General features: G+C 43.8%; 1 protein-coding gene across 1 annotated transcript; it reads right to left on the reverse strand.

Moving 5' to 3' along the window:
• Positions 1-47,836: 47,836 nt before the first annotated feature.
• On the reverse strand, positions 47,837-83,476 carry PPP1R9B (protein phosphatase 1 regulatory subunit 9B). The gene is made up of 10 exons (XM_077252543.1): positions 82,049-83,476; positions 72,247-72,379; positions 60,023-60,143; positions 59,805-59,909; positions 52,172-52,307; positions 51,929-52,084; positions 51,784-51,837; positions 51,136-51,365; positions 50,860-50,956; positions 47,837-49,550 (listed from the first exon to the last, which is right to left on the reverse strand). The coding sequence occupies exons 1-10, from the start codon at positions 83,189-83,191 to the stop codon at positions 49,497-49,499; spliced, it is 2,229 nt and encodes a 742-aa protein (XP_077108658.1). The 5' UTR covers positions 83,192-83,476; the 3' UTR covers positions 47,837-49,496.
• Between the last annotated feature and the right edge of the window lie 42,237 nt (positions 83,477-125,713).

The raw sequence follows: 125,713 nt of genomic DNA on the forward strand, positions 1-125,713 counted from the left end.
GTGCACCTCCAATTCTTTGTTTTAGGTCCCAGATTTTAGCATAAAATTCTTGCTTACGATAACCACCATGAGTGATGAGTGGGAGCGCTCTGCATAGGGAGTTCAGATTTGGAGCTGAAATGTACTAGCCATCAGGATCCTGTGGATGGTGGCACTGTGGTCCATATATTTATTTATTTATTTTTTTCTTTCTAAAATACCGTATATACTCGAGTATAAGCTGAGAATTTCAGCCCATTGTTTTTTAGGCTGAAATTGCCCCCTTGGCTTATACTAGTCATTCCCAGGGGTCGGCAGGGGAGGGGGAGCGGCAGCTGTCTAATAATACCTGCTCCTGGTGCGGTCCCTGGACATCCCAGGTTCTCCGGCGCCGGCAGCTTCTTCCTTTAGTGAGCGGTCACATGGTACCGCTCATTACAGTAATGAATATGGACTCCCATAGGGGTGGAGCCGCATATTCATTACTGCAATGAGCGGTACTGTGTGACCGCTCACTACAGGAAGAAGCTGCCGGCGCCAGGGAACAGATGTGCAGGGACCGCGCCTGGAGCAGGCGAGTATAACGCAGTGCGCGATATTCACCTGCTCTCCCCGTTCCACCGTCAGCGCCGCTGTGTCTTCTGCGTCCTCTGCACTGACGCTCAGGTCAAAGGGCGCGATGATGCAATTAGTGTGCGCGCCGCCCTCTGCCTGAACAGTCAGTACAGAGGACGGGGAAGACACAGCGGCGGCCGTCGGTGGAACGGGAAAGGTGAGTATAGCAAGTGCTGGGGGCCTGAGAGGTGAGTATGTGATTTTTATTTTTTTTTCATCTATTTATTTTTTTAATCGCAGCAACAGCATATGGGGCAAATATCTGTATGGAGCATCTTATGGGGCCATGTGCAGCAATATATGGGGCAAATATCTGTATGGGGCCATGTGCAGCATTGTATGGGGCCATGTGCAGCATTGTATGGGGCCATGTGCAGCATTATATGGGGCAAATATCTGTATGGGGCCATGTACAGCATTATAGGGGGCAAATATCTGTATGGAGCAACTTATGGGGCCATGTGCAGCATTATATGGGGCAAATATCTGTATGGGGCCATGTGCAGCATTATAGGGGGCAAATATCTGTATGGAGCAACTTATGGGGTCATGTGCAGCATTATATGGGGCAAATATCTGTATGGAGCATCTTATGGGGTCATAATCAACATTTGTGCAGCATTATATGGGGCATATTTTAATATGGAGCATCTTATGGAGCCCATCATACACTGTATGGAGCATTATATGGGGCATATTTTGTATGCAGCATCTTATGGGGCCATCATGAACTGTATGGAGCATTATATGGGGCTCCTGATTCAATATGGATATTCAAAAACGCTTAACCTACTGATGTCTCAATTAATTTTACTTTTATTGGTGTCTATTTTTATTTTTGAAATTTACCAGTAGCTGCTGCATTTTTCACCCTAGGTATATACCTCGAGTCATTAAGTTTTCCCAGTTTTTTGTGGCAAAATTAGGGTGGTCGGCTTATACTCGGGTCGGCTTATACTCTAGTATATATGGTACTCCAATGAGCTTAATGTGCGATCGTCAGCAGTAGTGAGGTAGTGATGCAGCTATTTGAATCCGTACTTATATTTATTATACATTTAAAGTGGTCCTATTCTAACTTTCCATAATAAGCGTGCGTGTGTGTGAGAAGTTTTTGACTATTTTAAGACTTGTACTATGCATGGATCACCAGTTTTTTTCCTCCACAGGCTCAAATCTCCCATACATAATATACAGAGACATGGGAAATTCTAGCAGCAGCATTGTGGGAAATTTTATATAATGGTACTGAGCTGAATAGATGTGAATCCAGCTTTGACGAGAAATCAATTTGACAGAAGCAAGTCAGTGTTTTGGTTTTTTTTGTTTGTTTTTTTTGTTTTTTTCCTCTTTTTGTGTCTACCGATCTCGCGCCGAACACCACCTCACTTTTTGCTGAGTATAATAGGAGGTGTATCATGACACCTCACTGTGCTTGGCAGTCTCTTGCTTTGAAAAAGATGGATTTTTATTTTTTCTTCGAGTGGCTGGTAAGTTCAGAGGTGAGTGCAAAATGAAGATTTAATTGATGAGATATATTACAAAGTTCTATTGATTTTTTTTTTTTTATTGATTGTAGTTATGAAAGAAATCTAAATTAATGGCACTATCACTTAAACAAACATCTAGTATTTTTATCTTTCCATCACAATGAAGAGTTCCTTGAGTTATGTTACAATTTAGAGAGGTTGATTCATTGTCTTGTAAGAGTTAAGGTACCGTCACATTAAGCGAAGCTGCAGCGATATAGACAACGATGCCGATCGCTGCAGCGTCGCTGTTTCGTCGTTGTGTGGTCGCTGGAGAGCTGTCACACAGCTCTCCAGCGACCAACGATGCCGAAGTCCCCGGGTAACCAGGGTAAGCATCGGGTTACTAAGCGCAGGGCCGCGCTTAGTAACCCGATGTTTACCCTGGTTACCAGTGTAAATGTAAAAAAAAAAAAAACACTACATACTTACATTCCGGTGTCTGTCGCGTTCCCCGGCGTCTGCTTCCCTGCACTGTGTAAGTGCCGGCCTTAAAGCAGAGCGGTGACGTCACTGCTGTGCTCTGCTTTACGGCCGGCCGACGCTGACACAGTGCAGGGAAGCGGACGCCGGGGAACGCGACAGACACCGGAATGTAAGTATGTAGTGTTTGGGGTTTTTTTACATTTACAATGGTTACCAGGGTAAATATCGGGTTACTAAGGGCGGCCCTGCGCTTAGTAACCCGATGTTTACCCTGGTTACCAGTGAAGACATCGCTGAATCAGTGTCACACACGCCGATCCAGCGATGTCAGCGGGAGATCCAGCGACGAAATAAGGTGCTGGCCTTCTAGCTCCGACCAACGATGTCACAGCAGGATCCTGATCGCAGCTGTGTGTCAAACACAACGAGATCGCTATCCAGGACGCTGCAATGTCACGGATCGTTATCGTTGTTAAGGTACCTTCACACTGAACAACTTAAGTGTGTAAGTTTTGATGGCGACACCTCAAACACCATTTGTTAATGTTCACATATGACCATTGTCTGTGAGTGTCCAGCCAGGAGAGGGACTCTGCATTTCAAAGGCATAAAAGACCGTAGTGACTGTTTCTCCTAAAGCTGTATCAACTAATTATCCAATCAGCTTCAGAGATTAGTAATTAACTTTTGATTCTCTTTAGATCAGGTAATTGGATTTCCACTCCTTGGTAACTGAGAAAAAGTCATTCATTTGTAAATGTCCTGTACAAGGCTAATGGTACTTGCATACTCTACTTTACCTGGCCAACCACCTTTTAACCCCTTAGTGACTGAGACAATTTTGAGCTTAATAACCAGGTGAAATTTACAATTCTGACCAGTGTCACTTTATGAGGTAATAACTCTCGAACGCTTCACCGGATCCCAATGATTCTGAGATTTTCTTGTGACATTGTACTTCAAAATAGTGGTAACATGTTCGACATGACTTGCGTTTATTTGTGAAAATATCTGAAATTTGACTAAAACGTCGCAATTTTTAAACTTTTAAATCTTATGCCCTTAACTCAAAGTTGTTAGACAAAATAGTTACCGTATATACTCGAGTATAAGCGGAGGCTCGTACTTTTGCCATGAGGTAAGCTTATTGACTCGAGTATAAGCCGGGAATGCATTGTCCCCTCATCCCTATCGTGGTATTTATGGCCCCAAGTCCCTGTCGTTGTACACATGGCTCCCCAGTCCCCATCATGGTGGGCATGGCTCCTTAGCCCCTTATCCCTACTTATGATTCCTGTTATAAAAAAATATATATCCTATTTACCTGCCTGCGCTCCCTCAGCACTGCATTTCGTTCCGGCTTCCAGCAGCTCTTCTGGCCGTGACCCTGCTCATTAAGGTAATGAATATGTGCGCCATGCCTATGGGAGTGGAGAGGCTTGCATATTCATTACCTTAATGAGCCATGCCACGTGACTGCTCGGTGGGAATAGCTGCTGGCACCGGAACGAATGAGATGCAGTGCCAGGGAGTGTGCGCCAGAAGGTGAGTATGATGTGTGCAGGAAGCCTGCGGCTGGCACTGTGCGCTATTACAGCAGCGGCACAGGCTTTATCCACAGCCACCAGCTCCGGCCTCTGTGACCTGCTGCCCCCGCCGCTCCCCCCCGACTGCCAGCTTTCTGGGACTGTGACTCGTGTATAAGCCGAAGGGGGCGTGTTCAGCAGAAAAAAAAAAAGTGCTGAAAAACTCTGCTTATACATGAGTATATACGGTACTAAATAACATTCCCACATGTCTACTTTACATCTGCATCATTCTTTAAACATTTTTTTTTAATGTTAGGATGTTATAAGGGTTAAAAGTTGACCAGCAATTACTAACTTTTTCCAACAAAATTTACAAATCCCATTTTTTTTTTAGGGACCACATCACATTTGAAGTAACTTTGGGGGCTTATATGACAGAAAATACCCCAAAGTGACACCATTTTAAAAACTGCACCCTTCAAGGTGCTCACAACCACATTCAAAAAGAATTTATCAACATTTATCAATATTAACATAAACTAAAGCAATGTGGAAGGAAAAAAAAAATATTTTCACAGGGGTAATAGGAGAAAACCTGTTACCCTAAAACTTGTGCAATTTCTTCTGAGTATTCCAATACCCCATATGTGAGGGAAAACTACTATTTGGGTGCACAGCAAGGCTCGGAAGGGAAGGAGCGCTATTTGACTTTTTGAAAGCAAAAATGGCTGGGGCTCTCTAAATGCGACATGGCCTCTGCTCTCACTTCCAATGTGCCTAAACAGTGGAAACGCCCCACAGGTGACCCCATTTTGATGAGCACCTTGAACCCTCAGGTGCTTCATGGAAGTTTATAGCGTAGAGCTGTGGGGAAAAAAAAAATCACATTTTACCAAGAAAAATGTACTGTTAGTCCCAATTTTTTTATTTTCCCAAGACTAACAGGAGAAAACGGAGCCTCTAAATTTGTTGTGCTAGTTCTTGAGTATGCTGATACCCCTTATGTGGAGGAAAACTGTTTGGGCGCATGGCAGGGCTCTGAAGGGAAGGAGCGACGTTTTGGAGCGCAGACATTGGAATGATCTGCTGGCGTCATGTCGTGTTTGTAGAGCCTCTGATGTGCCTAAACAGTGAAACAGCCCCCACCCCTCCAACACACACGTCACCCCATTTTGGAAATGACACCTGTCAAGGATTTTATCCTTGGTATAGTGAGCATTGGACTCATGGACTTGAGTGGTGGTAGAGCATATATAACAATTAGCTACCGCAAATAGTTTTCAATCACTGCCGATTACTTCCTTTTTATACACCGGTCTGATCCTGGTGTGCTCAGATTGTTTTTAATTCTTTGGGTGCTAGCTCTCCCTAGGACAGCAACCGCCTGTATAGAATTAGTGGCCCCTTAGCATTTGGGTAGTGGGGTTCACTAGTGGCTGTAGGGTTTAATAGGGCCCCTAGGGTCAGCCATCGTTGGAGCGGGGGCGCCAATACGCTCCCCCCTAGGGTGTCAACCTCCGCTGCCAGGCAGGTGATATCTAGGAGTGCTGTCTAGGGATGGCTAGCCTTTTCCCATAGATTTTAACTGGGTGACACACGTTTTGGTTTGTTTTTGGTCATTTTTTTTGTGTTGGCATAGGTTGCCTTTCTTTTTAACAATAAAGGTTTCTTTGTTTGGGTTTATTTACATGATTTTTGCGATTTATAACCTTGTAATCTATCAGAAAAGTGAGATTTTCAGGAACAACAGTCCCCAAGGACAAAGCCTTGTATAATGATTAATATATATTCTATATTGTTGTAAACCTTTTATGGGTGGGAACGCTGTTTGCTGTTATGGATGAGTGGTTCGTTAGTGGGTTGTATCTTGATTTATTTTATTATATCTTTATTGTACCTATACACCAGGCTGTATCTTAGGCCATGGTAGGCATCTTTCACTGGCCATATTGTGTATTATTTACTTATTATTATTATGATGCTGTTACTATTCATTGACTGGTAGATACAATGTTCCCACTAGCGATTCTGCTCCTTAGCGGCTTTTGTCGCCATGACGACTGCAGTAATCTTTTGCACGTATTGTGTAGCCCCCTTTTTTTTTGGCAAAGTCTGTTGATTGTGTAACTACAGTGCTATTTATATGTATTTGATGAATATAATATTGTATCTTTAGGGTCTGGCCTTATGTGGTCTATATATGTCATCTTGCTATAGTGGTGGTGGAAGTACCGTTGAGTTCCTATGCGCCTGCGCGTTTCCGTGGTGGCTGTCGGACGCCCTTGGTCACATGGGGCCCCTGTGATCTTCGGCGTTCTTCGGCTTTCCTCGGGTCGTGCCAGCGCTATGGTTTCCATGGTGCCGCGTGACCACTTCCGGTTGTTGCACACTTACATTTCCGGTGTCGGCGTTTTTAAACTCCTTGAGCACACATGTTTACCGCCCCCTGACGAAGGTGTGAGCACCGAAACGCGCGTTGGGGCGGAGGCATGTCCCCTGGATCTTCAGTCCTCATTGCGGTGGGTACCTCGCTGCGGCAGCAACTTATTATTATTAACTTGGTGATGGTGGTTACGGGAAGCTGTATATTGTGATGTAGTACTCTGGTAGCTTATCGGTGGCCATATCTTTACGATGTTAGTATACTTCCCAGTTTGCTGTTCCCAGCTGGGTGTCCCACCTTGATAGGTCAATTCATTAACATTCCCATTTATTTTATGTTTGTTTGGTTTTTTTTGTTTATTTTTTCATATTTTGCTGATTTTTTTATATACTGTTGTACACATTGGGTATGTATTATTAGGCCATGTATCCTAGTCCTTGGGGACTGTTGTTCCTGGGCACGTGTCTCCTGCTATTTATTCAGCATCTCCTTTGTGGTGCCATTATTATTTCCTTCCTTACACTTGGTTTTATTGCTATCAATAAAGTATATATTTTTGTATTATACTCTGTTGGACCATGTATCATCCTTTTTTCGGTGTTAGTTTCATGTATCAGATGATAGGTCTTTTGGGTCTTTTTTACTAATGGGACAGATTACTGTAATATTGAGTGTTACCATGGTTATTGGCCATATAAGTTGTTTTTTAATAAATAGTAGGTAGTTTTTGCCACCATACTTAGAGCTGTAACTTTTTTATTTTTTGGTGAACAGCTGTATGAGGGCTTATTTTTTTGCAGGACAGTTTGGCGTTTTCATTTATACTTTTTTTTTTTTTTTTCATGACTTTTTGATTACTTTTTATTCACTTCTTGTGAGTCCCTGACGAAAAAGCGACTTAATATATATATATTTTTGAGTCAAAAAGGTTGCCATGACACTAAAAGCATTTTTGTATAAAGGATAAAAGATATATTGATATCTGGATGGGCACTGCATGTATGCAGACATAAAAACCAGAGATTAAAAAATATACTATATAGCCCTTAGAGCAGAGGTCCCCAACCTTTTTTGCACCAGGGACCGGCTTTAAGCAAGACCAGTTTTCCATGGCCCGGTGGGGGTGGGGCAGGGGCAGGGCTTTGGTCATATGGCCCCTCCCCCTCCAACTCGCAGCTAGCAGGAGGGGAAGGAGCGCTGGACACACATGAGCTGCTTGTCCCTGCTCCTGCCTGAGCACATTCTGCGAGTAGCTGCACTGTACATTGAGTTTCAGTGTACAGCACTGCTATATGCACCAGACAGCGCTGTATGGGGAGGATGCTGGCGGGACCTCGGTGTACAGCGCTGCTAAGTAGCAGCATTGTACATTGAGCGTCAGTGTATATAGCACTGCTGCTTAGCAGCGCTACACACTGAACACCGGTACCGGGAGCCGCGTCACTGAAGCCAGTCTGCTGCCCCAGCACGCCCCACATAACATGTTCTGCCGGGGGCGTGTCAGTGAGGAGAGTCTGCCACCCCACCCCGTCAGGAACACACCATGCTGCTCAGGAGGGCCGCGTCACTAAGACACGCCCTGCTGTGCTGTGGAGGGCTGCGTCACTAAGACCCGCCCGACGCCCCACCCCTCCTGCATAATGTTCTCTGCCGGGAGCTGCGAGCTGTCACGGCTACGGCAGAAAACATTATAAATCCACACAGTGCGAGCTCTGACCAGGCGCAGGGCCGCGGAGCTAGCTGTCAGCGGCGCCGCGGACCGGCTGAAAAACCCCAACGTCCTGGTCCGCGGACCGGCGGTTGGGGACCTCTGCCTTAGAGGACTTAAAATCTTTAAAATTTAGGGCCATGTCCCTACGGCAGGCACCTCCACCTATTTAAGATTTTAAATATTTTAAGTCCTCTAAGGACTATATAGTATATTTTTTAATCTCTGGTTTTTATGTCTGCATACATGCAGTGCCCAACCAGATATCAATATATCTTTTATCCTTTATACAAAAATGCTTTTAGTGTCATGGTAACCTTATGAGTTCAGACATATAAGAAGGTCCCGGGTACCAGTAGGTTTTTCTACCCTTTTTCTAGTCTTCAATCACTAGGGGACCGCTAAGCAAAACAATCCACTCACTATGAGGGACATAGAGTTCATAACGTTCAGGTTTTAATTGTATAGTTCTAATAAAGTATTTAATTTTAAACACAGTCACATATTAATGGGAAGGTCAATTTGAGAGGTCCAAATCAGTCCTGTCCTTGATATAATAAATATAACATACTTGGTCCGCAGAGCCAAGTCGGCTATGGCAACAAAGATTCCATGCAGCATACCCAAATGAGTTATGTGGGGAGGCGGGTTGTGGGCGGACCAGCGGCTTGGCTGTAGCATATAAAGGGAGAAAATGGAATGACACACAGTAACCCTGACGAAGAAGGCCGAGCACCTTCGAAACGCGTTGGTTAGTCATTCCTTTTTTGGCCCCAACGCCGCTCCGTACCTCTTGTGACGTCAGTTTAGGCACGCGCGAGCAGCCATCTTTTTCCTTGCGGTTACCATGGACGCCTTCGGCCGGGGCTCCAAGGTATCGCGTCAGCTGCAGCATACCCTCCTGCTCCCTTATTCCCCGCATACGCCGCAACAGCAATTAGCCGTTGCCGGATCGGGCAGCCTTCCGGGCTGACACATTGGGACTTCACACGCATCTACATGTCTGGTAAGAACATTCCCGCAACACAGTATTTATGTGTATATGTATATGCACGCATGTTCTAGACATTCCACTTAGGATTTATCCACTCCTTATAAAGGTTATATATTTATATCTCCATTCCGGGCACTAATTAGGACCCGGCTACCGGCCACACGCCGTCCAGTATCACGTAGCAATTAACCCCTGAGCGCGGCATCACCTCGTTTTTTGTGATAATCAGTAGTTCCTATTGAGCTGCTACACATTTACTTTTCCCCCAGACACATGGAAGGAGTGATAGCAGTTGGCCACTGTGCTATCTCCCCCGACTCCACCATACTCGGGAGCTTGTGCCTTGGCTGAGTGCTCCTATGTTTTCTATAGGAACCACTGCCAGACCTTGCAGCGTTTTATTTCCAGGGAGAACAAATCGTCCGTAGGAAATACAACGCGCTGGATCCTTCTCTCCATCACCATCCTCTGTCAGGGTAGAGAAGAAGGCATCCCTTGACCCAAGCTCTACGTCTAGGTATCAATCCACATCGCTACTCCTGTTTAACTCCAAACTTCTTGAACAGCACGTCCAAATCAAGCTTTCCTCCCATCTCTCATGTAACCTACTCTGCCAACCTACAATCTGGCATCTGTCCCTATCACTCCATAGAAATTGCCCTAACCAAACGTAAAGGGAATCGGTCAGTACAGAATGACTTCATATATGCTGATGATGTTCCCTCTCTGCTGACCAAGATTCCTCAGTGTCTTATCAGCCATATTCTTCTTCATCTCATCACTCTTTCGAAAACTCAATTTGAGCACAACTGAACTCATCTCTAGTCCATCAAATTCCCTATCAGATCTATCAAAATTAAATCACGCTTTCCCAAGTACTGGAAGTCCACTGTTTTGGTGTAACCTTTGACTGTCCTGTCCTTCAAACCACACAAACCAATATAGCCACCCTTCATTTTCAATAACAGTCATAAGCCTTCCATGTATTTGGGCAGAGATTCTGAGGGACCTGCGAAGACCTGGTCACATGCCATTCTCAGAAACCAGCGTAGTAGCAGGGGAGCAGTGATCTGACAGGGCACACGTAAGGTCAAGCCACCAACACTGCCTATCAGGAGTCGTAGAGGAAGGGACCATGGTCCTATAGACCTATAGCGATCCCCTCAGCACAGACAATGGGAAATGAAGATGGATTTTCTGCAAATGTGAATTTATTTTTTGAGCCGGCACCAGTACAATTGTCCTACGTTTCGACCAGCTTGTGTTCTTTATCAGGGCCATCTGTGTGGATCGTGGCCTCGTGTGTGTGTATGTGGAGCCCTATGTGTCACATCTGGCAAGTGGAAAGCTTGCGTGTAGGTGGTCATTCTACTCTGGGGAGAGGACGGTGGGCATCGTACTGTGTTTAGGTGGCTCTAGAAAAACAAATGAGTCTCATTAGGAGCGCACATGTGTTGGCGCATGTAATGAAGGCTGAGGTTAGGGAAGCAGCTCGCTGCATGTGCCCCAATATGTGTCCCCATCTTTCAAAGTTGGGAAGTATGGATTTCTTTCAGACAGTTTTGATACATAAGGCTTTTTTTTTCTCCAGGACATGACAGTCCGTGAAAAAACCTGGCCTGTGAGTAGATTTTCAGATGGTTGGCAGCCCTGACTGTATTACATCAGATAGGGGAAGTAGACTACACTTTCCTGTATGGCACTTTCAATGAGTGCAGCACCTTCATCTACCAATAGGAGGCAGCAAGGAGCTGAAGAGACAAAATGCATTGGTATCAAAACCTTTGTGTTTGGCAGGGCCTGGAGTCCTCTTTTTTAATTGGTTGAAGCATGGGTGACACAGACTGGCAGCGCCGCCTCTGAATGGTCCAGATTTCATGTCTTGACTTGACAGCAAGCCTTGATCTGCCGAATGGCCGTACACTGCTGTTCTAGCTACTGGCAGCCACAATGGTGGCTTCCTAGCTCTTCCAGTAACGGATATGAATGAATGGATCAGCTTGCTGGCCTTTTTTCTAGTCATATTTACTGAGGCTGATAAAACATCCTGACATCCTGTGTTCTGCTGACAAAAGTGTCGTTACAGTGTATCAGCTTCATGATGAGCCGCACAGCTGTATCACTAAGGAATTAGACAGTGAATAGATTTAGAGATCTTAAAATGATAAATCCAATGAATATTTCTCATTTATGTATATATTTACGTAAAACTGGAAAATCCCTTGAACTTCATGTTTACATTATCGTTACTTCTCTTCTTTGGGGTTTTGCTGATTTCTGCAGAAATGTGTCCTGATAAGGAGAAGTTCAAATGTGGATTTAAGTCTTAAAACTGTAGATTTAGTATTTGCTGAACTTTAAAATATCTCTTTACTCTGGAGGTGAACAAGTATTTGTAGGTGCCTTTTTATTTAGGGTGCACTGTCTCATGATGTTCACATGAAATGCGTAATTCTAACTAATGCAGACTACAGATATGTACGGTATATATGGTCGGCTACTTATACCTGGCGCCCCATGTTTCTTGGCCCCCAGTCTGCATTAACCATATGTACACCCTTTTGTTCTCAGATGTGACCCATACATAAACAGTATGTAGTTGCATGTGGTTGAAAAGTGATGCAATGTCGCCATCTTGAGGTTAGTAGCAGCAGAACCTAGAATTTATACACTGAAAGACTGCAATCTTATATAGTGCATGGATATGGGGTGGCAGCACTACACCAATGGCATAGCATGGGAGAAAAGAGAGGCGGGCGGACAAAGGGGCTGTTGGGTGCACATTTCAAAAGAAGAAAAAGTTTTATTACTTTATCTTTTGAAATGTTGCAGTTTCAAGAAGTGACTTCCTTAATGCTGAAGGGTTTGGCACATGTTTTAGACATCCTGCCAGGTGCCCCAGATTTTTTGGGAGAGAGCCAATGTCAACTGTATTGGGCAGGAGCATATCTCCCAGTTTTAAGAGGGTGACATATAATGCAGCCCCCAGTCCTTTACATGTGTCTTCATGGAAATTTTATTAGTGTTCTCAATAGTCTAATACCCGTTTCACTTCGTCAGTGTCCCCAAAAGTATGATGCTCCCAAATAGCCCATCACAGTATGTCGCCCCTCCGCCACAAGATATAATGCCCCCGCAGTCTCCCGCCCTCACAGTCTGAATTTCCCGCAATGACCCCATATAGTGTGCCCCTGAGCTCTTTCACATTTCTGTTCCACTAAGCCTGAGCTGCCCCTTGCATGCCCAGTTACGTGACCTGAGACTGTCCTGTGACTTAAGGGTCCTTCAGTCTCTGCCTAGACTGAACAGTGGAGCATGGATCAAATGGCTCTCATTGTGTTTAACTGTATCTTTGTCCTAAGGACACATATTCTGCAGAAGTTGGGATACATTCCTGAACTCCCGGGACAGCTCCCCAAATTTATGACTACCCTATTAGGACATTTGGAAGGTTTGCATAGATATCCAGGGCCCCATAACAAGGATCAGAATTTGCCCCCCTCTCTCCCCCCCCCCCCAATGGACTATGCAACAACCCATCTGGTTTTTGCAATGGAGCCAAGGGAACCCATTGGGGTGACAGAGCCCCCCCCGTTTGACTACTTGGATAAGGTGGTAAATGGTGTCCATGGCATCTAAGGGGTTAAACATTTTCTGCCATCAGAGCTAGCTGCTAGCTCCAATTGCGGCAGTTATCAGCTGTTGTCTGTAGTGCAAAACAGCCGGTATCTGTGAGCCCACAGCATATAAATCCCCCCCAGCTTCTGACATACATATGCCAGATGAATAGAGAGGTGGGCAGACGCTGACTGAGACCCCCTCCCCAGCCCATGGCCACTATAGCCGTAGCAGTCATGTAGCCTGAGACCACTGGCATCAACTTGACACTGATACAGTTAGTTGGATCCTCCTGTGGTAGAAGAGGCAGCCATAGGCCACCAATCTCTATCCTGTAGGCGTGCGACATGCAAGACACCAGCCTAACAGTGCAGATGGCGCTATGACATTAGTGCATTGTGCCGCCTGTGCTCTGCTTCTTTGTGTGCGTGGGAGAACAGACATGGATTGGATTGTATAAAAATTATATTTGGAGGGGGTGGCACTCCAGAGGTATTACTACTCGGTTGAGGTGCAATTGTTGCCTTACTTTAGGCACTAGCAATCCATGCTACCCCACTGGGGGGGATGAGCAAAGGGTGAACAAGAGCTGAACTATGTAGTAGTTTTACATGGGACTGCAGATAATCCTCATACATTATATAAATTTGAACACTGAAGCATCATTTTGAGCAATACATCTGACCTCCTAGTTCTACAGCCTTTTTGGCATTATTGATCTTTGACTTCATGGAAATTTCTTGGCATGGTGTAATCTGCCAACTCATTTTTATATATAATTGCCTAAGGGGTGCTTCCGTCTTTCTGTCCTCAACTTCCGTCACGGAAATCCCGCGTCGCTGATTGGTCTCGGCAGCTGCCTGTCATGGCTGCCGCGACCAATCAGCGACGGGCACAGTCTGATTAGTCCCTCCCCTACTCCCCTGCAGTCAGTGCCCGGCGCCCGCTCCATAATCCCCTCCAGTCACCGCTCACACAGGGTTAATGGCAGCGGTAACGGGCCGCGGTTTTACGCACTCCGTTACCGCTGCTATTAACCCTGTGTGTCCCCAACTATTTACTATTGATGCTGCCTATGCGACATCAATAGTAAAAATATGTCATGTTAAAAATAATAAAAAAAACAAAAAAACTGCTATACTCACCCTCCGGCGTCTGACGATGCGCCCGCACCTGCCGCCATCTTCCGTTCCCAGAGATGCATTGCAAAATTACCCAGAAGACTTAGCGGTCTCGCGAGACCGCTAAATCATCTGGGTAATTTCGCAATGCATCCTGGGAACGGAAGATGGTGGCAGCCGCGAGCGATCGTCGGAGCTTCGATGGATCTCAGGGGGTGAGTATATAACTTTTTTATTTTCATTATTTTTTTTATTTTTTTTACAGGGATATGCTGCCCACACTGCTAAATACTGCGTGGGCTGCGTTATATACTACATGGCTGCTATATACTACATTGGGCAGTGTTATATACTACATGGCTGCTATACACTGTTCCAAATTATTATGCAAATTACATTTTTATCAGATTTTCCTAAATGGTCAGTGCAAATGACAGTCAGTCTAATAAAAGTCATCACCCGTTAGATTATACATCAAATTTTATTGAAGAAACCTCCCAATGATAACAGTATAATATCCAAAATGAATAAAAACTCAAAATGCACTGTTCCAAATTATTAGGCACAGTAGAATTTCTAAACATTTGATATGTTTTAAAGAACTGAAAATGCTCATTTGTTGAATTTGCAGCATTAGGAGGTCACATTCACTGAACAAAAAGCTATTTAACGCCAAAACATCCCAACAGGCCAAGTTACATGTTAACATAGGAACCCTTCTTTGATATCACCTTCACAATTCTTGCATCCATTGAACTTGTGAGTTTTTGGAGAGTTTCTGCATGTATTTCTTTGCATGAAGTTGGAATAGCCTCCCAGAGCTGCTGTTTTGATGTGAACTGCCTCCCACCCTCATAGATCTTTTGTTTGATGATTCTCCAAAGGTTCTCTATAGGGTTGAGGTCAGGGGAAGATGGTGGCCACACCATGAGTTTATCTCCTTTTATGCCCATAGCAGCCAATGACTCAGAGGTATTCTTTGCAGCATGAGATGGGACATTGTCAGCATGAAGATGATTTTGCTCCTGAAGGCACGTTTCTGCTTTTTAGACCATAGAAGAAAGTTGTCAGTCAGAAACTCTATATACTTTGCAGAGGTCATTTTCACACCTTCAGGAACCTTAAAGGGCCTTACCAGCTGTTTCCCATGATTCTGGCCCAAAACATGACTCCTCCACCTCCTCGCTGACGTTGCAGCCTTGTTGGGACATGGTGGCCATCCACCAACCATCCACTACTCCATCCATCTGGACCATCCAGGGTTGCTCAACACTTATCAGTAAACAAAACTGTTTGGAAATTAGTCTTCATGTATGTGTGGGCCCAATACAACCATTTCTGCTTGTGAACACTGTTTAAGGGTGGCCAAATAGTAGGTTTATGCACCACAGCAAGCCTTTGAAGGAGCCTACACCTTGAGGTTCGAGGGACTCCAGAGGCACCAGCAGCTTCAAATATCTGTTTGCTGCTTTGTAATGGCTTTTTAGCAGCTGCTCTCTTAATCCGATGAACTTGCCTGGCAGAAATCTTCCTCATTATGCCTTTATCAGCACAAACACATTTGTGCTCAGATACAGCCACAAATCTCTTAACCGTACGATGATCACGCTTATGTTTTTGGAAAATTTCTAATGTTTTCATCCCTTCACCAAGGCATTGCACTATTTGATGCTTTTTAGCAGCAGAGAGATCCTTTTTCTTTCCCATGTTACTTGAAAACTTTGACCTGCTTAATAATGTGGAACATCATTTTTAAGTAGTTTTCCTTTAATTAGAATCACCTGGAAAACTAATTATCCCATGTGTTTAAGATTGATTTCAGTGATCCATTGAGCCCTGAGACACAATACCATCCACGAGTTTATTTGAAAAACAAAACAATTAAATCTTTATGACACTTAAATCCAATTTGCATAATAATTTGGAACACAGTGTATACTACATGGGCAGTGTTATACTGCGTGGGCTGTGCTATATACTACATGGGCAGTGTTATATACTGCGTGGGCTGTGCTATATACTACATGGGCAGTGTTATATACTGCGTGGGCTGTGCTATATACTATGTGCCCTGTGTTATATATTACGTGGCCAGTGTTATATACCGCGTGGCTGCTATATACTGCGTGGGCTATGTTATATAGTACGTGAGCTGTGTTGTATAGTACGTGGGCTGTGTTATATACTGCGTGGCCTGTATTAACGCATCGGGTATTCTACAATATGTATGTATATAGCAGCCACATATTATATAGCACAGGCCATGTGGCTGCTATATATATATATATATATATATATATATATATATATATATATATATATATATATACACACACACACACACACACACACACACACACACACACACACACACACACACACACACACACACACACACACACACACACTCTCTCTAGAATACCCGATGCGTTAGAATCGGGCCACCATCTAGTTTTTATATAAGCGACTATTGAATCATGTCATACGTATGACCCCTTATCCACATCCTAAAATACAGACTCCAAAATAAATACAGTATATGCGACTGAATATTTCTAGACATTAGACCTAACCCATCAGTTACTTATTGTGGTAGGAAGAAAAGAGGTAGAGTAACTGCAGCATCAGGACGTGGCATCTAGAAAGCTTGACTGCTCATTCAGGAGTCCAGGAGGAATGCCTATTTTTTGGAGTCTCTAAAGCATTTTGGTATACCATATCTATAAAAGACCAATGATATCACATCGTTTTGGATATTTTTTTTTTATTGTTAATACATAATTCTAAATGTACAGAGGGTGAAATAAGTATTAAATACGGCACCAATTTTCTAAGTGAATATATTTTTAAAGGTGCTATTGACATGAAATTCTTACCAGATGCCTGTAACAATCCATTCAATCCACACAGGCAAATAAATGAAACCATAAATGTCTATAAATTAAGTTATATGTAATAATGAGAAATGACACAGGGAAAATGATTAAATACATGAAGAATGACAGGTGCAAAAAGCCGTGGAAAGTCATGACACCAACTGAAATCTATCAAACATTAGAAAGCAATTCTGTCACTTAGTGAAAATTAAAATCAGCTGGTTCAACTGATTACATATAAAAGCCATCAGTTCAAGGAGCTACACAAGAAGCATCTCATGATTCATAATGGGTAAAACCAATGAGCTGTCTCAAGACCTTCGCAACCTTATTGTTGCAAAACATGCAGATGGCTTTGGTTACAGAAGTATTTCTAAACTACTGAAGGTTTCAGCGAGCTCTATTGGGGCCATATTCTGGAAGTGAAAAGAACATAATTTCACCTTAAACCAACCACGACCAGGTGCTACCCGCAAAAGAGGAGTAAAAAGAATTATTAGAAGAGTTGTTCAAGAGCCAAGGACCACCTCTGGAGCACTGCAGAAAGATCTGGAATAGGCAGGTACAATCACTCATGGAAAACAGTAATGCACTCAACACTCCATGGCCTGTATGCACGCTCACTTTCAAGACTCCATTGCTGAACAAAAAGCATTCTGAAGCACGTTTAAAGTTTTCTCAACAACATTTAGACAAGCCTGTGACATACTGGGGGAACATAGTCTTGTCAGATGGGACCAAAATGTAACTCTTTGGATGCCATAATACACACCATGTTCAGAGGCCAAAAAGCACTGCATATCACCCCAAAACACCATACCAACAGTGAGGTTTGGAGATGGGAACATCACGGTGTGAGGCTGTTTTTCAGAAGACGGCACTGGCAAATTTCATATGAAGGAAAGATGAATGGACAAATGTACTAAGGCATTCTTGCTAAAAAATCTGCTGCCATCTACCAGAATGATGAGGATGAGACAAGAGTGGATATTTCAGCAAGAGAATGATCCCAAACACACAGCCAAGGAAACTTTCCTTTGGTTTCAGAGAAACAAAATAAAGCTGGTAGAATGGCCCAGCCAATCACTTGACCTGAAACTAATAGAAAATGTATGGAAGGAATTAAATCTCAGAGTTCATATAAGGAGCCCACGTGACACTTGAAGATTGTGTGGTAGAATGGGCCAAAATCGCATCTGAGCAATACTTGTGACTATAGGAGGTGTCCTGAAGCTGTCATCACCAACAAAGGCTTTTGTACAGAATATTAAATTACAGTAAATGTGTTCAATATTTTCCCTGTGTCATTTCTCATTATGAGGCTGCCGTCACACTAGCAGTATTTGGTCAGTATTTTACATCAGTATTTGTAAGCCAAAACCAGGAGTGGGTGATAAATGCAAAAGTGGAGCATATGTTTCTATTATACTTTTCCTCTAAGGCCGGAGACACACTGGTGCGAGAGACGGCCGAGTCTCGCTGGTTAAAAGCAAGCTGTGGCACCTGCACTCCGGAGCGGAGCGTGCGGCTGCATAGCAATACATGGAGCTGCACGCTCAGCTCCGGAATGCAGGTGCCACAGCTTGCTTTTAACCAGCGAGACTCGGCCGTCTCTCGCACCAGTGTGTCTCCGGCCTAAGGCTGCGTGTCCACGTTCAGGATGGCCGGCGGTATCGCCGGAGCGGCGAAGCCCCGCCCCCTTTTTGGACGCGATGATGCCAGATGTGTTAACTGTACACATCCGGGATCATCGCCCCCCTCCCATAGGGCCCTGTGTTATGCCTTGCGGGGACGCTGCGTCCCCGCAAGGTGTATGGACATGCTGCGACCTGAAAAGACGCGCAGCATGTCCGGAGTCGCAGGCCCGCCGCGTGCGGGTTTCCACGCATAGTGGACACAGGATTTCAAAAAATCCCCTCCACTATGCTGGAACATCTGGACGCTGCGTGTTTGACGCTGCAGCGTCAAACACGCAGCGTTTACTGACCGTGGACACATACCCTAATTGTTCCACTCCTGGTTTTGGCTTTCAAATACTGATGTAAAATACTGACCAAATACTGATAGTGTGACGGCAGCCTTACACATAATTTCTGGACATCTTTGGTTTGATTTATTTGCCTGTGTGGATTTGAGTGGTTGTTACCTGGTGAGAATTTCATGTCCATAGTATCAGAAATATATTTACTTAGAAAATTGGTGACATGTTCAATACTTATTTCACCCGGTCCATGTGGTGCCTTAAAGGAGAGCTCTGCCTTCATTTCCTTTTTCTTCATGAATACCTTGAACACCATTAATATTTTGATTTGCAAACCATAGTAACCTTGAAGTTCATTAACATTTCCGCCCCACAATTAAAGTTAAGAGCACCACTCTTGCAGTTAACCTGTGTATTGCTGCTTAGACCTCTTCATATTAAAGTAATGGCAGCTGCAATACCAGACACAGCCCATGGACAAGAGTAGCCCTGGAGCAAGACACCTATATTTTTCCAACCTTGATGCCTTAGAATTCATTATATTTTTTGAAATGTTTACTCTTGGTGTAGTTCATAAATCCTACATGAGACCCAATTTGCTCTGTTGCTGCCATGATCAGCCATAGTAAGTTCAAAATGGTGGTAAACCTTACACAATCATGTAAGCTCTCCTTTACGGTTATACATCTCACTTGTCTTGCGTTTCAAAGGGACCGTCTGGCTCATTCCAATTTTTCTCTTGATTCTTCTTACGGTTCCTCTCAGCCATTACAATTGCTGCGATGACAGTAACTAAAACAGTTATTGTGATCACCAGCACTGTAGCCGTCTCTGCTACACATAGCTGGTTGTCCACCGACACCAGGGCAGCACCAGAGAGTTGTGGTGGCCCTGCACAAGTAAGGTTGTCATAGTCATCTATGTGAAGATGCCTCACACTGGTTATCTTTCCAAACACTCTCTGCAAGTCACAGTCACATATCCATGGGTTGCCAGATACTTGGATGTGAGTGCTGGGGGTTTGGAGGTTGAGGAACGTCTTGAACTTTAGATGACTTAACTGGTTGTCTGAGAGAGACAAAAGACGGAGGGAGTGCAGCGAGGTGAAGGATTCTACGGCTATGCTACTGATATTGTTGTCTGACAGATCAAGGAGTTCTAGGTTCTGCAGCATGAAGAAATATCCACCTCTTACTGAATCTAAAAGGTTGGACTGCAGGTGAAGGTGTCGTAGCCTGGAAAGTCCACGAAAGGCCCCCTGTTCTATAGAACTCAGATAGTTTTTGCTCAGGTCCAGTTTCTCCAGACTTTCCATGTGTCGTAGACTTTCATAATTCAAGGCAGTCAACCTATTTGAAGGAACTCTTAGTTCTCTCAAGGAACCCAACCCTCTGGAGAAGTCATGAGGAAGGCTGCTGAGAAGATTGTTAGAAAGGTCCAACCGTTCCAGGAAGCCAAGAGAGCGAAATGATCTTGCTATAACAACTTCGATCTGGTTGTCAGATAGAAGAAGAATGCGAAGGGACCACAAGGACTGGAATGAGGCAGGTTCAAGGCGGCTAAGGTTGTTGTGGCGAAGGTCCAGCATCCAGGTACTGTGAGGAAGATTATGAGGTACTATGAGGAGTTCTTGTCCTCTACATTCCACTAGGTTAGAGGAGTCATAGCAGAGGCAAGATAGAGGACAGAATTGGGAGGGATTGGCATGTGATGCACAAAGCAGGACTAAGAAGGTTAACAGTGCTGCCATGGGGCACATCTTCAGGATTGTTTTTACGCTTTATCTTTTCATAGTTCTTTGCGTAGTAGACTGTAATGACCCAATGTCGTCTTCCTTGTGCTCTGTAGATAAAACATAAAATTCATGTAGCCCTTTTACTTATTATTATATGCAGTAACTCAAGAATTATAACTAACTACAGTAATAGGGAGTTCCCGACAAGTAACTGTGAAATGTTTTGATGCATCTTGGTGCATACAACAATCAAATCCAGCAATGTGTGATGGCACTGTTTTGGCGGAACTGAACTAAAGCTCCGTCAGGAGTTTATATTTCAAATTCAGATGCATTTGACAGTAGAATTGGAGCTGCATGCTCTGATTAATGTAGAAGGGTCCTCATCGATTAACCTAGAATTTCCTAATTGGGTATTTTAGAACTGTTTCTGTAAACCAGAAGACCCCTTTACCACCGTGACAACCTTCTTCGTAATATTAAAGCACAGATTCTTTGAGGACTCCATACCTCTGGTTAAGCGGGCATTGACGAGCACATTGCCAGGTCCCTTAGTCAACTACCGGGATCAAAAATAACTCCGATCCCAGAATTTTGATAATTCACAATCATATTGCAGGATGGCTTTGGTTCACCATGGCAGCTGGAAACATAGATAAGGTCCTGAAACCTGCCATCAGTAGCCTATTAGGCCATTCCAGCGTACTACTTGTAGTCTATAATACTTGAAGTGCTAAGCATTTGACAGCATTATACAAGTGGTGAAAGGATCACTTATTCAAGTTCCCTATGGGGGGAAGGCAGGGGAGTTGAACTGGGTCATTACAGGTTTACAAAACAAATTAGAATAACAAAAAATATATATATATTTTATTAAAAATAATAATAAAAATGGTTTTGCATAAAAATATGCATATTTGGTACCACCTCAATCACAAAAACACCTTCAGAGGAAAGAAAAGTGACTAGTTATATCACACGGTACATAACTTAAAAAAAAATAATGCTAGAGCTAAATTGCAGTTTATTTTTAACCCCTTTCTGACATCGGGCGTAATAGTACACTGATGTCGGACTCCCTCCCTTTGATGTGGGCTCCGGCACATGTCAATCTCTGACAGTGGCATTTAACATGCGCTTCTGACAACCGTGATGGAAATCATGCCCATCGGTGACCCTGTCACGTTATCACCGGTCATCGATGGGTTGGTATGACAACCAGAGGTCTCCAGTAGACATCTATGGTTGTCATTGCTGGATTGCTATGAGCGCCGCCCAGTGGTCGGCGCTCATAGCAAGTGATCAATTCTGCTACATACAGGTGATCTGATCACCGCCTGTATGTAGCAGAGCCTATCGAATTATCGCAGCTTCTAGTCTCTCATGTAAACTATTGAAGCATGCCAAATGTGAAAAAAAAATGTTTTTAAAAATATAAAATAAAAATATTTATAAAACAAAGTTGAAACCACCCCCCTTGCTGCTCCAATCAAAATAAAACAATAAAAAAGTCAAACATACACATATTTGGTATTGCCGTGTTCAGAATTACCCGATATATCAATATAACAAAAAATTAACCCGATCGCTGAATGGCGTAATGAGAAAAAAGTAAAAATGCCAGAATTACGTTTTTTTGTCGCCACAAAATTGCATTAAAATGCAATAATGAATGATCAAAAGATCGTATGTGCACCAAAATTGTATCATTAAAAATGCCAGCTCGGCACACAAAAATAAGCCCTCACCCAACCCCAGATTATGACAAATAGAGACGCTACGGGGTATCGGAAAATGACACAAATTTATTTATTTTATTTTTTTTAGCAAACTTTGGAATTTTTTTATTACCACCTAAATAAAAAAGAACCTAGACATGTTTGGTGTCTATGAACTCGTAATGATCTGGATAAACATAATGGCAGCTCTGTTTTAGCATTTAGTCAACATGGTAAAAAAAAGAATATATACATATTTGAGATTACCTTATTCACACTGTTACGTAGACATAAAATGAGACTGTATTTTCACTCCCTTAGAAAAAAATGCAAAATCTATCACATAATTGGCCCCCCTCCCGTCCCCCAAGGAAAAAAAAAAAAGATATGTACACCAAAATAGTAGCAGCTACAATAGGGGGAAATTGAGAAATGTATGGATGTTAGAATGGGAAAATGTAAAAAAAAAAAGCTCTATTCAAAGCCAAGTTGTGTGCAAATTTCTTACGGCCCGGAATAGGCTAGTCTCCAAGTGGGAGGCAGCAGCTAGATGCCGTTCTGCATTATCTATAGCATACTATTTATATCATAAAATATATTTTAACAAAAATAAAATTAGGACTCCTGTCATAAGTTCCCAAATTAACATGATTCTACCCATGGTGTTTACATAATTTTCTGTTTGTCATTGCTACGATCCAATTAACCCGCTTTGGGCTGTAGACTCTGTTCATCCCATAGCATTATACATCTATAAATTGGGTCATAACTCGAGTCCCCTCTTCTATCTTTTTGTATTTTGCTGCCCAGCTCCATATTTCTCTTTCTCTTCCCAATTGATGTGCCATGTACCTCCTCCCCTTCCATGACTATATAGATGTGTCACATACCAGCGGTCGCTGCTCCCGGTACATTTTCCAGTGCCTGTAGATGTGGGTCAGATATGTGTAACATAAGCTCTACATGGAATCAAATCCCTCAGCAGGATTATTAGGGGTGGATTACTCCCATTCTGTTCCTTCGGCTTCATGGCAGCCAGGGGTTTGCAATGCAGAGTATAACATACACTAGGACATCATCTCTTACCTTCTCCACCAGATCTCCTAATGTTCAAGTTATTGCTTTTCGGCCGTGTCCATTATTTTACTTCCACCCATTAGCTTTATGCATAATTTAAGAATAAAGCCATTGTTTGCCTCTATAGCCACATATAACCTACAGGCAGAAGCCTCTCACACCTACCTTATATCTAGCCCACTGATGCCCAACTTCTTCAAGGTCCTGGACTAATAAGTCTTCCACGTCTTGTGGTCCTTAGGAAGGGGAGACCTGTAACGCATGCCTTCTCGCTCGGCCTCACGACACTAGCTACTGCGTAAAATATGCATGGTGACCATGTATTATTGATGATGATGTTCTTTCGGCAAGCCTGGGTCCTTTGCTTTACAGAGCATTCTAATCATTGATATGTCTAGGAGGTAATCTGACCTCTTCATTATCACCCGTCTCCTTAGCAGCAGGTTCCTTAAAATGCTTATGTGAATTCTACTTCTGCCAAGTGAAAGTGCTTGACCTTAAGGTGACTTCTCCTCTGGTTCTGCTGCCCCGTCTGCTAAGATATCTGACCCAAAGATATAGAGGATCGTTGGGTAATTGTCAATCTGTTTATACAGAAAGATTATCATAAAATGTTCCTAGGAGTGTTTGGTGCCTAGGATCTTTCCGATAATCTTTCAGCGTAAATGGACACTTATTTTTCATCCATGGTATAATTTAGAGCTTGTAGGCCCCAATATGAAATCTCCAACAGAGCCCCAAATATCACCACCAGTCTTTTCATCTTGGTCAAAAGGTGCTTTTCTAATCTCCAGGCCTTGATGCATTTGCAATTCTCAATAGTTGCCTGGCAGGACAGAACAGAACCAGAGTAAAAAATAACTATATCTGGCAGCTCTCTGCATTAGGCTGGGAGTATTGGTAGGGTGTGGTGCAAATTGGCCAAAAGTGGGTGCAATTTTTTTTGCAGAATGGTTACTTGTCAATTGGCCAATCACAAAGAGTCCGCCTGCTGGATATCCCGCGTGTTCCATATACCTACAGCGCCACTACAGGAGAAATGAAGTATTGCCCAGTGTATATTAAAATAAACAGGTTGTTGATGTAATGTAAATCTGGACAGGCTCAACCTCTTTCGATTGCGTCCCACTCTGACCAAGGATTGTTTCTATTGTGTCCCACTCTGACCAAGGATTGTGAATAGATGACCCCTTCCTATATTAACCTAGATTTTCCAAAATGAAGGTATGACTTTTTTTTTAAACTGGATGACCTCTTACGTTCAAGCAAGTTTAGATCTCTCTGGGTGATATTGGTGGAACAAGTGCAAAAAAATATAGTGGAGAAAGTGGTTTCCATAGTAACAAAGGTCTTGTAGTTTAGTTGATTCAGCTTAACCCATTGAGTGTAGTGCCATGAAATACATTAAATCAAGAGCAAAGGCATCCAGTTTATTATTATATGCCTCCATATAAGTCCCCCTTGACTCGTCAGCGTTTACGGGACGTGTTGTCATTTTTCATACGTACCGGAGACACTTGCACATTCACACCCATTATAATGTATGGGTCTGCGCACATGTCTGTGTGACCCATACATAGACATGTCTGTTTTTTTCTGGCAGCATGGATGACATTAAGTGTGCCATCTGTGTGCTGTCCTTATGACACGATCCGGAATAGATGGCAAAATAGAAATAACATGTTTAGGTGTTAAAGTTGTGCAAAGATAGATATCCATGAGATATATAATTAATGCTTTGCGTGTGTAGTGTACTGTACATGGATTAAGCAAATAAATAAATGAATGAAAAAAATGACATGGGTTCCTTCCTATTGTTGATAACCAGCAAAGGTAAAGCAGACAGATGGATGAGAACTGATATTTTCAGGCTTGGAAGGTTCATGGTCGTAGAGCCCTTCCCAGCCTAACAGTACCAGTCCACAGCCACCCTATAAGTGGCACATCGAATTAGATGCACCAAATCTTCCCGATTGCCCTGGTGCGTTGGCAATCAGGGTAATAGTAGTTGGGGTTGATGTCAGCTGTGTTTTGTCAAAAATCACAGCTGGCATCAAGCCTCGGGGTTAGTAATGGTAAGGTGTTTATAAGACACACACATTACTAACCCAGTAACAAAAAGGAAAAAAAAAACACAAATTCTTTATTTGAATAAACACTCCCCGACACTTTCCCTGGTTCACCTATTTATTTAAAAAAAGCAAAACAAACAGGTCTGCCATAGTCCAGGGATTCTGATGTTATTCACAAATAGAAACCTGAAAAACATAAAGAGAGAAATGAAATGAAAATGTTCCCACAAAGGTTCGAAGTAGTCCAGCGTTACCCCAAACCTTCCCAGCAACTGTGAATAACAGTAATGTTACTGCTAGTCACAGTCACGGTGGGCACTCATGTTACCGCTTATCAGTCTCCAGCTCATGCTGCACTCCATGAGACCTGGTATCATCAGAATTGCCGAGTCTCATAGAGGACAACGTGAGGTGGAAGTGGCTACTATTAAAAGCCTACGGAGACTTTGAACGAGTCTCCATAGGCTTTTAACAAGAGAATTGAGGAACGTAGAGGGAAGCTTTGGACTATGGCAGACCTGCATGGGTCCCTTATTTAACCCAAACTACAATTACCCCAATTGCCATTGCACCAGGGCAATCAGGAAGAGTGAAGACAATGCGCCAGAATTGGCACATCTAATGTGCAAATTCTCGGGCATCTGCAGGCTGGTATTTTTAGGCTGGAAGGGCCCTACAACCATGGACCTTCCCAGCCTGATAATATCAGCTCACAGCTGTCTGCTTTACCTTTGCTGGTTATGAAAAATGGTGTGGAACCCACATCGTTTTTTTCCATGTACAGGGGCTTCTCACAAAACTAGAATATCATCAAAAAGTTAATTTATTTCAGTTCTTCAATACAAAAAGTGAAACTTATATATTATATAGAGTCATTACAAACAGAGTGATCTATTTCAAGTATTTATTTCTGTTAGTGTTGATGATTATGGCTAACAGCCAATGAAAACCCAAAAGTCATTATCACAGTAAAATAGAATAATTAACAAAAAGCACCTGCAAAGTCTTCCAAAGCATTTAAAAAGGTCCCTTAGGCTGCGTGTCCACGTTCAGGATGGCCGGCGGTATCGCCGCAGCGGCGAAGCCGCTCGGCGCTAAGCCCCGCCCCCTTCTGGGACGCGATGATGCTGGATGTGTTAACTGTACACATCCGGGATCATCGCCCCCCTCCCATAGGGCCCTGTGTTATGCCTTGCGGGGACGCTGCGTCCCCGCAAGGTGTACGGACATGCTGCGATCTGAAAAGACGCGCAGCATGTCCGGAGTCGCAGGCCTGCCGCGTGCGGGTTTCCACGCATAGTGGACATGGGATTTCAAAAAATCCCCTCCACTATGCTGGAACATCTGGACGCTGCGTGTTTGACGCTGCAGCGTCAAACACGCAGCGTTTACCGACCGTGGACACATACCCTTAGTCTGTTTCAGTAGGCTCCACAATCATGGGGAAGACTGCTGACTTGACAGAGTCCAGAAGGCAGCCATTGACACACTCCACAAGGAGGGTAAGCTACAAAAGGTAATTGCTAAAGAAGCTGGCTGTTCACAGAGTGCTGAATCCAAGCATATTAATGGAAAGTTGAGTGGAAGGAAAAAGTGTGGTATAAAAAGGTGCAAAAGCAACTGGGATAACCACAGCCTTGAATGGACTGTTAAGAAAAGACCATTTAAACATTTGGGGGAGATTGACAAGGAGTAGACTGCTGCTGGAGTCAATACTTCAAGAGCCACCACACACAGAGGTATCCAGGACATGGGCTACAAGTGTCGCATTCCTTGTGTCAAGCCACTCATGACCAATAAACAACACTAGAAGCATCTTACCTGGGCCAAGGAGAAAAAGAACTGGACTGTTGCTCAGTGGTCCAAAGAATTGTTTTCAGTTGAAAGTAAGTTTTGCATTTCATTCAGATATCAAGATCCCAGAGTCTGGAGGAAGAGTCAAGAGGCACACAATCCAAGCTGCTAGAGGTCTAGTGTGAAGTTTTCACAATCAGTGATGGTTTGGGGAGCCATGTCATTTGCTGATGTAGGTCTACTGTGTTTTATCAAGACTAAAGAGTCAGCGCAGCCGTCTACCAGAAAATTTTTAAGAGCACTTCATGCTTCCCTCTGCCGTCAAGGTTTTTGGAGATGGAAATTTAATTCTTCAGCAGGACTTGGCACCTGTCCACACTGCCAAAAGTACCAATACCTGGTTTAAAAACTACAGTATCACTGTGCTTGATTGGCCAGCAAACTCGCTTGACCTTAACCCCATAGAGAATCTATGGGGTATTTTCAAGAGGAAGATGAGAGACACCAGACCCAACAATGCAGACGAGCTGAAGGCTGCTATCAAAGCAACCTGGGCTTCCATAACACCTCAGCAGTGCCACAGGCTGATTGCCTCCATGCCATCACATTGATGCAGTAATTGATGTAAAAGGAGCGCCGACCAATTATTGAGTGCATTTACTGAACATACATTTCAGTAGGCCAACATTTCGGATTTTAACCCCTTAATCCCATATGACGTACTATCCTGTCGAGGTGACCTGGGACTTAATTCCCAGTGACGGGATAGTACGTCATATGCAATCGGCCACGATCGCGGCCGGGTGTCAGCTGACTATCGCAGCTGACATCCGGCACTATGTGCCAGGAGTGGTCACGGACCGCTCCTCGCACATTAACCCCCGGAACACTGCAATCAAACATGATCGCAGCGTTCCGGGTGCATAGGGAAGCATCGCGCAGGGAGAGGGCTCCCTGCGGGCATCCCTGAGACCCTTTGTACAAGGTGATGTGCTCACCTTGTACCGAGCATCTCCTCCCTGCAGGCCCCGAATCCAAAATGGCGGCGGGGCTACTTCCGGGTCCTGTAGGGAGGTGGCTTACAAGCGCCTGCTCAGAGCAGGCACCTGTAAGCCTGGAGCAGTGCACGTCAGATCGCTAATCTGACACAGTGCTCTGCAAAGTGTCAGATCAGCGATCTGTCACTATATAGTGATGTCCCCCCTGGGACAATGTGATAATGTAAAAAAAAAATATTTAGATGTGTAAAAAAAAATAAATTCCTAAATAAAGAAAAAAACATATATATTGTTCCCATAAAGAAATGTATTTATCTAAATAAAAAAAACAATAAAAGTACACATATTTAGTATCGCCGCGTCCGTAACGACCCGACCTATAAAGCTGTCCCACTAGTTAACCCCATCAGTAAACACCGTAAAAAAAACGAGGCAAAAAACAACGCTTTATTATCATACCGCCGAACAAAAAGTGAAATAACACGCGATCAAAAAGACGGATATGAATAACCATGGTACCGCTGAAAACGTCATCTTGTCCCGCTAAAAACGAGCCGCCATACAGCATCATCAGCGAAAAAATAAAAAAGTTATAGTCCTCAGAATAAAACGATGCAAAAATAATTATTTTTTCTATAAAATAGTTTTTGTCGTATAAAAGCGCCAAAACATAAAAAAATGACATAAATGAGGTATCGCTGTAATCGTACTGCCCCGAAGAATAAAACTGCTTTATCAATTTTACCAAACATGGAACGGTATAAACGCCCCCACAAAAGAAATTCATGAATAGCTGGTTTTTGGTCATTCTTCCTCACAAAAATCGGAATAAAAGGCGATCAAAAAATGTCACGTGCCCAAAAATTTTACCAATAAAAACGTCAACTCGTCCCGCAAAAAAACAAGACCTCACATGACTATGTGGAATAAAATATGGAAACATTATAGCTCTCAAAATGTGGAGATGCAAAATCTATTTTTTGCAATAAAAAGCGTCTTTTAGTGTGTGACAGCTGCCAATCATAAAAATCCGCTAAAAAACCCGCTATAAAAGTAAATCAAACCCCCTTCATGTCCCCCTTAGTTAGGGAAAAATAATATAATTAAAAAAATGTATTTATTTCCATTTTCCCGTTAGGGCTAGGGTTAGAGTTAGGGCTAGGGTTAGGGTTGGGGTTAGGGTTGGGGTTAGGGTTAGGGTTGGGGCTAAAGTTAGGGTTAGTGTTATGACCTGGTGGTTAAGAGGCCACACTGATATGACCTGGTGGCTAAAACGCAACATGGGACGAGCTCTGAGAAGGTGGTATCTCTACTGACCGCAGTCCCTAATCCTAACAACAACACTAGTAATAGCCGTGGGATGTTCCTAACTCTCCCTAGACACCTCTTCACAGCCTAAGAACTAACTACCCCTAAAGAAGGAAATAGAAAGCTATCTTGCCTCAGAGAAAACCCCAAAAGGAAAGATAGCCCCCCACAAATATTGGCTGTGAGTGAAGAGGGAAATGACGTACACAGAAATGAAATCAGATTTCAGCAAAGGAGGCCAATACTAAACTTGATAGACAGAGAGAAAAGGATACTGTGCGGTCAGTATTAAATACTACAAAATCCACGCAGAGTTTACAAAAATGAACTCCACACCGACTCACGGTGTGGAGGGGCAAATCTGCTTTCCCAGAGCTTCCAGCTAGCCTGAATATGGCATAGTGGCAAGCTGTACAAAAAGAGAAATATTTGCAGAGCAATAGAGTCCAAGCAAATGGACAAACAAGGACTAGCAAAAACTTATCTTTTGCTGACAAGGGCAGGCCATATGAGAAATCCAAGGAGAGAACCAAAGCCAAGCCAAGGACATTGACAGCTGGCATGAACTAAAGCCCAGAGCAGGTTTAAATAACAAACCCAGGCGAGGCGATTAGTGAAGGCAGCTGCCACAGCTACCCAAAGAAGCAGCAGTTCCACTCGAAACCACCAGAGGGAGCCCAAGGGCAGAACTCACAAAAATACCATTAGCAACCACAGGAGGGAGCTCCAGAACGGAATTCACAACAGTACCCCCCCTTGAGGAGGGGTCACCGAACCCTCACCAGAGCTCCCAGGCCGATCAGGATGAGCCAAATGGAAAGCACGAACCAAATCGGTAGCATGAACATCGGAGGCCACAACCCAAGAATTATCCTCCTGGCCATAACCCTTCCACTTGACCAGATACTGAAGCTTCCGCCTCGAAAAACGAGAATCCAAAATCTTCTCCACCACATATTCCAATTCCCCCTCAACAAACACCGGAGCAGGAGGATCAACGGAGGGAACCATAGGTACCACATATCTCCGCAACAAGGATCTATGGAACACATTATGAATGGAAAAGGAAGCTGGAAGGGCCAAACGAAAAGACACCGGATTAATAATTTCAAAAATCTTATAAGGCCCAATAAAGCGTCACGTTCATAGGAACATGACGAGAAGACCACCAGACCAAATCCCCAACACGAAGCCGGGGACCAACACACCGACGACGGTTAGCAAAACGTTGAGCCTTTTCCTGAGACAACGTCAAATTGTCCACCACATTAGTCCAAATTTGCTGCAACCTGTCCACCACAGAATCCACACCACGACAGTCAGAAGGCTCAAGCTGCCCTGAAGAAAAACGAGGATGAAAACCAAAATTGCAAAAGAAAGGCGAAACCAAGGTAGCCGAACTAGCCCGATTATTAAGGGCAAACTCGGCCAATGGCAAAAAGGTCACCCAATCATACTGATCAGCAGACACGAAGCATCTCAAATAGGTTTCCAAGATCTGATTGGTTCGCTCCGTTTGGCCATTTGTCTGAGGATGGAATGCTGAAGAAAAAGACAAATCAATGCCCATTCTAGCACAAAAGGACCGCCAAAACCTGGAAACGAACTGGGAACCTCTGTCAGACACAATATTCTCCGGAATACCATGCAAACGAACCACATGCTGAAAAAATAATGGAACTAAATCAGAGGAGGAAGGCAACTTAGGCAACGGTACCAAATGGACCATCTTAGAAAACCGGTCACAAACCACCCAGATGACAGACATCTTCTGAGAAACCGGAAGATCAGAAATAAAATCCATGGAAATATGCGTCCAGGGCCTCTCAGGAATAGGCAATGGCAAAAGCAACCCACTGGCACGGGAACAGCAAGGCTTAGCCCGAGCACAGGTCCCACAGGACTGCACAAACGAACGCACATCCCGCGACAAGGAAGGCCACCAAAAGGACCTAGCCACCAAATCTCTGGTACCAAAAATCCCAGGGTGACCAGCCAACACCGAACAATGAACCTCAGAAATTACCCTGCTAGTCCATCTATCAGGAACAAACAGTTTCCCCACAGGACAGCGGTAAGGTTTATCAGCCTGAAACTCCTGAAGTACCCGCCGCAAATCAGGGGAGATGGCAGAAAGAATCACCCCCTCCTTGAGGATCCCAGCCGGCTCAAGAACTCCCGGAGAATCAGGCAAAAAACTCTTAGAAAGGGCATCAGCCTTCACATTCTTAGATCCCGGAATATACGAGACCACAAAATTAAAACGTGAGAAAAACAGAGACCACCGAGCCTGTCTAGGATTCAACCGCTTAGCAGACTCGAGGTAAATCAGATTCTTATGATCAGTCAAGACCACCACGCGATGCTTGGCTCCCTCAAGCCAATGTCGCCACTCCTCAAATGCCCACTTCATAGCCAACAACTCCCGATTGCCGACATCATAATTACGCTCAGCAGGCGAAAACTTTCTGGAGAAGAAAGCACACGGTATCATCAAAGAGCCATCAGAATTTCTCTGAGACAAAACGGCCCCTGCCCCAATCTCAGAAGCATCAACCTCAACCTGAAAAGGGAGAGAAACATCTGGCTGACGCAACACAGGGGCAGAAGTAAAACGACGTTTAAGCTCCTGAAAGGCCTCAACAGTCGCAGAGGACCAATTCATCACATCAGCGCCCTTCCTCGTCAAATCAGTCAGAGGCTTCACCACACTAGAAAAATTAGCAATAAAGCGGCGATAAAGATTGGCAAAGCCCAAACATTTCTGAAGGCTCTTTACAGATGTAGGTTGAGTCCAATCATGAATGGCCTGGACTTTAACAGGGTCCATTCCAATAGCCGAGGGAGAAAAAATGAAACCCAAAAAAGAAACCTTCTGAACTCCAAAGAGGCACTTAGACCCCTTCACAAACAACGCATTAGCACGAAGGACCTGAAATACCATCCTAACCTGCCTCACATGAGACTCCCAATCATCGGAGAAAACCAAAATATCATCCAAATACACAATCATGAATTTATCCAAATAATTCCGGAAGATATCATGCATAAAGGACTGAAATACCGATGGAGCATTAGAAAGCCCGAATGGCATCACAAGATATTCAAAATGGCCTTCGGGCGTATTAAATGCTGTTTTCCATTCATCACCTTGTTTAATACGCACGAGATTATACGCCCCTCGAAGGTCGATTTTAGTAAACCAACTGGCACCCTTAATCCGAGCAAACAAATCAGAAAGTAAAGGTAAAGGGTACTGGAACTTGACAGTGATCTTATTGAGAAGGCGATAATCTATACAGGGTCTCAAGGAGCCATCCTTCTTGGCAACAAAAAAAAATCCCGCTCCCAATGGTGACAAAGACGGGCGAATATGCCCCTTCTCCAAGGACTCCTTTACATAACTCCGCATAGCGGCATGCTCTGGCACAGACAGATTGAAAAGTCGGCCCTTAGGGAACTTACACCCAGGAATCAAATTAATGGCACAATCGCAGTCCCTATGAGGAGGCAGGGAACTGGACTTGGGCTCATCAAATATATCCTGGAAATCCGACAAAAACTCAGGAACTTCAGAAGAAGGGGACGAGGAAATGGACATCAAAGGAATATCACTATGTATCCCGTGACAACCCCAACCAGTTACAGACATAGATCTCCAATCCAGCACTGGATTATGTACCTGTAACCATGGAAAACCCAGCACAACATCATCATGCAAATTATGCAACACCAAAAAGCGAATATTTTCCTGATGTGCTGGAGCCATGTACATGGTTAACTGTGTCCAGTACTGAGGTTTATTCTTGGCCAATGGCGTAGCATCAATCCCCCTTAAGGGAATAGGACTCTGCAAAGGCTCCAAGGAAAAACCACAGCGCTTGGCAAATTCTAAGTCCATTAAGTTCAGGGCAGCGCCAGAGTCCACAAATGCCATAACAGAAAAGGACGACAATGAGCAAATCAGGGTAACAGACAAGAGAAATTTAGGCTGTACAGTACTAATGGTAACAGACCTAGGGACCCTCTTAGTACCTTAGGGCAAACAGAAATAGCATGAGCAGAATCACCACAGTAAAAACACAGGCCATTCTGACGTCTGAATTTCTGCCTTTCTGCTCTAGTCAAAATCCTATCACATTGCATAGGCTCAGGACTCTGCTCAGAGGACACTGCCATATGGTGCACCACCTTGCGCTCGCGCAAGCGCCGATCAATCTGAATGGCCAAAGACATTGACTCATTCAGACCAGCAGGCGTAGGAAACCCCACCATAACATCTTTAAGGGCTTCAGAAAGACCCTTTCTAAAAATCGCTGCCAGGGCATACTCATTCCATTTTGTGAGCACAGACCACTTTCTAAATTTCTGGCAGTATACTTCTGCTGCTTCCTGACCCTGACACAGAGCCAGCAAGGTTTTTTCTGCCTGAATTAGGCTCGTCATACAGCAATCCGAGCGCTTGAAAAAATGCGTCAATATTAAGCAATGCAGGATTTCCTGGCTCAAGGGAGAATGCCCAGTCCTGCGGGTCGCCACGCAGCAAAGAAATAACAATCTTCACCTGCTGAATGGGGTCACCAGAGGAACGGGGTCTCAGAGCAAAAAACAATCTGCAATTATTTTTAAAATTCAAAAATTTAGATCTATCCCCAGAAAACAAATCAGGAATAGGAATTCTAGGCTCTAATACCGGAGTCTGGACAACATAATCTTGGATACTCTGTATCCTTGCAGCGAGTTGATCCACGCGCAAGGACAGACCCTGAACCTCCATATCAGCACCAAAATCCTGAACCACCCAGAGATTAAGGGGAAAAAAAAGACAAAACAAGCTGCAAAGGAAAAAAAATGGCTCAGAACTTTCTTTTCCCTCTTTTGAGATGCATTTAACACATTGTGGGCCAGCTGTACTGTTATGACCTGGTGGTTAAGAGGCCACACTGATATGACCTGGTGGCTAAAACGCAACATGGGATGAGCTCTGAGAAGGTGGTATCTCTACTGACCGCAGTCCCTAATCCTAACAACAACACTAGTAATAGCCGTGGGATGTTCCTAACTCTCCCTAGACACCTCTTCACAGCCTAAGAACTAACTACCCCTAAAGAAGGAAATAGAAAGCTATCTTGCCTCAGAGAAAACCCCAAAAGGAAAGATAGCCCCCCACAAATATTGGCTGTGAGTGAAGAGGGAAATGACGTACACAGAAATTAAATCAGATTTCAGCAAAGGAGGCCAATACTAAACTTGATAGACAGAGAGAAAAGGATACTGTGCGGTCAGTATTAAAAACTACAAAATCCACGCAGAGTTTACAAAAATGAACTCCACACCGACTCACGGTGTGGAGGGGCAAATCTGCTTTCCCAGAGCTTCCAGCTAGCCTGAATATGACATAGTGACAAGCTGGACAAAAAAAGAAATATTTGCAGAGCAATAGAGTCCAAGCAAATGGACAAACAAGGACTAGCAAAAACTTATCTTTTGCTGACAAGGACAGGCCATATGAGAAATCCAAGGAGAGAACCAAATCCAAGCCAAGGACATTGACAGCTGGCATGAACTAAAGCCCAGAGCAGGTTTAGATAACAAACCCAGGCAAGGCGATTAGTGAAGGCAGCTGCCACAGCTACCCAAAGAAGCAGCAGTTCCACTCGAAACCACCAGGAGCCCAAGGGCAGAACTCACAAAAATACCATTAGCAACCACAGGAGGGAGCTCCAGAACGGAATTCACAACAGGTTAGGGTTGGGGCTAAAGTTAGGGTTAGGGTTGAGGCTAAAGTTAGGGTTGGGGCTAAAGTTAGGGTTAGGTTTGGGGCTAAAGTTAGGGTTAGGGTAGGGGCTAAAGTTAGGGTTAGGACTACAGTTAGGGTTGGGGCTAAAGTTAGGGTTAGGATTACATTTACGGTTGGGATTAGGGTTAGGGGTGTGTCAGGGTTAGGGGTGTGGTTGGGGTTAGGGATGTGGCTGGGATTAGGGTTAGGGGTGTGTTTGGGTTAGGGTTTCAGTTACAGTTGGGGGTTTCCACTGTTTAGGCACATCAGGGCTCTCCAAACGCAACATGGCGTCCGATCTCAATTCCAGCCAATTCTGCGTTGAAAAAGTAAAACAGTGCTCCTTCCCTTCCGAGTTCTCCCGTGCGCCCAAACAGGGGTTTACCCCAACATATGGGATACCAGCGTACTAAGGACAAATTGGACAACAACTTTTGGGGTCCAATTTCTGTTGTTACCCTTGGGAAAATAAAAATTTGGGGGGCTAAAAAAAGATTTTTGTGGGAAAAAAATTATTTTTTATTTTCACGGCTCTGCGTTATAAACTGTAGTGAAACACTTGGGGGTTCTAAGTTCTCACAACACATCTAGATAAGTTCCTTGGGGGGGTCTAGTTTCCAATATGGGGTCACTTGTGGGGGGTTTCTACTGTTTAGGTACATCAGGGGCTCTGCAAATGCAATGTGACACCTGCTGACCAATCCATCTAAGTCTGCATTCCAAACGGCGCTACTTCCCTTCCGAGCTCTGCCATGCGCCCAAACGGTGGTTCCCACCCCCATATGGGGTAACAGCGTACTCAGGACAAATTGGACAACAACGTTTGGGGTCCAATTTCTCCTGTTACCCTTGGAAAAATACAAAACCGTAGGCTAAAAAATAATTTTTGTGGAAAAAAATGATTTTTTATTTTCACGGCTCTGCGTTATAAACTGTAGTGAAACACTTGAGAGTCCAAAGTTCTCACAACACATCTAGATAAGTTCCTTGGGGGGTCTAGTTTCCAATATGGGGTCACTTGTTTGGAAGTTTCTTCTGTTTAGGTACATCAGGGGCTCTCCAAATGCAATGTGACGCCTGCAGACCATTCCATCTAAGTCTAAATCCATGATTAAGACGTCAGTCGAAACGCGTCGGAAGAACCCTGCCATATGTGCATATGCTGTAAGAAATTATAACTTATTTACAAGTGGTGTACCATAGGATATAACCCTTCCTTTTTTTTTTTAAATTAAATAAATTCACTGATTTTACTACATTCCTGCTAAATTCATCGTATTTATCTATCTATCTCATATCTATCTATTATCTAGCTATCTATGATCTATCAATCTCATATCTATTATCTATCTATCTATCTATCTATCTATCTATCTATCTATCTCATATCTATCTATCTATCTATCTATCTCATATCTATCTATCTATTATCTATCTATTATCTGTCTATCTATTATCGATCTATTTATCTGTCTCATATCTATCTATCTATCTATCTATCTATCTATCTATCTATTATCCATCTATCTATCTATCTATCTATCTATCTATCTATCTATCTATCTATCTATCTATCTATCTATCCCATATCTATCTATCTATCTATCTATCTATCTATCTTGAGAAAAGCTCATTGTGAGCTGAAACGTTGCCTGAACATGTGCGTAAATTAAACCCTGCACGTTTTTACACTGAATAATGGAGTGCTGCCTCTTTTTTGAACTTCTATCTATCTATCTATCTATCTATCTATCTATCTATCTATCTATCTATCTATCTATCTATCTATGTTTTTTCCAGTATCGGTAAAATCAGGACATGTGACGGGGGCCTAAGGAAGCATAGTTAACATGTTTGCTGATCCACTGCTTATCTGCACTACATTCACCCTAATGAAAGTGGAATATATTTTTTTTTAAAGGGGGTAGTATGAGGTGACAAAATACTCTTGTTCATAGTCATGTGTCTGGCATTGCAGCTCAGTCCCATTCACTAGAGGTTTGAGTGCAGTGATCATGATCTGTGGTGTCCATTGTGAAATGAATCTGGCAACCCATCGTTTTAATTAGGTAAGCATTTTTGGTCAGAACAAGAGAATTGCATTGATAACGTAGATGTGAAGCAAGCCTTCCCAAACTATTATGTGGATTATTTCTAGATGTAAACTGGTCCTTTATGGTGTTTAGGGTGCAGAAACCATTCTATTCTTTCTTCTACTCAAATAAAAAAATGAAGTGGTAAAGCTCTTTCCAAACTGAAGATGGCAAAGATGAATGGTATATACGTGGCATTCGCAGATTGTCATGTGTATTTTTAGTTTGAAGTTCTAGAAATACCCCGTTCACACCTTCCGCATTTCTCCTAGACATATCCTCAACCCAATGTACATATTGTGCCATCCTCATAGTGAGCCTCAAAGTACCAGTCTTCAAGGTGTTTGTCCATTACTTGCACATTCCCATTTTTGTCCCCCCAGTATAATAATAACACGTATACTCCTCTCCAGTGCCAATGCCGATCCAGCGGTGACAAGCACCTCTCTCTCCCGGAGCTCACGTGACTTTATGTCACACGAGCCCTGCAGCCTCTCCACCTTCAGATGTATCACATACATGTACATGAAATGAGAGACCAGCAGTTCTCACTTCCTTCGGATTTATGTGATTTGTCCGGAGGCAGGGAGAGTGAAGCCACAGCTGATTGGCCGCAGGGCTCGCATGACATAATGTCACGTGAGCTCCGGGAGAGACAGTACCTTACACCGCTAGATCGGCATTGGCACCGGAGGCGAGAATAGGTGTTATTATCTTACTAGGGCCAAACATATGGATTGAGAAGGGCTTGTCCAAGTAGTGAACAACCCATTTAAATGATTTATTCAAGATTTTTAAAGTATCTGGGCTAAGGGCAGAAATGATAAAATAACCATTACTCACCTGCTCCCTGCAGCTCAAGCTCTACTGCTTCGGTTCTCTCTGTCACTTTATGATATACTATATGTATGATGGCACCCACATCCTTGTGACCACTTTGGCCAATCACTGGCCTCAGAGATCTCATCTGTACGTGCAGACATCACTACTGAGGCAACGTATTGTCTGCAGTGGTCACATGGATATACGGGAATTTTATTAATTTCATAAATGATTATAGCATTACTAGAACTTGGCATTAGTATAAACCATGCCAATCAGCCATCTCATTAGAAGATGAGGATCACTTTTTAGATTTAAAAGTGATGCGCAACCTACAAGAAGTTGGAATCCTCTTTAATGTCACAGATCAGTATTTCTTTGATTTGCCATTTTAACCTTATCAATCACATTTATTCGTGTGTTGACTGGAAGTTTAGTGACATATCCTTACCTAAGCCTTAAAGGGGTTTCTCATTTTGAAACCTAATTTTCAAATATTCTATTAGCACATTTTTAGTTAATAGATAGCTATCACTAATTCGGAACCCCTATAAACTAGCAAGGAGTGTGCTTGCAGAGAGCATTCAAACATATCTGTATTACATGGACAGAAAGAGCACTGTGTAATGCTTTGTTTTTCCTGTGGTGGCTCTGTAGGAGAACTAAACACTTGCTGACCATTACAAAATAAGGGAAAAAGTAGCCATTCAAGGCAATATGTACCAAGAGGCAGCAGATGTTCCTGCTGTGTGGACCTTGGAGACAGTGGGTCCATTCTTGGTTGGTCTCATCCCCTTTGCTACTTTGAAGGACTCTCCTCTACAGAACTGCTTTGTTAGCACACAAAGTGATAGAAAACTAACCTAAGGGTCATAAAACCCTTTGGAAGACAAGTAATCAAAAAGTGCTTCTGTCCTGGATGAGAGGATAAAGGAGACTTGCAAGGGACTAAGCCAGCCCTTTACCACAATGTATCCTTGACTGCTAGTAAAGTAACGTTTATATTGGAAAATAGTTTACCAATCAGTCCAGCAAGTTCACACTGTCTGTAATATGATCCTTTATGGCAAATAATAGACCTGGGCTGACTACTTACGGTATGTTTTTGATACTGTTCCTTAAGGTCAAATGTAACATATTAGGATACTTAGCTTTGCGCCACATGGGCTTAATTCTACTTATTTATTATTTATTAATTTTATTAGCTACTTTGATTCAGACTTTGATATAGCCAGAACTTGTGAGTATAGAGTAAAGTGATGCACAACACTGGTGCCATCTTTCCTGAGTTAGACCAATGAGTGGAAGAGTGACCTTGAGATCCAATAGGGCAAATTCAGATTGTAATCTACAACTGCCTACTGTATTTTACACTGCTGACTTTTTCTGTTACTGTTGTGTAACTGCCAAGCTTTGTGCCACAATACTGTGTGTAACCGCAAAGCTCTGTGCCACCGCAAAGCTCTGTGCCACAATACTGTGTGTAACTGCAAAAGTTTGGGCCACAATCCTGTGTATAACCACAAAGCTCTGCGCCAGAATACTGTGTGTAACCTCCCAGCTTTGTGCCGCAATACTTTATTGTGGCATAGAGCTTAGAGGTTGAACAGTGTGTGTAACTGCAAAGCTCTGTGCCTTAATACTGTGTGTAACCTCCAAGTCCTATGCCACAATACTGTGTGTAACAGCAAAGCTCCGAGGCACAATACTGTGTGCAACAGCAAAGCTCTGAGGCACAATACTGTGTGTAATAGCAAAGCTCTGAGGCACAATACTGTGTGTAATAGCAAAGCTCTGAGGCACAATACTGTGTGTAATAGCAAAGCTCTAAAGTACAACACTGTGTGTAACAGAAAAGCTCTGAGGCACAATACTGTGTGTAATAGCAAAGCTCTAAAGTACAATACTGTGTGTAATAGCAAAGCTCTGAGGCACAATACTGTGTGTAATAGCAAAGCTCTGAGCCACAATACTGTGTGTAGTAGAAAAGCTCTGAGGCACAATACTGTGTGTAATAGCAAAGCTCTAAAGCACAATACTGTGTATAACAGCAAAGCTCTGAGCCACAATACTGTGTGTAATAGCAAAGCTCTGAGGCACAATACTGTGTGTAATAGCAAAGCTCTGAGCCACAATACTGTGTGTAATAGCAAAGCTCTGAGGCACAATACTGTGTGTAATAGCAAAGCTCTGAGGCACAATACTGTGTGTAATAGCAAAGCTCTGAGCCACAATACTGTGTGTAATAGCAAAGCCCTATGCCACAATACTGTGTGTAATAGCAAAGCCCTATGCCACAATACTGTGTGTAACAGGAAAGCTCTGAGGCACAATACTGTGTGTAATAGCAAAGCTCTGAGGCACAATACTTTGTGTAATAGCAAAGCTCTAAAGCACAATACTGTGTGTAATAGCAAAGCTCTGAGCCACAATACTGTGTGTAATAGTAAAGCTCTGAGGCACAATACTGTGTGTAATAGCAAAGCTCTGAGCCACAATACTGTGTGTAATAACAAAGCTCTGAGGCACAATACTGTGTGCAATAGTAAATCTCTGAGACCACAATACTATGTGTAATAGCAAAGCTCTGAGGCACAATATTGTGTGTAATGGCAAAGCTCTGAGGCACAATACTGTGTGTAACAGCAAAGCTCTGAGCCACAATACTATGTGTAATAGTAAATCTCTGAGCCACAATACTGTGTGTAATAGCAAAGCTCTGAGGCACAATATTGTGTGTAATAGCAAAGCTCTGAGGCACAATACTATGTAATAGCAAAGCTCTGAGCCACAATACTGTGTAACAGCAAAGCTATGAGGCACAATACTGTGTGTAATAGCAAAGCCCTATGCCACAATACTGTGTGTAACAGCAAAGCTCTGAGGCACAATACTGTGTGTAATAGCCAAGCTCTGAGGCACAATACTGTGTGTTATAGCAAAGCTCTGAGGCACAATACTGTGTGTAATAGCAAAGCTCTGAGGCACAATACTGTGTGTAATAGCAAAGCTCTAAAGTACAATACTGTGTGTAATAGCAAAGCTCTGAGGCACAATACTGTGTGTAATAGCAAAGCTCTGAGCCACAATACTGTGTGTAGTAGAAAAGCTCTGAGGCACAATACTGTGTGTAATAGCAAAGCTCTAAAGCACAATACTGTGTATAACAGCAAAGCTCTGAGCCACAATACTGTGTGTAATAGCAAAGCTCTGAGCCACAATACTGTGTGTAGTAGAAAAGCTCTGAGACACAATACTGTGTGTAATAGCAAAGCTCTAAAGCACAATACTGTGTGTAACAGCAAAGCTCTGAGCCACAATACTGTGTGTAATAGCAAAGCTCTGAGACACAATACTGTGTGTAATAGCAAAGCTCTAAAGCACAATACTGTGTGTAACAGCAAAGCTCTGAGCCACAATACTGTGTGTAATGGCAAAGCTCTGAGGCACAATACTGTGTGTAATAGCAAAGCTCTGAGCCACAATACTGTGTGTAATAGCAAAGCTCTGAGGCACAATACTGTGTGTAATAGCAAAGCTCTGAGGCACAATACTGTGTGTAATAGCAAAGCTCTGAGCCACAATACTGTGTGTAATAGCAAAGCCCTATGCCACAATACTGTGTGTAATAGCAAAGCCCTATGCCACAATACTGTGTGTAACAGGAAAGCTCTGAGGCACAATACTGTGTGTAATAGCAAAGCTCTGAGGCACAATACTTTGTGTAATAGCAAAGCTCTAAAGCACAATACTGTGTGTAATAGCAAAGCTCTGAGCCACAATACTGTGTGTAATAGTAAAGCTCTGAGGCACAATACTGTGTGTAATAGCAAAGCTCTGAGCCACAATACTGTGTGTAATAACAAAGCTCTGAGGCACAATACTGTGTGTAATAGTAAATCTCTGAGACCACAATACTATGTGTAATAGCAAAGCTCTGAGGCACAATATTGTGTGTAATAGCAAAGCTCTGAGGCACAATACTGTGTGTAACAGCAAAGCTCTGAGCCACAATACTATGTGTAATAGTAAATCTATGAGCCACAATACTGTGTGTAATAGCAAAGCTCTGAGGCACAATACTGTGTGTAATAGCAAAGCTCTGAGGCACAATACTGTGTGTAATAGCCAAGCTCTGAGGCACAATACTGTGTGTAATAGCAAAGCTCTGAGGCACAATACTGTGTGTAATAGCAAAGCTCTGAGGCACAATACTGTGTGTAATAGCAAAGCTCTAAAGTACAATACTGTGTGTAATAGCAAAGCTCTGAGGCACAATACTGTGTGTAATAGCAAAGCTCTGAGCCACAATACTGTGTGTAGTAGAAAAGCTCTGAGGCACAATACTGTGTGTAATAGCAAAGCTCTAAAGCACAATACTGTGTATAACAGCAAAGCTCTGAGCCACAATACTGTGTGTAATAGCAAAGCTCTGAGCCACAATACTGTGTGTAGTAGAAAAGCTCTGAGACACAATACTGTGTGTAATAGCAAAGCTCTAAAGCACAATACTGTGTGTAACAGCAAAGCTCTGAGCCACAATACTGTGTGTAATAGCAAAGCTCTGAGACACAATACTGTGTGTAATAGCAAAGCTCTAAAGCACAATACTGTGTGTAACAGCAAAGCTCTGAGCCACAATACTGTGTGTAATGGCAAAGCTCTGAGGCACAATACTGTGTGTAATAGCAAAGCTCTGAGCCACAATACTGTGTGTAATAGCAAAGCTCTGAGGCACAATACTGTGTGTAATAGCAAAGCTCTGAGGCACAATACTGTGTGTAATAGCAAAGCTCTGAGCCACAATACTGTGTGTAATAGCAAAGCCCTATGCCACAATACTGTGTGTAATAGCAAAGCCCTATGCCACAATACTGTGTGTAACAGGAAAGCTCTGAGGCACAATACTGTGTGTAATAGCAAAGCTCTGAGGCACAATACTTTGTGTAATAGCAAAGCTCTAAAGCACAATACTGTGTGTAATAGCAAAGCTCTGAGCCACAATACTGTGTGTAATAGTAAAGCTCTGAGGCACAATACTGTGTGTAATAGCAAAGCTCTGAGCCACAATACTGTGTGTAATAACAAAGCTCTGAGGCACAATACTGTGTGTAATAGTAAATCTCTGAGACCACAATACTATGTGTAATAGCAAAGCTCTGAGGCACAATATTGTGTGTAATAGCAAAGCTCTGAGGCACAATACTGTGTGTAACAGCAAAGCTCTGAGCCACAATACTATGTGTAATAGTAAATCTCTGAGCCACAATACTGTGTGTAATAGCAAAGCTCTGAGGCACAATATTGTGTGTAATAGCAAAGCTCTGAGGCACAATACTATGTAATAGCAAAGCTCTGAGCCACAATACTGTGTAACAGCAAAGCTATGAGGCACAATACTGTGTGTAATAGCAAAGCCCTATGCCACAATACTGTGTGTAACAGCAAAGCTCTGAGGCACAATACTGTGTGTAATAGCCAAGCTCTGAGGCACAATACTGTGTGTAATAGCAAAGCTCTGAGGCACAATACTGTGTGTAATAGCAAAGCTCTGAGGCACAATACTGTGTGTAATAGCAAAGCTCTGAGCCACAATACTGTGTGTAATAGCAAAGCTCTCAGGCACAATACTGTGTGTAATAGCAAAGCTCTGAGGCACAATACTGTGTGTAATAGCAAAGCTCTGAGCCACAATACTGTGTGTAATAGCAAAGCCCTATGCCACAATACTGTGTGTAATAGCAAAGCCCTATGCCACAATACTGTGTGTAACAGGAAAGCTCTGAGGCACAATACTGTGTGTAATAGCAAAGCTCTGAGGCACAATACTTTGTGTAATAGCAAAGCTCTAAAGCACAATACTGTGTGTAATAGCAAAGCTCTGAGCCACAATACTGTGTGTAATAGTAAAGCTCTGAGGCACAATACTGTGTGTAATAGCAAAGCTCTGAGCCACAATACTGTGTGTAATAACAAAGCTCTGAGGCACAATACTGTGTGTAATAGTAAATCTCTGAGACCACAATACTATGTGTAATAGCAAAGCTCTGAGGCACAATATTGTGTGTAATAGCAAAGCTCTGAGGCACAATACTGTGTGTAACAGCAAAGCTCTGAGCCACAATACTATGTAATAGCAAAGCTCTGAGCCACAATACTGTGTAACAGCAAAGCTATGAGGCACAATACTGTGTGTAATAGCAAAGCTCTGAGGCACAATATTGTGTGTAATAGCAAAGCTCTGAGGCACAATACTATGTAATAGCAAAGCTCTGAGCCACAATACTGTGTAACAGCAAAGCTATGAGGCACAATACTGTGTGCAATAGCAAAGCCCTATGCCACAATACTGTGTGTAACAGCAAAGCTCTGAGGCACAATATTGTGTGTAATAGCAAAGCTCTGAGGCACAATACTGTGTGTAATAGCAAAGCTCTGAGGCACAATACTGTGTGTAATAGCAAAGCTCTGAGGCACAATACTGTGTGTAACAGCAAAGCTCTGAGCCACAATACTGTGTGTAATGGCAAAGCTCTGAGGCACAATACTGTGTGTAATAGCAAAGCTCTGAGGCACAGTACTGTGTGTAATAGCAAAGCTCTGAGGCACAATACTGTGTTTAATAGCAAAGCTCTGAGCCACAATACTGTGTGTAATAGCAAAGCTTTGAGGCACAATACTGTGTGTAACAGCAAAGCTCTGAGGCACAATACTGTGTGTAATAGCAAAGCTCTGAGGCACAATACTGTGTGTAATAGCAAAGCTCTGAGCCACAATACTGTGTGTAATAGCAAAGCTCTGAGACACAATACTGTGTGTAATAGCAAAGCTCTAAAGCACAATACTGTGTGTAACAGCAAAGCTCTGAGCCACAATACTGTGTGTAATAGCAAAGCTCTGAGGCACAATACTGTGTGTAATAGAAAAGCTTTGAGGCACAATACTGTGTGTAACAGCAAAGCTCTGAGCCACAATACTATGTGTAATAGTAAATCTATGAGCCACAATACTGTGTGTAATAGCAAAGCTCTGAGGCACAATACTGTGTGTAATAGCAAAGCTCTGAGCCACAATACTGTGTGTAATAGCAAAGCTCTGAGGCACAATACTGTGTGTAATAGCAAAGCTCTGAGGCACAATACTGTGTGTAATAGCAAAGCTCTGAGCCACAATACTGTGTGTAATAGCAAAGCCCTATGCCACAATACTGTGTGTAATAGCAAAGCCCTATGCCACAATACTGTGTGTAACAGGAAAGCTCTGAGGCACAATACTGTGTGTAATAGCAAAGCTCTGAGGCACAATACTTTGTGTAATAGCAAAGCTCTAAAGCACAATACTGTGTGTAATAGCAAAGCTCTGAGCCACAATACTGTGTGTAATAGTAAAGCTCTGAGGCACAATACTGTGTGTAATAGCAAAGCTCTGAGCCACAATACTGTGTGTAATAACAAAGCTCTGAGGCACAATACTGTGTGTAATAGTAAATCTCTGAGACCACAATACTATGTGTAATAGCAAAGCTCTGAGGCACAATATTGTGTGTAATAGCAAAGCTCTGAGGCACAATACTGTGTGTAACAGCAAAGCTCTGAGCCACAATACTATGTGTAATAGTAAATCTATGAGCCACAATACTGTGTGTAATAGCAAAGCTCTGAGGCACAATATTGTGTGTAATAGCAAAGCTCTGAGGCACAATACTATGTAATAGCAAAGCTCTGAGCCACAATACTGTGTAACAGCAAAGCTATGAGGCACAATACTGTGTGTAATAGCAAAGCCCTATGCCACAATACTGTGTGTAACAGCAAAGCTCTGAGGCACAATATTGTGTGTAATAGCAAAGCTCTGAGGCACAATACTGTGTGTAATAGCAAAGCTCTGAGGCACAATACTGTGTGTAATAGCAAAGCTCTGAGGCACAATACTGTGTGTAACAGCAAAGCTCTGAGCCACAATACTGTGTGTAATGGCAAAGCTCTGAGGCACAATACTGTGTGTAATAGCAAAGCTCTGAGGCACAATACTGTGTGTAATAGCAAAGCTCTGAGGCACAATACTGTGTTTAATAGCAAAGCTCTGAGCCACAATACTGTGTGTAATAGCAAAGCTTTGAGGCACAATACTGTGTGTAACAGCAAAGCTCTGAGGCACAATACTGTGTGTAATAGCAAAGCTCTGAGGCACAATACTGTGTGTAATAGCAAAGCTCTGAGCCACAATACTGTGTGTAATAGCAAAGCTCTGAGACACAATACTGTGTGTAATAGCAAAGCTCTAAAGCACAATACTGTGTGTAACAGCAAAGCTCTGAGCCACAATACTGTGTGTAATAGCAAAGCTCTGAGGCACAATACTGTGTGTAATAGAAAAGCTTTGAGGCACAATACTGTGTGTAACAGCAAAGCTCTGAGCCACAATACTGTGTGTAACAGCAAAGCTCTGAGCCACAATACTGTGTGTAATGGCAAAGCTCTGAGGCACAATACTGTGTGTAATAGCAAAGCTCTGAGGCACAATACTGTGTGTAACAGCAAAGCTCTGAGGCACAATACTGTGTGTAATAGCAAAGCTCTGAGACACAATACTGTGTGTAACAGCAAAGCTCTGAGCCACAATACTGTGTGTAACAGCAAAGCTCTGAGCCACAATACTGTGTGTAACAGCAAAGCTCTGAGGCACAATACTGTGTGTAATAGCAAAGCTTTGAGGCACAATACTGTGTGTAATAGCAAAGCTCTGAGCCACAATACTGTGTGTAACAGCAAAGCTCTGAGGCACAATACTGTGTGTAATAGCAAAGCTCTGAGGCACAATACTGTGTGTAACAGCAAAGCTATGCCACTATAGTGTGTGTAACCGCCAAGCGCTATGCCACAATACTGTGCATAAGCTCTGTGCCATAATATTGTGTGTAACCACCTAGATCTGTGCCACAATACTGTCTGTAACCACTAAGGTCTGTGCCACAATACTATGTGCAACTGCCAAGCTCTATGCTACACTACTGTGTGTAACCTCCAAGATCTAGATCTATGACACAATATTGTGTGTAACTGTCAAGCTCTGTGCCTCAGCTCGGTGTGTAACCACCAAGCTCTTTGCCATAATAATTTGTGTAACCTCCAAGCTTGCAACCTCATTGGGACGGTAACTACTATGTTAGTTACTTTATAAGGAGTAAATACCTGTTCCAGCTGAAATCTGCTAAATCTATGGAGTACCATCTTAAGGTCATATGTCACACTGCCAAAACGAACCCTCTTACTGTAGGTGTGTTTGAAGTTTCCTATGGGACCCCCTCTTCCTTTTCTTTATGCCGGAGAGTTATTTTACGTTTCTGGGATTCAAATCAAAATCTGTCTCCTGTCCCCACCTACCACGTGTGATCTATAATATGAATCTCATTACAAATGGCAGAGGGGCCACTTTGATTACCAGGGCCCAGATGCAACTGCTACCTCTGTACCCCCTACAACAACCATGGTCTACTGTTTATATTGCATGACACCAAACCCAAAAGTGGCGGCAGAAGACAATCCAGATTTTTTTTAGCCCAAAATGGAAGCAGCCATCCTAAATTAGTATATGATGGTATAAAATAGCTGTACAGAGTAAGGGCAGGGTGAGGTTTAGTTTTTTTTTCTCCAAACCTTTATAAATAACAACAAAATGAGAATTATTTGAGTCTGTTTAATGTCAAATTTCCTTTTTTTTTTTAATCCGATCCATAATCCCCCAAACACTTCCATTTCCTTCTCCCCACAATGATTTCACTGTTGTATATACACATCCTTCTCTTCTTGCATCAGGTACAGACCAATAAATAGACAGATAGTAATTTGGCACGGTATCACTCAACCTCCTTACTCACTGACTCCCCCTAGTGGCAGTCCTTCTCACCCCATGCATCCAATATTCAAAATATACAAATATCCCCTTCTCTACAAGGACAGTGCCAGTCTTAATGGCGAATGCCAACCCGATGCCATCAGACTCTTCCTTTTGAACGTTCTCATTGACTGTAACAGGAAGGGATAACCAGTTACAAACACGGCTGCCGGCAGCTTCCTTGCTAGAAATAGTGGCTTTTCGTTATTGGAACTGCATGTTATCTGCATGTGCCGTTACAGATTCGGAGATTCCAAGACCCGGCACAGATTGACTCACAGTTATAGAAAGCTATATACAGCTGGGATGTGACAAGCTGGCACGCCCGTGTATACACATGTACACTGCATACACATCTGTATACACACAACACGCATACACACCTCTCACTGTTACTGCTCTGTGCAATGCACAATCCAGTCGTGCACACACCTCCTGGCATAGGAATTAGGTGCCATCCAAAAATAAGAATTTGTGGGTACTTCTTGGGAAATACATGTATACATTGTAATATGCACATATCTAAGAAGTACGACCATATGGCAAAACAGAACTAATGTATTCATCCTGGCATACCGACCTTACCCCTTGCACACTGGAATTGCGTGCATGCTCTACCTTTTGGACGGTTACTCCGCTACCCAACATACCATCATCTATAAGTAGCTAATATCTGCAAAGTGAAAGATTCGTCCATTTGATGGGCTGTACCAACCTACTAAGAATGAATCACATTGCAGCAGTATGAGACCCCTTATATCTCATGCCTCCATGACATTAGTAGGTAAGTTGGTTCTAAGACAAAAATGGCATCATCCAAAGAGGATAGGAGTCACGCTTACACACACTTGCCTTAGTCACGCTTGGAAAGAGCGGTCAGGAGATCACAGATTGTAAATAAAAGTTGGGGGGTGGGTAATGGCGCGTGGTACACACTGTTCTTCAGATACCAAGGGCAGGTAATAGACAGAGACCACCAGCACTAACACAGCACAGAGACACGCAAAATCCAGGTAGAGAGGCTGCAGTCACTGCTTAGGCCACTAGGGGGCCAAAGACCCCAGTCACTGCAATGTTCACATTACGATATAGCCATTGGGGGCAACCAAATAAAATAGCTTGAGAAGTTGCACAACCCACATTCTGTCACTTGAGGCCTGGTGTCCACATAAATACATGGTCGGTATGAAGACACAGGCCATGGCGCTGTAGTCACAACACATCAGGCTGGTATCCATTGTTGCCCAGTTATATATCAAGAAACAACGACAATCAGTTGTCAACATCCCAGTGAAGAGTACTCCAATCACCCCAGTTGGGGTTGTAGAAGAGATATGGGAAGGGGGCAATTGGCTGCAGTTCCATCACTGGGGGCAGAAACTTTGCAGAAGTGGACAAGGGGTGCCCACCTCCTGCCCAACATTGCTCATCCTTCGTAATACCCAAACTAAGTAGGAGTGGAACACTGGAGGGTGGAAAGCTTCTTCTCTAATTCGGAGACCTGAGTTGAGAAAAAAAGAGAGAAATTACTTGAGGCATTAAAGGGTTATTCTCAAGCTCTTCAATGGTTAAAAAGTGCTTGTAAAAACAGGAACTTTTGCAATTAACTTATTAAAATTTCTCTCTGTTCTCAAAAATGTAGAAATGTAACATTTTATTGTTTATTGCTGTTTACCTAAGTTACCGGCCACTGCTGCAATCTCTCAGTGGTGCCCAGTCTCCTAGCAGAGGAGCATAGTCCTTACATGTTCTTTGTTATAGATCTTGGATCTGGATTACTGGATCATGCTAATTGTAAAGCCATTGTGTTATTAAGGTTATGTAATGTAGAAGCGCGTAAAAGGATTATCGGTCCAAGGTGTTGTCATCAATGGTCCCACACTCTAAATATAGTTAGACATAGTGAAGGATAGGGTTATGTGACAATCGGAAGGATTCCGAGGCTGAGATTTCAAAGAAGCTTTTTTCTAATCATGTAACTTTATCCTGATTGTTTCCACCTTTCCTACCATGATAACCATCAGATTACTCAAGGTGGTTCTAAAAGAGCCTCTTATCACTTAAAGTGCTGCAGGCCTGTGCCCTCTAATCAATAAGGGTGCGTTCACACTGCGTTCAGGCACTCGTTCAGTGGCTCAGTCGGGGCTTATGAGTGAATGTGCGCTCTAACGTGCATCGTTTTTGGGTGTGTAGCTTACTGGAAGCGGATATTCAGACATAATGAACTGCATCTAGGTGTCTGTCTCCAGTAGGCATACACATCTGAAAATGAAGCACAACAGCGAGCACTTTCGCTCTGTTGGCATATGCATATATGAGGAGGGTTTGGACGTAAGCCCCGACAGAGCCACTGATCGGGTGCCTAAATTCAGTATGAAAGCACCCTAAGAAAATAAAAAAATGTAGGACATTTCCCACAGGTCTACATTCAATTTGAAGGAATCCATATGTCTTATTGCTTTGGTAGAGATGCAGGAAGGTAACTAACTATTACACTGAATATAACTTCTACCCATTATAATTATGCTTGATTTTGGGGAGGCCCCTTCCTTGCCTATTACTGTAATGCAGAAATATACCTAAAACATGTTGCTATTTGTTGGTCAGGTCATAGCTTGTAAATGTTCTGTAAATGTTATGCTCTGGCCAGCGTTACACAGTGACTTGTCGTCGCGCAATATAAGATTGCATTAGTGGCATTACTATATATTGGTAATGAATGTAGTGATTTCCAGCAGAAAGTCAACCCTGCTAGCTTTCTAGTGAATACGAGCAGCCTTTAGAATAGATATAAATATGTCAAGAAGAACCTTTTCCTGTAGATTCTGGATCTCTACCGCATGTGTAGTCTCCACTTCTTCCACTGTTTGCTTCTGCATCTCCTCTTTCTTTAAGAAGTCCAGTTCCCTTAAGAGAAAATTGGAGAAATACCTTATGGCGATACTCATGTCCTTGCTCATATGAAGAGTCACATTTCATTCAAAGATAAAACTTGAGGTTCATTTCAAAGATAATTTAGACTCAGCATACTAAAAGTTCAGTCTAAGATTAGCTCAACCTAAATTATCTGTGAAGACTTTGCTTACTTTTGCTGGTACTCCTTGATTAACCTTTTGGCTTTACTGTACTTGCGCTCTAGTCCCTGATGTTGGGCTTGGGTCTCCTTAAGATGCTCGTCCACCGCCTGACACAAGCTCTGAGCCTCCATCCAGTAACCCTGCAGCTTCTCTACACGATCCCTGTTCTCCTGGACACTCTGTTGTAGCTGAACTTTCTCCATCCGCCAACGAGAACGTTCTTGTTCCAGTCCTGCCAACTACCGATAGGGAAACAAATATGTAAGAAATGATGCAAGCCTTCATGTGTCCTGGCCTAAGACAACTCTATTTTAAAGATCTAGTCTATCTTAGAGTGAATGGTCCGGGTTCTCAATCCGTTTGAGGCATTAGACCATGTAAAAGTGTCAATGCCAAAGATGGCAAGGGCCTTTGCACCTTTCCAGTGAGAGGGATCTCCACCTCAGTATGGGAGGGATGATAATATTAGCCAACAAGGCGAAGAATTGGATGCTGTGAATGCCTTTGTTCTTAAATGGTCCTTGGAGTACACTGAAGAATGAAATGTCCCCTGCAGGTTCACTGGTGGATACTAATGTTAGTATTAATGAGGGGGATTTGGACTTCATCACCTTAACCAATGAGTTGGTGACCAACTTAGTAACACTTCTATCTCACCTTCCTCTTGAGCTGTTGGATCTCGGCTTCTGTTACAGCATGCTTTATCTGCAGCTGAATACAAAAAAAGCCAAAGACATAAATCACTAGGAGAACAAGCGCAGTAGAAATAATGGACATATAGGTATGGCTTATGTGATTCTACCTCTTTGAATTTGTGCACTAGTTTCTCAGGATCCATCTCTACTGGGGACAAGGCATCTTCTCCTTCAGGTAGTTCAAAAACTTCAATTGCGAGATCACCTCCTGGAAACATTGGACTCATTTCTTCATCTTCCTCATCTGTAGCATATTCTCCTGTCTAAAGAAGAAGGAAGGTGTATCAGTCTAGGTGGTAGCAACCACGTATTGGCAATAGATAGAGATATGATCTGAGAGCTTCACTCACTTCCTCATCATCCTCATTACACTGATTGTAACGTTGTTCCATGTTCTCCCTTTGCCACCTCTCTTGTTCCAGCGTCTGTTGAATGAGTTGGGCAACCTCACTCTGCTCCCCAGGTTTTTCCCGACCAATTAAGAACCTGAGGAAGACCAAGTCCATGAAACACATGGGAATAGTAATGATGAATAACCAGAATAACCAAGTAGGATTAATAGTTTATTCTTTATTTAATTAGTAAAATGCAAAGTGAATGAACAAAATACAAATCTAATGCAAATCAATATTTGGTGTGACCGCCCTTTGCCTTCAAAACCACATTAATTTTTCTAGGTACTTTCACTCAATTTTTTTAGGAACTCAGCAGGGGGATTTTCCAAACATCTATTAGAACTAACCAGGCCCAGATTTAGGGGTGGGCCCAAGGGGCCCGGGCCCTGGGCCACCCACCAAGCGGGGGCCTCCCACCAATATAGGGATAAATATCTCAAAACATGTAAAATACACGTCTCTTTGCTGTGAACCATTTCTAGTGATAAGGAACATTTAACAAAAGAGAAACTATTGAAAGTGTAGGGACCTGGCTACGGTCCTACACCTCAGTGGCTGGCGCAGATCGGCAGAGTCATGGCACCTGACCTGCGTCAGCATCCACTGACCTGGCTGGCCTAGCCAGACTTCCTTAGTACCCTCCCTGTACCTAATGCTTAGCTTATGGCATGCGGCAGCCTTCTCCGATCCCAACAGAAGCTTCTAGGCGCTACCTATTCAGCTATATGATCGCTCCCCGGGATTAGATCAGATGAGAGTTAGTTCAGCTACCTTCGAGGAAGGAGGAGGAGCCACGATGTCGGCGCGAGAAGAGGATTCTCCACCGCGGAGAGCAGCAGGACTTCACTCTGGATCTTCAGTCACTGAAGATCCAGAAGTGAAGTGGTTCAGTCTTCACAGTGTCGCGGTGGGTGAGTATGAGCTCTGTGTGTGTCTGTGTGTGCGTCTGCCTGTGTGTGTGTCTATGTGTGTCTGTCTGTCTGTGTATCTTTCTCGCAGCTCCTGTCCTACACAGTACCATACTGTATATACAGGTCCACACTATATCCTGCATTACAGTGTGTCTGTGTATACTGTATGTATATAGTGTGGACCTGTTTACAGTATAGTGCTGTGTATACACTTTATACAGCCCCTCAGCCTCTATTCTATATACAGCCAGCACAGCAACAGCCTCTGATATATACAGGTAAAAAGCCTCTCATATATATAGCCTGGCAGCAGCCCCTCATATATATATATATACAGCCCAGCAGAAGCCCCTCATATATATACAGCCCAGCAGAAGCCTCTCATGCATATACAACCCAGCAGAAGCCTCTGACATATAGAGCCCAGCAGAAGCCCCTCATACATATACAGCCCAGCAGAAGCCTCTCATACATATACAGCCCAGCAGAAGCCCCTCATACATATACAGCCCAGCAGGAGCCTCTCATACATACAGAGCCCAGCAGAAGCCTCTCATACATATACAGCCCAGCAGAAGCCTCTCATGCATATACAGCCAGCACAGCAACAGCCTTTGATATATACAGGTAAACAGCCTCTGATATATACAGCCCGGCAGCAGCCCCTCATATATATATATACATACAGCCCAGCAGAAGCCCCTCCTATATATATACAGCTCAGCAGAAGCCTCTTATATATATACAGCCCAGCAGAAGCTCCTCATATATATACAGCCCAGCAGAAGCCCCTCATATATATATACAGCTCAGCAGAAGCCTCTTATATATATACAGCCCAGCAGAAGCTCCTCATATATATACAGCTCAGCAGAAGCCCCTCATATATATACAGCCCAGCAGAAGCCTCTCATACATATACAGTTCAGCAGAAGCCCCTCATATATATACAGCCCAGCAGAAGCCTCTCATACATATACAGCCCAGCAGAAGCCTCTGACATATAGAGCCCAGCAGCAGTCTGTGACATAGACAGCTCAAATTTCTACAATATACATACATATATACATATTTTAATCTTTAACACCCTTTCAGGACTTCAAGGGTTGACAAGGTCAGATATACTGCGTGAATTGGACATTAGTGACGTCATTAGTGATTTTGCAGCACGAAAATCAAGGAAAATGCCCGGATTGTAAAAAATGAATGATTTTACTTGAATTACTCTGCATAAATGACTTTTGTAAATAAACTTGCATTCGTTTCATTTTGTGTTTTTGCATTACATATTGCAGCACCTTGAAAAATGGGCCTCCCTCCAAAATGGGCCCCGGGCCACCCACCTCTTATATCCGGCCCTGGAACTAACCCCAGCTCTTCTGTGGATGTAGGCCTACGTAAATCCTTCTGCATCTTTCTGTAATCGCACACAGACTGGATGATGTTGAGATCAGAGCTATAGGGGACCATATCACTTCCAAGACTCTTTGTTCTTTTTTACGCTGAAGATGGCTCACAATAATATTCATTGTATGTTTGGGGTTATTGTCCTGCTGCAGAATAAATTTGGAACCAAGTAGACATCTCACTGATGATATTGCATGATGGATAAATATCTACCCGTATTTCTCAGCATTGAGGACTGTGGATGCAGTGGTTGGCCAAGGAAACGTAGACGAACAGATGAAAGACATATCATGCTTAGTTTCCCTTGAAATCGGAAGATATCGAACAGAGCCATCAGTTCACAATTGTCAGCAACCAGTGTGATTCAGCTACAACCATTTACTTTTTGATGATGTCTGGCCAGAAGTGACCTTTATGTTAGAATTGCAGTCAAAACCATTCCTTCAATATGAAAATAAGGCCAAGCAACTCAACTATGCACGAAAACATAGGAACTGGGGTGCAGAAAACTGGCAGCAGCTGCTCTGGACTGACAAGACAAAAATGTGAAATATTTGGCTGTAACAGAAGGCAGTTTGCCGAAGGACTGGAGAGCGGTACAATGAGTGAAGAATGATTTAGCTTCCTTGCAAGTTTGGGGCTGTAATTGAACAAATGGAGGTGGTGATATGGTCAGGATTAATGTTGTCCTCAATGCAGGGAAATACAGCAGAAACTTATTCATCATCTATCTATATAATCGTCTAAGGGGTACTTCCATCTGTTTGTCTGTCTGTAACGGAAATCCCATGTCGCTGATTGGTCGTGGCTGGTAGGCCGCGACCTGCTTAGTCCGGCTGCGAATTGGCCCCTCCCTACTCTCCTCCAGTCAGTGCCCCCTCCCTATTCCCCTCCAGTCAGTGCCAGTGTGTCGCCCCATCTCGGACCAACTTTTTACTATTGATGCTGCCTATGCAGCATCAATAGTAAAAAGATATAATGTTAAAAATAATAATAATAAAAAAAAATTGTGCTATTCTCACCTTCCGACGTCCACCGATGCGCACGATGCTGCCGCCAGCTTCTGTTCCCAGAGATGCATTGCGAAATTTCCCAGATGACTTAGCGGTGTCGCGAGACCGCTAAGTCATCTGGGTAATTTCGCAATGCATCTCTGGGAACGGAAGCTGGTGGCCGCATCGCGCGCGTTGGGAGAGCTTCGGTGGACGACGGAGGGTGAGTATACAACCATTTCTTAATTTAATTCTTTTTTTTAACAGGGATATGGTGCTCACACTGCTATATACTACGTGGGCTGTGTTATATACTGTGTGGGCTGTGTTATATACTACGTGGGCTGTGTTATATACTGTGTGGCCTGTGTTATATACTATGTGGGCTGTGCTATATATTATGTGGGCTGTGTTATATACTGCCTGGCTGCCATATACTACATGGGCAGTGTTATATACTGCGTGGGCTGTGTTATATACTGCGTGGCCTGTGTTATATACTACGTGGGCTGTGTTATATACTATGTGGGCTGTGTTATATACTACGTGGGCTGTGTTATATACTACGTGGGCTGTGCTATATATTACGTGGGCTGTGTTATATACTGCCTGGCTGCTATATACTACGTGGGCAGTGTTATATACTGCGTGGGCTGTGTTATATACTATGTGGCCTGTGTTATATACTGCGTGGGCTGTGCTATATATTATGTGGGCTGTGCTATATACTATGTGGCTGCTATATACTATGTGGCTGCTATATACTATGTGGCTGTGCAATATACTACGCGGCTGTCTGTGTTATGTGGGCTGTGCTATATACTATGTGGCTGCTTTATACTATGTGGCTGCTATATACTATGTGGCTGTGCTGTATACTATGTGGCTGTGTTATATACTACGTGGCTGTGCTATATACTACGTGGCTGTGCTATATACTACGTGGCTGTGCTATATACTACGTGGCTGTGCTATACACTACGTGGCTGTGCTATATACTACGTGGCTGTGCTAAGCGTGACGTACATACATACATATTCTAGAATACTACCCGATGCATGTTATATGCTACGCTGGCTGTGCTATATATTACGTGGGCTGTGTTATATACTCATATGACTAAGGGTGCGTGGTCACCAGAAACGCGTTGATATCGCATGTTATTCTTTGTAATTGCTGATGTTTTTATCCTCCACTGAATAAATTTTTTAAGTGAATAAAGAAAAGAGTTTTTTCACTATCTCGTTGAGCTGGATTCCTCATCATTTTCCTGATTCCTTCACGCCTTGACACAGCGGTTCCGTGCTCCGAGTCCTCAAGGATGTCAACTATGGTGAGCTGGACTTTGTTCTATTGTGTTATATACTGCCTGGCTGCTATATACTACATGGGCAGTGTTATATACAGCGTGGGCTGTGTTATATACTACGTGGCCTGTGTTATATACTGCGTGGGCTGTGCTATATATTACGTGGGCTGTGTTATATACTGCCTAGCTGCTATATACTACGTGGGCAGTGTTATATACTGCGTGGGCTGTGTTATATACTACGTAGGCGTAGCCTGTGTTATATACTCCGTGGGCTGTGCTATATACTATGTGGGTGCTATATACTATGTGGCTGCTATATACTACGTGGCTGCGCTATATACTACGTGGCTGTCTGTGTTACGTGGGCTGTGCTATATAGTATGTGGCTGCTATATACTATTTGGCTGCTATATACTATGTGGCTGTGCTATATACTATGTGGCTGTGCTATATACTACATGGCTGTGCTATATACTACATGGTTGTGTTATATACTATGTGGCTGTGCTATATACTACGTGGCTGTGCTAAGCGTGACGTACATACATACATATTCTAGAATACCCAATGCGTTAGAATCAAGACACCATCTAGTCAACTATATAATTGTCTAAGGGTCACTTCCGTCTTTCTGTCTGTCCTTCTGTCTGTCTGTCTGTCACGGAAATCCCAAGTCGCTGATTGGTCGTGGCAAAACAGCCACGACCAATCAGCGACGGGCACAGTCCGGCGGCGAAATGTCAGCTCCCTACTCCCCGCAGTCAGTGCCCGCTCCATACTCCCCTCCAGTCAGCACTCACACAGGGTTAATGGCAGCGTTAACGGACCGCGTTATGCCTATGCAGCATCAATAGTAAAAAGATCTAATGTTAAAAATAATAAAAAAAAAAAAAAATAGTTATATACTCACCGTCTGTCGGCCCCTCGGATCCACAACAGGCCTTTCCTGCTCCTCGCGACACTCCGGTGACCGCTCCATGCATTGCGATCTCACGAGATGATGACGTAGCGGTCTCGTGAGACCGCTACGTCATCATCTTGCGAGACCGCAATGCACTCTTGGGACCGGAGCGCGCGAGGAACATCGGTAAACGCTTCGCCTGGATCCGGGGAGCCGACGGAGGGTGAGTATATAACTATTTTTTATTTTAATTCTTTTTTAATAGGGATATGATGCCCACATTGCTATATACTACATGGGCTGTGCAATATACTACGTGGGCTGGGCATTATACTACATGGGCTGTGCAATATACCAGGTGGCTGTGCTATATACTACGTGGGCTGTGCTATATACTACGTGGGCTGTGTTATACACTACGTGGGCTGTGTTATACACTACGTGGGCTGTGTTATATACTGCGTGCGTGGGCTGTTATATACTATGTGGCTGTGTTAAATGCTATGTGGGCTGTTATACACTCCGTGGGCTTTGCTATATACTCCGTTGTCTGTGTCTGTGCTATATACTACGTGGCTGTGCTATATACTACGTGGCTGTGCAATATACTATGTGGCTGTGCAATATACTATGTGGCTGTGCAATATACTTCATGGCTGTGCTTTATACTACGTGGCCGGCCGCGAACAATCAGCAACAGGCAGTCTGGCCGCGAATTGGTGCGGGATTTGAACCACGCTTTGCTAATTGGTCACGGTTGGCCGAATCCTGTGTATTCAATGTATTATTCTAAAATCTTCATAAATAAACGACATACATATTCTAGAATACCCAATGCGTTAGAATCGGGCCACCATCTAGTCTACTATATAATCGTCTAATTCTGTCTGTTTGTCTGTAACGGAAATCCCGCGTCGCTGATTGGTCGCCACATAGTTCACTCACGTTTACTGAACAAGTTCTGTTAGTCACAGTGCCACGTAGTTCAGTTACGTTTACTGAACAAGTTCTGTCAGTCACAATGCCACGTAGTTCACTCACATTTACTGAACAAGTTCTGTCAGTCACAGTGCCACGTAGTTCAGTCACGTTTACTGAACAAGTTCTGTCAGTCACAGTGCCACGTAGTTCACTCATGTTTACTGAACACGTTCTGTCAGTCGCAGTGCGACATAGTTCACTCACGTTTACTGAACACGTTCAGTCAGTCAATGTGGTGTACAAAAATATTTTGGGTTGATATTGTTAACAAATATATTTTAGTGTCGGTGTACTTCTTTTGTCCGATGATTTACTTAAATACAGTTAGATATTCATGTAATGGTTTATATATTTTGATGATCTGTTTAATAATTTCGTTCAGTTGTATTAAGTTCTATGAGCAATAAAATTTAATGATAATGTATATATTTTACCCGGAAAATCCTGTGTATTCATTGCATTATACTTAAATCTTCATAAATAAACTACATACATATTCTAGAATACCCGATGCGTTAGAATCGGGCCACCATCTAGTACAATATAATCAGAGAGAGGTGTCTGATTGGCTCCAAACTTATTCTGCAGTATGACAATGACCCCAACATACAGCCAATGTCATTAAGAACTATCTTCAGAGTAAGGAAGAACAAGGATTCCTGGAAGTGATGATATGGTCCCCACAGAGCCCTGATCTCAATATCATCATGTCTATCTGAGATTATATGACAGACAGAAGGATTTGCACAAGTCTATATACACAGAAGATCTGTGGTAAGTTCTCCAAGATGTTTGGAAAAACCTCCTTTAAAAACTTGTGTGCAAGCGTATATAGGAGAATTAATGGTTTGATACTATTTTGAAGGCAAAGAACGGTAACACCAAATATTGATTTGATTTAGATTTCTCTTTTATTCATTCACTTTGCATTTTGTCAATTGCTAAAAAATGACCATCAACACTTCTATTTTTGTCAACATTCTTACTTTGCAGCAGTTTTTTTATTATTATTAAGGGCATGGGGGTTGGTAGATGAAGCCTGAGATGCAAAGTTTGATTAACACTGACACTGAGCACATCTCACCTCACACGTCCCTTGGTATTCCTCAGAACAGAAGCTGCAAAGGACTGTGTAACTCCAACTAAACTTGTCCCATCAACTTCTACTAAAAGGTCATTCACCTGGATCCTGTTGATGAAAATTTAGGGTCTTTGTCATACAAAATGTCTCTTGTCAACAAGAAAAATGGGCACATTACTTTCTAGACAACGGGACTATGGTAAAGACATCCAAGACAATACCTTCCATCTCGGTGGGCCGCTCCGCCTTCAGTCACAGTCTTGACAAATATTCCAAGCTTTTCGAGACCCATGTCTGCTCCAGCCCCCATCCCAATAATACTGATTCCAAGACCCTCAGAGTCTGTAAAGGAAGATACGAGGAATAAGTTCAATGCAGCTACATCAGCAGGACCAAGGGCATCTTACTTAAAATTGAGCATTTCTATCCCTTTCAAATGTTTGAGCAGATCTGAGTGGAGCTTGCATAGTTTGGTGACGTCAGATTACATAATGGATTTTACATTCATTCCAGTAGGATCACCGAAGATCAGGCGAGCACCGCACTTGGCAATCTCTGGTGCTCCCATGTATGGTAATGCAAATGATCGACCTCACCTACATTCAGACCAGGCTTGACGTGGCCATGGTGGTCAGACCCAAAGCGATCGGAAAGTTATCCCCTATCCCACAGATATAGGATAACTTTTAAACTTGAGAACACCTCTTTAAATCAGACATAACATAGTTATTTGTTGTTATAGTTAGTTCATTCATTAGCAGCTCATCTTCTGTCATCTTGATTAATGACTATGCAGAGAGCAGCAGTTAAGCTGAGTTTGTCATCGGCTGCTGTGCTCTGCATAGGCAGCAACTGAGATGACAAAGCTTACTTCATTATATTGAACGTTGTCATTTCAAAATTTTCTGCCACCATAGTATTTGGCATCTGGGGCAACTATCCTTGTGGTTCCCTCTCCCTTCATACTACACCACTGGTTCAAGCCAATAAAGATTGGTACAGTAGGTAAAAATGTTAGAGTAATACTCTCCTGTACAGATTTTGTACCTCACTCACATTGAGGTGGTAGTTAGGCATGTACCCCATAATTTACGGGTCCCAATTTCAGAAGGTTCAAAGAAAAAAAAATTAGGACCAAAAGTTATAATTAAATTGACTGTGGGTGAAGTAATTGAATATTGATTTTCTTTAGTTACCGATTGTCTTGTTCATCTACTATATAATTATCTAAGGATCACTTCCGTCTGTCTGTCCTTCTTTCTGTCTTTCTGTCACGGATATTCATTGGTCGCGGACTCTGTCTGTCATGGAATCCAAGTCGCTGATTGGTCGTGGCAAAACGCCCACGACCATTGCCATGACCAATCAGCGACGCGCACAGTCCGGAAGAAAATAGCCGCTCCTTACTCCCCGCATTCAGTGCCCGGCGCCCGCATACACCCCTCCGTCACCGCTCACACAGGGTTAATGCCGGCGGTAACGGACCGCGTTATGCCGCGGGTAACGCACTCTGTGACCGCCGCTATTAACCCTGTGTGACCAAGTTTTTACTATTGACGCAGCCTATGCAGCGTCAATAGTAAAAACATCTAATGTTAAAAATAATAAGAAAAATAAAAAATCATTATATACTCACCTTCCGCCGCCTTTCCCCCTCCTCGCGATGCTCCGGCCGGTCCATGCAAGCGGCACGTTCCGGTGGCAAGGATGGTCTGGGAGAAGGACCTGCCATGACGTCACGGTCATGTGACCGCGACGTCATCACAAGTCCTGCGCGCCTGCGTGAGAAGGACCTGCCATGACGTCACGTTCACGTGACCACGATGTCATTACACCCTGGGACCGGAAGCTGCCGCCTGCACCCCACACAGGCGACAGAACTACTATGCGCCTGCGGAAGGTGAGTATATGTTTATTTTTTATTTTTTTAACCTGTGACATAAGTGGCTGGGCAATATACTACGTAGCTGGGCAATATACTGCGTGGCTGGGCAATATACTACGTGGCTCTGTGCTGTATACTACGTCGCTGTGCAATATACTACGTCACTGGGCAATATACTACGTCGCTGTGCAATATACTACGTCACTGGGCAATATACTACGTCACTGGGCAATATACTACGTGGCTCTGTGCTGTATACTACGTCACTGGGCAATATACTACGTCACTGGGCAATATACTACGTCACTGGGCAATATACTATGTGGCTGGGCAATATACTACGTGGCTGGGCAATATACTACGTGGCTGGGCAATATACTACGTCGCTGGGCAATATACTACGCAGCTGGGCAATATACTACGTGGACATACATATTCTAGAATACCCGATGCGTTAGAATCGGGCCACCATCTAGTATATCTATAAATCCCTATAGTTATCTATGAACCAAAAACATAAGTGAGCAAACAGCGCCCCCTAAATTTGCATTTGATATGTGAATGAATTATGACGTATATACACCATATATCTCCAGAGATCCCCTTAAATGTTTCTATTTCTGTCCTGATGTTTTTTTTAATATCTAATCAGTATGTGCAGGTTAATGCCATAGGTTAGGGAGAGGTGTCCACAGTCCCATTCAACTTTCCCCATACAGCCCTCTTACTCATCCCTGGGAGCATGGTGTCACCGTCAGCAGATGCTATTCTTTGTCTCATCGCTTACACATAATGGAGGTTTGCTCACATTCATTAGAGCTCCGATTCATTTACTTTTAGCAGAAGGGATGGTGCATATAGAAGAGAGTGACTAATCTTACAAGCTGCATCGAAGGTCTTGTGTCAATAATTTAGGAGGTTCTCACACCGGAGATATGGGAGATGACATATTGATCTTGGAGGCATCAATTTTTCTTGACTGACATTGAAAAATATTACATTCAGACTATGCTTGAGAAGGCTGGTAACAAGGAGAAATAGATTGTACTCAGCTGCATGATTTTAGAGATTTTAGGTTTAAGGTGGCCACGTATATAAGATGGTTGTCAACTCAATGGGGTAATTTAAAGCTTGTGGATCCCAATGTAAACTCTCCAATGGCACCATCGATCATCATCGGTTTTTACTAGTATTCATGGGCAAAATGACCACGGTTGCAGATGGCGCAACTGCAACAGGTCCCACGTGGGTGGAGACTCGCTAACATCAGCAGAAACTTCAACTGAATGTGTGTCCTTGGACCCGTTTGGTCCGTGAGCGGAAATACACACTGCCGGCAAATCAGAAGCCAGCAGCTGACGTTGGTGTGCATGTGACTGGGCCTGAATGGTAGTGATGTCATGCGCTCCCATCGTTGCACACTGAAGTCAGCTGCCGGTTTCAGAAGTGGATGTGGTTAGGTGGGGGAAGGGGGAGTAGAGGAAGGTGACTGGTTTTTTTTGTTTGTTTTTTAATCAGTGAATACACTGTGGTCATACTACTACATGGATGAGTACGGGCTGTGCATTATACTATATGGACGACTATGGGCTGTGGATTATATTATATGAAGGATATGGGCTGTGTATTATACTAATATGGAGGTGCATTATACTTTATGGAGGACTATGGGCTGTGCAGTAAACCATATGGAGGACTATGGACTGTGCATTATACTATATGGAAGACTATGGACTGTGCATTACACTATATGGAGGACTATTGGCTGTGCATTATACTATAAGAAGGACTATGGGCTGTGCATTATATTATATGAAGGATATGGGATGTGTATTATACTGATATGGAGGACTATGGGCTGTGCATTATTTATTGAGTGGGTGAGACGCGGGCACAGGATCAAAAACGTCCCCAGGTAGATATAACCACATTGCTGCTATACAATTACACATACGGGTGTTCAGCTTAGTCTGACACCTGATGAGTGATTTTTTCAATCTCCTTTCCTTTTTGCACACCAATGGCTGGTAACAGAAATTTGCACCTAGTCACTTTATATTATATTATATTTTATATGTTATAATAGTGCACGTCACTTTTTTCAATTTGGTTTTTATTATTGTTTCTTTTCAAAAAATTTTTTCACGTGAGAGATTGATCTGTATAGCACAAGTGCAAATACCTTGATACAAGTGGGGTAGTTATTATTACATTTTATAATCCTGTGCAGCGTTATCTTTTTGAATGGATATTTTATAATTAATTTTATATGTATTTTCACATTTTGTAATTTTTGCCATACCCATAAATAAAGGCTTATTGTAATAATCCCATGCTTTGGTAATTTTCCTTGGAAATTGATCCTTACTGCGTTGTTTGGTTGTAGCTCTCTCATTATTTATTGAGGACTATGGAGGATGCATTATATTATGTGGAGGACTATGGGGTGTATTATACAATAAGTAGGACTATGGAGGGTGCATTATACTATATGGAGAGCTATGGGGGTGCACTATAATATAGGGAGGACTATGGGCTATGTGTTATACTATATGGAGGACAATAGGGACTGCATTATACTTCTGCTATGGGGTACCATGACTTCTATGTACGCCTCTGGTGAGCATATTGGTTTATTCTTTTCTATACATTAAAGAACAGCGGCAGAACAGGTGACCTATATCGGATGAGGCCAAGGATAAGGGACACATATCAGGATGGGGGATATATATATGAGGATGGGTATATATATATATATATATATATATATATATATATATATATATATATATATATATATATATATATATATATATACATATGGGCCAAAGGGACCTTTAACGTCTCCCCAAGACTAGAGAAACAGGGTGCAACCCCTGCACCCGTTATAGTTATACCCCTGTAAAAAGTATTTCTCAGGCCAATACTCTGGATGATATGCAAGGTAATGTATCAGGTCCAGCCTGATACACCTTCAGCACCATTCATCTCTGGAAAGTATGAAAGAGCAGACAAAATATAAGTGTCCTTTATACAGATGGAATTGGGGTATCATGACCAACATGCTCCAGGTTTTGGCCATTTTATTTTCACAAATATTTTGCGGATATTTACTAATATACAAGATATAAGTATTATTACCCTAGATGAAGGGTATGCAGAGGTAGGTGACCACTAGGTTGCTACCTCATACCTCACTAGGGGGGAACAACGTGAAACAATAAAAATATACATTATCACCATTAGCTATGCTTTTGGCTGCCTATCACCTTTCTTCAGCATATAGCATAGTGATGGCTGTAGAACAGGCACACAGTGAGTCACTAACACATCCCACTGGTGTCGTGCCTGCACCACAGCTGTTAATCCCTGCATTCAATTGTATTTATGTCTTTCAGATGTGAGTGCAATTGAAGATATGAACACTGGTGATGTATGGACATAGGAGCACTAATAAGCTCCCTGCCCCAATGTGCAACGGTGTGATGAAGTCACCTCATGATGTCACTGCAGAGCCGTTAAAGCGGCAAAGATTGTGGGGAAGGTAAGGGTTCATAGTGCAGTCAAAGATTCAAGGACATTTTACTGGGGGAGGGAGTAAATACTATATAGAGAGATGGAGCGTGTGAGGGTACAGTATGGGGGGACAGTATGCAGAGGTGGAAAAAGTATGAGAGCACAATGTGGAGAGGGCACTTTGGAGTGGGCAATGACATAGTGTAAGTAGGGAGCACAGTATGGATATGGAGAGGGTAGAGTATGAAGTGGGTGAACAGTATGGAGAGGGGGCAACATGGCGGAGGGACACTGTGAAGACTGTGACATTGTGGGGGAAACAGAGTTTAGAGATATTGACAGCGTGGGGGGAAATAGTGACAAGGAGACAGTGTATAATCCATAGTTCATAAGAGAGGACGGTGTGGTGGTTATAGTTCACAAGGGATAACAGTGTGTTGGTTATAACTCATAATAGCAGACAGTGTGGCGATTATAGCTTATAAGAGAGGATGGTGTGCAGCCAGTATTGTATAGAAGAGGATGGTGTGGGGCTCATGTACCATAAGAGGGACAGTGTGAGGGCAATTACTTATTCAGAGGAACAGAAGGGGTGGATATTTTTATACAGGGGGCACTATAATAACTGTCTTATGTTTAAGAGCATCATGTTGAGGTGTATTTCAAAGGCCGGAGAAACAGAGGTCTACAGAGACAAGTTGTGGGTGTGAAATCTCATCATAGCGTCAAGACTACATGGAGAAGAACTGGATAAGAATGACTCCAATCAGAAAAGATGTCACTTATAAGGTACCTGAATGTGAATATTTGTTTGTGATACTTACTGCGTCTAATCAGTACTGTAGTTAATTTATGGTCCATAGTGTGATGATCGCTGGTAGCAACAACTCCCAACATCTCCTTTCAATTGTTAAGGACATACCAAGAGTTGTAGATTCATTTGATTCAACTGTATATGGCAGGGGTTGACCTGCCATTGCAATTGATCACTGTACTAAACGTTGTGTTTCTAGCCATGTACTAATGATAGTTGTGGCACTGTATTCAAGTACTGATGGTGGTTTTGGTGATGTGTACATGTACTGCTGACGGTTCTAGTGCTGTATTCATGTACTGATGATGTTTCTGGTGATTTATTTCAGTACTAATGATGGTTCTGGTATTGTATTCATGTAGTGATAATAGATGTGGTGCTGTATTATTATTCTGATGGTGGTTCTGTTATTATATTCATGTACTAAAAGTAGTGGTGTATTCATGTACTAATGATGGTTCTGGCACTATATTAATGTATTGATGATGTTCTGGTGCTGTATTCATGTACTGTTGGTAGTTATGATGATGTATTCATGTAATAATAATGGATATGGTGTAATATTCATGTACTGAGAATGGTACCTGTGATTTAGTTACATTAAGAGTCTGTGGAAAGCTGGGTATTATTAACATCGGCCTGCACAGGCGTAATGCCCACACAGCACTAGTCCACACACCCAAGGCTACTTCCCCACGCCACATTACACATAAACTACAGCAGAGCAAGACCCAAACATGGAAGACCACCTGTCTAATTCACATACTAATTTTCCGGAGTGCCAAACGGGTTAAGGCCATGTTCACACTTTGCGGGTTTTACCGCGGATCCGCGGCGATTTTGATGCTGCGGGTCCGCAGCAGTTTCCATTGCGTTTACATTTACATGTAAACCCTATGGAAACCGCAAACCGCTGTGCACATGCTGCGGGAAAAACCGCGCAGAAACGCAGCGGTTTACAACCCACAGCATGTCACTTCTTTGTGCAGAATCGCAGCGATTCTGCACCCATAGAAATGCATTGAACCGCTTACTTCCCGCATGGGGCTGTGCCCACGTTGCGGGAAGTAAGCGGATAATGTGCGGGTGGCACCCGGGGTGGAGGAGAGGAGACTCTCCTCCAGGCCCTGGGAACCATATTTGTGTGTAAAAAAAAGAATAAAAATAAAAAATCATGATATACTCACCTCTCAGCGCTGCACGCGGCCGGCCGGTCAGAGTTGCTGTGCGAACAGGACCTGCGGTGACATCGCGGTCACATGACCGTGACGTCGCGGTCACATGACCGTGACATCACGAAGGGTCCTTCTCGCACATCATCTTTGGAACCGGACCGCCGGGTGCAGCGCCGAGGAGATCGGGACGTCAGAGGGTGAGTATATAAACTTTTTTTTTTTATTTTAACATTACTATTGATGCTGCATATTGCTGCATATGCAGCATCAATAGTATAGGCGGAAACCGAGGAACAAACCGCGATAAATCTGCAGGGATAACCCTGCAGGGATAACCGGTTTTGCCCTGCAGATTTATCAAATCCGCTGCGGGAGAACCCACAGAGGTCACCCGCAAAGTGTGAACATGGCCTAAGAGACCCAATTCTCCTGATGTATGAGGCACCTAGAGATGTCTACATAGGGCATCAAATACTTGCCAGTCCCTGCTCCTCAGCTGCTTTCTACTACTCTTCTGTGTGTGGCTTCTCACATATAGCTATCCTGTAAGTCAAGCATTTTTCTGTCCATATGGTTTGGGGGTCACATAGAATGGCATTGTAGGCCACAGGTTGTGCACCACTGCTCTAAGACATAAACTTCAAAAGTTTTATAATGTAAAAAGGAAAAATAGGCAAAACGCCAATAAATTATCTTGTGCAAAAAAGTGGACTCTTTATTAGCCTATGTGGTAATGTTTTAGTTCCATCACAAAATCTTTCATCTATCTATTGTGATGCAGTGACCCCTGTTACAGGTAGGGGCGCTGCATGGTCTACTCAGAATACGCACGGAGGCGTATTGAGGCCATAGGAATGCATGGCAGTCGCAGGCATAACTATGGTGATGAGACAAAGTCTGGCATTATTGTAAATGGCCGGTATGTGTCACAGAGGAAGATACTCTGCGCTGTAAGCCTGAAGTAAGGTTGTTCTGGGACCTGTAGTTCCACAAGTATTGGTGTAGTTTTAAAGGGAGGCTTTCAGGGTTAGTCGGAGAGCTGGGTGGGTCTGGCTAACCACACACACACCTCCCACCTATGGGAGTGGTTACAGCTTCATAATGTGACCAGGGTGTGAGTCACATGGTTCTGAGTGTATGAACCTGAATAGTTCTTGGCTGTAAGATCCTGTGAGAGGAAAGGCCTGGGTGTTGGGAGGTCCAGTGTGTGGACCAGATCCCTGAAGAGCACCTGGTGAGGCCATAATCCTGAATAGCCTCTGTGTTGGGAGGTCCTGGGAGTAGGACCGGATCCCTGAAGAGCATGAGGTGAGGCCGTGATCCTGAGTGGCCTCTGTGTTGGGAGGTCCTGTGTGTGGTCCGGATCCCTGAAGAGCACGAGGTGAGGCCACGGATCTGCAGAGCCGGTGATGGCTACTATGTTGGGGAAGCTATCGTCCTTCGATGGGTCTGGAACCGACTGGTATATGTCTGTCAGGCAAGTTGGTGATCCCCGTAAGGCAGCTTCTCCGGAGGATATAATGAACTGTTCGGCGTATGGTCACCCATGATAACTGGACGAAGTGAGAAGTCTGGCATGTTTAGTGTCTGTGAGATGAAGCCGTATGTGAAGTGATGTAATGAACTGTTCGTGGTTGCGGTTTATGATATCTGAATAAACCGGATAGACTGTTATATGTGCAAAAAATGGTCCTGTGTGCATTTATCCTGTTGCCAAGCGAATGTTCCCCAACCTGTGCGTTAGTGAGCACTATCTCACACTATCTATCTATCTATCTATCTATCTATCTATCTATCTATCTATCTATCTATCTATCTATCTTTCTGTCTATCTATATATACAAAAGCATACAGCAGCATGCTGCAAGCACTAAGATGTATGCAAACATTGAATATATGAAATGTAGACTGCATTACTGCTATATAGAATATACTTATAAAATGAAGGTTTATAGCTAACAATTTGGCTAATTCATCAGAGCCACCAGCCTCAACAAGGCGTAGCTTTCTTTAAAGGGGTTGTCCCATGAACAAAGTTAATTTGAATGAATAGATCTTGGAATAATAATAATTTCCACAATTGGATATGTTAATAAAAAATATTATTACGAGATTTAAAGATTAAAATCAACTTTAATATTAACTTTGTTGGTAGGAAAACCCCTTTAATAGTAGATTTAGGGTCCCATCAAAGAAAGGTATGCCTTGTTATGGCTGGTGGGTTCTCATGAAGTGGCCAATTTATATGCTAAGAAACTCAATGTTTATAAGTGTATTCTATATAGCAGTAATACAGTCTCAATTTTACAGTATATATTCATTGTTTGCGTACATCTTAGCGCTTACAGAGCGATTCTTTTGTTTCTATCTATAAGATTTCTCATTGCTCATTACGCACAGCTATGAGTTCAGGAAACGACTTCCTCCATTCTCACTTACTCGTAGCAGCGATGATTACTTTTGTTAACAATATACTTATCATTGACCTATGAACACTGGGCATCTTATTTCTTACATTTGTCTTAGATGGACTAAGAGGAAGAAGAGTCCGTGGGTTTTCCATTAAAAGACCAGTAACTTATGGATGCAGATCAGCGTGAGCCTTAGTCTTCATTAAATATTGAAATTTCTACAAATGTGTGTACATTAGTGCGCCTATAATGTAGAAAAGCTTTTTAAAGCAAGAGCCAAGTAAAGTGGTTTAATCTCAGAAGTAAACAGCGCAGAGAAAAGTCTCTAAAACTGCACAAATGAATAAAAGAATGATCATTTCTATACATTTTTATATAAGTAACATATTAATTAACATAGCTCTTTGTGGGCTGGTGATGTAAATGCTGGTATTCTGTATGCATGACCTAGGGTTTTGAGATTTAGAAGGGGAATAGGGAAACACAGAAAAACTTGGTCACCTTGATGGACTTAAAGGGTTTGTGCCACCTTCAGGAGTGCACTGCTCCCCTTGCCAGTTGGTTTCCTGCTTGCCTGGGGGTGGAACGCTCCTGATAATTCTCACCAGCGGCATTATTGTGCCTTTGGTCCAGAACTGTGCGCTCTCCAATGCTGAAAGAACAAGTAGCTTTTTCTCTACAGCATTGAAAGAGCAGAGTGCCACTAATTCTGGGCCTATCTACCGATACGGCCAACTATAGCAAAAGTCTTGTAAGAACTTTGCTCGCAACCTAGGAGACCGGCCACCGCTGATAGACTTCAGAGGTGGCTAGTTAGCTAGAACTAGACAATGAGTCTTACCGTACCCAGGCCAGGCTTCTTGTTGGCCTGAACTGCATTGAGGGCAGCATGTTGGCTCAGTGGTTAGGACTGTTGCTTTGCAGTGCTGGGATCATAGAGTCAAAACCCAACAAGAACAACATCTGCAAGTTTATATGTTCTTCCCGTGTTTGCGTGCGTTTCTTCCCACACTCCAAAGACATACTGATAGGGAATTCAGATTGTGAGCCCCAATGGGGACAGTGATGACAATGTCTGTAAAGCACTATGGAGTATAATGGTGATATATAGGCACAGCATAATAATCTCCGATGCTACAATCAGAGGCAGCTTTTGCTCTGTAGCATCCGATTCGCGCAGGGGTGCTGAAGGTGGCTGGATCTCGCCATCTGGCAGCTTCAGAGCAGCTCTAGAGCAAAAATCTTGTAAGCGCTGTGTTCCTTGTCTCCTAGCCTAGGATACCAGACACCGCTGTTAGGGTGCAGCCGTGGCCAGTAATCTAGGCAAAGAGCAGCACACATTAGAATTGATATTCCCTCTGTTCTTGAGAAAAGGAATATTTTATAAGAGACCAATAGCCAAGTTGCTTGATTTTAAAAGCACTTTAAAATTTCACCCCTTTAAGAAGTTGAGACAACCCCTTTAAATGAGATCTCTTATGCCATAATGCAACAAAGACAACCCAGAAATCACTGTGCCGCTAATACAAGTAAGTAGGGTACCCATAGTCCTGGGTCTCCATGCAACATTTGTTACAGGGTGCTCCCACCTACCATATGTTATTATTAATATTGGCGTATTTTTATGCTGCAGAGGAGCCTTGGACTCGTCAGCACTGATGCCCTGCGCTTAAAGCTATGTACCTGCACTCAACGACAATTATTGAAGTATTCAGGGAACCCATTCTCAATCATGACCAAGAACGAAGAGTAATACTCCAGCTACTACAGTGGTCCCTAATCAGCAGCTGACTTCCCCCTGCGTGGCTCATGATAAGAGATCAGAGTCTGGCGGATGCAGACAACGAGGGACAACTAGGCCTGAGCTGTATATCACTTCTTTCATGGCTCTCCATAAAGCCCTTCACTAGTATGCCAATCCAAGGTCAATAATGCTTTCACATTGGGTTTAGGAACACGCTCTTTATTAATACTGTCTTGTACCCTATGCATTTTGTTGCTTTGGTATGATAATTGTCTGCTCATCTATAACAACTGCTGCCTTGTGAGAATTTGCGTGTAACAGGTATTTACCTATTTATCTATGCACTTTATATTCAACAGTATCTGCATGTATAGATCATCCATTCCCAAGCACAGTGCCTTTCGTATTCTGTACAGCAAGTGCTGCCATCGCCTTTCGTTTTTATGCCTTTATCATGCTTTTAATGCGTACTTTGCAATTTAAAATAAAAACAATTAATTTTATATTTATTTTATTTTTTGGAGGATCTTTTTTTTTCTCTATTGGTTTTTTGAGCTACAAATCAAGCTAAAAAAAAGCTGCTGGTGCTAGGTGGGGAAGTAACCTCAGGAGGCAGAGGCTGTGAAATTACTCTGTCACCCACAGAGCACTTATCTCCTCATTTGCATTTGAAATATAATACTGATTTATTGGGAATGCAGCAACAAATAAAAGATATAAAGATTCAGATTGATTTAGCTTTTAAAGACCTGCATGCCCATACTGTATATGTGGTATGGGGTGCGTGATCGTTAGTGATAGATTCCCTTTATAAGGTGTGAGATTGGGGTAACAACAACCGGCCTTAAAGGGAATATAGAATCTTTCTACGTATTTCAACAGGTGTATTATTTTCCATACCTTTTTCCAGTTCCACAGGGAAGAGGTCCAGCCTCTCCACCCTTTTCTCAAGCTCATATTCCGCTGAGGCAGCCATAGGATCCACATCATCGTTACGACGATCGTATTCTTCATTAGAGTATGTGCTAAACACCTATGGAAGGTAAGAAATATTAGTTTCCTGGAGGTTCATCTTACATGATCATTTACCATATTTATTGAAAACTACCGTTTATTCTCACTTAAAGAAGACATAAATTCTGGCTGCTCGCACAATGGACTGGTTATGTCCATATTGCATTATGTCGTGTGTTATCTGAGTATCCGGTAATGTAGATATTTTCACACTTCCCTAATTGTCTACCGTCCCCTTTGGTTTTATAAATGCTTAGTAACCACCTGATCGTACACCATGAAAATTGCCACTTGGCTTAAATTACTCAAATATTAATCTGCTCTTGTGAGATAAATCTGAGAACACACATTTGTTGGAACATACCTGAAATGTAAAATTTCTTAGAATTAAATAGCAAAATACCCCTATTAGAAATCACCTGAACTATGCACCCATAAAGGTTACATTTCAGGACCCCTTAAAGGGGTTGTTCGGTCTAAAATGAAAAGTCTGCCGGCACTGTGTAATGACAGGCTTTTGAGTCCCCCCCAGCGTATGCACTGTGCGCTGCGAGGATTCGCCGATTCATGAGCCGGTGAATGTCGGTGATGTATGTGATAGGCATACTCAGGGGCAGAAGCCGTCTAGTGGTCACGGCCTCACTTCATACCAGTGTATGGAACGAGGGTGCCGCTGGCCAGTGGGCCTCTCTCTCCCAAAGTTCTAAGCAGAGAGGCCCATGTGTATCTGTGGTGACCTCTCCTATGTCTGGCCAAAAAGGAATCAGTTGGGGCCTAGTCTAAGGAATTGGGGCCTCTGAATTTTGTAGGTCTTCATTTCTACATCCTGAGATTGTTATATTTTACTATTAGTAATATAAAGGTTATATTTATTACCTTATTTAGGAACTATACCTGTTTTTTTACTGTGTTTGGGCACTACATAACTGCACCATTTATTATCGCACTATTATGTGTTCACTGTATAGCAGTAAGATGTGCCATATTTAAAGGAAACCAGTCACCATGAAAATGCAATATGTATGTAGTGTCATAGAGTAGAGGGAGCTGAGTTGATTAACACATAGTTTTGTGATAAAAGATTCAGTATACCGTAACTTATTTTTTGAGCATTTAATCTTCTGCCCTTCTGGGATTTTCGGTCCAGTGGGTGGTCCTATCAATGACTGACAATTTTTGTATATACACTTATGCAGAGAAAGGTGTCAAACACTGATACCCAGAAGCTATAGATAAATCTGCTCAGCTCCTCCTTCTCTATAACATGCTGCCTGCAGCTTAGAAAACATATTCATGCTGACAGGTTCTCTTTAAGTACTTCAGGCAATTCATTTCCCCATAAATGCAATAGGTACCTGCCCACTAAGTCATGGGTGGGCAATTAATTTTCCCAAGGTGCCACATGAGTGACCATCTATACAAATGCCAAAAGACTGAACATCACTTCAAAACAAACTTTTTGGAAGTAACGTTCAATTTTGCTCTCTGAACGAGCACTCTACCCATCAGTCTATGGTGGTTTTAATTACAGCAGGATTCTACATACAGTGCCTTGCAAAAGTATTCGGCCCCTTGGAACTTTTCAACCTATTCCCACATATCATGCTTCAAACATAAAGATACCAAATGTAAATTTTTGGTGATGAATCAGCAACAAGTGGAACACAATTGTGAAATTGAACGAAATTTATTGGATATTTTAAATTTTTGTGGAAATTCAAAAACTGAAAAGTGGGGCGTGCAATATTATTCGGCCCCTTTAAATTAATACTTTGTTGCGCCACTTTTTGTTGCGATTACAGCTGCAAGTCGCTTGGGGTATGTCTCTATCAGTTTTGTACATGGAGAGACTGAAATTCTTGCCCATTCTTCCTTGGCAAACAGCTCGAGCTCAGTGAGATTTGATGGAGATCGTTTGTGAACAGCAGTTTTCAGCTCTTTCCACAGATTTTCGATTGGATTGAGGTCTGGACTTTGACTTTGTGATTCTAACACCTGGATACGTTTATTTGTGAACCATTCCATTGTAGATTTTGCTTTATGCTTGGGATCATTGTCTTGTTAGAAGACAAATCTCCGTCCCAGTCTCAGGTCTTTTGCAGACTCCAACAGGTTTTCTTTAAGAATGGTCCTGTATTTGGCTCCATCCATTCTCCCATCAATTTTAACCATCTTCCCTGTCCCTGCTGAAAAAGAGCAGGCCCAAACCATGATGCTGACACCACCATGTTTGACAGTGGGTATGGTGTGTTCAGGGTGATGAGCTGTGTTTCCTTTACGCCAAACATATAGTTTGGCATTGTTGCCAAAAAGTTCGATTTTGGTTTCATCTGACCAGAGACCTTCTTCCACATCATTGGTGTGTCTTCCAGATGGCTTGTTGCAAACTTTAAACAACACTTTTTATGGATATCTTTGAGAAATGGCTTTCTTCATGCCACTCTTCCATAAAGGCCAGATTTGTGCAGTGTACGACTGATTGTTGTCCTATGGACAGACTTTCCCACCTCAGCTGTAGATCTCTGCAGTTCATCCAGAGTGATCTTGGGCCTCTTGGCTGCATCTCTGATCAGTCTTCTCCTTGTTTGAGATGAAAGTTTAGAGGGACAGCCAGGTCTTGGGAAATTTGCAGTGGTATGATACTCCTTTCATTTCAATATGATCGCTTGCACAGTGCTCCTTGGGATGTTTAAAGTTTTGGAAATCATTTTGTATCCAAATCCGGCTTTAAACTTCTTCACAACAGTATCACGGACCCGCCTGTTGTGTTCCTTGGTCTTCATGATGCTCTCTGTGCTTCAAACAGAACCCTGAGACTATCACAGAGCAGGTGCATTTATACGGGGACTTGATTACACACAGGTGGATTATATTTATCATCATTAGGCATTTAGGACAACATTTGTATCATTCAGAGATCCACAATGAACTTCTGGAGTGAGTTTGCTACACTGAAAGTAAAGCGGTCGAATAATATTGCACGCCCCACTTTTCAGTTTTTGAATTTCCACAAAAATTTAAAATAACCAATAAATTTCATTCAACTTCACAATTGTGCTCCACTTGTTGTTGATTCTTCAACAAAAATTTACATTTGGTATCTTTATGTTTCAAGCATGATATATGGGAAAAGGTTGAAAAGTTTCAGGGGGCCGAATACTTTCGCAAGGCACTGTACACATATAAATGAACGCTAGAAGCCCAAGAGAGAAAACACGTTAGGTTCCCAGCAAAGAAAATCGCCTTGTCGTGGCTGCTAGGCATATATGAATTGACATATTTATACGCTAAGTATCTTTGTTTATTCCTGTTTTCTAGACCCCCAAACAAACTATAATGTTCGCACAAAACCCAATATAATGTCCATGCTTCACTCACTCCCGGACTGTTTAGCGTGAGCATAGATCGTGGTCCCACTGTGCTGTGGACTGAGGAGAGTCTGGAGTGGCATGACTAAGTACCTCCCCAAGACTGACCCCGGATACACGGCAACTAACAGCGCTTCCATCCGAGGAGAGCCCGGGAAAGCGCGACCAGATGCTACACCAGGACTGACCTCGGTCACATTGCAGTTGAGCCCTCAACGAGATATGAAGGTGCTGGTGTACATGACTCTATACAGGCAGGCCGGTGTAGGACCATGTTCAGACTAAACTGGCTTGAACAGCTTCAGGAAGAACTGGTTCTCTGGTAAGGGGGTACTGGACCGCAAGTGCAGACAGACAGGGAACCGCAGATGCAGACAGGCAGGGAACCATATTTTCCCACAGGACTGACAGGAGCAAGTTCATACAAGACCCAATACATGGACTGGTACGCACAGGACAGTCAGAGGCAGACTCACACAAGGTACTTACAATGAAGCATCAAGAGTACACGCAAACAATAAAGTTGCACAGTGGCAACAGATTAGCATTAGGTACTGGTTCAGACACTGCAAGTTTAAGAGATAGGTACAGGTGCAGACACTGCAGGTTTTAGGGACAGGTACAGATTCAGAGACAGGGAATTTAGGAAAAGATCCAGACTTAAATACAAACGGGTTCAGGGATTGGTCCTAAGTCAAACAAGTACAGACACACATACGGTATACAGGTTCAGGGATCAGTCCTGGGTATTCAACCCCCAGGGTGGCAAAAAGAGGGAAGATCAGATACAGGTACAGATTCATTGTTCAGGCCTCGTTATTAAGCCCCCAGGGTGGCAGGAGCAAAAAAGGACCTGGCAACTCAGCAGTTGCACAAACATATGGAGGTGCCTTAAGTATCAAGTGCCTCTCAGCAAGAGGTTGGGGACAAATTAGGAATGAGCGCACCGTCTATATAAGAATCAGGAAGTTCCCGCGCATGCGCCTTAAGCAGGCAGCAAGCAGAGGACCAGAGCTCACTGTACACAGGAAGTAGAGGACAAGGCGCTCACTGCACGGCCTGGGGGGGGGGGGTGAGTACGTTGGTGATCCTGCATGATGGAGGATGGGAAGTCATGCAAGGATGCGGGCAGTGGTGTTACAGTCCATACAAAGCCCCCACAAAGTATGATATCATCAAATTCAGTAAAATGTCGTCACAAAGCCCTTCACTTATTATCATGTCCATTCACACAATATAATGTCTGCACTAAGCTCTCCACATCGCATGATGTCCCCACAAAACCCCTCACATTATTAAGGGCCCCATATAATGCTCCCTACAGTATAATGGGCCCCATATAATGCTCCATACAGTATAATGGCCTAATATAGTGCTCCATACAGAATAATGTGCCCCATTTTTTGCTCCATACAGTATAATGGGCCCCTTATAATGTTCCATACAGAATAATGGGCACCATATAATGCTCCAAATAGTATAATGGGCCCCATATATTGCTCCATATAGTATTTAATGGCCCCATATATTGCTCCATACAGTATATAATGGCCCCATATAATGCTCCATACAGTATAATGGGCCCCATATAATGCTCCATACAGTAAAATGGGCCCCACATAAAGCTCCATACTGCATAATGGGCCCCATATAATACTCCATACAGAATAATGGCCCATATAGTGCGACATACATAAAAAAATAAAATATGATGTCTTCACATAGTCCCCCACAGTATGATGTCCCCACACAGCCCCTCAAACAGTATGATGTCCCCACACAACTCCTGAAGCAGTATGATATCCTCACAAAGCTGCCCACACAGTATGATTACTCCGCTCAGCCCACCTCACAGTGTGATGACCACACATACCCCACCACGCAGCATTATCTCACCACATACTTCCCCAAACAGCCCCCCAGGCAATATAATACTCATGCACAGCTCCTCACACAGTATGATGTCCCCACACAGCCCCCTATACAGTACAATGTTTCTACACATACCCCAATTTTACATTACACATTCCCCATGAAGTATGATATTGTCATTCAGCCCCTCATGCAGCATGATGTTGCCACACAGACCCCCATACAGTATGTTGTCCCCACACACCCTCTCATGCAGTATGATGTTCCCACACCCACACATCCCCCCACGCAGTGTGATGTTATCACTCAGCACCTCATGCAGTATGGTGTTCCCACACATACCCTCATTCAGTATGATGTCCCCACACAGTATGAGCCCCCACTATTTCCCACAAGTATTGACAATTTAAAAATAAAATTACTCACCTAACCCCTTTCTCTCACTGCTCCAGTCTATGCAGTATATTGAGACTCAACACAGTTTGCGCAATGTAGTGATGTCATTGCGCCTGCTGCACTATCAATCGCATAGTCTCAATGGTAGAAAAACTAGTTGATGGCTCTTTGTTCCATCATTATCTTCACCAGTATCTGCTTCCCGAGGAGGTGGATACCGTAGTAATAGCCCATAGTCCTCAACAGCACATTTACACATAAGAAAAATGTGGATATCTCTGGAATTAGACATTGGATCGCAGATATCAAGGTATCAATTTATTCCGCTTTCTATGACCAGCGTACCAATATAGACAGCTAAGGAGGGTTGATCTCACTGACAGATGCCCTTTAAGGAGTCCAGCTGAGTACAGGATCTTACTATCAATGCTTATATTAAAAACGTGTGTAAATTAGCATCTTGTGGATGAAAAAAAAATCTATATTGTTAGTGACACTTAGGTGAGGTTGCAACCCTGTAAGTCAATGTCCATGACCGTTAGAAGCATCTAAAGATCAGTGTCTTGCATGGCTAATATCACTATTCATGTTGCAAGGTTCTTTAAAGGGTTGCACATTGACTTACAGAGTAGCTACTTTTACTGCACGATAATTTTCTTCCCTTCCTACCGAGCATTAATTTGCATGCTTTTCCCATGGAACAAATAAGGAGTTATGTGATCTTCTCTAGTGATGAGTGAGTGTGCTCGTTACTCGAGTTTCCGAGCATGCTTGGGTGTTCTCCGAGTATCTTGGGCGTGCTCGTAGATTATGTTTGTGTCCCCGCAGCTGCATGATTTACGGCTGCTAGACAACCTGAACACATGTGGGGATTCCCTAACAGACAGGCAATCCCTTCATGTGTTCAGTTTGTCTAGCAGCCATAAATCATGCAGCTGCAGGGATTCAAACATAATCTACGAGCACGCCCAAAATACTCGGAGACCACCCGAGCATGCTCGGAAAACTTGAGTAACGAGTACACTCGCTCATCACTAATCTTCTCCTTAAGAGAGCCCTGAAATTACCATATATAGTGACAGGGACCCAATATTTTCTCAGGGGTTTTCTAAAACTTTGAATAGGCCTAGAGAATAATTTCCAAAATTTGTAATAGCAGAAACTTCCCTATTTAATCAGAATTTAGTTGACCACTATCTGCTGTGTATGACCAGCTTTAATAAATGAATATGCAGACAATACGTTTTTATTCCCAAGGATATTCCTTCTTAAACAATAGGGTATTTTTTATTTCTATGGCAGAACAGAATGTTCAGAGAAATGCCCTATCACAATATATTTTCCAGTTAAGGAGTGAATTGGGTATATACATAGAGAATAAAAGAATTGTCTCTTGATCATTTATAGTTGTCGGTCAGTGTTGGCAGTAGTATAGCATAATACAATTGAATCATAATTATATTCAGCCATTATGTGATATTGAGCGTGTAATTAGGGTTGGTCTGGACAAAGTAAGGATCACAAGATTCTGAAGGAACAATGAGGCTCAATGTAGTCCTCTGATCTGAATTGATGAACAGAGGACTACACAGTTTTTGATTATTTGTTGACTTTCTCGTCTTTTTAGACTTTATTGATAATATGCCCTCTGGGTACAATAAACTAGAGGTTACGATGAGCTTACTTGAGAACGAACCATCAGAATAGTTTTTATCTGGTGCTCCAATATTATATCAAGACACATCAGAGAGCCACTGCCATCGGTCTCGGCTAATCTGTTGGCCAATTGTCTTTTGTGACTTCTCATAGCAGCAAAAGGAGAAGAGCTCTTGAACTTAGCACCAACTTAATTCTTATGAGGGCCATCGGTCAAGATAGTCATTCTCCACTCAGGGATGATGAAAAGGTAGAAAAGAAGGGGCATTGGGAATTTGAAAGTAAATCACTAAAAGGCCAGAATAACCATATATTATTTTTAACAACCTGGACTCCTTTAGGTGTTTCTCTGGATGTTATCCTACAGAAACTATATCTCTGCAGAAATTTCAAGTACGGTATATGATCTTACGCTTCTTTTCTACACTTACACACCTCCTACAATGTACATAGCCTTTACCATAAATCTATGGTTTCTCCCTTCATTCTTGCATATGTGTTCATTAGATTGCATTGTGACTAGACAACATTTTGAGAGCTTCCTAAAGGCCAAACAGCAATTACCTACTAATCGTATAAGAAGATGCCGCTGACCAGCCTTGGGTTAATTTGCTGTATAGGTTTGTGTAGGTCTTCTGCTTACTCAGCGACATCAGAATCAACATTAACCCAACCACAGCGGAGGAATTCTTTCTAGACATGAACCCTACAGGAGATTCCTCTGAGCACCAATAGAACTTTTCAGACAACCTGGTGATTACCAAAATATATAGCGTAAAAATGCTCCCTTGATACCAAAATATACGGTAATATGGATATTCGTATGCCTTTATTTTAAAAACCTGGTGTTACCAGGAGGGAGGTAATATGCTGTGAATATGCTACAGAGGTGTAGCAGAGGTGTGTTTGTTATATCGCAGAGTGAAATCGTATTGTGTTTGCTGTGGTTTTACATTGGACTGAAATATCACATTCAGTGCTACCATGAAGAATGAAATGCAGCTTGGCTACATCTGTCAGTCTGCAATTCTCAGAGGAGCACACTTTTTTGCATAATCAAATAGCCCTTTGCATGTGATCTGGTCATTGCTCTGTTAACATGTAAGCACTGCAGAATTGGTGCCGCTGGCATTTAAAAAATATATTTCTTTGTCCCACATGGAGGATTGTTTAATAGCAGAAAACTCAGACACAATGACTGCAGACATCTACATATAGGTCTGCAGTTATCCTTTGGATCATGGAATTAAAAGTGCTTGTAGAACTGGAGGTGCCATAGATAACCATAGATAACCCATGGATGATGGAATTAACCATAACTGGTGGAACTAGAGGTGCCACAGTTGACCCCTGGATCATTGCATTACCCATGTTTGGTGGATCTATAGGTGCTATAATTAACCCCTGGATCACGGCATTACCCATGCTAGGTGGAACTAAAGATGCCATAGTTAATCTCTAGGTCATGGCATTAACCATACTTATTGAAAGTAGTAGTTCAATAGTTAACTCCTGGACCATGCATGGCAGAACTAGAGGTGCCATAGTTAACACTCGGATCATAGAATTAACCATGCTTGGTGGAACTATAGGTGCCTTAGTTAACCCCTAGATCATGGCTTTAACCATGCTTGTTAGAACTAGAGGTACCATAGTCAGCTCGTGGATCATGGCATAAACCATGGTTGGTGGAACTAGAGTTGCCATAGTTAACCCCTCGATCATGATATTACTCGTGCTTAGTAAAACTAGAGTGGCCACCATGTTCTGTAGTATGACAACATCTTCTCTGCATGATTGCAACCCATCAGGATAGAAACTTGACACCAGCCACTTTACATGGTGGATATAATAAGAAATGTTAGACTCCATCTAAGCTGCTGTGATAGTTCAGCTGGGTCAGCATTCAGGAACCTCTACATATCTCAATAGCCCCAATAACAGGAAACGTGGGGACTCCCTTCCCCCCACACACCCTGCCAGCCTGCCACTGTCCCCGCAGCAGGAAGTGTCATACAGACACACACACTTCCTCCATTCAAACAGCTGAATGTGTAGTACAGGGGAGAAACCCCTACCCTCTGAGAATATGATTCTGTAGACACAAATGCATATAGACAGACTAGCTAAGCCAATAGCAATGTACATAGTGCAGATGAAGAGCAGATACGAGCTGGTCTCTGTTGACCGTGGTATTATATTCTTACTGGTGTCATGGAAACTCTACATGCCTTAACATACATAGCACCATTCCTGGAATCTTTTGCAAAGGACTGTGGGAATGCATGGCCTTCTTTGGGCAATGGGAAATATGCAATGGTGTCCATCATGTTAATGGCCTATATATTCAAATTACAAAAATAAGTGTGTAGGGCTTAAAACCCTATTGGTCTTACCTTGATGGGTGCTGTGCTGAAGCGGATTTTTCGTGTAGGAGCTGGTTCTTCTTCTTCAGAGAGACCCTCTATTTCTTGACAACTGTTGACTGCTTCATAAAATCCATCCTCATCTTCATCCAAACCACTTCCCCCCGAGTCCTCCCCTAGTCCACTATAGGCACTGAGTTCTATAACCTCTACCTCGGACCAGTCTTCCCTTTTGTAGTCTTCTTCTGCCACCTCCACCTCTTCCTCAAGTTCTGATTCCCGAGCTGTTACTCCTTTTGCTTCTGAGCCTCCATTTTCAGTTGCAACATTGGTCGTACCCTCATCCTTTGATGCCTCTGTCTCCTTCACCACATCCGTTTCTGATTCTCCACTTTCTTCTACTTCCACTGGTTTGATTTTACATATCTCCTGGATTGAGTTTGGCTTCGGAACAGCATCTGTAGCCTTTCCAACACATTTTTTGTCTTCTGTGGCCTTAGCTGCTTCTGGTTGGAAAAGTTTTGTTCGCCGGCCAGTTGGACCTTTAACGGGAACCTTGTGAATGTTATTGCGGAGATCTGCATTCTCAAAAACTGCACTCAATTGGCTAACGGTGGGCGAGACGGCATCAGTGTCTAGTTTGTCAAGTGATTCTGTGCTCCCACCGAACCTCACTACAACATCCAGTTTCCTGTCTTGAAACCCACCTCTTTCCTTACGCAGGAAGATTCTGTTGGTGGTCTCCTTTTCTTGGAGGTTTCTCTCGAACACTCGGCGAGCTTCCTGTAGTTTGGAAGGTGGTCTATCCACATTTGTATCGAAATGGCTTACCCGCTCTGATACACTGGTCCCCAGCTTTAGTAGGGCGCTATGGTTGACATTTTCATTCAGGCTGCCGGCCCGCGGCAAAGTCAGTCGAGATGGCTTCTCCTTGGCCTTACCAGTGTCATTCTCGCTACCTGCTGGACCTGTACCCATCTGCAGAAACATGTTCTTGATACGGTGAACATTGGAACCATATTTGCACCTTGATTTGCGTGCTTCCTCAGACTCTGCTTCGGGTGCCCCATCTTTATTTCCCCGTAGCGTTTGCACCCCAACCTCATATGCATTTCTATGTGGAGAAGAACTCCTGGGCCCCCCACCTGGGGTCTTACCCTCCGTCTTCATCATTTTTGGGATGTAGGACGTGGGTACCAAGATCTCATAGTCCTCTTCTCTTTTCTCCTCCTCCTCCTCCAACCTCCTCCTTTTTGTGTCTGTCACATCAAGCTGAGTAAAGCATCTTCTCTTCTATACAGCGGAGCAGTGGGATTATGCAGCGTAGCTATGAAGCGGAGCTATGAAAAACACAGTCACCCACCATATCACTGTAGCTGATGCATCCTGGCCTAAACTAGCATCACGAAAAGCAACATCCTCCTTCCTCCTTTCTCTCTGTAACCCCCCCTCCTCTCTGTGTATCACTCCCCCTCTCTTGCGCTCTCCCTTTTTTCCTGCCTTCTGCAATCTGAAGGGGTTCCTGCAGGGTCCTATAGAGAGGAGGATTACTAGATCTGAACAAAAACAGAAAGGGAGGAAGGGATTACAGAAAAAAAGAGTGATCCATCTGTCAAAATGTATTAAATGACTAAAGAAAGATAATGAATAGTTGAAGGCGCGCAAGCATAGTTGTATGTAAGTAGATACACATACATTTACACATGCACAAATATATGTGAGTATATATATATATATATATATACATACAGTATATATACTCTGTGTATATATATATATATATATATATATATATATATATATACACACACACATGTATTTTTTTATGTATACTGCCTTTTTTTAAATATATACATAAAAACATAAAAAGATATGCAACATATATATATATATATAAATATATACACACACACTATATATATATATATATATATATATATATATATATATACACATGAGTGTAACTATAACACACATGTATATCTATATATAGAGAGAGAGAGAGGACATACATATAAAGCTCATGCTCTGTGAGTAAACTACTACCTACATATGCTGTTTTATACTTTTATTATATATATATGCTCAATGTATGTATATATATGTATGTATATATATATATGTGGAGCGCCCCCACACCGCCGCAGGGCCGAGGGGTACCCGGAGCCGGGCCTCTGGGATCTCAGTCCTGGGGTTGTCACGGTGGCTAGACCCGGTCCGTGGCCCTGTCTGTCAGTGGGGGACGTCCGTTGCAAATAGGTGCTGTTAACGGTGGTGTAGCGGTGCAGTTGTGGGGTGCAGGTCGCGGTAAATAACGAGGACACCAGGTTGCAGTCTCTTTACCTCTTTACTGGAGATCTCTCGGTCCTCAGTCCGGAATCCGGTCCACCAGGCTGCGCAAGTCCGGCCGGTCCAATGGCACCTCCAGAGTTCTCCTCACAGGTGGAAATCAGTGCCTTCCTTCTTAGCGCTTTGTATTGTAGTCCTTCCCTGCTGTGCTTACGGAAAGTACCCCACAACTGTTGTGTCTGTTTCTTAAGTTCCCTCACAACTCGATTAACTGATCTTCTGCTAATCTTCCGTCCCTTCCTGATGTTACAGTAAGAACGGCACCCGTTTGTCAGGTAGGCCTGGAGTTCTTCCGGGACCCTAGAGACGCCCCTCTCCCGCAATTGCCCCCCAAGACTTCATAGGTGATATGTGGTAGACAGCCCGCCTGAGACTGACTGTCCTGCCGCTATTCTGAGCAGGCACGGTCCCGTTACGTTCTTTCAATGCCAAGCCTCTGCCAGGATCCCACCCCTGGCAGAGACCCTACTGTCTCTTCCTCCACAACACCCTCTCTCACTAGGTGTTGCTTCGTTCGATCCAGTCAGCTTTCTCTACTAACTTCCTGCCTGACCCCCAGTTTACCCACTATGGTGGGGAGTGGCCTAATGAATAGCACCCTTAGCTCCCCCCGGAGGCCCAGCTGTGAAACATATTGGTGTCTGTGATACCTGATTGGAGGAACTCCTTCAGTGCCATCGAACGCACCATGGCTCCCCTTAGTGGCGGAGCCACAGTACTGCAACGACCAGGACTCTGGGGCGCTGCACTCCCCCCTGGTTAAACACAGTACTCCGGGACTGGGAAGAAAACAACAATACAGGTTAGCAAAAAGACATACAAATTTGTTGAGTGCAAAACAATAAGCATACTTGAACAGGCTTCCCTTTATGGGAGGTGAGGACACTTTAACGTTACAAAACATAATCAAATATCATAGCAACAGGCTACAATTAACTCTCATTACCCAACCGGGTATTCTACTAAGTGCAAATGCTGGAACAATAAATTAACATTGCCTTTAAGAAACATACACTCTTAGTTTATCAAAGGCCTTCCTATAATCACATTACAGGGCAAGGTAACTTCACATTCTCCTACTTTGAACCTGCAGGACCGCCTGTCCCTATGGCACCAGACCTACTGCCTCTCCTTTCTTTTACAGGACCGCCCCGTTCAGCCAGGGCCTACTGCCTTTCTCTACTATACATAGTATAGACATAACATTCCTTTCAATTTGAGAGCATGGAGCACACTCTGCTTGGCTCCTATAAGGACTCACTCACTAACCCCTACGGGTCTACTTTCTGTCCTTAGTAACGAACTAACTTTCTATGGGGACGCAGGGTTTACCTTCTATCCTCACCTTCGTTATTACTTCTTTACTTTCAGTTAAACGGAACTCTACATCTACCCCTACGGGCTTTCTGCATCTTTCTCTTCAAAGAACATTATCTAGGTTTCACATTTTAAACAAATTAAACACACATAACTTTTCCATGAAAAACAGTTACATTTCCTTCAAAGCATTATCTCGACATTACTGTTCTAAAACAGTATCACTTTCAAGTTCAATTCTAACCTCCCCTTTAAGAGGAGATCAAGTCTTTCTGAGGTAGCTCTTCTTCTCAGCCTACCAGTCCATGCAAAGGCTCCGGAATGGTATCTTCGCAAAATGTCTTTAAACAAAACCAGTAGGGAGCACCTTTAAGAAGGTGCAAACTATTTACAAGAAAGTTCAAATCATGCACAGTCCATGATTTCGCAGTTTGTGTAACTTTGTGCAAAACTTCAAGAAAACAACAATAGTGACCCCGGGTCAACAAAGGGGTCACCTTTTTAAAGTTTACCCTGGACGGGTTTAGCAGCAACTTAAAGAACAAACAGTAACTATTTACATTTTCATAAAAGAGCATTCAATTCAGAATCCCCCACGAGGCGCCACCTGGCGGGGGAACCCCTGCAATACAGGCAGGTCAGGTTCCAGATTCACTCCCGCGGCCAGGTACACCCCATGGGTGCGGGTCTGTTGCACAACCAGATCGTGTGCGGTGATGAGGGTCTGCGTTCCCACGTCTTTCTGCGCTGGTACATCAGGAACATTGGTCACTTGGAAAGGCACTTCCTTGGCCACTACGGTGGTTGCGGGGGTCATGCGGCAGATCGCAGGTTCTGTGATCAGACAGGTGGGGGCGACCGGGGTGGTTACGGATCGATCACACGGTGGCACCTTGGCTACAGGGGCTGGTTTCTCTTTCTTGTAGACGTTCAGAGCAAACCACCCCTTTTCCCCAAAATGCCGGGTGTAAGTAACGCTATCCCCCGGGTAGAGGTCCCGATCGGGGTGGCCCTCTCTAAGGTGTGACTCAACATCCCGTCGGTTGACAAAGATCTCCGCATATAGCCCCGGTTCCTTAATAAAGCCCCAGCCTCCTCGGAGCTTAAAGGTGGTGACGATGCCCTGCCTGCGCGGGGCCTGGTGAGTGGTGGGGTCCTTGCGGGCCCGATCCTTGACCGCCAAATCCTTTTGATGGTGAGCCTCCCGCCCAGCCTGATGTACTTTCTCCTCCTCTCGCCACCGATGTTCTAGCTGGATTTGGTATTCCTCCCAGCTTAGGGCCTGTACCATCTCCCCCTTCTGGGTCTCCACCCCGGGGAACCCCATAAGATTGGATCCGGGGTTCACCCAGCGGCACACCGTGCGCTCCGCGTGGACCTCACACAGCAAGGGAGTAGGGGTGATTGGGGCTCGCATACGGTGTTCCTTGCCCGTGGCTTCCTCCCATGGTAGCAGGCGTTGGAGTCTATGGGTTCCCGGGAGAGGTGGTGCCGCTACAGGACCCACTAACACACCCTCGGCTGGCGGGGCAGGATCGGCGGACTCACCAACTGGTACGAGTTCACTTTCCGTAGCAGGTCCCGCTGGTTCTTCCGGTGAGAACTCCGATGTCCGGGAACCCTCTACCGGCTCCACCGGGTGCGGAGCCTGGACTCTCACATTCAGTTGGAGGAGCTGGTTATATAAGTCCTCCATCTCAGCTCTCAGGAATCTGGTGTTATCCACGGAGGACGGGCTACTGGGCTCATCCGGGTAGTCGGGGGAGACTTCCACTTCAACCCCACTGTCGGGTTCGGAGCTGCTGGCCATAGCGTCCTCCACGCGGGTCACTTCCTGGTCTTTTTCCCGCTCTCTCCTTCGGGAGCAGTTTCGTTTTCTCTGCCTCCGCCCCCCATTAAGAATTAGGAGGCGGATCTCTGCTGCTGACGGACACGTCCTCACCGTGCAGAAATATTTAGACTGGGCGGCCATTGCTGTTCGCGCTCTCCAACTTGTCTACGCCCACTCCACGCCCCTCTTCTCTTCCTGCGCTCTCCTCAGCGCTGCAATGGCGGCGGATTTTGGCGGCAAATGGCACAACACACAGTCTTTTCAATAAAGTATGGTTCAAGTACAGTAAATTACAGTCTCTAGGCACACATGACCTGATTCTTCAGGCTTAAGTAGATCCTGTTCGTGACGCCAAGTTGTGGAGCGCCCCCACACCGCCGCAGGGCCGAGGGGTACCCGGAGCCGGGCCCATGGGATCTCAGTCCTGGGGTTGTCACGGTGGCTAGACCCGGTCCGTGGCCCTGTCTGTCAGTGGGGGACGTCCGTTGCAAATAGGTGCTGTTAACGGTGGTGTAGCGGTGCAGTTGTGGGGTGCAGGTCGCGGTAAATAACGAGGACACCAGGTTGCAGTCTCTTTACCTCTTTACTGGAGATCTCTCGGTCCTCAGTCCGGAATCCGGTCCACCAGGCTGCGCAAGTCCGGCCGGTCCAATGGCACCTCCAGAGTTCTCCTCACAGGTGGAAATCAGTGCCTTCCTTCTTAGCGCTTTGTGTTGTAGTCCTTCCCTGCTGTGCTTACGGAAAGTACCCCACAACTGTTGTGTCTGTTTCTTAAGTTCCCTCACAACTCGATTAACTGATCTTCTGCTAATCTTCCGTCCCTTCCTGATGTTACAGTAAGAACGGCACCCGTTTGTCAGGTAGGCCTGGAGTTCTTCCGGAACCCTAGAGACGCCCCTCTCCCGCAATTGCCCCCCAAGACTTCATAGGTGATATGTGGTAGACAGCCCGCCTGAGACTGACTGTCCTGCCGCTATTCTGAGCAGGCACGGTCCCGTTACGTTCTTTCAATGCCAAGCCTCTGCCAGGATCCCACCCCTGGCAGAGACCCTTCTGTCTCTTCCTCCACAACACCCTCTCTCACTAAGTGTTGCTTCGTTCGATCCAGTCAGCTTTCTCTACTAACTTCCTGCCTGACCCCCAGTTTACCCACTATGGTGGGGAGTGGCCTAATGAATAGCACCCTTAGCTCCCCCCGGAGGCCCAGCTGTGAAACATATTGGTGTCTGTGATACCTGATTGGAGGAACTCCTTCAGTGCCATCGAACGCACCATGGCTCCCCTTAGTGGCGGAGCCACAGTACTGCAACGACCAGGACTCTGGGGCGCTGCATATATATATATATATATATATATATATATATATATATATATATATATATATATATATATATATATATATACACCGGTATATATATTCTGATACTGTTTTTGAATGGCACATAAGAGTTGCTGAAGAGCGGCAGGCATGCCACTCATTTTATATATATTTTTATGGTGAAATGTAAGAAACACGGTGGAATCTGAAGTATAAATTTGCATTTTGTATCCGCGATGGTCAGTTCGTGGATTTTTTTTCTGCAGATTTTCTCATTTACAATGCTTCTAATATCATATACAGTGAATTTGAGATCTGGAGGAAAAATGTATTGTCCCTCTTTGTGTGAAGTTCTCACCTCGCATCATGTACATTATGCCTTTAGTAACTGTTATTATTAGTGGCTGGGGTTATTGGTCATATTGTGTGAGAACAGCCGCACATACAATATGTATAATCACATACAGATGATAACCTAATAGCTGAGGTTGTATTATACATGACTGCCTTGGAGGACTGCCCTAGGAGCAGTGGCGGACACAGACAGAAATGGGTCCCTGGTCAAGAACAGTACATGGGCCCTTTATAGTCAAGGAGTTCTGTAGGAAGCAGAAGTCAGCCCCCTTTCCTCTTGGGCCCGTGTGCGGCTGTATAGGTTACACTAATTATATGCCCATCCCTGCCTAAGAGTATCCATACTTGTCAAGTTTTTAGGACATCAGTGAACAATTCCTTTTTACCATTCCCCCTTTTCAAGGTCATTCCCATACACAAACCATTCACAGACCTTACCTTCCTCCTAAATGTGCATTTGGATACCGAGGATCCTACTGATAAAAACACTACTTTCCACAAGGTGTTGGCAGTACCATGGTGATCTGCCAACTGTCCCCGGAGTGGGGGAGTTTGTCCCTTTTTACAGATGCCTTCAATGGTGCGGGGAGTAATGGCAAATTAGCAAGTACAAGTAATTACAATCGGTTGTTTCATATTGATAAAAATCATAAAAGGGGTATCTAGTCACAAGACAAATGGCAAGTGTTCAGTTTCCCTGCAGCGCCCCCACAGGGAAAATGAAGCATTACATAGGTCCCTTGAAATCAATGTACTCTGTGTGTAATATATGGACATTCTGGGTCATCCAGATCAAAAATACTTTTTGTAGCTCTTTTCTGGGTCATAAATGAAGGAACCCCTCTGTTAACGAAGGCTTTCTAAAGTCCTTTAATTACAAATTACAGCGATGACTGTAAGCTCTGCAGGACAGGCATGGCCTTGTAGTATGACTTATATGGACTTCAGATGTTGTCATAGTGACAGGATATATTATATTATCAGGGGGATAAAGGCGAGAGGTTGGAGATTATGTTCACTCATGATATTAGGATGACATTCTGGCACAGATAGGTGACCTGGAAAAGACAATCATCTATTTTGCTTCAATGTGAAACAGACAGCAGGAGCTCCATCATCAAGCATGGCATTCTGAGAAGGCGAGAGCATACCAATATATACAGATGTAGCAGAGCCGAGATTATAACTTGGCACATGAGTCGCATTATGTATGATTTTACATAGGGCTGCAAAGATGTTCCACTTTTCGGTATACAATACAATTTGCCAAATCAATATATATATCAATAGGAGAACTGATGTATATATATACTGTATATATAGCTCTGGCAAAAATTAATAGACCATTGCAAATTTTCCAGTTTGTCTGATTTTTCTCTTTATAGGTATATTTTTTAGTAAAATGTAAATTTTTCTTGTATTCTATAAACTTCTGACAAAATGTCTCCGAATTTCCAAGCAATAAATTTTGTATTTTTGTTCTGAAAAGGAGAAATGGTACAAATAAAAAAACAAAACAAAACAGTGCTTTCAGACCTCAAATAATGCAAAGAAAACAAGTTCATAATCATGTAGAAACAATAATTCTAATATTTTAACTAAGGAAGAGTTCATAAATCATTATTTTGTGGAATAACCATGATTCTTAACCCCTTAACCCCTAAGGGTGGTTTGCACGTTAATGACCGGGCCAATTTTTACAATTCTGACCACTGTCCCTTTATGAGGTTATAACTCTGGAACGATTCAACGGATCCTGATGATTCCGACACGGTTTTCTCGTGACATACAGTATATATGTCACTCAAAATACTTAATAAGTAACATTTCCCACATGTCTACTTTACATCAGCACAATTTTGGAACCAAAATTTTTTTTCGTTAGGGAGTTATAAGGGTTAAAAGTTGACCAGCAATTTCTCATTTTTATAACACCATTTTTGTAGGACCACATCACATTTGAAGCCACTTTGAGAGGTCTATATGATAGAAAATACCCAAGTGTGACACCATTCTAAAAATTGCACCCCTCAAGGTGCTCAAAACCACAAAACCATATTCAAGAAGTTTATTAACCCTTTAGGAATTTTTGGTATGTTTTAAAAAAAAAAAAAATTCACAAAATATTTACTTCAGCTCCAATTTGTTTTATTTTACCAAAGGTAACAGGAGAAATTGGATGCCAAAAGTTGTTGTCCAATTTGTCCTGAGTACGCCGATACCCCATATGTGGGGGTAAACCACTGTTTGGGTGCATGGCAGAGCACGGAAGGGAAGGAGCGCCGTTTGACTTTTCAATGCAAAATTGACTGGAATTGAGATAGGACACCATGTCGCGTTTGGAGAGCCCCTGATGTGCCTAAACATTGAAACCCCCTACAAGTGACAACATTTTGGAAAGAAGACCCCCTAAGGAACTTATCTAGATGTGTTGTGAGAACTTTGAACCCCCAAGTGTTTCATTACAGTTTAAAACGCAGAGCCGTGAAAATAAAAAATCTTTTTTTCCCACCAAAATAATTTTTTAGCCCCCAGTTTTGTATTTTCCCAAGGGTAAAAGGAGAAATTGGACCCCAAAAGGTGTTGTCCAATTTGTCCTGAGTACGCTGATACCCCATATGATGGGGTAAATCCCTGTTTGAGCGCACAGGAGAGCTCAGAAGGGAAGGAGCACTGTTTTACTTTTTCAACGCAGAATTGGCTGGAATTGAGATCGGACACCATGTCATGTTTGGAGAGACCCTGATGTGCCTAAACAGTGGAAACCCCCAATTCTAACTGAAACTCTAACCCAAACACACCCCTAACCCTAATCCTAACCACACCCCTAACCCGAACATGCCCCTAACCCTAATCTCAACCACACCCCTAACCCCAACATGCCCCTAACCCCAACACACCCCTAACCCTAATTCCAACCATAACCCTATCCACACCCCTAACCCTAATCCCAACCCTAATCCCAACTGTAAATGTAATCCAAACCCTAACTTTAGCCCCAACCCTAACTTTAGCCCCAACCCTAACCCTAACTTTATCCCCAACCCTAACCCTAACTTTAGCCCCAACCATAACTGTAGCCCCAACCCTAACTGTAGCCCTAACCCTAACTTTAGCCCCAACCCTAACCCTAAGTTTAGCCCCAACCCTAACTTTAGCCCCAACCCTAACCCTAACTGTAACCCCAACCCTAGCTGTAGCCCCAACCCAAACTGTAGCCCCAACCCTAACTTTTAGCCCCAACCCTAACCCTAACTTTAGCCCCAACCCTAACTGTAGCCCTAACCCTAACTTTATCCCCAACCCTAACCCTAACCCTAATGGGAAAATGGAAATAAATACATTTTTTAAATTTTACTATTTTTCCCTAACTAAGGGGGTGATGAAGGGGGGTTTGATTTACTTTTATGACTGTTTTTTTTGTGTGGATTTTTATGATTGGCAGCTGTCACACACTAAAAGATGCTTTTTACTGCAAAAAATAGTTTTTCATCTCCACATTTTGAGAGCTATAATTTTTCCATATTTTGGTCCACAGAGTCATGTGAGGTCTTGTTTTTTGTGGAACGAGTTGACGTTTTTATTGGTATGATTTTCGGGAACGTGACATTTTTTTTATCGCTTTTGATTCCGATTTTTGTGAGGCAGAATGACCAAAAACCAGCTGTTCATGCATTTCTTTTGGGGGGGCATTTATACTGTTCCGCATTTGGTAAAATTGATAAAGCAGTTTTATTCCTTGGGGCAGTACGATTACAGCGATACCTCATTTATATCTTTTTTTTATGTTTTGGCGCTTTTATACTATAAAAACTATTTTATAGAAAAAATAATTATTTTTGCATCGCTTTATTCTGAGGACTCTAACTTTTTTATTTTTTCGCTGATGATGCTGTATCGTGGCTCTTTTTTTGCGGGACAAGATGACGTTTTCAGCGGTACCATGTTTATTTATATCCCTCTTTTTGATCGCGTGTTATTCCACTTTTTATTTGGCAGTATGATAATAAAGCGTTGTTTTTTGCGGTGTTCAGTGATGGGGTTAACTAGTGGGACTTTTTTATAAGGCGGGTCATTACGGACGCGGCTATACTAAATATGTGTACTTTTATTGTTTTTTTTTTTATTTAGATAAAGAAATGTATTTATTGGAACAATATATATATATTTTTTTCTTTATTTAGGATTTTTTTTTTTTTACTTTATAACATTGCCCCAGGGGGGGACATCACTATATATTATCAGATCGCTGATCTGACACTTTGCAGTGCACTGTGTCAGATCAGCGATCTGACAGGCACTGCAGGGAGGCTTGCTGGCGCCTGCTCTGAGCAGGCGCTTGCAAGTCAACTCCCTGCAGGACCCCGAAGGAGCCCCGTGGCCATTTTGGCTCTGGGGCCTGCAGGGAGGAGGAGGTAGCAGACCCTCTGAACAACGCGATCACATCGCGTTGTTCCGAGGGTCTCAGGGATGCCCGCAGGGAGCCCTCTCCCTGCGCGATGCTTCCCTATGCTGCTGGAACGCTGCAATCATGTTTGATCGCAGTGTTCTGGGGGTTAATGTGCCGGGAGAGGTCCGTGACTGCTCCTGGCACATAGTGCTGGATGTCAGCTGTAATAATCAGCTGACACCCGGCGGCGATTGGCCGCGCTACCCCCGCGGCCGATCGACTATGACGTATTATCCCGTGACTGGGAATTAAGTCCCAGGTCACCGCGACGGGATAGTACGTCATATGGGATTAAGGGGTTAAATACAGTTTTCATGTGTGGCACCCCAGGAGTTCGGGTACCACAGTAGTGCTGCCTTTCTCTCGGGGAGGGTAGTGCTATGCCTGGAAACAAGAGGGATCTCTTTGGCAGGTAAATCACACACACACCACCTTTTGAATCAAGGCCAGGAGGGGGAGCTCAAAACCCTGTTTTAGGGGAATTTCCCTGAATAAAAATCCTGGTCTGGAGGAGGAGCTAGTTTAGTCTGCATCAGACAGTCTGGAGAGTAAAGTAAAAAGGGGGAGAAGCCAGCGCTGCTTGTGGTCAGAACGCAAAACATAAAGTGCACATGCACATATTGATTTCTAACTGAGTTTCAAAAATGAGACATTTAGCAAACAATTGATCAATTCTTTGAGCCCCCCCACTACTTCACGGCATTCTCATAATGGGGCAGTCCTACTCTACGTTTTTTATATTTGCTGTGCCATTACGGCCTCTAAAAAGCAAGACCACATTAAATGCAAGCTGTACCTGAAGCATTTCTGAATCACTCCCATGGCGCCAGAGAGGACAGCACAGATAAAGTTTGACTAGGTCTGGACATAGACATTTCAGGTCCAACCTCCACACTGCCTAACCAGCTCCACAGATGAAGGGTGAGACAGGCCTGGACACAGGTGCACAATCAAACAAAGCCTAGGGCTCTGGAGAGCAGACAGGAAAGGAGCAGAGGAGAGATTTTAGGCCTCAAGGAGGCTACAAGTGGGTCTCTGAGGAGCCAAAGTGCAGAAACCGGGATCCCGAGGCTAGAGTGGAACTGAGGGACACCTATCAGAACCGGAGGGCACACAACTACACGTGTACTGCCCAAATTAAGCCTGTGGTACAGCAGAACCCTGAAGCCTGGAGTCACCATGCAGAGACCACAGAAGAAACGGCTCAAGCTGCCTACCATACAGGTACCTGTCCCAGGACAGGGGAAAGAACCAGGACCTTGTTAGGACATTACAGACAGCAAGGGACTATAGCAAGCGCACAGTGAAAGGCTCCCAACCTGACTTGCCAAGGGGATGTCGCTTGTTTCCGGGCTGCCTGGACTCCTAATGTACCTGGTGTCGGTACCCTGGACTGTGGCCTGCCAACTACAGTAAATCAGGTAAAGACTTTACAACTTGTGTCCTTTACTCATTGACAGTCAAACACTAACATCACCATACACTCTAGGACCCCTGGGGACCCCGCTTTCACCTGTGGGAAGCGTCACCATCATTGCTGCAACAATATCTTCCAGAGGACCCCTTTAAAGCAGCATCGGTTCCCCTATTGACCGAACAACACAGGTGGCGTCACGACAGACTTATTTACAATTCCCCTTTAACCCCTTCCTGACATCCGATGTACTATCCCGTCGAGGTGGGGTGGGCCCGTATGACCGCCGACGGGATAGTATGTCCAGCGCGATCGGCGGCGCTCACGGGGGGAGCGCCGCCGATCGCGGCCGGGTATCAGCTGCCTATCGCAGCTGACATCCGGCACTATGTGCCAGGAGCGGTCACGGACCGCTCCCGGCACATTAACCCCCGGCACACCGCGATCAAACATGATCGCGATGTGCCGGCGGTGCAGGGAAGCATCGCGCAGGGAGGGGGCTCCCTGCGGGCTTCCCTGAGCCCCCCGCAGCAACGCGATGTGATCGCGTTGCTGCGAGGGTCTTACCTCCCTCCCTGCCTGGTCCAGACCCGGATCCAAGATGGCCGCGGATCCGGGTCCTGCAGGGAGGGAGGTGGCTTCACAGAAGCCTGCTCAGAGCAGGCACTGTGAAGCAGCCTGCACTTCTCGCAGATCGGTGATCTGTCAGAGTGCTATGCAAACTGGCAGATCACCGATCTGTATTGTCCCCCCCTGGGGCAAAGTAAAAAAGTTAAAAAAAATTTTTCCAAATGTGTAAAAAAAAATAAAAAAAAATATTCCAAAATAATAATAAAAAAAAAAAAATATTCCCACAAATACATTTCTTTATCTAAATAAAAAAAACAAAACAATAAAAGTACACATATTTAGTATCGCCGCGTCCGTAACGACCCGACCTATAAAACTGGCCCACTAGTTAACCCCTTCAGTAAACACCGTAAGAAAAAAAAAAAAAAACGAGGCAAAAAACAACGCTTTATTATCATACCGCCGAACAAAAAGTGGAATAACACGCGATCAAAAAGACAGATATAAATAACCATGGTACCGCTGAAAGCGTCATCTTGTCCCGCAAATAACGAGCCGCCATACAGCATGATCAGCAAAAAAATAAAAAAGTTATAGTCCTGAGAATAAAGCGATGCAAAAATAATTATTTTTTCCATAAAATAGTTTTTATCGTATAAAAGCGCCAAAACATAAAAAAATAATATAAATGAGGTATCGCTGTAATCGTACTGACCCGAAGAATAAAACTGCTTTATCAATTTTACCAAACGCGGAACAGTATAAACGCCTCTCCCAAAAGAAATTCATGAATAGCTGGTTTTTGGTCATTCTGCCTCACAAAAATCGGAATAAAAAGCGATCAAAAAATGTGACGTGCCCAAAAAGTTACCAATAAAAACGTCAACTCGTCCCACAAAAAACAAGACCTCACATGACTCTGTGGACCAAAATACGGAAAATTTATAGCTCTCAAAATGTGGTAACGCAAAAAATATTTTTTGCAATAAAAAGCGTCTTTCAGTGTGTGACGGCTGCCAATCATAAAAATCCGCTAAAAAACTCGCTATAAAAGTAAATCAAACCCCCCTTCATCACCCCCTTAGTTAGGGAAAAATAAAAAAAATGTATTTATTTCCATTTTCCCATTAGGGTTAGGGTTAGGGCTAGGGTTGGGGCTAGGGTTAAGGCTACAGTTAGGGTTGGGGCTAAAGTTAGGGTTAGGGTTGGGGCTAAAGTTACGGTTAGGGTTTAGATTACATTTACGGTTGGGAATAGGGTTGGGATTAGGGTTAGGGGTGTGTCAGGGTTAGAGGTGTGGTTAGGGTTACTGTTGGGATTAGGGTTAGGGGTGTGTTTGGATTAGGGTTTCAGTTATAATTGGGGGGTTTCCACTGTTTCGGCACATCAGGGGCTCTCCAAACGCGACATGGCGTCCGATCTCAATTCCAGCCAATTCTGCGTTGAAAAAGTAAAACAGTGCTCCTTCCCTTCCGAGCTCTCCCGTGTGCCCAAACAGGGGTTTACCCCAACATATGGGGTATCAGCGTACTCAGGACAAATAGGACAACAACCTTTGGGGTCCAATTTCTCCTGTTACCCCTGGGAAAATACAAAACTGGGGGCTAAAAAATAATTTTTGTGGGAAAAAAAAGGATTTTTTATTTTCACGGCTCTGCGTTATAAACTGTAGTGAAACACTTGGGGGTTCAAAGTTCTTACAACACATCTAGATAAGTTCCTTGGGGGGTCTAGTTTCCAAAATGGGGTCACTTGTGCGGGGCTTCTACTGTTTAGGTACATTAGGGGCTCTGCAAACGCAATGTGACGCCTGCAGACCATTCCATCTAAGTCTGCATTCCAAATGGCGCTCCTTCCCTTCCGAGCCCTCCCATGCATCCTAACGGTGGTTCCCCCCACATATGGGGTATCAGCGCACTCAGGACAAATTGGACAACAACTTTTGGGGTCCAATTTCTCCTGTTACCCTCGGGAAAATACAAAACTGGGGGCTGAAAAATAATTTTTGTGGGAAAAAATGTTTGTTTTATTTTTACGGCTCTGCATTATAAACTTCTGTGAAGCCCTTGGTGGGTCAAAGCGCTCAAAACACATCTAGATAAGTTCCTTAGGGGGTCTACTTTCCAAAATGGTGTCACTTGTGGGGGGTTTCTACTGTTTAGGTACATTAGGGGCTCTCCAAACGCAACATGGCGTCCCATCTCAATTCCTGTCAATTTTGCATTGAAAAGTCAAACGGTGCTACTTCCCTTCCGAGCTCTCCCATGCGCCCAAACAGTGGTTTACCCCCACATATGGGGTATCAGCGTACTCAGGACAAATTGTACAACAACTTTTGGGGTCCAATTTCTTCTCTTACCCTTGGGAAAATATAAAATTGGGGGTGAAAAGATAATTTTTGTGAAAAAATATGATTTTTTATTTTTACGGTTCTGCATTATAAACTTCTGTGAAGCACTTGGTGGGTCAAAGTGCTCACCACACCTCTAGATAAGTTCCTTAGGGGGTCTACTTTCCAAAATGGTGTCACTTGTGGGGGGTTTCAATGTTTACGCACATCAGGGGCTCTCCAAACGCAACATGACGTCCCATCTCAATTCCTGTCAATTTTGCATTGAAAAGTCAAACGGCGTTCCTTCCCTTCCGAGGTCTCCCATGCGCCCAAACAGTGGTTTATCCCCACATATGGGGTATCAGCGTACTCAGGACAAATTGTACAACAACTTTTGGGGTCCAATTTCTTCTCTTACCCTTGGGAAAATAAAAAATTGGGGGCGAAAAATAATTTTTGTGAAAAAATATGATTTTTTATTTTTACGGTTCTGCATTATAAACTTCTGTGAAGCACTTGGTGGGTCAAAGTGCTCACCACACCTCTAGATAAGTTCCTTAGGGGGTCTACTTTCCAAAATGGTGTCACTTGTGGGGGGTTTCAATGTTTAGGCACATCAGGGGCTCCCCAAACGCAACATGGCGTCCCATCTCAATTCCAGTCAATTTTGCATTGAAAAGTCAAATGGCGCTCCTTCGCTTCCGAGCTCTGTCATGCGCCCAAACAGTAGTTTACCCCCACATATGGGGTATCGGCGTACTCAGGACAAATTGTACAACAACTTTTGGGGTCCATTTTCTCCTGTTACCCTTGGTAAAATAAAACAAATTGGAGCTGAAGTAAATTTTTTGTGAAAAAAAGTTAAATGTTAATTTTTATTTAAACATTCCAAAAATTCCTGTGAAGCACCAGAAGGGTTAATAAACTTCTTGAATGTGGTTTTGGTTTTGAGCACCTTGAGGGGTGCAGTTTTTAGAATGGTGTCACACTTGGGTATTTTCTATCATATAGACCCCTCAAAATGACTTCAAATGAGAAGTGGTCCCTAAAAAAAAATGGTGTTGTAAAAATGAGAAATTGCTGGTCAACTTTTAACCCTTATAACTCTGTCACAAAAAAAAATTTGGTTCCAAAATTGTGCTGATGTAAAGTAGACATGTGGGAAATGTTACTTATTAAGTATTTTGTGTGACATATCTCTGTGATTTAAGGGCATAAAAATTCAAAGTTGCAAAATTTTCAAAATTTTCCCATTGAACACATCTGGGACATCATGTCTCGCACCATCCACCAATGTCACATTGCACCACAGACTGTCCAGGAGTTGGCGGATGCTTTAGTCCAGGTCTGGGAGGAGATCCCTCAGAAGACCCTCCCCTGCCTCATCAGGAGCATCCCAGGCATTGTAGGGAGGTCATACAGGCACGTGGAGGTCACATGTACTACTGAGCATCATTTCCTTGTCTTGAGGCATTTCCACTGAAGTTGGATCAGCCTGTAACTTCATTTTCCACTTTGATTTTGAGTATCATTCCAAATCCAGACCTCCGTGGGATATTAGTTGTGATTTACATTGATAATTTTTAGGTTTTATTGTTCTCAACACATTCCACTATGTAATGAATAAAGATTTACAACTGGAATATTTAATTCAGTGATATCTAGGATGTGGGATTTTAGTTTTCCCCAGAGGTGTATCTAGGGTTTCTGGCACCCGGGGCAGGAATTCATTTTGGCGCCCGCCCAAGGACATATGCCCCCCGTCAGCCCCATCATTGACCTCTCCTCCCCCACCATCCCCATCATTGCTCTCTCCCCGTCAGCCCCATCATTGCCCTCTCCTCCCCCACCATCCCCATCATTGCTCTCTCCCCGTCAGCCCCATCATTGCCCTCTCCTCCCCCACCATCCCCATCATTGCTCTCTCGCCGTCAGCCCCATCATTGCCCTTTCCTCCCCCACACACACACCATTCACTTCTCTGCACATTCCTCTGCAGCGCGCCACACACACACACACACCCCTCTCACCTCTCCTCGCGCTCTGCCGCAGCATCTCATCGCCTTCCTCTGACACAGCCAGCCGCTGAATGATGACGTCATCCAGCGGCGCATCTGTGTGAGAGGAAGCAGGAAGACAGATCGCTGGGCAGCGGAGCTGCAGGGATTTCTCCCTGCCTGCTGCAGCCACCCTGCAGGGGCCCCCCTCCACCTCTGCACATGTTGGGAGCCGGCGCTCTGCAGCTTCTCACAATATTGCCTTGCGCAGGCGTGTATTCTGGAGGACAGAGAATGAACTTCAATCCAATATTGCGGCCAGGATGCAGCCAGCGGGTAAGGAAAGGGTGAATCAAACACCCAAAAACCCCGCCCATATGACCCAAAACCGGTCCCGCCAAATTCAGGTGACAGGTTTCCTTTAAGTAGTTTTCCTTTAATTAGGATCACCTGGAAAACTAATTATCACATGTGTTTAAGATTGATTTCAGTGATCCATTGAGCCCTGAGACACAATACCATCCATGAGTTTATTTGAAAAACAAAACAATTAAATCTTTATGACACTTAAATCCAATTTGCATAATAATTTGGAACTCGGTGCATATATATATGTAAATATATATAAATATGTATATATATTATATATCGGGGCCAATAATGAAATATTAAAATAAAGTTTATTGTTAACAAAGCATTCAAGACATATTAACCCCTTCAAGACGGAACCCTTTCTCGTTTTTGCGTTTCTGTTTTTCGCTCCCCTTCTTCCCACAGCCATAACTTTTTTATTTTTCCGTCAATATGGCCATGTGAGGGCTTCTTTTTTGCGGAACAAGGTGTACTTTTGAAGACACCAGTGGTTTTACCATATCGTGTACTCTAAAACAGGAAAAAAAATCCAAGTGCGGTGACAATGCAAATAAAATTGCTGTTCGGGGCACGTCAGTTGTTCAAAAGAGCTGACATGTGCCGGGAAAGATGTGGGCTCGCCACCGGAGCCCACATGAAAGGGGGAGGCACGACATACGCCATACTAGTATGGCGCATGTTGTGAAGGGGTTAAGTAAAACCATACACCACAAGACAGACAAGACAAAATAAATGAAGGTAGAGGAATACAGTGCAAAAGTTATGATGTAAATATATAATAAGGAGCAACCCAGAGACGAGGACAAAATACTTGCCGTAATCAAATAGAAAATCCTATGGACCTTGTAAACAATAATAAAAAAGTGCTTGGTTCATGATATCCCTGTCTAGGAATATAATAGTCAAAAGAGTGCAAAAGTATGACTATATAAATACAACAAATAAAGTGTCAGCGCACAATAAAAACGTGCATCTCATGTTTCATAATAGAATAAATAATATAGAGTTCAATTTCTAATGAATGATGGAGTACTAATAATAAATAATCTAAAAGTATACGACATTCATAGATAAAAGGGCACATCATTGTAAGAATAAGGAAAGGATTACAAAGCTATAGTATCAAAATGCGCTGCTCATACTTCACCTCACCTTCCAACGCACGTTTCGCAATGCTTCCTCAGGGAGCAGATACTTATTAAACACAGGCAGATAATTGCAATCAGAGAGTAAGGCTACTTTCACACTGGCGTTAACTGCATTACGTCGCAATGCGTCGTTTTGCCGAAAAAACGCATCCTGCAAAAGTGCTTGCAGGATGCGTTTTTTCTGCATTGACTAACATTAGCGACGCATTGACACACGTCGCAACCGTCGTGCGACGGTTGCGCCGTGTTGTGGCGGACCGCCGGGAGCAAAAAACGTTACATGTAACGTTTTTTGCTCACGACGGTCCGCTTTTTCCGACCGCGCATGCGCGGCCGGAACTCCGCCCCCACCAAAGCTTTGTCTGATTTAGAATAAGCCTCAGGCTAGGTTAACATTAATACAGTGCTGTTTGGTGAACACTATGTCGGGGTTTCTGTCAGAATTCTCGAAAAACTGTGTTCTGCCAGGATCCCTGACAGATCCCTGAGGGAGCCATTCACTGTAATGAAGCCGATGGAGTTCGTGTGTACACTGTTTGGCCATCATTGTGGTTTGCCACATTTTGTGTATGTCTGAAAAAGACAAATTTTATCAGGACGGAGGCCTGACAGGGACCAGAGTGACTATGTTGGCTTCATTCATGTAAACGGGGCTCTACTTAGGGTTCCCATTGGAATACATTTTTGGGGGGATTCCAAGAGAAGCCCGAACATGGTGCTGGCCAGAGAGCACTGTGTTAATGTGAACTTAGCCTTACTTTGCCCCTGTCCGAATCGCTGCATCTCAATGATATCATGACATCAGCACTTTACCGCTGCAGCTAATCACTAGGCTCAGTGGTCTCATACTGGCTGCAATGACATGATCGCTGAGTCCAGTGTTTGGCTGTAGTGGGCATTTGTAATAGTAAATGTGCATGACATAGGGTATTAGTGAAAACTATTGTGATCAAAAAAGTGTAAATGCCATCTCAGAGCAACAAGGTGTCCCAGTACTGCTCTTCCCCCATCTATGTTGAGGTCTGCAGACAAGAGTTAGGGACCATCCTGACTGGGTGCACTTTGTTGCTGTGGGATGACTTTTATGCTCTATTCATGTACTATTACTATTTAGTTACTGCAGGGAATTTGCTCATTTTGTTTTTATCTTTGCTTTTGTCTGTTAAATGGCCACAGTGTGAATGTGTACCTATACATTGCATTTATACCAACATATATTGTGGCTCATTTTTTTGGTTTTGCAGTAGTTGTGGTACAAAAAGGCCTGGGGGTGGCGGTAGAGAGTTAGTGTTGGTGCGGCGGGGGTAAGGGCATACATTTTGTATGCTTTATACGGACAAAGCCTTAGGACTAAACAAACTTAGGTGAAGCAGTTTACTATTTTATGTACTGAGTAATGTGAGGTTACATAGAGCATTTCTTGTTTTGGTCTACCTACTCTATGCTGCATTACACGGACAACCCACTGACTTGAATGGACAATGTGTAATACTTAATTTCTCCTGTGGTGGCGCTGCAGGGAAATAGAACACTCACTACTAGGTGTTTCTATTGATTACAACTGGTTGCTGGGGCTCTCAACAGGGAACACAATGTCATCAGTCTTTTTTCATGGGATCCTTCTAACAAATAGGGTTTGTCAAATCAAAAGTTCCCCTTTAAGGACAATTGTACCCTAAACATTTTTTAATATGTAGATGCAAAACCTGGAAGCTAGAATTCTGTGCCTGATTTATGGCATGACGATAATAGGGTCTGTCAGGTTGAATTTTTGTTTCTGTTGTTTCAACAGCAAAATTAACACGGACTCCTGAGGCCAATGAAAACTGAGTATTGGCGGGAACCATCTGCTACGGGCACCGGAGAGGCTCATATCTCATGGGAAGCAAATTAAAGAGTGGAATGAAACTCACTCAAAAATGGGAAGAGCATACGAAATACATGCAGCTGTTCCAGTTGTAATTGATCCCACTCCCCCAGTGCTGCCTCACAGAAGTGTTACCCACTGAGTAACCCTGGTGCAAATACGTATATAGAATTTCGGGTTCTTTCTTAGTCAATGTGGCTGAAAGAGAAATGTGTTTTTCCCAACATGTAGGCAGAATTGTACGTATTGATCCTTTCCCTTGGTGTGAGGAACATTGATCCACAGTTGTGAGGAGCCGTAGCAATGCTTAGGCCCTGGTCACTTAACCATTGCACGGCTGCCTCCGGTCTAGGTTTCCAGCTGCTGTCGAAGATCAGTTATGACTATGGTGATAATGTTTTTGTGTCTGGGTTTGCATGTGGCTTGCAGGAAACTACATCTCCCACAATGCAGTGCATTTGGAGAACAGCTGGATTGGAGGAGATGAGGGTGGGGGGCTTGTGGTGACAGAAGGGAGGTTTAGGAGAGTGGGGGTGGAAGAGACAGCACTGGGTTGCATGGTAACAGTTTTGTAAGCAGAGCTGACAGCAGGATAATGAGGGCTGTGACATGTTTGAGAACTGCACACGCATGGCTTCGCTTTTTCCCTGGGTGCATGTGGTGTGCTCTGTTGTGTAGGTGGATGACAATTTGGCCTCCTTAAAAGGAAAAAAAAAATAATGTTAATTTTAGATTTTGTTTTTGTTAATTAGAAGCGATGCTTCCTTTATAGGATGCAAATGCAAATAAGTACATATAGGCAGCCATGTTAGGGTTGCATCCTGTTATTTATATAGTCGAAACACATTTGCAGTTCTGTACAAAGATTATAACCACCCACTCCAGCTCAGGATGGGCTTATAATAAGGCTGCCTTCGGACGGCCATATTTCTGTATACAAACCACAGTTCACAGACTGACCATGGCTCTCCCAACCGCAATTTCCAGTCTCCTGGGCATATGTGAGGATAAAAGTTCAGGTGACGTGACCTGTGGCAGGTACAGGCATTGTTGCCGTATGCAAATCGTGAAAAACAAACGACCGTCTTAAACCGGCCTAAGTCACCAGGATTAGGGTCGATTTCAGATGCTTAGGCCCACTGACATAGTGGTAGGCTTGAAATCTGAGGGGGCACAAGTCTCATACTCTATACTGCCCCGGAGGCAATAACTGCGCATTTGCGGGAATTTGCATGCGCTCATTGAGTTCCACAAAAGATCCTGTCAAGTTATGCTCTTGTAGAAGCTAGGTCTTCCAATAGGCAATATGGCTCTCACTCCCCTAGGGTTGCTGTCATTAACTGGCCAGCTCTGTTCACCAACTCTCTCCACATGGATGCCACCTGATTGGAAGGGTCTATCAGCCTGGCTGAATCACCAGCTGCGCCAACTGCATCTTCACTGTAGACCCCATGTGATACTGAGACCTACACGCATCAGAAGTATTAAGCTGTCATTTGTACAAGCTTCAGGTATATGATGGTCGGGGGCACACTTCGTAGAAATCTTGGACCCAAAACACACCTAAACATCAACAGCTTTTTGAGACCTTGATTCCATATATCATCTAATATATAAAGCTGAATGTGTGTATGTGTGTATGTGTGTGTGTATGTCCGGGATTGGCATCTGAACCGTCGCAGCTACAGGCACAAAATTTTGCACAGTCACACGTCTGGACCCCGAGAGCGTCAAAGCTATGTTGTGAGGTGAAATTTTAACCCAGCGCTTTCCAATTCACCAAACAATTTTGCCCCTATCTACATAATGGGGAAAAAATGAAAGGAAAAGTGTTGGAGGCAAATTAACAGCTGCCAGATGTGAACAAGGGGGACTTAAAGAATGAGAGCGATGGCGCCAAAGAGTATATACTGTACAGTTGCTAAGGTGGGGCCCCGACATGGGATAATCACCACACCACCACGCGGATATGAACACACACACAAAATGCGCCACACACTACCACGTGCTCGAACACATATACCACCCTCAGCGCACATTTCACCACACATACACCAACCTCGCCACATAAAAGTCGAAACACAAAAGTCGCCGCTCAAAACTCGCCACACGCAAAACTCTCCACATGTAAAACTCGCCACACATGCAAAACTCACCTCATGGAAAACTCGCCACACGCAAAACTTGCACACGCACAAAAATTGCCACATGCACAAAAGTTGCAACACATGCAAAAGTTGCCTCACACAAAACTTGCACATACTCAAAAGGCACCACACATAAAACTCGCCACGCGCAAAACTCGCCATGCGCAAAACTTGCTGCACACAACTTGCTACACTAACCTGTCACATGCAACTCGACACACAAAAAGTTGCTACACGCATGTCGCCACACAAAACTCATCTCACAAAAGTTGCTACATGCATGTCGCCACATGCAACTCAACACACACAACTTGACACACGAAACTCGCCCTAAAACACACACAAGTCTGGTATTATCCTTCAAAAATAAAAATCTGATTAATAAGCAGACAAACTACAAGAGCAACAAATGTACCATATAGGAATCCGGCAGCTGTCAGTCACATGACCAGTCTATTATGTGTATGTGTGAGCTAATATATACTGCTGATTTATCAGGCTGCCAATTTAGCTTACAAATACTGAGGTAAAAATACTGACCAAATAACGTGTGAATGAGGTCTAATACAGGAGGAGATGACATACAGATGTATACTATATACAGGAGGAGATGACACACAGGTATATACTATTTACAGGGGAGATGACACACAGGTATATACTATATACAGGAGGAGATGACACACAGATATATACTATATACAGGAGCGATGACACACAGGTATATACTATATAGAGGAGATGACATACAGGTACATACTACATACAGGAGGAGATGACATACAGGTATATACTATATACAGGAGGAGATGACACACAGGTATATGCTATGTATAGGAGGAGATGACATACAGGTATATACTATATACAGGAGGAGATGACACACAGATATATACTATATATAGGTGAGATGACACACAGGTATATACTATATACAGGAGGAGATTACATACAGGTATATACTATATATAGGAGGAGATGACATACAGGTATATACTATATACAGGGGAGATGACACAGCAGGTATATACTATATACAGGGGAGATGACATACAGGTATATACTATATACAGGAGATGACATACAGGTGTATACTATATATAAGGGAGATGACAAACATGTATATACTGAGGTGAAAATGAGAGGTGTGAGTGCAAAATGAGAGGAGTGAGGGAAAATAGTGGAGTGATCGGAAAATGACAGATGTGAGGTCGAAATGACAAGTGTTAGGGGGGAATGAGAGGAGTGAGGGGGAAAATAAGAGGAGTGAGGGGGGAAATGAGAGGTGTGAGGGAGAAAATGAGAGATGTGAGGGGGAAAATGAAAGATGTGATGGGGAAAATGAGAGGCGTGATGGGAAAATAAGAGAAGTGAGGTGCTATAACTAACCCACAGATATTTACTATGCCCAGGCAACGCCGGGCTCTTCAGCTAGTAGTTTTATAAAAATGATGGCTGCGTACTGTGACCCATATGTGAAATACCTGGAAAGATGGTCAGAAAACTATAATAATAGCCTAGCCATTATACACAAGCCGTCTCATACTTTCTATTCTAACAAGATGCCGTCACATGTTCTGTCTGTTCCGCTCGTCCCCCTCCCCACGTCCATCCCCCTGTCTGTCAGGTCACATGCAGGTTAATGCCATTTTGCCTGGGGGGCATTGTGTCTGTCAAGTGACTGTGTGCCTCCTCCACAACAGGGGGTGAGATGATGGTGATCAGTGGAAAGGAGGGGTGAAAGCAGAGAAAGGGAGGGGGCACATCTATTGTCTGGATGATAGCACATCTGTACCAGCAGAAAGATTTTAGGGAGGAATGGGATAAAGGTGTCTTTATTATATTATGGGTCAGCATAATAACATTATCCTACCCCTTGGAAGTTAGATATACTCTCTCTATATATATCTTGTTGCTTCTATAGCACCAAGATATTCCACGGTGTTGTACGGAGATTGCCACCATTCAGTCTCTCCCTATCGATGTTGCGCTTGGTCAGGTTCAAAGCCAGTAGCCCAATCATCGCAGTGCTAAACATTGAGCCACTAGGAAGTGCTGCCTCAATCACTGGGGCCCATTTCACCCAGGTGAATTCTGACTTAAAACACTTCAAAATGTCACCATTTTTTTTCAGAACTGATAGTGGAGCCAAACATTTGTTGTTTTTACAACAGTCCCAGACAGCTAAGCCTAAGTGGGCAAATTCACCAAAATGTATGCCAGTTAGGTGCTGTAAATTACGCCTAATGTACGCGGTATTTCTAGCACGTGTGGTGTCCTGTTTTTTTCCACAGGTACCACATATACCCTTTTTACATGCTCTGTGTGTCTGTGGAAAACATACGGATACATGTCCGTTTTTTCTTGCAGCATGCATAACAAAGGTCAATAAAAGAAACTGGTCAACACAAAAAAATCATCAGCAAAGGTAATATGTCTCTTTTATGGAGTTTGATGTGCTGATTCCAAAAATATGCTTAATTTTGCTCTATCACATAAAGTTTCTGAGATAGAAGTATTTTTGTTATTACGTTATTTCTGCATTTTTAATGTACCGTATATACTCGAGTATAAGCCGACCCGAGTATAAGCCGACCCCCCTAATTTTGCCACAAAAAACTGGGAAAACTTATTGACTCGAGTATAAGCCTAGGGTGGAAAATGCAGCAGCTACCGGTGAATTTCAAAAATAAAAATAGATGCTCCATACTGTTCATTATGGCCCCATAGCTGTGCCATATAGTGCTCTGCACCGTTCATTATTGCCCCATAGCTGTTCCATATAGTGCTCTGCACCATTATTGTCCCATAGCTGTGCCATACAGTGCTCTGCACCATTATTGCCCCATAGCTGTGCCATATAGTGCTCCGCACCGTCCATTATTGCCCCATAGCTGTGCCATACAGTGCTCTGCACCATTATTGCCCCATAGCTGTGCCATATAGTGCTCTGCACCGTCCATTATTGCCCCATAGCTGTGCCATACAGTACTCTGCACCATTATTGCCCCATAGCTGTGCCATACAGTGCTCTGCACCATTATTGCCCCATAGCTGTGCCATATAGTGCTCTGCACCATTATTGCCCCATAGCTGTGCCATATAGTGCTCTGCACCGTCCATTATTGCCCCATAGCTGTGCCATACAGTGCTCTGCACCATTATTGCCCCATAGCTGTGCCATACAGTGCTCTGCACCATTATTGCCCAATAGCTGTGCCATACAGTGCTCTGCACCATTATTGCCCCATAGCTGTGCCATATAGTGCTCTGCACCATTATTGCCCCATAGCTGTGCCATACAGTGCTCTGCACCATTATTGCCCCATAGCTGTGCCATATAGTGCTCTGCACCATTATTGCCCCATAGCTGTGCCATATAGTGCTCTGCACCGTCCATTATTGCCCCATAGCTGTGCCATACAGTGCTCTGCACCATTATTGCCCCATAGCTGTGCCATATAGTGCTCTGCACCATTATTGCCCCATAGCTGTGCCATACAGTGCTCTGCACCATTACTGCCCCATAGCTGTGTCATATAGTGCTCTGCACCATTATTGCCCCATAGCTGTGCCATATAGTGCTCTGCACCATTATTGCCCCATAGCTGTGCCATATAGTGCTCTGCACCATTACTGCCCCATAGCTGTGCCATATAGTGCTCTGCACCATTACTGCCCCATAGCTGTGCCATATAGTGCTCTGCACCGTTGCCCCATAGCTGTGCCATATAGTGCTCTGCACCGTTGCCCCATAGCTGTGCCATATAGTGCTCTGCACCATTACTGCCCCATAGCTGTGCCATATAGTGCTCTGCACCATTACTGCCCCATAGCTGTGCCATATAGTGCTCTGCACCGTTGCCCCATAGCTGTGCCATACAGTACTCTGCACCATTATTGCCCCATAGCTGTGCCATACAATGCTCTGCACCATTACTGCCCCATAGCTGTGTCATATAGTGCTCTGCACCATTATTGCCCCATAGCTGTGCCATATAGTGCTCTGCACCATTATTGCCCCATAGCTGTGCCATATAGTGCTCTGCACCATTACTGCCCCATAGCTGTGCCATATAGTGCTCTGCACCGTTGCCCCATAGCTGTGCCATATAGTGCTCTGCACCGTTGCCCCATAGCTGTGCCATATAGTGCTCTGCACCATTACTGCCCCATAGCTGTGCCATATAGTGCTCTGCACCATTACTGCCCCATAGCTGTGCCATATAGTGCTCTGCACCGTTGCCCCATAGCTGTGCCATACAGTGCTCTGCACCATTATTGCCCCATAGCTGTGCCATACAATGCTCTGCACCATTACTGCCCCATAGCTGTGTCATATAGTGCTCTGCACCATTATTGCCCCATAGCTGTGCCATATAGTGCTCTGCACCATTATTGCCCCATAGCTGTGCCATATAGTGCTCTGCACCGTCCATTATTGCCCCATAGCTGTGCCATACAGTGCTCTGCACCATTATTGCCCCATAGCTGTGCCATACAGTGCTCTGCACCATTATTGCCCAATAGCTGTGCCATACAGTGCTCTGCACCATTATTGCCCCATAGCTGTGCCATATAGTGCTCTGCACCATTATTGCCCCATAGCTGTGCCATACAGTGCTCTGCACCATTATTGCCCCATAGCTGTGCCATATAGTGCTCTGCACCATTATTGCCCCATAGCTGTGCCATATAGTGCTCTGCACCGTCCATTATTGCCCCATAGCTGTGCCATACAGTGCTCTGCACCATTATTGCCCCATAGCTGTGCCATATAGTGCTCTGCACCATTATTGCCCCATAGCTGTGCCATACAGTGCTCTGCACCATTACTGCCCCATAGCTGTGTCATATAGTGCTCTGCACCATTATTGCCCCATAGCTGTGCCATATAGTGCTCTGCACCATTATTGCCCCATAGCTGTGCCATATAGTGCTCTGCACCATTACTGCCCCATAGCTGTGCCATATAGTGCTCTGCACCATTACTGCCCCATAGCTGTGCCATATAGTGCTCTGCACCGTTGCCCCATAGCTGTGCCATATAGTGCTCTGCACCGTTGCCCCATAGCTGTGCCATATAGTGCTCTGCACCATTACTGCCCCATAGCTGTGCCATATAGTGCTCTGCACCATTACTGCCCCATAGCTGTGCCATATAGTGCTCTGCACCGTTGCCCCATAGCTGTGCCATACAGTACTCTGCACCATTATTGCCCCATAGCTGTGCCATACAATGCTCTGCACCATTACTGCCCCATAGCTGTGTCATATAGTGCTCTGCACCATTATTGCCCCATAGCTGTGCCATATAGTGCTCTGCACCATTATTGCCCCATAGCTGTGCCATATAGTGCTCTGCACCATTACTGCCCCATAGCTGTGCCATATAGTGCTCTGCACCGTTGCCCCATAGCTGTGCCATATAGTGCTCTGCACCGTTGCCCCATAGCTGTGCCATATAGTGCTCTGCACCATTACTGCCCCATAGCTGTGCCATATAGTGCTCTGCACCATTACTGCCCCATAGCTGTGCCATATAGTGCTCTGCACCGTTGCCCCATAGCTGTGCCATACAGTGCTCTGCACCATTATTGCCCCATAGCTGTGCCATACAATGCTCTGCACCATTACTGCCCCATAGCTGTGTCATATAGTGCTCTGCACCATTATTGCCCCATAGCTGTGCCATATAGTGCTCTGCACCATTATTGCCCCATAGCTGTGCCATATAGTGCTCTGCACCATTACTGCCCCATAGCTGTGCCATATAGTGCTCTGCACCATTATTGCCCCATAGCTGTGCCAGACAATGCTCTGCACCATTATTGCCCCATAGCTGTGCCATATAGTGCTCTGCACCATTATTGCCCCATAGCTGTGCCATATAGTGCTCTGCACCATTATTGCCCCATAGCTGTGCCATACAATGCTCTGCACCATTATTGCCCCATAGCTGTGCCATATAGTGCTCTGCACCATTATTGCCCCATAGCTGTGCCATATAGTGCTCTGCACCATTATTGCCCCATAGCTGTGCCATATAGTGCTCTGCACCATTACTGCCCCATAGCTGTGCCATATAGTGCTCTGCACCATTATTGCCCCATAGCTGTGCCATACAATGCTCTGCACCATTATTGCCCCATAGCTGTGCCATATAGTGCTCTGCACCATTATTGCCCCATAGCTGTGCCATATAGTGCTCTGCACCATTATTGCCCCATAGCTGTGCCATATAGTGCTCTGCACCATTATTGCCCCATAGCTGTGCCATATAGTGCTCTGCACCATTATTGCCCCATAGCTGTGCCATATAGTGCTCTGCACCATTATTGCCCCATAGCTGTGCCATATAGTGCTCTGCACCATTACTGCCCCATAGCTGTGCCATATAGTGCTCTGCACCGTTGCCCCATAGCTGTGCCATATAGTGCTCTGCACCGTTATTGCCCCATAGCTGTGCCATACAGTGCTCTGCACCATTGCCCCATAGCTCTGCCATATAGTGCTCTGCACCGTCCATTATTGCCCCATAGCTGTGCCATATAGTGCTCTGCACCGTCCATTATTGCCCCATAGCTGTGCTGCTGCTGCTGCAATAAAAATAATAAAACACATACTCACCTGTCTTGCTTGCAGCTCCTCGGCGCCATCTTCCCGGCGTCTCCCTGCACTGACTGATCAGGCAGAGGGCGGCGCGCACACTATATGCGTCATCGCGCCCTCTGACCTGCACAGTCAGTGAGGAGAGGCGCCGGGAAGATGGAGACAGCGCCCGGCGTGTGGAACGTGGACAGGTGAATATGCGATACTTACCTGCTCCCGGCGTCCCGCTCCTTCCCCCGGACAGCTGGTCTTCGGTGCCGCAGCCTCTTCCTCTACGGTCACCGGCACCGCTTCATTAGAGAAATGAATAGGCGGCTCCGCCCCTATGGGAGGTGGAGCAGCCTATTCATTTCTCTAATGAGCGGTCCCATGTGACCGCTGAACAGGGGAAGAGGCTGCGGCACCCGGAGACCGTGGGACGGGCAGGGGGAGCGCCAGGAGCGCCGGGACTAGGTGAGTATGCATCAGCGCCCTCACCCGCCGACCCCACCGCCGACCGTGACTCGAGTATAAGCCGAGGGGGCACTTTCAGCCCAAAAATTTGGGCTGAAAATCTCGGCTTATACTCGAGTATATACGGTATGTGGTTTTTCCTATGTTATTCCCATTTCTTTGCTTGTCTGACTTCATTGTGAAATTTCTTACAGGGACAACATCAGTAAAGGTTTTAGTGAGTTTTATGGGAAGGAGTATTAACAGTGCAGTCAACCAATGACTGCTTCCCGGAAAGTCACATATTATGGGGTGGAGCTAACTGTTAAAAGGCGGTAAGATTTGAGTCAGCCAGAAAAGGATGGTGATGGCAGCAAGGACTGGTATGTGAGACTCTGACAGGAGACAGGCCTCTACAGGGATCTGAGCTCTGCCACAGGGAGATAGAAGGGAAGGCAGATTGCCTCAAGTAAAATCAGTTCTAAATACTAGCTGCCTCTATCATCTCTGGGGAAATATCTACATACAGTTCGGCTCATCGCATTTATTTTTTTAGTTTGACACCACGATTCAACTGAACTTACTCTACAGTTTGATCTGATTAAGGCTATGTGCACACGTCCGGAATTGCTGCGGAAATTTCCACAGCAATTCCCGAACTCCCTGCTGCGGGAAAAACGCATGCGGAATTGGCATGCGTTTTCCGCTAAACACTATTGTTTTACAAGCGTGATTAGCTTACAGAATGCTAGCGTTTTCCAAGCGATCTGTAGCATCGCTTGGAAAACTGATTAACAGGTTGGTCACACTTGTCAAACATAGTGTTTGACAAGTGTGACCAGCTTTTTACTATTGATGCTGCCTATGCAGCAACCTTGGACGTATGGATACTTTCTGGTGCTTTTGTGCCCTCCTGCATTGCTATGCCTTATAACTTAGCAAAAAAGTGAAAAAAAGTGAAAAAGAGTTGTAAAAATATTTTTTTGTAAAAAGCAAAATAATACAAAATTAATAGGGGGTTCTGCTGTTCTGGGACCTCAGGGGCTCTGCCAATGTGACATGGCACCCTCAAAACAGTCCAACAAAATGTGAACTCCAATATGGCGCTACTTTCCTTCTGAGCATTGCATTGTGCCTGAAGAGACGTTATCGACCACATATAGGGTATCGGCGTACTCCGAAGAAATTGCACAATAAATTTTGAGGTCCAATTTCTCCTGCTACGCTATGCTTCGCCCGCCGCAGGAGCACGGCCAGGTAAGAACACGGCGATCCTCATACCCCCCGTGTCTCCAGCATTCTTCCTCATACCCCCCATGTCTCCAGCCTTCTTCCTCATACCCCCTGTGTCTCCAGCATTCTTCCTCTCCCTCCCCCCCAATGTCTCCAGCATTCTTCCTCTCCCTCCCCCGTGTCTCCAGCATTCTTCCTCTCCCCCGTGTCTCCAGCATTCTTCCTCATACCCCCTGGTGTCTCCAGCATTCTTCCTCATACCCTCGTGTCTCCATTCTTCCTCTCCCTCCCCCCGTGTCTCCAGCATTTTTCCTCTCCCCCCGTGTCTCCAGTATTCTTCCTCATACCCCGCGTGTCTCTGTAGCGCCCCCACTGTTGCAGGGCCGAGGGAGGAATGAGGAAGAATGCTGGAGACACGGGGGGTATGAGGAAGAATGCTAGAGACACGGGAGGGAAGAGGAAGAATGCTGGAGACACAGGGGAGGGAGGGGAAATATGCTGGAGACACGGGGGTATGAGGAAGAATGCTGGAGACACGGGGGGGTATGAGGAAGAATGCTGAAGATACAGGGGGTATGAGGAAGAATGCTGGAGACACGGGGGTATGAGGAAGAATGCTGGAGACACGGGGGGTACGAGGAAGAATGCTGGAGACACTTAGGGGGAGGAAGAATGCTGGAGATGCTGGGGGCAGAATACTGGAGACACTGGGGGTAGAATGCTGGATACACTGGGGGCAGAATGCTGGAGACACTGGGGGCAGAATGCTGGAGACACTGGGGGCAAAACCCTGGAGACACTGGGGGCAGAATACTGGGGGCAGAATCCAAGAGACGCTGGGGCAGAATACTGGGCGCAGAATCCTGGAGACACTGGGGGCAGAATCCTGGAGACACTGGGGGAAGAATCCCGGAGACACTGGGGGCAGAATGCTGGAGACACTGGGGGCAGAATGCTGGAGACACTGGGGGCAGAATGCTGGAGACACTGGGGCAGAATGGAGATACGGGGCAGAATGGAGATACGGGGCAGGACGAAAGACATGGGGGCATGATTGGAGACACTGTAGGCAGGATTGGAGACAGATCGTGCAGGATCATGGGGCAGGATGGATACGATGGAGACAGATGGGGCAGGATGGGGAGATCATATGGGGCAGAATGGATACTCATGAGGGCAGGATGTGAGAACATATGGCTGGAGCCACAAATGAGATACACGGGGGCCAGGATGGGGAATATTGTTACCATAGGGGCTAATTAAAGGGATAATTATTACTGCAGGGACGTATTTATTTTATTTTTTGAGGCTATTGTTTTAAATGGGGGGGGGGTTGTCCTGTTACTGTGTAGAGGGATACTATGTCGCCTTTTTTTCTTCATGTAGTGTAATGTAGAAGTTGGGAAAAATTAAGTAATGTGTTCTGCAAGCGGAGCTCGAGATAACTGTGTTATTTCGTGCAGAGACTAGCCCTGGCTGGAAGAAGCGACGGCGGTCTGTGCTGGATGAAAGTTGAAAGATGAAGGACTTCACCTAGAGACGTCACTGGTGAGTCAGTGTGTTACCTATACACTGACACTATACACTGTATACTATATACAGAGGTCCTGAGTATAATGTCACCAGTGATCACTGTATTACCTATACATTATATACAGAGCTCCTGTGTATAATACCCCCAGTGATCACTATTACCTGTAGACAGACACTGCATACTAAGTACAGATCTCCTGTGTATAATGGCACTTATGGTGATAGTATTGTGGTTTTTTTTATTACTGATCAGTATTGTAATATTCAGTCACTATGTGGTGGTAATATGTGGTCTGGACATGGCGTTGCGGTATTTGTCCCTTGTATGTGCTATTTGGTCACTTTGTGGTGGTAGTATGTGGTCTGGTTATGATGTAGCGGTATTTGTCCCTTGTGTGTGCTATTTGGTCACTTTGTGGTGGTAATATGTGGTCTGGTCATGGTGTAGTGGTATTTGTTCCTTGTATGTGATATTATTCGATCACTGTGGTGGTAATATGTGGTCTTGTTTTGGTGCGGTGGTATTTGTTCTTTGTATGTGATATTATTCGGTCACTGGTGGTAATATGTGGTCTGGACATGGTGTAGCGGTATTTGTTCCTTAAATGTGAGATTATTAGTCATTTTAAAAATTGAAAAATAAATAAAAATATACCTAAATTGTATTGCATATTTTAACAAATATTTAATAGGTTACAGCAAAGTAGGGCCCAGCCAAAAGTGTCTACCGTGTTATGGTGGCGGCTTAAAAAATCTTTTGGCCAAAACAAAAGCTGCCGGCTGTATGTGTGATCTGGTGATGGCAACTGTTAATGTGCGATAGATGAGAAGTGGAATTTTTCCAAGAGAGAGCGGTGGGACTGTGGAAAGTTCGAGGGGTGGAGGCGGGGCTGGGGTGGAGCCTGGGCGGAGTCTCAAGGGGGCCCTGAAAAATTTGCCAGTATGGGGCCTCGAAATTTCTAGTGGCAGCCCTGGTCACCACACATCTAAATATATTCTTTGAGGATCTAGATGCCAAAATGATGTTACTTGTGGGAGTTTTCCACTGTTTAGGCACATCAGGGGCTCTCGAGACATGACAAGGGCAGACTATTCCATCAAAGTCTGTGCTCCAAAATGGTAACTCCTTTTTTGAGCCCTGCCGTGAGCCCAAACAGTAGTCTACCCCAATATATGGAACATCTGCATACTCATGAGAAATTGCACAACAAATTTTGGAGTTGATTTTCTCCTGCTATCATTGTGAAAGTAAAAAAAAATTGAGGCTAAATAACATTTTTGAGGGAAAAAATTAGATTTTTTTTATTTTCACAGCTCAATGTTATAAACTTCTAAGAAGTACCTTGGGGTTCAAGATGCTCACCACACGTCTAGATAAGTTCCCTGAGGAGTCTAGTTTCCAAAATGGTGTTACTTGTGGGAGGTTTCCACTATTTAGGCACATCAGGGACTCTCCAAACGCAACATGGCTTCCGCTAATTATTCCAACAAATTTTACATTCAAAAAGTCAAATAGCGCTCCTTCCCTTCTGAGCCCTGCCATGCACCCAAACAGTGGTTTTCCCCCACATATGGGGTACAGGCATGCTCAGGAGAAATTGCACAACAAATTTTGTGGTCCATTTTATCCTGTTACCATTGTGAAAATAAAAAAATTTTTGTCTAAAGTTACATTTTTGTGACATAAACTTAAATGTTCATTTTTTAATATCTTAACAAAAAATATTAAAGGGATTTTCCAACAAAGAAAGTTAATTTTAAAGTTGATTTTAATCAATACATCTTGGAATAATAATAATTGGGTTATCTGTGAAGTACATGATTGGTGCTGTTTTTAACCGCACTAAGAGTTTGAGTCGTAAGAATAAGACGAGTGCTGTCTGTTGGTTTGACAGATAGCACTCGTCCCCACGTTATTCTATGGGGTGTGCACATGGCTTATTTTTTCCTCGCAGAACTTGCATCTAATTATCAGATGGCACTCAGCCATTCATGTCCATGGGTTTGTGGGAAAAATCGGGCTACACTAGGATGAAATATGATTTTCGCAGATTTACAGAATTGAGAACATAAAGAATTTTTTTTTTTTGCAACATTCGAGAAAATCAAATCACACTCTGATCAGAGTTTGATCAAAGTTTGATCAGAGTGTGATTAGGTTAATTGACCCGATGTTCTCAGATGTGGGAAAATACCATCTTGTGACTCTAGCCTAATAGATGGGGATCCTGAAAAAATAACCTTCCTCTAAAATTCCCTGAAATTTTTCATGAAAATGGGTTTTCTAAACTAGAGAACCTTTTTAGAAAATTAAACTATTTGACTAGTTGCTAATGGAAACAAGGCCAAGTTTTCTGTTCTGACAGATTTTTCTCAATATACTTGAGGGGGCACAGTTTGATGTTGTGATTCATTCCCTCAGGCTCAGCACAGTTGGGAAGATCTGTGAAAACTGGTGCAGATTTGTTGAAAGTGTCTAAAAAAACCCCTTTGCTAGTCTCCCAATGTAACCAATCACGGTGCCAATTTCCTTTTGCCAGAACAGTTTAAAAAATGAAAGCTGAATTTTTTTTCTATGAGTCTTTCTTTCAGTTATGATAAATACGTCTCAAAGAAAAAATATTTTATTTAAATTCTGCTCTTGAAAAATTAAAGTTGCACTCTGATAGGTTGCTATGGTCAACAAAGACAGTTATCTCTTTCGGCTCCCTCATATGCATTAGTGCTGAGCATTTTTGTGTTTTTTTTGTGGGAAGAAATGAGAAAGCTACTAACAGACACTTCTAGTAGCAGCTTATTTCCCTTGGAAACAAAAGGCTTCCAACTGCCCAAACCTTCTCTCGGACAACATGATCTATTGGGGAAGAGTCAGGGGCCCCTGTTGTGAATTCTGCTTTTGGGCTCCCTCCCGTGGTTGTAGGTGGTAATGCAGTTGTCCCTGAGTTGCAGTCCTGGTCAGGTGTATCTGCTGATTGCAGTTCTGACTGGGGTATTTAGGCGTGCAGGATTCATTAGTCCTTGTCAGTTGTCAATTATTGTTGGGAGGTGTTGGACCTCTGCCTGGTTCCTCCTGCCTTTCTGCCAAATCAGCAAAGATAAGTGTCTGGTTTTGTTTCTTTGGCACACATGCTGTGTGCTTCATAATTCAGTGCTATTCTTTTGTGTTTTCTTGTCCAGCTTAGATTGTGTCAGTATTTTCTCAGTCTGTGTTGGATTCTCTGGGGTTGCAGATATTCACTCCACGTCTTTAGTTAGATTGTGGGAGTTTTTGTATTATCTGCTGTGGATATTTTGTGAAGGGTTTTAATACTGACCGCCTAGTATTCTGTCCTATCCTTTCCTATTTAGCTAGAGTGGCCTCTTTTGCTAAATCTTGTTTTCTGCCTGCGTATGTCTTTTCTTCTCCTACTCACAGTCAATATTCGTGGGGGGCTGCCTATCCTTTGGGGGTCTGCTCTGAGGCTAGGTAGTATTCCTATTTCCATCTATAGGGGTATTTAGTCCTCCGGCTGTGTCGAAGTGTCTAGGGTTTGTTAGGCACACCCCACGGCTACTTCTAGTTGCGGTGTTAGTTCAGGATCTGCGGTCAGTACAGTTTCCACCCACTCCAGAGAAAGTTTCATGCGGCTCCAAGGTCACCGGATCATAACAGTAAATTTTGCCAATAATGAGTTAAATGCATCTCAGAAGAAGGGAAGAAAGGTGTTGAGCCATTTTTTTTTCTGCAGTCTGTTTTGTCTTTTTTTCCCTCTTTATCTATGGGTGGCTGAGGAGTCTTGTGTTAGCATGGATGTTCAGGAATTAGCTTCTCGTGTAGACCACCTTGCTGCTAGGGTACAGGGTATTTCTGATTATATTGTTCAGACTCCTGTTTCAGAGCCGAAGATTCCTACTCCTGATTTATTTTTTGGTGACAGGTCCAAATTTTTGAGTTTTAAAAACAATTGTAAACTGTTTTTTGCTCTGAGACCTCGATCCTCCGGTGATTCCATTCAGCAGGTTAAAATCGTCATCTCCCTGCTGCGTGGTGATCCACAGAATTGGGCATTTTCCCTGGAATCTGGGAATCCTGCTTTGCTTAATGTTGACTCCTTTTTTCAGGCTTTAGGATTATTATATGATGAACCAAATTCTGTGGATCAAGCGGAGAAGACCTTGTTGGCCCTGTCTCAGGGTCAAGAGGCGGCAGAATTGTATTGTCAGAAATTTAGAAAATGGTCTGTGTTGACTAAATGGAATGATGATGCTTTGGCGGCAATTTTCAGAAAGGGTCTTTCTGAATCCGTTAAAGATGTTATGGTGGGGTTTCCCACGCCTTCCAGTCTGAGTGATTCTATGTCTCTGGCCATTCAGATTGATCGGCGCTTGCGGGAGCGCAGAACTGTGCGCGCTGTGGCGTTGTCCTCAGAGCAGAGTCCTGAGCCAATGCAGTGTGATAGGATTCTGTCTAGAATGGAACGACAAGGATTCAGACGTCCGAATGGGTTGTGTTATTATTGTGGAGACGCTTCTCATGTCATTTCAGTCTGCCCTAAGCAGACAAAGAGGATCGCTAGTTCATTTACCATCAGTACTGTACAACCTAAATTTCTGTTATCGGTGTCCTTGATCTGCTCATTGTCATCATTTTCTGTCATGGCGTTTGTGGATTCAGGAGCCGCCTTGAACTTAATGGATTTTGAGTTTGCCAGGCGTTGTGGTTTTCCCTTGCAGCCTTTGCAGAACCCTATTCCTTTAAGAGGGATTGATGCTACACCTTTGGCAAAAAATAAGCCTCAGTTTTGGACACAGGTGACCATGCACATGGCGCCAGCCCATCAGGAAGATTGTCGATTTCTGGTGTTGCATAATTTGCATGATGTTATCGTGCTGGGTTTTCCGTGGTTGCAGGTACATAATCCTGTGTTGGATTGGAAGTCTATGTCTGTGACTAGTTGGGGTTGTCAGGGGGTTCATAATGATGTTCCTTTGATGTCAATCTCCTCTTCTTCCTCTTCTGAAATTTCAGAGTTTTTGTCTGATTTTCAGGATGTATTCGATGAGCCCAAGTCCAGTTCCCTTCCACCGCACAGGGACTGTGATTGTGCTATTGACTTGATTCCAGGTAGTAAGTTTCCTAAGGGCCGACTTTTCAACCTGTCTGTGCCTGAACATACCGCCATGCGGAGTTATGTTAAGGAGTCTTTGGAGAAAGGGCATATTCGGCCATCTTCTTCACCGTTGGGAGCGGGATTTTTTTTTGTTCCTAAGAAGGATGGCTCCTTGAGACCTTGTATTGATTATCGCCTCTTGAATAAGATCACGGTCAAGTTTCAATACCCTTTACCTTTGCTTTCTGATTTGTTTGCTAGGATTAAGGGGGCTAGTTGGTTTACTAAGATTGACCTTCGGGGGGCATATAATCTTGTTCGTATTAAACAGGGTGATGAATGGAAAAACTGCGTTTAATACGCCCGAAGGCCATTTTGAATACCTTGTGATGCCATTCGGGCTCACTAATGCTCCATCGGTTTTTCAATCCTTCATGCATGATATCTTCCGGACTTATATTGATAAATTCTTGATTGTATATTTGGACGATATTTTGATTTTTTCTGATGATTGGGAGTCTCATGTGGAACAGGTCAGGATGGTATTTCAGATCCTTCGTGACAATGCTTTGTTTGTGAAGGGGTCCAAGTGCCTCTTTGGGGTGCAGAAGGTTTCTTTTTTGGGCTTCATTTTTTCTCCCTCATCTATGGAGATGGATCCGGTTAAGGTTCAGGCCATTTATGATTGGATTCAACACACATCCGTGAAGAGCCTTCAGAAATTTTGGGGTTTTGCAAATTTTTGTCGCCGTTTCATTGCTAATTTCTCCAGTGTGGTTAAACCCTTGACCGATTTGACGAAGAAAGGCGCTGATGTGGCAAATTGGTCCTCTGCGGCTGTCTCTGCCTTTCAGGAGCTTAAACGCCGATTTACTTCTGCTCCGGTGTTGCGCCAACCGGATGTTTCTCTTCCGTTTCAGGTTGAGATTGACGCCTCTGAGATTGGGGCAGGGGCCGTTTTGTCTCAGAGGGATTCTGTTGGTTCCTTGATGAAACCGTGTGCCTTCTTCTCCCGCAAGTTTTCGCCTGCTGAACGCAATTATGATGTCGGCAATCGGGAGTTGTTGGCTATGAAGTGGGCGTTTGAGGAGTGGCGACATTGGCTTGAGGGAGCTAAGCACCGTATTGTGGTCCTGACCGATCATAAGAATCTGATGTACCTTGAGTCTGCCAAAAGGCTGAGTCCTAAACAGGCTCGATGGTCCTTGTTTTTTTCCCGTTTTGATTTCGTGGTTTCGTATCTTCCGGGTTCTAAGAATATTAAGGCTGATGCCCTTTCTAGGAGTTTTTTGCCTGATTCTCCTGAGGTCCTTGAACCGGTCGGCATTCTGAAAGAAGGGGTGGTCCTTTCTGCTATTTCCCCTGATTTACGGCGGGTTCTTCAGGAATTTCAGGCTGACAGACCTGACCGCTGTCCTGTGGGGAAATTGTTTGTTCCTGATAGATGGACTAGTAGAGTGATTTCTGAGGTTCACTGTTCTGTGTTGGCTGGTCATTCTGGTATTTTTGGTACCAGAGATTTGGTTGGTAGGTCCTTTTGGTGGCCTTCCTTGTCACGTGATGTGCGTTCTTTTGTGCAGTCCTGTGGGACTTGTGCGCGGGCCAAGCCTTGTTGTTCCCGTGCTAGTGGGTTACTTTTGCCATTGCCGGTCCCTGAGAGGCCCTGGACGCATATTTCTATGGATTTTATTTCTGATCTTCCGGTTTCCCAGAGAATGTCGGTTATCTGGGTTGTTTGTGACCAGTTTTCTAAGATGGTTCATTTGGTGCCTTTGCCTAAATTGCCTTCTTCTTCTGATTTGGTTCCGTTGTTTTTTCAGCATGTAGTTCGTTTTCATGGTATTCCGGAGAATATTGTGTCCGACAGAGGTTCCCAGTTTGTTTCTAGGTTTTGGCGGGCCTTTTGTGCTAAGCTGGGCATTGATTTGTCTTTTTCTTCTGCCTTTCATCCTCAGACAAATGGCCAGACCGAGCGAGCTAATCAGACTTTGGAGACCTATTTGAGATGCTTTGTGTCTGCTGATCAGGATGATTGGGTGGCCTTTTTGCCATTGGCGAGTTTGCCCTTAATAATCGGGCTAGTTCAGCTACTTTGGTTTCGCCTTTCTTTTGTAATTTTGGTTTTCATCCTCGTTTTTCTTCTGGGCAGGTTGAGCCTTCTGACTGTCCTGGTGTGGATTCGGTGGTTGACAGGTTGCAGCAGATTTGGGCTCATGTGGTGGACAATTTGGTGTTGTCTCAGGAGGAGGCTCAACGTTTTGCTAACCGTCGTCGGTGTGTTGGTTCCCGGCTTCTGATTGGGGATCTGGTCTGGTTGTCTTCCCGTCATGTTCCTATGAAGGTTTCTTCTCCTAAGTTTAAGCTTTGGTTTATTGGTCCTTATAGGATTTCTGGGATTAATAATCCGGTGTCTTTTCGATTGGCGCTTCCGGCCTCTTTTGCTATCCATAATGTCTTCCATAGATCTTTATTGCGGAAATATGTGGTACCCGTTGTTCCCTCTGTTGATCCTCCGGCCCCTGTGTTGGTTGATGGGGAGTTGGAGTATGTGGTTGAGAAGATTTTGGATTCTCGTTTTTCGAGGCGGAGGCTTCAGTATCTTGTCAAATGGAAGGGTTATGGCTAGGAGGATAATTCTTGGGTTTTTGCCTCTGATGTCCATGCTGCTGATTTTGTTCATGCTTTTCATCTGGCTCGTCCTGATCGGCCTGGGGGCTCTGGTGAGGGTTCGGTGACCCCTCCTCAAGGGGGGGGTACTGTTGTGAATTCTGCTTTTGGGCTCCCTCCGGTGGTTGTAGGTGGTAATGCAGTTGTCCCTGAGTTGCAGTCCTGGTCAGGTCTATCTGCTGATTGCAGTTCTGACTGGGGTATTTAGGCGTGCAGGATTCATTAGTCCTTGCCAGTTGTCAATTGTTGTTGGGAGGTGTTGGACCTCTGCCTGGTTCCTCCTGCCTTTCTGCCAAATCAGCAAAGATAAGTGTCTGGTTTCGTTTCTTTGGCACACATGCTGTGTGCTTCATAATTCAGTGCTATTCTTTTGTGTTTTCTTGTCCAGCTTAGATTGTGTCAGTATTTTCTAAGTCTGTGTTGGATTCTCTGGGGTTGCAGATATTCACTCCACGTCTTTAGTTAGATTGTGGAAGTTTTTGTATTATCTGCTGTGGATATTTTGTGAAGGGTTTTAATACTGACCGCCTAGTATTCTGTCCTATCCTTTCCTATTTAGCAAGAGTGGCCTCTTTTGCTAAATCTTGTTTTCTGCCTGCGTATGTCTTTTCTTCTCCTACTCACAGTCAATATTCGTGGGGGGCTGCCTATCCTTTGGGGGTCTGCTCTGAGGCTAGGTAGTATTCCTATTTCCATCTATAGGGGTATTTAGTCCTCCGGCTGTGTCGAGGTGTCTAGGGTTTGTTAGGCACACCCCACGGCTACTTCTAGTTGCGGTGTTAGTTCAGGATCTGCGGTCAGTACAGTTTCCACCCACTCCAGAGAAAGTTTCATGCGGCTCCAAGGTCACCGGATCATAACAGGCCCCCATACATATCAGATGGTAAGCAGGATGGTGTAACCTGAAGCTAGTGCACCCACAACTGTCACAATTTTCTAATAGTGTCGATCTTCTTATCTGGGCAAAAAGGGCCCAGGTATTACTGCAACCTCTGCACTCACTATAGTTATGCCACTAGTGAAGTGGGGATGGGGTGGTCAATAGTTTTTGTACATTAGGTTTGATCAGTATAACATTAAAGCAGGTGTTCACTATTTAGACCTTTGTGGCTCGCGATGAGCTTTTCTCCATCTCCTTGGCAGATTCTTTGGGACAGCAGTGCCTGGGCCAGTGGTTACACTTTGCCGGCCCTTTAATTTCTTCTTGCATTGTGAGTGTGTTCACCACATTGAAGGATTACGTCCTGACACTCCAGTTAGCATCTGGATGTATTTTGTGGCAGAGTTAACATGCGATGCAATCTCATCACACATATGAAGACATCAGACCCCATGATTTACATGCTCCAGCCCCACTGGATGTACATGCTCCAGCACCACTGTCTATTGTGATGTACATGCTCCAGCCCCAATGTCTCCTGTTATGTATATAATCCAGCCCCAGCGTCTCTTATGTGTTGTATATGCTGCAGTCCCAGCGTCTCCTATGTGATATATAAGTTGCAGCCACAACGTCTCCTATGTGATGTATATGTTCAAGCCCCGGTGTTTCCTATGTGATGTAAATGCTGTAGCACCAGCGTCTGCTATGTGATTTATATGCTTCAGCTTTTATTATATGCTTCATGTGATGTACATGCTGCAGCCCCAGTGTCTCCTATGTGATTTATATGCTTTAGCCCCAGTGTCTCCTATTTGCTGTACATACCTCAGATTTCCCACTGCTTGCGTTCTATAAATGGAGTGTGACCAGTGATGAATTTTACACTGTGAGAAGACATGCAGTACATTATGCATCTGTGTTTAAAACAACTTTCTGCAGTCACCAACACAAACCTGGAAAAGCAGTTGCAAGTAACAACGTGAACAATGCCAACTAACATCACACATCTCTCCAAAGAGAAGCAGCCCCAGCCATGACAATGGTGAAGCGTTAATAAATTGATTGACCAAATATAACAGGGTAATTTTCAATTTGATAATTTTGTGCATCTATCGAATGATGATATAAATATAGAAATGGACCTTCGTAGAAAAAAGTTCCCCACCTCTGAAGTAGACACTGTTGAGCTATTCTAAGGATCAGTCATTAATTTAAGATCAATGGGATCTGTATCCCAGTACCCCCATGTTTATAGTGCAGGTTACAGCCGGATATATATAAAGTACTTGTCACAGGTTTACTATGACAGAAAGGAGACAGAAGACTGCAGGGTCTGATTTCTCTTATTCCTGCACTGTTTAGAAGCATTTCACGATCATATTAAACGGAGCAGATTTCTTTTAGCAGTGCAGGGGTTAATCTGCTCAGTTGAGAGCTCTTACAACCTTTCCTGCATTACGGCTCTCAGCTGTTCACTGTTAGCCACTACCATCACATACATAATCTGGGCCCAGGCTAGCACTCATTGCCAGAGTTAGCTTATGCTGCTTGGTTAGGTGGCTGATGTTGGTGGTTTGTGGTTGCTGTTTGAGAAGGTGTTTGGTAGATTTACCTGAGATTGTTGCTAGGTTTTTGGTGTGTGCTAATTTCCCTCCTTCTCCTACTTTGGTTTTACCCCATCCTCCACTCCCCAGTGTTTACCTCTGTTGTTCCCTGGGTCAAGGAAGAGTACAGACTGAGGGAGGATTCAGGAGCTAAGGCAAGGTACGTGGCCCCAGC

This window comes from Ranitomeya variabilis, chromosome 4 (assembly GCF_051348905.1).
Source record: "Ranitomeya variabilis isolate aRanVar5 chromosome 4, aRanVar5.hap1, whole genome shotgun sequence".
Classification (NCBI taxonomy): Eukaryota; Metazoa; Chordata; class Amphibia; order Anura; family Dendrobatidae; genus Ranitomeya; species Ranitomeya variabilis.

Coding starts and splice junctions, on each gene's coding strand:
- PPP1R9B (XM_077252543.1), bottom strand. CDS start 83,191: ATGATGAAGACGGAGGGTAAGACCCCAGGTGGGGGGCCCAGGAGTTCT. Junction 72,380..82,048: donor TCAGCACAGCACCCATCAAG/GTAAGACCAATA, acceptor TACCTTCCATAG/GTGTTTAGCACATACTCTAA. Junction 52,085..52,171: donor GTAATGAGGATGATGAGGAA/GTGAGTGAAGCT, acceptor CTTCTTCTTTAG/ACAGGAGAATATGCTACAGA.